Source organism: Cetorhinus maximus, chromosome 1 (genome assembly GCF_964194155.1).
Source record: "Cetorhinus maximus chromosome 1, sCetMax3.hap1.1, whole genome shotgun sequence".
Taxonomy (NCBI): Eukaryota; Metazoa; Chordata; class Chondrichthyes; order Lamniformes; family Cetorhinidae; genus Cetorhinus; species Cetorhinus maximus.
The window spans coordinates 20033276-20147663 of record NC_135879.1 but is presented as its reverse complement, the minus strand read 5'-3'; the positions used below and the strand labels follow the sequence as shown (position 1 = coordinate 20147663).

The window sequence follows — 114388 nt, the reverse complement described above, 5'->3', positions numbered from 1 at the left end:
GTTCATAAGTAGGGAACCTGAAGTCCACACAGTATTCAATCAAAAGCAATAGCTGGTCTCCCAAATCGATAGAAAACAGTGACTGTTTATACTTATACAATTTAAATATATTATTTGAAACACAGACCAAGGCCAGAGTTCTTACCTTGATGGGCGTGTGGGCCCCACCGGCTCGGCAGCGGGTGGGCAGCCGAACTCCGCCGCCGAAACGGGGCCCACCGCCGTTTTGAGTGGGCGGGCCAATTAAGGCCTGCCCAGTGGCCTGCCCGACAGGAAGCTTGCCCTTCCTGTGCAGGGGGGGAGCGGAGGGATTCCCCATCTGTCAAAGTGCGCTCTTTTGCACATGCGCACGAAAGAGCGCACTGCTCCCTGAAACTAAGTGGTGTCTCGGGGAGATCACTGACAGTGTAAAAAACAATAAAAATATAAAAATTATTAACATGTCCCCCTCATGTGACAATGTCACACGAGATGGGACATGTTAATAAAAAGGACATAAACTTTATTAAACTTTTTAAAAACAGACATGAAACCAGTGGATGAGGTTTCATGTATGATCAGGAGCCCGCTGGGGCTCCTGGCCTGCCCACCAACCTTAAGGTTGGACAGGCAGGGTCTTTAATGATCTTAATTAGCCTGCCAATGGCCTTAATTGGCCATTGACAGGTCGGTGGGCGGACAGCTGATTTCGCTGTCCGTCCACCTCAATATTTAAATGGACCAGGATGACGTCGGGGTTCCTCCTGACATCATCCCGCGTCATTTTCCCGTCGGCGAGCGGGCCCCACCCCCAAATCGCCAACGGGAAAATTCTGGCCCAAGTGTATTACTGAGAATTATTTATTTGTCTAATTGTTGTATTTACAAAATACAGTGTTGAAATCTGGCTCTGTTGTTATTCCTAATCTTTCTAGATGTTATTTTTATTGTACTGGTCTTAAGATATTAAGGAGTTATTTTGGTCATAGGGTGAAAATGGGTAATAAATGCATACAGTGCTAATTAATAAGACTAGCCTGTTTCCGAGTTCAGATTTAGCACACACTTTCGGTCATAATTGCTGATTTCCATAGTTTGAGCTAGAGGTGCTAAACAGACACCTGCAGGTTTAGCAGTATATGCGGTTTCCTCCCATGGACTTCCATTAAAGTTGTGATGTTCTTTGGCTGGCACACAGCGGCACATCATAGGATGGCTCAAGGATTGAGGGTGTAGGCACATAGGCTCTGGAATGCAGTTCTGGAAATCTTGGTGGAGGAGATCCTGTATCCGCACAGGAGATGGATACCACTTGTTCCCCTGTTCCTCCCTCCTGCAGGATCTGAGGCCTCATGCCCTCCTCCCACTTCTGATCCAAAAGGGACCCCCGAGCAAGATGCCAGTGGCTAAGCACTCTCTTTCTCATTCCTAAGAATGATCCTGCAATGTTGGGAATTGAGAAGCTGCATTATATTTTAAACAGGTCATTTATGAAAGGTGAATTCTTTTAAGCACCATATACGTGAAGAAGGAGTTTCTCCTTAAATTTCTGATTCTTAAGTTGCTTCAGTTAAGGCAGGGCCTCTTTTTTTTCAAAAGAGAGGCATTGCAACAAGCCGATCTGCAAAGATAAATTTGAGATAATCCATTTTGGTATAATTAATGCCTGGACGTAGGTCAACCACTATCCATATATTTCTATGATAAAGAAAAGTGAGGCGGTTCCTTTGATTTACACACAAAGAAAAATCTATTTAAAATAAGCTAATTTCATTTGGCTTAACAATTCACAAGATCAGCTGCTATATCTCAGCTTGGGAGCAGAGTGCAATTTTTCCTCAATGTTTGGACTGGTTCAGGAGCTTTGTTGTCAAAAAAGTCTAGAAATGCTAGAGAAAAGGAATTTTTTGCTCCAAATACTCCAATGGCCCACTAAACATCACATTCAGAAACATTTTGACTTTAAAAAGAAAGTCTTTATTCGATTCTTTCCTCATCTAGCCCATTCAAGTCAGCTTACTGACAGAGATGAGCTGCATTCATTTTAACAGGAGTCAGAATCACTCATCAGACATGGAGCTACCAGACTTTGGGGCAACACACTACTGGTAAAGTATCCTGTATATCCAGCCCGTAGGATTTTGTGGCCCAGATTTGCCAACATTATTTAGAAAGATGGAAAAGTGTCATCATCAGCAGTATTTGGTCCTTGGCAAGTACAATCATATTCTACTTCAACAAAGAAGGAGCATCAAGTTATGAGGCATTGTGCACATTCTGAATGTGGTTTCTTCATTAGGCTGCACAGAGCAACAATTCCAGGGTCAGGGATCTGGCCAGGTAATGGCAAAATCTTGGTAAATCTCAACAGCACCCAAAAAAAATCATTATCTTTCATGGTCTTTCAACAGTTCAGTGTTCTTGCACATACAAATCTCTTCACCCAAATGGAAAGTTACTCTCTTCCAAGGATCTGAAAACGCAACTGAGTTTATGCGTTACAAATACTTTCTCACTATCATGGTGCCAAGATTTTCCACATTGCTTCCTACCTTTACCAATTACTCAAGGGGTTCTAAAGAAAATATAGATGTATTTATTAGCACAGGCAGTTTTTAAAAAAGAAATATTCCAACTAGAACCATCTGGTAACAGGAAATCAACATCCCTCCATATTTATTAATTCATAATTTCTGATGGGAATGGGATCAATTAACATGCAGGTTTTCCAGTAAGTACTCACTTAAAGTTCTTCAATTTTAAAACCCTTACTACAAATGGGGAGATTCAATTTCTACCAATCCACCCGGTCAACTGATAACTTCTCAACAACATACTTTGGAGGCTTTCATGAAAGAGCATAAGAACATAAGAAATAGGAGCAGGAGTAGGCCATTTGGCCCCTCAAGCCTGTCCCACCATTCAATAAGACTATGGCTGATCTGCCCCTGGCCTAACTCTTCTTTCGTGCCAGCTCCTCATAGCTGTCAAATCCCCAATATTTCAAAAATCTTTCTACCTCCTCTTTAAATACTTTATGATCTAGCCTCCACAACCCTCAAGGGTAGAGAATTCCAGACACTCACTACCCTCTGAGAGAAGAAATTCCTTCACATCTCAGTTTTAAATGAGTATCCCCTTATTCTGTAACAATGTCCCCTAGTTCGAGATTCCTCCATGAAGGGAAACATCTTCTCAACATCTACCCCGTCAAGCCCCCTCAGAATCTTGTAGGTTTCAATAGGATCACCCCTCGTTCTTCTAAACTGTAATGAATAAAGGCCTAACCTGTTTAGCCTTTCTTGATAAGTCAACCCCTACATCCCAGGAATCAGCCTAGTGAATCTCTTTTAAACTGCCTCCAACGCCAGTATATACGGGGACCAAAACTGTAGACATTACTCCAGGTGCGGTCTCACCAACACCCTGTACAGTTGTAACAAGACTTCCCTATTTTTAAACTCCAACCCTCTAGCAATACAGGCCAAAATTCCATTTGCCTTTTTAATTACTTTCTGCACCTGCATGCTGCACGTTTTGTGTTTCATGCACAAGAACACCCAGATCCCTCTGTACTGCACTTTTTTGGAGTCTCTCTCCATTAAAATAATAGTCTGCCTTTTGATTCTTCCGACCAAAGTGCACGACCTCTCACTTTCCTACATTAAACTCCATCTGCCAAGATTTTTCCCACTCACTCAACCTATCTATATCCCCTTGCAGATTCCTCATGTCCTCAACACAACATGCCTTGTATTTTTGTATCGTCAGCAAATGTGGATGCATGACACCCTGCCCCCTCCTCCAAGTCATTAAGATAGACAGTAAATAATTGAGGCCCTAGGACCTATCCTTGTGGCATTCCACTAGTTACATCTTTCCAACCTGAAAAAGACCCATTAAGCCCGACTCTCTGTATTCTGTGTGTTAACCAATCCTCAATCTATGCTAATACATTACCCCCAATACCAAGAGCTCCTATCATGTACAATAACCTTTTATGTGGCACCTTATGGAATCAAATGCCTTCTGGAAAGGATTGAGAAGCAGCCACACTGCAGTGTCAGACTTTTAAAACAAAAGTTCTGACAGTGTTTCAACAGACACTCATTCACTTTGCTTCAAATTTCAGAGGCACATTGAAGATCACAAGAATAGAGGCTCTTCAGCCTATTTGATCTCATCCTTCTAGATTGTTCTCATCATTTTCACAGAACAGTATCCAGTTGATTTCACAAAGGATTCTTGCAACCTTCTGAGAGAAACTTTAATCTCCTTAGCTTGCACTGGGATATCAAGGTCTCAAAAGTGTGGCATGACCACAGCATTACATGTAACGCTTTGTAATATAATTATTTATAATTTTAATCGATACACAAATCTGGCAGTTTTTATTATTTCAACAGGACTATATCATTTTAACAAGACCAAAAATAAATATTCAATAAATTCTGCTCCATTTTTCTAACTTCCAACACATTTCACCCTGTAGTATTAAGGACTAACAAGTGACAAAATTCTAAAACTCCAGTATTAACCCCCTCACTCCCGCCACTCAGCAGGAGTACTATAAAACTAAAGATCATAATTTTTTTGGGGGGAGAAAAAACTACCTCCAAGCTCCAACCTGCTGACTTCCCATACATTTTAAATTTTACAACTCAACTCAGGCCATTGATAAGGCTTTCATAAAAGACAGAGGCCTAATTAACATTCAAAGGTTGCTGCCCTACGACATAATTTAGTGCCACAATGTAAAATTCAACTATACATCATAAGGCCTGCTCTGATGGTTGCCCGACAGCAAATCCAAGATGGGAGGTACAAACCGTTTAAGTATTGGAGATCAATTCCTTATAGAACCCTTCGTGAGCCGAGAGGCCTTGAGCCCCTGCAGCCCCAATCATGGTCTTGGTCTTTTGGCAGGACCTTGAAGTCCCTGGACTTGCCATGTTCTCTGTCCACTTCCAGGCTCCTCTGCATCCTTCCTGTTTCCCCATTAACATTGGGGTCTAAATCTTTTCAACAGATATGTTACCAGCTTAACTGTTTTTAACGGTATAGGCAAAGCATTTGATGCTCCTGGCTAAATATCAGAGGAGTATTCTATACATATTCTGTAAAAGTTCCATCAGACTGGAAAGTAGCAAATATAACCCATCTATTCAGAGAGTGAGGCAGAAAACAGGAAACTATAGGCTTGATGTCTGTCGTGGGGAAGATGTTAGAATCGATCGTTGAGGAGACTTTGAGAAGCTCAAGGTAATCGGGAAGAGTCAGCATGGCATTCTGAAAGGGAAATCATGTTTAACGCATTTATTGGAATTCTTTGGAGTAAAATGCACTGCAGATAAAGGGGAGCCTGTAGACGTACTGTTCTTGGATTTCCAGAAGGCATTTGGTAAGGTGCCACATCAAAGGTCATTGCAGAACATAAAAACTTATAGTGTTGGGGTAACATTAGCATGGATAGCAGATTGGCTGGCAGGAAACAGAGTATGCATAAATGGGTCCTTTTCTGATTGGCAGGGTGTGACGAATGGAGTACTGCAGGGGTCTGTGCTGGGACCTCACCTTTTTACAATTTATACCAATGATTTAGATGAGAGGAGCGAAGGCATGGTAGCTAAATTTGCAGATGACACAAAGATAAGTAGGAAAGTATGTTGTGATGATGTCATAAGGAAATTGCAGGACAGATAGATAGGTTGAGAGAGTGGGCAAAAAACTGGCAGATGGAGTATAATGAGGGAAAATGCGAAGTTGTTCACTTTGGCAGGAAGAATAAAAAAGCAAAGTATGGCTGAAACAGAGAACAGCTGCAGAATTCTGAGGTGCAGAAACATCTAGGTGTTCTAGTGCATGAATCACAACGTTACAATGCAGGTACACCAGGTAATCAAAAAGGCTAATGGGATGCTATCCTTTATTCTGAGAGGAATTGTACATAAAATAAGGATGTTATGCTTCAGTTATTAAGGGCATTGGTGAGACCGCCATCTTGAAAATTGTGCGCAGTTTGGGTCTCCTTTTTCAAGGAAGGATGTAAATGCATTGGAGACAGTTCAGAGGAGGTTTACAAGTTTGATACCTTAAATGAGCGGATTGTCTTACTTGGAATGGTTACACAGACTGGGCTCGTTTCCACTGGAGTTTAGAAGAGTGAGGGGTGACTTGATTTAAGTATATAAGATCCTGAGCGGTATCGACAAGGTGGACGTGGAAAGGATGTTTCCTCTTGTGGGTGAGTCCAGAACAAGGCGCACTATATTGAAATTAGGGGTTGCCCTTTTAGGACAGAGATGAGAATTTTTTTCTTTGAGAGTTATGGGATTTTGGAACTCTGCTTCAGATGGCAGGGTCATTGAATATTTTTAAGGCGGGGATAGATAGATTCTTGTTAGACAAGGGAATCAAAGGTTATTGGGGGGTAGATAAGGATGTGGAATTCAAAACAAACAGATCAATCGTGATCTCCTTGAATAGTGGAGCAGGCTCGAGGGGCTGAATGGCTTATTTCTGCTCCAATTTCATATGTTCGTATGTCTGTACGTCACAGATGTAGCATTGCAAAAACTCATAGCGAAGACCGATGATGCAGTTTCATTCGTGAGGAAGATCTATAATTTGTCTCATTTTTGAGAGGATTTAAAGTGAAATCCGTGGGCCATTCTAATAAAAATACATTCTAAGTGTACATTTTCTCAAAATGTTAGTTTTAGGAAGCTTCGCAGCGGACTTTAAAGGCAGTAAACAATAAAAGTAATTCTGCAGATATGGATAGTGGTCATTTTGAGTGTAGTACTGGAAATCACTTGTTGGATGATGAGCGGGATCAATATTGGCTCTGATGCTGTTTCTTTTATATTTGTTCAGGGGATGTGAGCATCATTGGCAAAACCATAATTTGTTGCCCATCCCTAATTGCCTTAAGCAGACGACGGTGAGCTGCCTTCTTAAACTGTTGCAGTCCTTGTGGTGTAGGTACAATCACAGTGCTCTTAGGAAATGAGTTCCAGAATTCTGACCCAGCAACAGTGAAGGAATGACAATATAGTTTCAAGTCAGGATGGTGTATGGCTTGGAGAGCAACTTGCATGTGGTGGTATTCCCATACACTTGCTGCCCTTGTTCTTCCAGCTGGTGGAAGTCATGGATTTGGAAGATTCTATCAAAGGAGGCTTGGTGAGTTCCTGCAGTGCATATGACAGGAGTGACTCTGCTGACACACAAACAACGGCTATTTTTGAGAAAGACTAGACAAGTGCTGTTATCCATGGAATGGTAACCCATCAAATGTCAGCAATTTTGGCTTGAGATGTAAAGTGAGAGAAATTAGGGAAGAAAATTATAGCAATACTCAATATATCTGGGACTGTTTGTGGCTTAGCTTTAATTCTCAGAAACCAGCGGTTGCAGATGTTTGAATTCAGAGCCTGTCAATGTTGTATTGAGAGTGAGGGTTTTTTTAAAACATTAAACAGACAGATTTGCTTTATTTGCCTTGAGTAAGTCACTGCTCAAAATTATAACTCAATAGATAGTTAATAAGTGAATGACCCTGACGTAACAACATTTTTAAAAATGGTATTTAAATGAATATTGTATGAAGAGAGATCAACATTAAAAAAAGAAAATTACTGCTCATTGGATTTTACTTTTGAGTCTTTATTTAGGTGTAAAGTAATTCCACAATGAAACAAAATCAGTTACTCTGGTGTACATGAAATCAGAGAACAATACAACCACTTTAAGCAAAAATTAGAAAAAGGCTAACAACTGAGAAATGGGGAACTCAGGTTTCAGTGCTATGGTATACACTATTCTACAGTGAGTTCTACGTTCTCTTCTCAACCTGCTTGCAATAGATGACAAATAAAACTCCCCTTCCCTGCAATTTCTCAATAAACCACTCAGTTGAAAACCTGACCATAAGAAACTTGAAATCACATTTCTCAAACTATCCCAATTGAATGCTGCTTTTTTGTTTTTTGAATCTTGTAAATATGGAAACTAGTACAGGTGACATGTGTAAACATTTCATTATTCCCTAACCCACTTCTCAAGCCTTTTCTTCTTTCCCAAGATGATACAACATTATATTTCTCTTTTTGTCAGGCTCATGCATCACCTGACTTGAAGTCCTCCCTCATCTGTATAAGCAGCTCTAAAAAGAAATCATAACTTAAGCAAATATGATTTAGAGAAGGCTTTCAATCCTCTGTTCTGGTTAACATCCATAGCCATTTAAAAAAATTCTATAACCCTACTTAAAATAATGGTTATGAATTTCTTAAAGCTGTATCATTTGTTTTTGCTAGTTTACATAAGCTTCGTTTCAAATAAAATATCCAATCAAAAATTAGTCTACAGAAAGGGCCCTGATAAATGTTTTGTAAGATTTAAAATGTTAATGCTTAAAACTGCTGACTGTTTCACTGCACAGAGCATAATAGCCATCTCTGACAAACTTATGTGCAAACTATTATTCCATATTTTACATCTGGCTTATACATGCCAACAAAAAAAATAATGTTGCAGCTTAGAACAGTTCTGGATGCTGAATTTATCCCAAAGCTAATTAAACTCAATCCTTCTACTTTCTTATTATAATATCAATTATCACCATGATAAGTTCTGTGGTTACTCTGTTCCTAATATAAATTCAAGTTCAAGAAAACTTAACTTGAATTTTTGATCTCTGTCGTAACCAGCGATTACCGTCATGGGATCCAGGTTGCCAGTCATGAAGTTGAAAGCACTCATGACTAGTTGCACCTGGTGACCAGAATATTGTTCCCCTTGGCTTTTCATTTTGCAGATTCAAAGCACAAGGGTGTGAAAAATATTCAATTACATTATGATGTCAGAGATGTTTATGACACCAGTGTTACAAAATAAGGAAAATAAAACCTCAAAGCAAGCCACATGAAGCAACAATCACTACTGCAGTCACACATGTAAATGAGATTCTTAAGTTTTAAGTCTACACTTGGTTCTTGTAGTCAGCACAAGTAAATGCCAGAATGGTTCCTCACACCCCTCAAAAACACAAAACGAATTCTGCTAAGATCTACAAAATCACAGCCACAACATGGACTAACTGCATTGGCTCAGGATTTCTCACACAATGAGAATGCACGGTTTTACCACCCTCCTGTTTAATACTGATGCCTAAGCTCTAAGTAAATTAGTCTCATTCTGTTTGATCAACCCAAACCTTTACACTGAAACCTTTGCACAACTTTGTAAAATCCTGGGCTTTCACAGTTAGTAGTTCACAAGCCATACTCACTAAACTTCTCAATTTTATGCAAACGCATTTAGAATCATTCAGGAAAAAAAGTATTTATACTTATTCTGGCTCTAAAGCACAATCTTGTCATTCCTACTTTGAAGTGAGATAACAGGTTTCAATTAGATGATTTAAGTCTATTCATCCATGCTGTTCTCCTGCATTCAGAAAGGCACTGATCTAGTTATGTGAAAAGTTTAGCTTGAAGTATTTATCTCCCAGTTCTTTAACAAAGCATTATACTGTGCCATATGCTAAGAGCCTCTGAATAGCAGAAGTTGTAGTAGACATAGTAGTCCTAGTGACAGTGGTAGTCCTACAGTAGTAATGAAAGCGGTAGTAATTAATCAGCAAAATAAGCATTGATGCTAGTAAGATAGGCACATGCACAATCATTCTTTGACAAACACAACCTATACTAGTTGAAAAAGCCAAGGTTTCAATAAACTATCTTAATTAGTTTTTCTGTCATGGTATTGCATTCAATGCCTAACAGTGAAACCTACAAGAAGAGAAAGATAAATACCTATCTAAAGCAGTTAAATGAAAAGAAAACTAAAGTTTTTTTTAAAAGAACAATAAGTTCTCAACAAGAGAGTTGTGAACTTATTAAAAGGGTCGTTGCTTTCAAGCTGGAAACAGCTGCGCAGAATTAAAGATGTGTGCGAGAAAAAAGCTCTTCATCTGGAGGGTCATCCCAGTCACTTCCGCCTTCTGAAGCAGTTTCATCTGAGCTTGAACAGTCACTGGAGAAAAGCTTCCTGCGGATGACAGCTGACCTCCCTCTAGCGTCATGCTCTACTCTGCAGTTCACCTCACAGGCTGCTGTAGTCTGCTGAGATAGGAAAATATAACTTTAAAATTTTCACTATTTAAAGCTATGCAATTCATATTTTTCTTTCCTGAATCACTTACTGAAATTAAAATAAATTTCCCTTCCATTAGATTTAGAAATAATAAAAATGTGATCATTTTATTCCAGGTTTGATGGATCATTCCTGTTCTGGTTGCATTCACGACAGCTACTCTTAATGACCCAGGCTTTGCAGTCAATGGTGAAGTGGCAGCACTTGCCACTGATCTTGAAGAAAGCTGCCCACAAAGATCTAGCCATGAATTTCACCTTCCCCAAGGTTAATTTGATTCTGGCGCTAACTAAAGGGGATCCCAGAATCCAGCAACCATAATGTCATCAAGCAAGCTCAGCAGCCAATTACATTGAAGAATTTGTACAGACGCCAAACCAGAGATCATTCAGTGGCAATTACGACTTTTAGTTGGCTGTTAAAAACCCAGTTACGCCTCATTCAACAATACAATGGAGTTTTTTTCCAGCAAGATCAGAGTGCAATAAATGGAAGTTCATGTCAATTCAGTGATTTCTGAAGATTTCCACGTGCGAGGACTTCAACAGCATACTCCATGGAGAAACAGAATCGTTGAAAGCAACTTCTGGCTTTCCGTGTTTAACTCTGCATATGCAGGTGCCAGAAGTTGCTGTTCGCTTCACAGTTGTAATGAATACTGACAATTTTACTGCCATTACTACAGAATCTGGATCAATATTTAACATTTGAATGAAAACATAGTTTGCATTGAATAATGGTTTCTGAGCAAAATATAAAATGTATATCCTCTAGCTCAGCTATATTTATGCAGATACGCAGCATGCTTGAAGTTTCTGGATTGTCGCAATATAAGACTGTTGAAACCCTAAACAAAAGGCAGACGATTTGATTTTTAAATTGCATATTTTAAAACACCTTTTTAGTCAGACTTCTTGTTAATGCTTACTTATAGTATGTTATATTCATCATAGGTTAAAATACTAACAAAGTTACCCAATTTCAAGTTCTATATTTAATTTTATTTGGCAGCTGAGGGGGTGGAATGCAGGGATTAGAAAATAGTTCCTCTTCTGGCAAGCCATAGCTACAAACATTCCCATTTAGTATGGGTCTGAGATAGGATAATGTTCCCCCTACTCTACACAAGTAGTGTACATTAATCTTAGGATCCCCCACTGCCAAAGTTAAACTACCCTTTCCATGTTCATTATTCTTCTGGTCTCTCTTTCACCACCTCCCCTGCAATTCGGCCAATTTAGGATAAGTTTTGCAGCCACTGGTAATAGGCTTAGACTAGCCAAGCTCACTTTAAATAGGATCCTTACAATAAGTAGAGAAGGCAGACCTTCATCCCATCTGCCTGAGCTGGCTTTAAACCTAGCCCTGAGCTTAAAAAACAATGCACTAATCCACTACACTGCCTTCAGTTGGTCTCTTAATTAAATTAGAAGGATAATTTAACATTTATAAAAGGACTGCAACAGTATCTCATTGAATGGAATTCTCTTTTTCTACATTTTCAACAGAATGTGTCAGATGTGTGAGCAACATTTCAAAGTCCAAATCTTAATTTATAGTGTACCATTTTAGTTGTTCTACCTTTCTTTATAGCAATGAAAATAGAGCAAGCATGCTTCATTTATGTATCGTGTGAGGGGAAGTGTTAATATTTATGTGGATATGATGGGTGTTAATGAATTTTGTGCACAGGCTTTAGGCCTAATGTGCTTGGGGTAGTAAAAGTAGGGACAGCATGCACGACTGTCTTAAAATAATGGTTAAACAGAATATATGCTTTTAGCAGATGCAAGTCTAGATTAAGAAACGGATGTCATTGCACAACCATAAATGTGAATTGTACTCAGACTTCATCTATGCAAAATTTCAGTAATGCAATAGGTCTTGTACTTCTCTCTGAAGTTAACTCCGGATACTGAACATTCAGTTCTCAAGAAAAACAGTTTAAAATAAACACTGTAACTGTCATTTCATGTTAAGGGATTTATGTTTCAATGTAAAATTGAAACATTTATCTTTGGAAACAGATCTTTAACACTTAGTTAACTTACCAGGTCTAACTGGAGAAGACAATCGCCATTGTGTGAATGTCCCCTTAAAATTGGACACTCAGTTCCATCCTTTTCCTTGGCATCAGTGTAGCATTCTAAAAAAAATACAACATTATTAAACAGGAGTAACTTCTTAGCTGTTCTTAAAAAACATATTGCCTTAGATTTATAATGAAATCAAGAAATTGAATAATATTTTTAATTTGAACTTGTAGTGATAAACAGAAATCATGCATGAGTAGGGATGCATGATGTAATGTAAAAACGTAGAATTAAATATTTAAAATTGCTTTATATGAATTAAGTGCTTTACCAGTGACTTTTTAATTGGTGGAACAGAATTTTGCTTTTGGCTAGAAAGGCAGGGTTACACTTAAAAGTCATGTAACCATAATTCCTCCCACCTATTATCAGAGATTGAAATCTGGCTGCATTGCTACATACCAAGTGTTGCAACATATCAGCGATTTCAGCAAAATACAAATAGCTTCTACACACCTATCAAAGCTATAAAGTGCCATTCCATATATAGATGAATGACAGCTGAGTCACCTAGCAGGTACGTAAAGAGGCTCAGGTTGCAAAAATAAGTGCAGATCGAGGAAGCCATTCTGCTCATCCAGCTCTTCTTTCCATAGAATCTTACGACGACCTATCACAACACTGAACTTGCTTCTTGAATGATGCCCGAGTTTTTGCCTCCACTAACCGCTATTAAGGCCAATCCACATAGCAATTAATCGGTCTTGACATTAGCCCTGAAAGTGCCTTTTATAAAAGTTTGTACCTTGTCCTAGTGTTGTGGTTTAATTTTAAGAAATGCATTACATTCACATTTTCTACATTATGTACCTCTACATGGTCCCATCCCAATCACCTTTTGGAAGTGTGTTTTCCTAACATTTCTTTATAACCCAGTCTCTAATACGAAGATCCGACTTGTGATCCTTTTCTGCACTGTTTCCAAGGCTTCAATATTTTCCTTTCGCCTTAATAACAAACTGAATACAACACTCAAATTGTGCCTGACCAGACTGCTCTACTGATACTTTACTTATTTTGCTTACGAGTGTAAGTAGATTGAGTATGCTTGAGTGAATTTTGCTCTGACAAGTAAACATAGTTTGCCCACATAGTTCATTTCTGTGCAAGCTTGCAACTTCTGCAGTTGGATGATAGGAAGGAAAACGTAAATTTCTGTTCCATGAAAGCAAAAAGGCATTGTGTGTCAACTTTTATATAGTTAAAGTGCTTGACTAAATGTAATGTCCCCTTAATTTCTCCAGTTGCTGGCTATCATGTTCCACATGCTCATGTTCTAGAGATAGGGGGGCTCTCCACCACCCCCCCAATCACCCCTACATGATCTATTTCAGCTTACCGAAGCAGCAAACCTTTTTCATTCTGTTGTTACATAGAATAGCGCCAACTACAATGATTTTTGGAAACTGTTGCTGGGTTCTATTGCAGGGCTGAACCAGAATTAATCAGACACCTAACACAAAACTTCAAAATGCCTACCCAATGCCCACGAACAGCTTAACAATAGGCAATAAATGCTTGCCTTGCCAGCAGTACCCACATCCCCAAAACCAAACAAAAACTGTCTGACCTATCACACTTTTTATAGTCTATATCTGATATGCCCCTCAGCCTGTATAAGCTTTACTGGAGTCAGAAGCCATGACTGTCGTGGATAGACCCAATTACCAATCAACCATTCTGAAACACGGCACTGAATCATATCTCGTAAAGTGGAAAATTGCATGATGAAAGGGTCATAACAGCTTCCTGTATAGCAGCCATTCACATGCAAAATAAGGTGGTTGCATTGCACATTAACTGCTCATGAATGGAAAGTAAGTATTTGCTGATGAAATGAGGGGGTTCTACCTCCTTGCACCTGTGTAGCCCGACTAATCTTTAGAATTGGATAGCTTTAGCTTTCTATTTCTCTGGTTCTGCCTGTGCAACCTACCTCAAGAGAGCACCTTTCTGCAGTTGTAAGCTGCAGCATGACTAATACGGTAAAAGTTACCAGATGCTGTCTGGAAGGATTAATATTATTCCCCAGGGGGAAGTGAGCTGTCAGTCTTCAGCCAGCAGTTGACATATCTTCCAAGAGGCTGGAGCTTGGGGAGTGAGGAGCAGACCTCTGATGCAGTGATGTGCTGAGAAATCTAAGTGAACTCTTAGTGGATAGTTGTATGTAGGGAACAAACATCTTCTGTGGTGCCTTGCTATAGGAGTCTCTAGCCTCATTTAGAAACATAGAGAAGAATTTCCCCCCCGTTTGGGGGAGGTTCAGGAGCGGGCGCGTGCGAACACATCTCCAAGCGGCGCCCCCAATTGGGGGCGCGCCACCATTTTATGTGGGCAGGCCAATTAAGGCCTGCCCAGCGTGATGTCCGCCAGGAAGCGCTATGCACTCCCTGTGTGGGTGGTGGGGAGGGAATTCCCTAAGCTGAGTGCGCGCTCTTTTGCTAAGTGCTGCCTCAGGGAGATTGGTGTCAAAATCAAAAATGTGAAATATAGAAAAATAAAATTTCCCTGACATGTCCCCTCATGTGACAATATCACATGAGTTGGGACATGTCCATCACTTTTAATTAAACTTTTATTAAATTTTTAAAAACCTACATGAAACCTCATCCCGCCCGTGGATGAGATTTCATGCTTTTTCTGAAACCCGCCAGGGCTCCCGGCCTGTCCGCCAACCTTAAGGTTGGACGGACAGGACCTTTAACTACTTCAGTTAGTTTTTAAATGGCCTCAATTGGCCGTTGACAGGTCGATGGGCGCACAGCTGATTCAGCTGTGTCCCCGCCTACCTGAAAATTGAAATGACGCAGGGTGATGTTGGGAGTTCCGCCCGACATCATCCCTCATCAGCGAGCGGGTCCCGCCCCCCGAACTCAATATCCTGCCCATAGAAAAATAGAACGGGTAAGTCATTCAGCCCTTCGAACCTGCTCCACCATTCAATATGATCATGGCTGATCCTCTATCTCAACGCCATACTCCCGCTCTCTCCAGAGTCTAGAAATCTATTTCCTTCTTGAATATATTCAGTGACTTGGCCTCCACAGCCCTCTGTGGTAGACAATTCTACAGGTTCGCCAGCCCGAGTGAAGAAGTTTCCCCTCATCTCAGTCCTAAATGGCCTACCCCATATCCCAAGGATTATGACTCCTTGTTTGAGATACCCCAGTCAGAGGAAACATCATCCCTGCATTCAGTTTGTCCTGCCTAGTCAGAATTTTATACATTTCGAGATCCCCTCTCATTCTTCTAAATTCCAGTGAATACAGGCCTAGTCGGCCCAATCTCTCCTCATACAACAATCCTGCCATCTGAGTAATCAGTCTGAACCTTCGCTGCACTCCCTCTATGGCAAGTACATCCTTTCTTAGGTAAGGAGACCAAAACTGCACACAACACTCCAGGTGTGATCTCACCAAGGCCCTGTACAGCTGCAGTAAGACATCCTTGCACCTGTACTCAAATCCTCTCGCAATGAAGGCCAACATACTATTTGCCTTCTTAACTGCTTGCTGCACCTGCATGCTTGCTTTCAGTGATTGGTGTACAAGGACACACATGTCCCTTTGTACATCAACATTTCCCAATCTAAATAATTGGGAAATTATTTAAATAAATTTAAATAATACTTGCCATACTTCTTTTCCTAACAAAGTGGATAACTTCACATTTATCCATGTTATGCTACATCTGCCAAGTATTTGCCCACTCACTCAACTTGTCTAAATTGCCTTGAAGCCTCTTAACATCCTCACCACTCACATTCCCACCTAGTTTTGTGTCGTCAGCAAACTTGGAAATATTACATTTGGTTCCCTCATCCAAATCATTTATATTGTCAATAGCTGGGGCACAAGCACTCATCCCCGCAGTACCCCACCAGTCACTGCCTGCCATTCTAAAAAAGACCCAATTATTCCTACTCTGCTAACCAATTCTCAATCCATTCCAATATATTACCCCAATCCCATGTGCTTTAATTTTGCACACTAACCTCTTATGTGGAACTTTATCAAAAGCTTTCAGAAAATCCAAATGCAACACATCTACTGGTTCCCCCTTTTCTATTCTGCTAGTTACATCCTCAAAAATCTCCAGTACGTTTGTCCCTTTCATAACTCCATGTTGACTTTGTCTAATCCCATTGATATTTTCTAATTGTCCTGTTAGCACATCCTTTATAATAGACTCTAGCATTTTCTCTACCACTGATGTTAAGCTAACCGGTCTGTAATTCCATTTATTCGCCTCCCTTCTTTTTTCAAATAGTGGGGTTACATTTGCCACCCTCCAATCTGCCGGGACTGTTCCAGAATCTACAGAATTTTGGAAGATGACAACCAATGCATCCACTATTTCCATGGCCACCTCTTTAGTACCCTAGGCCCTGAGAATTTATTGGCTTTCAGTCCCATTAATTTCTCCAGCACCGTTTTTTCAGTAATACTAATTTCCTTCAATTCCTCCTTCGTGCTAGACCTTTGGTTCCCTAGTATTTCTGGGAAATTATTTGTGTCTTCCTCTCTGAATCTTGCCCTCCTCCTTCAAATACAGTAAGACAGATTGCAATTGCCAATGACCCCAGTCCACAACTGTACTTACTGCACAGATGGACATAAACAAGATACTAAAAGTATTAACAGAACAGATCATACAGCTTAAATTGATATGCCAGCATAAGAAGACAAACCTTCAACTCCAGCAACCAAAAAGATGGAATAATAGTATAGCACAAAGTTGTCTTTCAGCTCATCAGGTCTGTGCAGTTCTTTTGAAGAGCAATAATCTCCTCAATGTGTTATCCCTCTCAAAGATACCTCTCTCAAAGATACAACTCTGCTGTTCATTCCACCACTTAAGAGCACTGTTAGTATCGGTCAGACTTGAGGTAGAATTATGGGAAAATAGAATGAAGCTTAACTACACCCATTTAACTCTGAAAGCAGTAGATTTGAGGCAGTCGGAGGTATCATCCCATTTTACTTATTTCCCAAAACTGAAGTGAAATTCCAGCCCACGGTTTCTGGAGTGCACGCTTCAGAGGGTGCACATCCATGGCAAGAAAATAGTGAAGCAAAGAAAATAGTTGGATGACAACACAGCAGAGGAGGAGAAAACAATACAAGAAAGCCCTATGGGTCTCAGTCCAACATACATACAGTTCCTAACTACTATGATGAGGTCCTGAATAAAGGCTTGGCAAGTAACATTCACACCATACAAGTGCCAGACAATGATCATCTCCAACAAGCGAGAATCTAACCATCACCCCTTGACATTCAATGACATTACCATCCCTGAACCCCCCACTATCAACATCCTGGGGGTAAACATTGAGCAGAAGCTGAACTGGACTAGCCATATAAATACTGTGGCTACAAGAGCCGGGCAGAAACTAGGAATTCTGCGGAAAGTAACTCACCTCCTGACTTCCCAAAGACTGTCTATCACCTACAGTGCACTAGTCAGAAGTGTGATGGAATACTCTCTATTTGTCTGGATGAGTGCAGCTCTAACAACACTCAAGAAGCTTGACACCATCCAGGACAAAGCAGCCCGCTTGATTGGCACCCCATCCACCACCTTCAACATTCACTCCCTCCATCATTGACACACAGTGGCAGCAGTGTGTACCATCTACAAGATGCATTGCAGCAACTCACCAAGGTTCCTTCAACAGCACCTTCCAAACCCGCAACTGCTAGCACCTAGAAGGACAAGGGCAGCAGATGCACAGGAACACCACTACCTGCAAGCTCCCGTCCAAGTCACAGACACATCATCCTGACTCAAAAATATATCGCTGCTCCTTCACTGTCGCTGGGTCAAAATCCTGGAACTCCCTTCCTAACTGCACTTTGGGTGTTTATACAACACATGGACTGCAGCGGTTCAAGAAGGCAACTGATCACCTTCTCAAATGCAAATTAGGGATGGGCAATAAATGCTGGCCTGTCCAGTGATGCTCACATTGCATGAATGAATATTAAAAAGTAGCCACCTTCATGATTTGCTGGATTCCGTGTGGTGTCCACAGTGCTGTCATGTCATGAGTTCCATTATTCTGACCCAGCAACAATAAAGAATAAAGAAGAATCCAATCCCTTATGTCTTACTGGGTAGTCTGTCTGGTTTTATTCTTATACTTTAATACACTTAATACTCAATTCTTATATTTTTTCTTGTAGTGGAGTAGTTCAGACAGTCAACGTCTTTGCTGTGGGTCAGGCCAGGTAAGGACAACAGGTTTCCTTTCCTCATGGACAGCTGGGTAAGGTTTTTATGACAATCCAATGGTTTCATAGGTTCTGTAAAGGCGACTATCTTTTTTCTTCCAGATTTATTTAAACTAACTGAGTTCAAATTCACCAACTGCTACGCTGAGATTTGAATTCTCAACTCTGGATTATTAGTCAAGGCCTCTGGACAACTAACCCAGTAATATAACCATTATGCTACCATAGCGCTAGATTGGTACCAATGTCTTGGCAGTTTTCTTTTATTCATTCATGGGATGTGGGCTTCACTGGCTGGGCCAGCATTTAATGCCCATCCCCAGTTGCCCATGAGATGGTGGAGCTGAGCTGCCTTCTTGAATCGTTGCAGTCCATGTGGTGAAGGTACACACACAATGCTGTTGGAAGGGGGTTTCAGGATTTTGACCCAGCGACAATGAAGGAACGGCGATATATCTCCAAGTCAGGATGGTGAGTGACTTGGAGGAGAACTTTCATGTGGTAGTGTTCCCATCTACTGCTGCCCTTGTCCTTCTAGATGGTAGTGATCATGGGCTTGGAAGGTGCTGTCGAAGGAGCCTTGGTGAATTCCCGCAGTGCATCTTGTAGATGGTACACATTGCTGCTACTGTGCATCGGTGGTGGAGGGCGTGAACATTAGTGGATGTGGTGCCAATCAAGTGGACTGCTTTGCCCTGGACAGTGTCAAGCTTCTTGAGTGTTGTGGGAGCTGTACTCCATCAGGCAAGCGGGGAATATTCCATCACACTCCTGACTTGTGCCTTGTAGATGGTGGACAGGCTTTGGGGAGTCAGGAGGTGAGTTACTCATCGCAGGATTCCTAGCCTCTGACCTGCTTTTGTAGCCACCGTATTTATGTGTCTAGTCCAATTCAGTTTCTGGTAAACGGTAACCCCCAGGATTTCGATAATGGGGGATTCAGTGATGGTAATGCCATTGAATGTCAGGGGGTGATGGTTAGGTTCTCTCTTGTTGGAGATGGTCATTACTTGGCACTTGTGTGGCACGAACCCAACTTGCCACTTGTCAGCCCAAGCCTGGATGTTGTCCAGGTCTTGCTGCATTTGGACATAGACTGCTTCAGTATCATTGTGCAATCATCAGCGAACAATGCCACCTCTGACCTTATGACGGAAGTAAGGTCATTGATGAAGCAGCTGATGATGGTTGGGCAGAGGACACTATACTGAGGAACTCCCACAGTGATGTCCTGGAGCTGAGGACTGACTTCCAAAAACCACAACTATCTTCCTTTGTGCTAGGTATGACTCCAACCAGTGGAGAGTTTTCCCACTGACTCCAGTTTTGCTAGGGTTCCTTGATGCCACACTCGGTCAAATGTGGCCTTGATGTCAAGGGCAGTCACTCTCACCTCGGGAGTTCAGCTCTTTTGTCCATGTTGGAACCAAGGCTGTAATGAGGTCAGGAGCTGAGTGGTCCTGGCAGAACCCAAACTGGGCGTCAGTGAGCAGGTTATTGCTAAGCAAGTGCCACTTGATAGCACTGTTGATTGACCCCTTCCATTATTTCACTGATGATTGAGAGTAGACTGATAGGGTGGTAGTTGGCAGGGTTGGATTTGTCATGCTTTATGTGTACAGGACATACCTGGACAATTTTCCACATAGCCGGGTAGGCGCCACTGTTGTAGCTGTACTGGAACAGTTTGGCTATGGACGTAGCAGGTTCTGAAGCACAAGTCTTCAGTACTGTTGCTGGAATACTGTCAGGTCCCACGGTTTGCACTAACCAGTACCTTCAGCTATTTTTTGATATCACGTGGAGTGAATCGAATTGTCTGAAGTTTGGCATCTGTGATGCTGAGGACCTCAGGAGGAGGCTGAGATGGATCATCCACTCGGCACTTCTGACTGAAGATTGTAGCAAATGCTTCAGCCTTACCTTTTGTACTGATGCACTGGGCTCCCCGGTCATTGAGAATGGGGATATTTCTGCAGCCTCCTCCTCCAGTGAGTTGCCCACCACCATTCATAACTGGATGTGGCAAGGCTGCAGAGCTTGGGTCTGATCCATGTGTTGTGGGATTGCTTAGCTCTGTTTATCACTTGCTGCTTATGCTGTTTGGCACACAAGTATTCCTGTGTTGTAGCTTCACCAGGTTGACACCTCATTTTTTGGTATGCCTGGTGCTGCTCCTGGCATGCCCTCCTGCACTCTTCATTGAACCAGGGTTGATCCACTGGCAGGACGACAGCATTTCTTGTCAGCAGGAATTCAAGCTCAATATTCTGCCTAAAGGAGGCACCTTTATATATTTGAGTTATCTGATTCATATAGACTTGGGTTGGGTAAAGCGAGATGATAAAACTTTAAGCCAGGATTTTACATTGGTCGGGCAGGCTCAGCGGGTGCGGTCGCAGAGCCGACCGCTGCCCACAATTGGCTCCACACCGTAATTTCACGCTGGCGAGCCAATTAAGGCCCGCCCAGCGTGGATTGCAAGTGGTAGCGCTGAGTGCTACCTGTGCAGGCGGGGGGAGGAGGGAGAGTTGGGTCCAGAGCAAAAAAGCGCTTCAATCTCCCTGAAGCACGGAGCTCCCTCAGGGAGATTGAAGCGCTTTTTAAAAACAAAAATACATTAAAAACTTAATGAAACATGTTCCCTCATGTGACTGTGTCACATGAGATGGGACACGTTTTTATTTTTCAAAGAAAGTTTTTATTTAATGTTTATTTGCTTTAGGAAGCCTCAATCCCGCTCGTGGATGAGGTTTCCTAAAAAACAAAGCTGCTTGGCCTTTTCGCCTGCCCACCAACCATTAGGTTGCACAGGCAGCGTAAATTTGAAGTTAGTTAGTTCGTTAATGGCCTTAATTGGCCTTTCAATTATCAGCAGGCACGCACCTGACCCCGGCGCGCGCCCGCCGAACAAAATGTGAGCAAGCGTGATGACTTCAGTACGCACACCCGACGTCATTGCGCGTCATATTACATTCCGGCGTGTCGGGTGCGTGCCCGCACGCCAAATGTAAAATTCTGCCCTTAAAAATTAAAAACCCGAACACAACCCACCCACTTCTAGGTTTAACAGAGATGGGACAAGGGGCAGGCAGCCACAACCCACTTCTAGGAGGCTGGTTGGCAATTTAAGTATTTTAAGAAGGCTCACAGCTTCTAATTTAAGCAGTAGTGCTTCCTCCTGGCCTCCTATGCTCTCCATACAAAAGCTCCTGTGACTAAGGTTTGGAACCCCCTCTCCCATGCTTCCAAGCAGCAACTGCAGGTTTTGTCAGCATTATCATCAATTGTCAGGATGGGAATTATCTCTGCTATCAAGAAAGATGCAATGTCTGGTAACAACTTTAAATTGTAATTTAAAAAATAACAGGTTGCAGGCTCTAATGGGGAATCTGTCAAGGGAAAAGGTGCATGCTGAGAACCCTGACTTCTGGGTTTTCCACGCCAACACCGCACCTATGTAACCCATCCCTGTCAATGTCAAAGTCACATTCACTGCAATACAGGCCATCTCTCAGCGGACAGGGCAGTCAGGTAATAATCTCAGGCCTCTGAATTGCCACTCAAGACAGAATATTATTATAGGTCTAGAAACAGTTCAACTGCCTACCCTTTCTACAAGGGAATCGTGTATTGGTGAAAAATCCATCTTTTTCCCCCTTTGTTCCTAAAAACTTCTTTCCCCTTCTCCAGTTTTTAATCTTACTTTATAACTGTATTTTATCATTGACTTGCCTGCACACTCGATCCCAGAAAATGGTTGTGGGTACAGTGTTTCTCGCCACCAGTCTGGTTCCTCCTTGCAGTCATTCTTCCCTTGCTGGTTCAAGTCTGAAGAGGGAACCTGCCATGATAGGACAAATAAAATCGGTACAATGTTTTGAAATGTCATCATTCTTCATCAATATTGGAGCTCAGTATTTTGAATAGCCTTTACAAATTATTGCTTGTACGCAGTGTACAATGTTTTTGAGAAGTTGTCATTGAAATGATAGAGAAAAATAAAAGGCAAATAAAACTTAAGTTACTGTATTGGTTCATTCTCATTTCTCTGACTAATTTCTACCAAAATATTGCATATCAGTATTATGACTACCTTCACCCTGGGCATGTAATCAGCACAAGCCATATACTGTTTCGTGTACTTATGTTAATAGTTAATTCTACAACTCCTGCACCCTTGTTAAAGTGCCAACAGTAATCTGCCAATTAGGTAAATTACAATAAAGCTTGTTGACAACAGTTAGCAATACAGGGAAGCAATTATCATCTTTCTGACATGCTTCAGGCATTATTTCCATTCACCACTCATATTAATTTCATGCTTAACCACTAACTTCCTTTTATAGTCATCAATTATTGTATCTTATAGATATAATGTAGAAGGTAATGGTTCCTTATAGATAAGGCATTAATGCATCATCAGCAATGACTGAAATATAAATTAGACTAACTCTACATTCTAGTTTAAGCCTTGTGCAACTGCTAACATTGTGGAGCAGGTTCTAATGCAACTCGGCGTATATATACAGTTATTTTTAAATTACAATTTACAGCCTTTTCTGGACATTGCACCTTTCTCGATAGCAGAGATGATTTCCATCCTGACAACTGATAACAATACTGACTGTGTTCAATCAGCCATTTCACAAATCATTATTTTGATATTACAGTGTACAGATAATGGATTTGTGGATAGATAGTCTACAAGTGTGCTTTTACAGACATAACCCCAGTTCAGTTGACAACATTTAGAATTACACTGCAGAGTGCTTCATATTCCAAACAGACAACATTGAAGAAATTTACATGCTGAATGTTTCATTTTACTGAAATCCTCATGGGAATGCTGCTCCATGATACCATATGCCACATATATGCAACATTTCACAAAAGGGAAGCTCTTTTCACTTAAGAGTGAAACATACTCTTAAGGAAAAAATGATCTGTATTTAAAGAGATTGTTCAAATGTGGGCAGCTACAAATCTCAGGTCTTGCATTATCTCTTCCAAAGATTTCTTGTAACACATATTGAAACCTAACTCTTAAGAGGAAGACCACTGCAAACTTGACTCTTAACAGATTTGCCAACTGTCCAAACCAGAGGATGTCAGCACCGCAACTATATGTGGGTTGCAATGCAACAACTTTTATCTGGAAACAGATATGAGGCTGAAGGCAAGAACATTGAGCCAGATTTTGCTGTCGCAGGCATCTAACATTAGTTAGACATACCCCTGTACCCTTCAGCTCAAAAAAAGTGTTGCCCACAAAGTGACCGGGGCAACCAGCAGGATATCTCTGTAAACAACGAGACTTAATTGAAAAGAAGGGTGAATCAAAATAGTTCATCCGACGTGTAATCAGGTACAGAAAAAGAGGGAATGAAAGACTGGGTTAAGAAATAGAGAAAAAGACAAAATAAAAATAAGAAAAAAAACTGAAAAATTCAAAACCTGATGGAACGAGGCTCTACACTTCAGTAACAGGGTTGATTGCCTGAAGGGTACTTGCACCAATTACTAACTTAAAATATCTGCGACAGGTTTAGTTTGTATCTATCATACAAAAACAGCAATTTCATGACATTCAATGCACATCAATGGTGAAACAGGCAGGGAAATCTCATTTTCACATAGCTAATAGTGGAGGGGCACAACTCGGACAGCAGCTTTTAGATTTTTGCATTTAACCATGTATCTGACTCTCAACTGAAGTTGCTGTAACATTTATGTATGAATAAAGGCAAGCGTCATGAGCCTCACCGTTATTTTGACAGGAGATTCTGGCTCATTGTATTGACCGCTCTTTCCTTGAACGCTGATTGCAGGCTGCCAATCTTCTTGGAAAATTGCCTAAATATAAGTGAAGCAAAGTGACTGGCTTGAAATTTGAGCAGTTAGTATAAATTGTAATTCCAGCATTGATGTTGGAATCCAGATTAGATGCTCTTAGCTGTAGCGACAATAAGGTTGATACAATTAATCTCACATTCTGAGTTTGGGTGAGAAGAAAAATTGGCTGAGATTCCAGCTCCTTATTACTGAGTGACTTTGTTGTCACTCGCTTGACCGTTATAACCCTTGCAGTTGAGTGGCTTGCAAGTACAGGCCATCAGGGCTCACACATGAATGATCACTAGACTAAGATATGAGGGTCAACACCTTCCATTGAGGCGCAGAGGGTATAATTATGGAGGAAAAGAATCTCAAATATTTCATTAGGAACATTGTAGCAAGAAAAGATTAAACATTTCTATATGAACATGTATGTTGCTTAATTTCAATTTAGCTTTAGGAAATGTCGTAGACAATTCAAAACCAATGATTTCTTAGGCCCCTGTTTCAAGCTTGGTCATCAACAGCAAAGCACAAGTTTTTCCACTTTTGTTTTAATTCAAAATTAATAAAACCTTTCCAAAAGCAATCACTGTTACCACAGCAATAAAACATTCTTCCATAGACACGTGAAAGGTATCTAATAGAGTTTGAAAAATGTGGCCCTCCAATTGGTATAGAAAGCCTTATTAGTGTAATCAAGATTCATTTGGCTTGTGGGACCCCAAAATCATCACTACCTCAAATGTACAGAACTTCTCCTACACTATGGGGATTTTAAAACTCTAAGCAAATTTAGAAACCTACCTTTACAGGGCAATTAATGTACCAGGAGCAATTCAGTAAAGTGACAAGATCATTCTGTTTCTGTGAAACAACTGAAGCTTTCTGATAGCTTATTGGGCAATTAAAATTTAAAAAACCAGGAAGATTTATTTATGGATCGTTCCCAATTTTATTCTGACCTAACTGATTTTGGCTAGTTTAGCAATGGGATCGATGCAATTGCTTTGAGTCCCCAGTTCTGGGAAGGTGAAATAGAGCAAACAATATAACTGAGGTTCCTGTTCTTAACTGCTTTCCAGTGGCATCTACTAGAAAATGTATAGATGCATGCAAAGTAAGGGAGTATCAGATTGATGCAGACTTAACATCATGCACCGGTGGCACCAGATTCAGTAGAAGTGAGAGATCTTGTGTGAGAGTGAGTGCAAAATAAGAGACTCAACTAAACTTGTTTCTACTTGCTCTTAGAAGGAAATTTATACAGATGTGATCCAGGCCTTTAACATGTTGAGAGGCATAAAGAACATAGTTGAAGTTATTTAATTTACTTATGTCTACGTACAGTAATCAGAAAATGAGGATAAAATTTACAAACACAGATGGTTGCTTATCTAGTAATATTAAATGAGGCGAATAAAGATCTGGCCTGACAAGCCTATAAAGTTCATGCCTGACCTTCAGGTAAGGGAACCTGTTATTTCTTCCCATTCTAACCTACATTTAACTCTAGTCTTATACTACACAGTTCACTTCAAGTATCACAAACTTAGTGGCTTAAAGAAAGACATTTTCTCGATGGCAGCCCTCCATCTTAGTGTAATAAACAATGGGTAATAAATGCAGCCGTGTTGGCATTGCTCATATCTCAAGAATTCTTTCAGAATTGCTTTCCAATAATACAGTGGAGACAAGTCAGTACAGACAGAAGGGATCCATTTAGGTTCTGGCAGAAAATCCCAAGAATGTTAAAACTTTGGTATCAATCAACTAACAACATTTTGTTTCTGTAATTGTATTTAAAAGCAAATTTTTGTCATTATTTGACAAAATTCAATGATACCACAAAATTCCAACAGTTAATAGCATCTTACAGAGTCAAATGTATATAGTGCATACAAAAAATATTTATATTGCAGGTTATTTTATGCATCTTTTCAAACCTTTTTACTCTAAAATATTTTGTTCCTCATATCTTTGAGTGAGTTCCAATTCCTCATACCTTTAAGAACGGCATTGTCCTGAGATCCAAGTAAGCTTTTGATAATGCACCAGGAAATTGAAAGAGCTGACACCTTTTGGTAATTGTTATTAGGTGCTATTTTCCCCCCAATATCTGACTTCAATCTCCAAAAGCTGTAGACCATCAAATCAGAACTTAACTTAAATACAAGGTGTCAAGCAAATTTATTGTACAATGAATCAGTGAAAAATATAAGTGGTATAAGAGTTATATATTTACAGCAGAAAGTTTATTTTCCTCTAACTTGGATAAATCATGATTTAAAACAAAACTATTATTATATGGGTAAGTTTATAAATCTGCAATCTTTCCTGACTATGGGTGTTAGCTTGTCGACTTTATTCTGTGAAGCTTTTAATCAGTTTGCCTTCTGATCATTAAACCCCATGGACAGATTACTGGTAGCTTGTTTGGAACTTTCATAATTGATAGTTGTATTTAACATAATTGGCTGTCATGTAAATTAACAAATCACTGTTTGTATTTGATCAAAGTTAGCTCAGTTCCTCCCTCCAGCTTAAAGTTTAAAAGGCATTTTGAAAGAAATTTGAAACATATGCATTGATTATTAGAGGGATCTAAACTACAGACATTTTCAAAACTACTTTTCTGCAGTAATCTAATTCATTGGAACAACCAGTAACTAAAGCTGGGTAAAATAGATTTTTTTTGTATTTATTATATATTTATGTAGTTTTTCTTAAAGAAAACTTTTATATTTTTTGGTCCTTACTATAAAAACACACACCCTAAGTAGACGGACAAGCGGCTGGCCATTTACTATCACAGAGTTAATTAGTGCCAAAGTAAGATGTACAGATTTATTCACAGGACTGTGAAGGGAACAAACTATTTATCTACTGTATTTATGTTCTTCTGCGTTGGATAAGGCAACCACCATTTTCCAGGAACTGATTTTAAAAAGTTACTTCACTACTTAAGCAGAACTCCTGTTTTTATTCCCTCCTCAGTGGAAATGTGCACCCTCTCCTTACTTCTACAATCTGTTACCCTTTTGCAATAGAGTAACCTTTGACTTGCTGTGATCAATTCAACAAGAGAACAACTGATTTTTTAAATAATGATTGTGCAATCTTGATTCATTGAGTCTTAAAACGTAGCCTAGTTAACCTGATCAATGGAATAATTATTAACAATAACTGGTTGAAATATTCTTTCATTATAACCTCTCTGTAATAAATGAAGTAGCAAAAAGCAGTTTATTGCAAGTGTTGGCAAACTATTTTCTGCAATGTACAGAGGAACAGTGGTACTCACTTCTTGTAGCGACTCTACTCTAAGACCAGTTCCCTCACTGAATCCAGAAAAGCTCCTGTTTGTTGTACGATTCTGGAATGCTTCCAATTTATCACATGGTACCTTCAACTTGAAATCTATTTCACAACTATTCACACTGGTGCATCCCATTGATGCCTGTAAATTACATTCTGGGCACTGCTGTTCTGTCTGTAGAAGACCGCCAGATCCTTCATGAGAATCCAGTGAAGTCTGAGCACTCTTTTCCATTCCAGCTTTTTTTAATCTAGGCAGGAATTTTCCTGATTCCAGCTCCGACTTTCCATAATAATGTCCTTCTCGCTCAGCATCTTCTTCCAATGGCTTTAAGTCTGCCTGTTGATCCTCAAACAAATCTGTCTGGCAGAGTACAGGTATAGTAACATCCTCCTTTTCAGACTCAAATTCTGACTCACTTCCTCCGCCTGGTGAAAGCTCAGAGGCAGATATAGGTCGGAAATGAGTCCGCGGCGAGATACGAATAGCCCTATACTGTGTTTTGTCAATACTATATATTTTAGGATGAAATGTTTCATTTTCTGAGTCTGAACACAGTATAGATTTGGGCTTAAAGCTTGGACTGAATGTTGCAAGCCTCTCAGGTTCAAATGAACATTCCACATGAAGAACTTGTGAAAAGGGATTGTTCAGGTCAAAGGAGGAAAATGAATACTCAACACCAGGTTCTTGACTCTGATAATTACTGCAATTCCCTAATAAATCTTCATGGAAGATGAAAGAGAACTCAGTATTTAACCTATCATCTCCTTTTCTCGTCTGGTCACATGGTGTGAATGAAGCACAAGATCTCCACAATGGTCTATGGCCAGGAGCAAAATTGCTACCTGGAGTCATGAAGACATCGGTACCTGCTATGGTCACAACATCTGAAGCTGCACACTGCAATAAAGTACTTTTTGCAGGGTCAGGGGGAACTACTCCCCAGTCTCCACAACTGTCGAATGTTTTCAGTTCTCCATAGACTCCACCAAGAATGAAAGCACTTTCTTTGTCAGCACCAATATCCCAAGGTTTAGAAGGTGCAGTGTAATCACCTACATCTAGCTCCGTAAGTTCCCCAGTTGCAACAGCTTGGGCCTCCAAGTTTTCCTTCTGGCACTCCCACAAGTGATATTCAGACCTCTGCACTGCCTTTTCAAGAGGCTCTTGCAGGATGTCCTGTTTTGTTGCCATATCCAAACAACAGCAATGGCAACCATTCACCTCACCAGGAAAGAAATCCTCTTCTGATCGTTCTACATCTAGTGTTGTTACAGCATCATTTTCTGCTATGGCTGTCCAAATGTCCTTTATAACTTCTGAGCCATAGCCATCCCCATGACTGGCCATCTGTTCTGCAAAAATTTCCACCGTTTCATATTCCTTATTTTCTTCTTCTTCCAATTGAATTCCACACACCGACTCCAGCTTAGATTTCTGTTTGAAAGTCATGCTTGTTATATTTCGTAAAGCTCCATCTGCTTGTGAATGAGTGTCCTCATGCAATAAATCTAAAAGGTCTTCATCAAGAAGGCTGGACGAAATGCCAGGGACTATACAATCAATCTCATCTGCATTAAATTTAGTGGACTCCTCCATTTGAATACCAAAAGAGGTTTCATTATCTGAACGTGTTTCTTCAGAATGTGACCATGGGCTGCAGGTTCGTGTTGAAAGATTTGAGCAGTGGTCATTTTCATCAAAGGCACTATTTTTGGTCCATATAAGCAAACGAGACTGTGATTTCCCTGGCAAATCTGCCCAGCCTCCAATATCACTATTCTGATTTCCCAGGCTAAGTCCATCAAAGCAGAATGGTGAAGTAGAGTTATCATATTGCACTTCAAACAGAGAAAAACAAGTGGAGTTTAAACCAGACCCTTCATTTGCTTCTGAAAAGTGTTCTTCTTGATTGCCAGTACTGCTACTTGCATCACACACTGTATTATCCACAATAGGAGAAAGTGTAATGGGGGAATCCCCAGCAAAGCTTTCCCCTTCTGCTTCATCAGAGCTAGAGCACTCCCAAAATTGAGCTATATTTGCAAGATCATTTAAGAACAATCCTTCTGCATCAAGAGAAGCTTGTGAATCTGTCCATATTGCACTTTCCCTCGTCAACTGTAGTCCATCTAACACTATACAACAGTCTGCCTCAAAATCAGTTTGCTCTATACTTTTCCGTCGAATCATGCTTAAAATTCGACTCTCTCCTTGCAATGAATTTGAGGCACGAGGATCCAATATGGATTGATGAATATCCACTTCATAGAAGTGAGTAAATTCAGATAGATGCATATCATCTAAAATATCACTGTCCTTGGGATTAGAACAGCTTGAGGTCCCAGTGAGGTCATTAGCCTCATCTAATAATGCAGGCATTTCAACAAAGTGACCATCAACGAAAGCACCTGCTGCGAGGTATGTTTGGAAATTATTGTTACTAATACAAAGACCCTGCATCGTCTCCGAAAGCTCTTCCAAAGTCAAAGATTCACTATCATTAGCAGCTACACTATTCCGGTATGCAGTTTCTAGTTTACTTTTTCTACTTGGAGGGAACCAGTACTCTGCTATTGGTTCAGTGTACCACAATGGTTCTTCTTTGAATTCTTGTTCTCTTCCACTTTCATTGCTGAGATCTTTTGTACCACTGTTGCCATTTGTTTTCCTTCTTGTTTCTTTCATAAACCTTTTTCCTTTTTTGCACAGCTGTTTGGTAGGTCCACTGCTGCTGCTCCCACAGGTGCTTTTTCGATCATCTTTGTCGACAGACTTCAAAGATAGCCTAACTTGTCCATTTCGCCCCTTTTTGTTCCGAGCAGTTTCTCTCATCTTATGTCTGATTTTGACAGCTTTGGTGGGAACTTTTAACTCATACTGGTTCCCACTTGAGCTTGAACCTGCTTCACTGGAGCCAGAGGACCATGAACGAGGGCGCATCTTTCCTTCTGACCTGTGTCTGATCTGCTTCTTTCCTGTAGTGGGTTTCTGTTCTGGCAAGCTGTTATTATGCCTATTTTCTTTCTCTTTTTTACTTCTTCTGAACATACGACTACTGCCTGTAGTGATGGACGCCTCATTTGTTCGGTCTCTAGCACCTTCACCTTCACTGTTGCAATCTTTTGGAGAGGATGTATCAGTGCTTGTCTGTGGAGCAGCAGATGAAGAAGAACCACCAGAAAATGAACAAGCTTTGGTCTTATTCCACACGGTCATGATTTCTTGCAGACAGATTGGCTTCTCAGAAAGAGGTGGAAATGCTTCATAATACCTAAAAATAAAATGCAAATGAGTTTAATGATCCAGATGACAATATATACATTTTTAATTATTGAGAGTCATGTTTAACACAAGAAATAGGAATAGGCCATTCAGCCCATCAAGCTTTCTCCACCACTCAAAGAGGTTATGGCTGATCTTTTCCTGCACTATCCCCATATCCCCTTGATGTTTTTAATATGTAGAATCTATTGATCTCAATATTGAACATACTCGATGACTGAGCCACCACAGCCCTCTGGGACAGGGCATTCCAAAGATTCACCATCCTCTGAGTGAAGAAATTCCTCCTCACCTTATTCCTAAATGGCCTGCCCTTTATGCTGAGACTGTGTCCCATGGTTTCAGACACCCCCGCCAGGGGACACATCCTTCCTGCATCTACCCTGTCCAGCCTTGTAAGAACTTTGTATGCTTGAATGAGATCACCTCTCATTCTTCTAAACTCCAGAGACTAAAGGCCCAGTCTATTTAATCTTTCCTCATAGAAGACTCCATCGATCCCAGGAATTATTTTGGTGAACCTTTGTTGCACTCCCTCTATGGCAAGTATATCTTTCCTTAGGTAAATGACCAAAACTGCACACAATACTCCAGCTGCAGTTTCACCAAGGCTCTATATAATTGCAGTAAGACATCTTTACTCTTACACTCAAATCCTCTTGGAATAAAGGCCAACATACTATTTGCCTTTTTAATTACTTGCTGTACCTGTATGTTAGCTTTCAGTGACTCACAAACAAGGACACCCGAGTCCTTTTGAAGTTCACATTCCCCAGCCTCTCACCATTTAAGAAGTACTCTGTATTTCTGTTTTTCCTAGTTAAGTAGATAACTTCACATTTCTCCACATTGTATTCCATCTGCCAAATTTTTGCCCACTCAGTCTCTCCAAAGCTCCTTGAAACACTTTTGCACCCTCCGCACAACTGATACTTCCACCTAGTTTTGTGTCACCTGCCAACTTGGAAATATTACATTTAATGTCCACATCCAACTCATTGTTATAGATTGTTTTACATTTCTTAATTTTGAATTCAGTGATCACGTTAATAGTTTATTTTCTAAATTAACATTCCATTAGTTTTCACCAAATACAGATATCAATATACAAGCAATGATACCAGATCTACACAATGTAAACACATTGATTTACTTTTAAAAAAAAAGATTTGTAGGAGTTAGAAACACTAAATGCATTGAAAGAAAACTAACAACAAATGGAAAGTCAGAATGTGCCCTGAAATGTCAACTGCATTCTAAAACAGAACAATAAGTTTAATACTTACATTTCTACCTGATCCTTGGTGGAAGGAGATTCTATAATTTCAGGAGATTGAGATCCTTCTGCTTTCTTACCACCTTGCTTTTCTTCTGAAATTTGGGAAGAGGAAAGAGAAAAATAAATTCAAGTTGCTCTTATATAGATGATTGCTATTTTCTTCATTATGTTTCCAGCATTAAAGGGAAATATGCGAGATAGTTCAGTAGAAAGAAATAGGAGCACATGGTGGAAACCTTGAAATTTTGATTAATACATAGAACAACTTTGAGAGCCTTATCGCATCTTCTTGATTGCTTCTAAATTCACTCCAACTTATATTATAAGATATCCACATGGATTCTGAGCTCAAGCATTGTAAATAAATGGATAAAGCCGAACACACGAGTGAAAATAGTGTGCATTGTGTCTAGTCAAGTATTAAATGCCATTATTACACGAGGGCTCTTAAGTTTTTTTTTGTTAAAATAGCTAATGGAAACTTCTTCAAACTTTTGACAATTGTGCCTGGTGCCACACAGGAACACCAAAGCTGTATACAATGATTCCACTGCTTCATGTTCTCTTAGTATACAATGTTTCAGAAGCTACAGTAAAATAAGTACTTAAATAAACATATTTTAACTAACATTTACACTAAGCATTTATGATGAAATGGTTATATATTGTAATTGAATTATGTTCTTTTTTTGAACTATCCAAGTTCTAGAGAAGAGTGATAACAGTAAAGTGAAATATGCCCAAACAGCAGTGCATCAAAACTATATCTGGGGAAAACTAAACAAAAAAAGAAATCCTCAAGGACAGGACAGAGAAAGGGCTCAAAGAACTGTCATATTTAAGCAATCTGACATTTATTTTAGTGATTTCACTAAAGTCAGTTATTTTTTTGGCATTTCTATTTAATTTAAGTTTCAAAATGCAAAAATTGGTGTAAACACAAAATACTCAGCATGTGCCAACGGCCAGCCAAAATCTGGCAATGAATGCCTAACCCAGATGCACACCATAAATGTGGCAAGTGAGCAAAACAGTGAGGGCATATCGGTGAGAAAATTGGTGTAGGCATTAGACAATGAGGGGTGACATCGCCTGTGAGCCGTTTCTGTCAAGCCATTGATGTCATCAACAATATGATATGAACCTGTTGACAAGTGAACAGAGGTTCTGGAAGATGTCGCCAAGAGGGGCTATGATTCCTTATCCACTGGTGGAATCCATAAGGTTAGTGGCGGGGGTAGTTAATGGGGTGCGAAGGAGGCTGGCAAGATTAGCAACCAGTGGTGGCACTGTGTTGGAAGGTTGGAGAGACAGTAGGGTGATTATACCCAGATCAATTTAATAAACATGGGAAAGACAGCAGTGCTCATTCCACAACATGCACGTGTAAAAAATAAATATTAGAATGAATTGATGATTTTAGGACATAGGGATTTTAATTTACAAAGAGACTCCAAGAGCTACACTCATTCTTCTTGTTTAAAAGACTGGGGGCTGGAGGATCCACAGTTAACTTTTGTTATTTAAAATCTATTATGATGGTGCAGATAGAAATAAACAGTAATTAATTTAGATCACAGAACAAGATGATGCTGGTGCAGAATTCATAAGCATCAAGGGAGATGAGAACTTTTTAAAAAAATAGTGGCTACATGGAAAACATTTCCAGGAAAAACACTGTTGATTAAAGCTGAATAAAAAATATTTTAACCAAAAAATGTAAATATATACAGGGAGGTATACTGCTGGAAGCATAAATTGGAATGCAATTGAGGAGAGTTAACTCACAATAGCAAGGTTAGGTGGAATTTGGCTTAGTTTTGGTTCTGGAATAAATTTCAGGGTGTTAATTGATGTGTTAGTATTTATTACCTGTGGTTAGCTTCATCCAGCAGGGGATTGAATGGGCTGTGTAAAGATTGTGGGGCTAACTGGACAAGGCACAGATGGAAAGGCTTAATGGAGCAAATGGCCTGGATTTGTTTCAGACTTCCCTATACTTCTATTGCTCTGTGAGTATTCCCATGTAAAATAAATAATCATTTTAATTTTGTATTTCAGACTATCTGGTTTTAAACATTACAGTATGTGAGTTTAAGTAATAGAAAAACACCAATCACCCAGAAAAAAAAGATTCCACATTGCATGATTTATTTTTTCAAATCCTGCCTTCTGGTGGACATATGCCCAAAATTGAGAATCTCTCAGTGTCAGGATTGTGTACTGAACCCATGCTCCATCACCTTTGATGCTATGTATTCACAACATGATAATGAAGCTCAATGAGCATCATAACACTACTAAAATTACCACTTATCTGCATTATTATGTCACAAAGAGACATTTTGATAATTAGATGCATTTCCCATAATTTAACTGCAGTTTCTTAAAGCAATGTTACAAATTCAGGTTCCAAGGAGTCAGATGTTCTCACAAGTAGATCCCCACATTTCTTATGTGTCTGGCTTGAGTCACCCATGTTTCCTCAAAGGCGCAGGGCTGCATTGCAACCCAAAAGTTTCTGCACATGTCAGACCTTTAAAATTTCTGCGCAAAAATTTTTATAACGGCTTGCACACTTAAATAAATCACCTGTGCACTAACAATTTATAGGGTACACTGCTTACCACTGCCTGATACCTAATCATGCAATCATGTAACCCAGGGGATATAACAAAGGTAACTCCCTTGACATACAAAACTGGATATTGTCTCTTTTGCATGTACCTTCATATATACTCCAATCTTTCAGCAGGCAAATTGTTTACATTTCAATGAGATGAGACTACATTCAAACATTAAGCACTTTTATTTCTCAGACAGCAATTTAACACAGATAGGCCACAGTTAATCAAACTCATTTAGTTCAAACAGTACAAGTTGCCTTTCTGGACCAATATAAAATAATGCATGTTATGCTTCCCTACATTAGTGGGGCACTTTGCTTGACCAGAACACAAAAAAAATACTGTCTTGCCACTTACCTTTCAGGCTCTAGCCAAAGCCTGACCTAGCAGCTGTCAAAAATCCTGACCAGTCGTGTTTGCTTTTATGACAACTTAATCAGTGTTCACAACCAGCAGGGAGGGCCTTGTTACAGCTAACCCCAGTCAAGTATTTACGCCCAGGGATTTCCCAACACAATGGATGAGGCATTTATCAATTACTGAGGCAAGGTGACAAATTGTAATCAAAAATGCTGGAAACACCTAGCAGAATTGGTAGTTTAGGCTAACAAATTGTTTACTTAATTTCAATCTTTTTGACATTGAACTGTATCTGCCTATCTGCCGAGCCTATACAAATTATAGCTTTCACCAATTTTCATCAAAATCAACCAGCAGATTCTAATGTAGAAAAGTGTAAAGAAAACCATAGACTCCCTTTTTTTGAGAATCAGCTGTATTTATTTTACAATATTAACCTGATACTTCAGCGTCACATTGAAACAAAATTCAGGGTAGATAGTGAGCAGTCTAGAACTAGGGGTCATGGTCTCAGAATAAGGTGTCAGTTATTCTGGACTGAGATGAGGATAAATTTCTTCACTCAAAGGGTTGCGAATCCTTGGAATTCTCTAAACCAGAGGGCTGTAAATGTTTTAGTCATCGAGTATGTTCAAGAGAAAGATCAATAGATATTTGGATGTTAAGGGAATCAAAGGATATGAGGGTCGGATGGAGTTGAGGTACTATATAGCATTAGTCAAGATCTTACTGAATGCCCGGGCAGGCTCCAAGATACTGAATGATCTATCCCTGCTCCTATTTTTAAAATTATGTTCTTAAGTCTTTGGGGAAACAATTTCAATGCTTATTTTGTTATCATCTTAACCATCTTTTGTTTCAGTGCTTTCTAAAAATTTCTGCAAATGTATATTGCTTCAAAAACATGACAAGGAGGAAGCATATGCCACTGAACTATCACATTCTTTATCATACCATGGGCAGTATTTTTCAGCCCATCCATCGAATTAAAAACAAACTGGTTGATTTTGATGTAGCTGATTTAATTTGGAGAGAAGCGTCTTCTAACAAACTCATTAGGCTCCACAGACAGCCAACTAAACACTGGAAATAACAATTCCATAGGATCATGAGCATGTCTTGCCTATAAATCTGAAGAGCAATAATGCTGAAGCACATTTATCAAAACACAATTTTAATCAATAAAAACATCTAATTGTTTTATGTAATATATAAAGTTAGTATTTGAATTTTTTCTTGAGTGTCAAGTAAATATTTTGAGTACAGCCAAACAGGTTCAATAAATGTCATTTTTTCCCTTTTCTTGTCAATGCATACACTTTTGAACCTAACTAAGGGAAAAGACCCTTGTTAGTTTTACAGTATACGCTACAGGTTTCTTAGTAGTATTCTGGAACTCTGCCAAAAGGTTTGTCATGTGACATTTTAGATTCAGACCTTTGTTGTCTACCCCTTCTTGTAGTTTTCTAACAGCTGCAATAGTGAGTACTCAAAAGCACACTATTAAATTTGAAATAAACATACCTTTTTGCTTATTCTGCAATTCTTTCAATTTGGAACAAAGCTCCTCAACCAAGGTCTCAATTCCAGAACTCTAAAAGAAAACAAAAAATACAACGATCAAAATCTACTTTAATATTTGAAACAATTCTTAGATTTATGGAGAACAGGTACTGAGGTAACATGTGCTAGTATTCACTGTACATGGTACAACAGATGATTTTGGTCACATAAAATTCCTATTCCATTTAGCTTGAATTGTTTGTGGGCAAAAGGAATATAGATCAAAGCAGTATCCTGGATCAAAATGTTCTGTGAATGAGCACCCCAAAATCACACTACATGGTTATTCATCTCAATGCTGTCAGTAGAATCTCACTATGTGTAAAATGATTGTACAAATAGTGATTGCATTTCAAATACTGGTTGTGACATTTTCCAGAATGGTAATAAGGTACTATATAAACATTCCTGAAATGTAACCCCACAGCAATCAGCACAAGATACATTTCATTAATCCTTTTAGTGGTGGCTTTACCTAATGCTTTAGTGTTCAAATTAAGAATCCAGAATCCGATGGAGCCAACAGAGAGATTGCATTTTTCTATCTGTTCACTTAATAGTCATGACAGCACAGAAGGTGGCCAGTCAGCCCATCAAGTCCATCAAGTCCATGTTGGCTCACTGTAGAACAATCCAGTCAGTTCTATTCACTCGCTCTATCCCTGTAGCTCTGCAAGTTTGTTTCTCTCAAGTCCTTGTGAAATCATTCATTATCTCCATTTCCACCATTAGCACTCACTGCATAAAAAAATTCTTCCTCACATCCCTTTGTATCTCTTGCCCAAAACCATAAATCTGTGACCTAGTCCTTGTAGCATCAACTAATATGAACAGCCTTTGTCGACCTTATCTAAAGCAGTAATAAACTTGTACACTGCCATCAAATCTCCCCTCGATCTCCTTTACTCTGAGAACAACCCCAGCTTCTCCAACCTAACCTTGTAGCTAAATTCTCTCAATGTTGGAATCATTCTGGTAAATTTCCTCTACACACTCTCAAGGATCTTCACATCCTTCCTTAAGCGTGGTGACCAGAACAAGACACAATACTCTAGTGATGGCCTAACCAGAGCTTTGCACGTTCTCTCTCTTTAGCAGCGGATACTCTCTTTTGGAAATTAAGAGAAGAGACACCATCTGTGCTACAAGTCCAGGGTTTTTGGGTCGGGGGGGGGGGGGGGGGGCTGTGGTGAGGGGCGCGCCTAGATCTGAGTGTCAATGGTGCACAAGTGTTTTTGCACCCATCACATCGGGCTGAACAACATCAAGTGCTATCAAGCCACACACTCCTTTGCCAGAGCACTCACTACTCCAGGATGATCCTGGAAGACAATAACCACAGGCTTGTCAGAGTATTCAGTGGCATTTGCTGTACACCAGAGTCCTCTATATCCAGTGACTGTTTGTCCTTCTTGCCAGAAATCAACCTCTCACTTGATGCGTGAAATCCAGGATCATCTGGTGGAAGCCCTACCAGGAGGCTCAGAGCTGTGAAAGAATATTGTCTGGGCACATGTGTTAAAAGCCACAACCATAACCTATGACAGAGAACTTTGTTGTCATTGAAGAGTGAAAAGTGCTCCTAAGGAATCTTACTGATAACAGTGGCAAGGTAGCACTTTACAAGTATAATCAAAATTTCTGTAAGCTAAACAACACACAAACTTAAAGCATTTTATTACAAAATTATTTATTTTGTTCATTTCCCAGGGGAGAAATGCCATCATATTTGCTGAATCCAGCATTTTTACATATGGCAAAGTGAAATTATGAATGTCAGCCATAACCGACTTCTATAATTGATGCATATTATAGATTTATGCCCTCATATTTTGTACACTTATTGAACTTACAAATACGCAAAGCACATAATTATAGTTCCTACAAAACCTTAATTACTTGACTGAACACTTAAGCATTTTGTAATATGATGTCAACACAATAGGCAGAGATCACCCAAAATAGAGACATTAAACCGGTATTTCAAACAGAGTGGCAAAAGAATAATTAATAGAACTAAGTATCCTCCATCTAATTGGAAGACACGTGCAAGAGACAATTAGACACAACATGCCAATTACTTGTCCAGCTGTTCAGATACCTAAAGTTTTCAGCAATCCGAAATTCCAAGAATCCTATATAAAAGGGAAAATGTTACATGGAGTTACGGAATTACCTTTAACACTAAGTTATAAAAATTAGCATTATAAAGGGTTTCATTTTAACTGGCAGACCAAACATTCAATTTCAGTACCCTCTGTAAGCATATATCCATCTACAGAATTTCTTTTGTACCCATTCAACACATGCATGTCAAAAATACCATCAAATACTGCCCTTGTTTCTATTTTTACCAGCTGAGCTAATTGAAAAACATCTACACAACCTTACTGTGAATATCTGTACCATGCTTAGTTTGAAGGCCTTTGACTTCAAGTCGCCCAGAAATCTGTCAACATCATTTCAAATGATTGCATTATGTACCCATTTACAACAGAATAATGAAGCATGGAGAAGCTGACAGACTATAATCAATGAGAGAAAGGTGGAGGGAGGGGGAGAGGAAGGGGGAGAGAGAGAGAGAGATAGATAGAGAGAGAGAAAAAGAAAGAGAGAGAGAAAAAGAACAAGAGAGAAAAAGAAAAAGAGAGAGAGAAAAATAAAATTCTAACACCTTACCATCCTGCTTTAGCAGGTAAAAGTTTGGGTGTTCTATGCTCTGCATTTCCTCTTACATCACAGGATCACTATCAGCTGACAAGCTGCACACTGAGTCACAGCAATCCAGTGCAGCCAGTTGTATCAAAAATAGATCACAGAACAGAATGCCAAGTCTCAAAGGACCAGTTATTCCACTTCTCGATAGCAATGGATGATGGCATACTGTTTACTCAGATGTTAAAACATTTCTAACCCTCAGCATCTACTGCTGTGTTGATTTGTTGCTACATTTGATTAAAACATTTTACAGAGTCATAATCAACTGCTTTAGTAATTTGTTTTTGCTGCTACAGCCACCTCCCTTCACAACATACATACATTATTGGCAGGTCACTGGCCTTGAACTTCAAACAGACTACTTTCTGCACCATATCTCTTCCACGAGAGCATACAGGTCCAGTTCCATGAAGTTTGCTGCTCATGTATTTTACATGCTGCTTCTTTAAGTGGAAGTTTTTATATCCTGCTGCAACAGGTCTCGGCCTCTCCACTAGATATTAACTGACTCCTTTCTTTTTGGGTCTATCCACCGCCACATATTCCAGTTCTACACCTTCCAAGCATATCCAAGGCATTGCAGAGTGCTTTTATACAGCCTCTGAATATTTAAAATTAGCTAACCTCAATTTATGGTGGGATCACAGCCTGGAGAAACAAAGTCCTACTTCAAGTCAGTTACTTGGTAGAATGCCGCAGATATTGAACTCCAATCATAGAACAGAATCATAGAAGGTCTACCACACACAGAGGCCACTTGGCCCCTCGTGGCTGTGCCACCTGAGAAACGAGCCACCCAGCCTAATCCCACTTTCCAGCATTTGGTCCGTAGCCCCCTGCAGTTACAGCACTTCAGGTTCATATCCAGTCACCTTTGAAATGAATTGAGGGTTTCTGCCTCTGCTGCCCTTTTAGGCAGTTTCAAACCCCCACAACCCTCTGGGTGGAATTTTTTTTCCTCATCTCCCCTCCAATCTTTCTAACAATCACTTTCCATCTATGCCCCCAATCACTGACCTCTCTGCTAAAGTGAATAGATCGTTCCCATTCAATCTATCCAGGCCCCTCACATTTTATACATCGCAATCAAATCTCCCTTCAGCCTCCTCTGTTCCAAGGAGAACAACCCAAACCTATCCGATCTTTTCTCATAGCTACAATTTTCCAGTCCTGGCAACATTCTCATAAATCTCCTCTGCACTCTCTCTTATGAAACTACATTCTTTCTATAATGAGGTGACCAGAAATGCGCACACTACATCTTACAATTCATTTTATTTTGTATTCTCAAGTTATAAAGTGTTGTGGGATAAGTTAAATATAGAGGTAAAAGAACATCTCTAAAATAAGGGACACTCGTTTATGGGTTTAACATGTTAATGGATTGAATTGTAGGATTTAATCCCAAAAGAGGCAGCAAAAAAAAATCCCATTTAATAAAAATGAAATTTGACTATTCCCGACAGAGCACGTGTCTTCATTATGATAAAATAGACTACCCCCTGACTTACAGTGAGCAACACCAAGGAGATCTGTTAATTATATATTAAAAGTTTTGTATATGCCACACACTTCATTTCCACATTAACCTACTTCTTGTGCCACAATTTGCATCAATTTGTCCCTTTTGTCTGCTCTAGCTTCAGCAGAAAGCAATACAATCTCCAGAAAAATAAAACATTTACACTGTTTTTCCAGGGTTTACACAACTTTTCCAAAGTTACGTACTTACACCCTAAATAGTAGCCACAGCTTTCCTGTTGGCACATTTTTAAAAATCAGAATGCTAACAGCACAGGAGGCGGCCATTTGGCCCGTCACATCCAAGCCAGCTCCCTGCTTTTTTTTTTAAAAAGTTCGTTCGTGGGATGTGGCCATCACTGACTAGGCCAGCATTTATTGCCCATCCCTAGTTGGCAATTTCAAGAGTCAAGCACATTGCTGTAGGTCTGGAGTCACATGTAGGCCAGGTGAGGACAGCAGATTTCCTTCCCGAAAGGGTTTTTTTTAAACAACAATCAGCATTGGTTTCATAGTCATCATTAGACTTTTAATTCCAGACATTTATTGAATTCAAATTCCATGGTGTTGGTGGTGGGATTCGAACCCAGAGCATTACCCGGGGTCTCTGGATTACTAGTCAAGTGACAATACCACTACGCGACCATCCCCCACTAGCTGCTCAGCTAGTCCCACTCCCCTACTTTTCCCCATGACCCTGCAATTTTGTCTCTCCAGATAATAATCCAAATCCCCTTTGAAAGCCACAATTGATTCTTCCTCCACCACACGCTCAGTCAGTAAAACCACTTCACTGTGCAGAAAAGGTTTTTCTCATGCCACCATTGGTTCTTTTGCCAATCACCTTAAATTAGTGTCCTCTAGTTTTTGACCCTACTGCCAATGGAAATAGTTTCCTTTCCCTACCTACTGTGTCCAGATGGCTCATGATTTTGAACACCTTGATTAAATCTCTTCTCCACCTTCTCTCCCTAAGGAGGACAGCCCAGCTTCACCAAATTATTCTCTTAACCGAAATCTCTCATTCCTGGAACTATTCTCGTAAATCTTTCCCCTAAAGTCTTCACATCCTTCTTAAAGTCTGGTGCCCTGAGTTGGGCCGAACCAGTTCTTTATAAAAGTTTATCATAACTTCCTTGCTCTGGTACTTTATGCCTTTATTTATAAAGTCCAGGATCCGGTGTGCTGTATTAACTGCTTCTGTCAATCTGCCTTGCCACCTTCAACAATTTGTGCACATATACACCCAGGTCCCTCTGCTCCTGCACCATATAGATGGGTATATATATCTCAACATGGCTACTTCTTAAAATTTTAAGAACTGGACAAAGGCTTTAAAAAGGCTGAAGCTATGTCTGCCTGTAACCCTGAACAAAAGGAATTTTCTGGCAAATTCCAAGAAGTGGACACTTCATTATCTCTGAAGAGACGCTAATGACACCTGTGGCTGCAAGTTCAAAGGGAATTATAAAAGGCTATCTACATTTCCTAAGCGAGGCCTGGCAAATGGAGGCTACCAATCTACTTTGAAATTCTTAATGGTTGGGACATTAACAATCTCAAGAATCCATACAAATCCAAACAGGACAGGTGGGAGTCATGTGATATGACCTCCTAGCTGAAGAAACCTGCAACATTGTCTTGCTGTACTGCTAATCAGTCTGCCATCTTCCATCTAACAAGCAGCAGCTCATACAAGGGGCTTGGACCAGGTCTGAATGTCTGATCCCCATCTACCCTGTTTCTACTGGAACTTCTGCACTTCTGTACCAGCGCCTACAAGACTAATTCATCTCTGCATGCCTATCTCATCGTGGAAGTCACCTCTACTAGAAAAGTAAATTATGCAACATCAGTCTTCAGCCTTCCGACCTCTGTGAAGGAATACTCCATTGGACTTTGATTCTGGACTCACTTGAAACAATAATTCTTTGCTCTGTGGTCTTTGTCCTATAAATCTTTTTCTCTATCCTTCTTTTATTTTATGAATGCACTGGGGACTACGTAACAACAACCCCTCCCATGTTTTGAGTGTGTGTAAATAAACTAACCCTCTGAGTTTACCCTATCTCAAGTTTGCTGTGGGTCACACCAAAACTGAGGGATTGGGAAGTATGCCACCGCTTATTAAGAGGGAAATCAAAATCAAAACGCCTTTGTTTACGGACGAGTCGTGATAGGAGAAATCAGGGCTGTTTAAATTAAATCCCCTCCTGCCAATAACACCCTTCACAGCATTAAGTTTCATCTGCCATGCAGCATTTTGCTTTTCTACGTTCAACCTGGTTCTTACTTGTACTATCAACCCGACATCTGTCTTAAGCACCCTTTTTCTGCTTTATCTTACTCTCTATCTGTCATCATCCAAGGGGTGCTGGTTTTGTTTCTCCTATCTTTCCCCCTCGTGGGAATGTACCTCAACTGTATCAAAATTATCTCCTCTTTAAAGGCAGCCCATTGCTCATTCAGTTTTGTCTGCCTTTATCTTTGATTCCAATTTACCTGCGCCAGATCCGAACTCACCCCATTGAACCTGGCTCTCCCCAGATTAATTACTTTTCTCTGAATCATACTTTGTCCTTTTCCACAGCTAACCTAAACCTTAGGATATTATGATCGCTGTCTTTAGATGTTCCCCCCTTGTTTTAGACTGACATGCTCAGAGATAACATTCACTCATCCAAATAAAAGCCTACTTTGATGCTGCATTTTAAAATAAAATAGAATTATTGCATCAACAAATATAAAAAACACGTGGCCATTAACAATCTACTTCACTGGACTATGGGGTAAAGCTTAAGTGAAACGAATACGATAAAACAAGGTATAATACCAAGCCAGAAAAAGAAACTCATCAGATACTGAATCGTGTGAACAACCAGCAGTGATAACTGATGGTGAGTGCAAGAATTAAAATATTTGCTATCTAGTGCATACACACTAGGTTTACCTTACTTACATACATAGTGAGTGAACTGAAGACAAAACAAATGATCCAACATCAGTACATGGATAACTGAAACAGGTAACTGTGTTCAGTATGTATTAAAATAATTTTAGGAGGCAAGATATCACAGATTTTAGTTTGTTTTCTGAATATAAGAGATGATTGATAAAACTTACCTCCTTAAGCCAGACATAATTTCAGGGTGTTGGAAAAGTCTGCTGTGTTACACTTTTAAGCTTCACTGCATGTAGTATTGCCCTTGACCAGAGATAGTACTCGTGCAGCATGACAGATTAGTTTCTCTAGCATGAAGAATGTCAGACGAGGATTAAACAGCTGTTGTAGAGATCAGCTGCCCATCCACATGAAGTAACTTAAGGCAGCATGTTTCACTGGCTGCTGCTTCTATTGAATCCAAAAGCCCCTAGCTCAATGTTTTCATTGCAATTTTTCTGAATAAACATACAAATTAACACTGCTTAGGTAACAACGCAAAAATGTCAGTGATACCATAACAGTGCTGTATTTGGATGTGGACTGCTTCAGTATCTGAGCTGCCGCAAATGGTGCTGAATACTGCGCAATCATCAGCGAACATCCCCATTTCTGAGGGGAGGTCATTGATGAAGCAGCTGAAGATGGTTGAGCCGAGGATACTACCCTGAGGAGCTCCTGCAGTGACGTCCTGGAATTGAGATGATTGACCTCTAAAAACCACAACAACTTCCTTTGTGCTAGGTGCAATGCCAACCAACAGTGTTTTCCCCCCGATTCCCATTGACTCCAGTTTTGCTAGGGCTCCTTGACGATACACTTGATCAAATGCTGCCTTGATATCAAGGGCAGTCACTCTCACCTCACCTCTGGAGTTCAGCTCTTTTGTTCATGTTTGAACCAAGGCTATAATGAGGACAGGGACTGAGTGATCCTGGCAGAACCCAAACTGAGCGTCAGTGAGCAAGTTATTTCTAAGCAAGTGCCGCTTGATAGCACTGCTGACGATCCCTTCTATCACTTTACTGATGATCAAGAGCAGAGTGATGGGGTGGTAATTGGCCAGGTTGGATTTGTCCTGCTTATTGTGGACGGGATATACCTGGACAATTTCACACAATACCGGGTAGATGCCAGTGTTGTGGTTGTACTGGAACAGCTTGGCTTGGGGTGCAGCAAGTTCTGGAGCACAGATCCTCAGTATTATTGCCAGAGTATTGTCAGGGCCCACAGCCTTTGCAGTATCCAGTGCCTTGAGCCATTTCTTGATATCACATGGAGTGAATCGAATTTGCCGAAGACTGGCACCTGTGATGCCGGGGACCTCCGGAGGAGGAGGCTGATGGATCATCCATTCGATGCTTCTGGCTGAAAATTGTTGCAAATTCTTCAGCCTTAACCGCAGTTCTGCTTTAGTGTGACATGAAAGCATATTCAAATTATTGCAAAACATTGGACTGTGGGCAGCATACTCTATTTTTAATCTTAGTGAAAAGTTAGATTACGATCATACAAAACATTGGGAAAGGAAAGGCAAGAAAGGAGGAGGTTCAGAGGTAAGGAAAAAACAGATCAGCAAAGGGAGAAGAAATGAAACAGCCAGCTATCAGAAGAAGAAAAATACATCCAGTTGTGGTTGTGAATGAGAAATACTGTAAAAGGAGAAATCAAGTGGCAGAATAGTAGACTCACAGGGGCACATGGAGCCAGGGTTGGGGTGTGGGGGGAAAACGATTATTCAATGACAGGACTCTCACCTCTAAATAATAATCCAGTACCAAAGGAGTGCAGCACTGACTAAGGTGAAGGTGATGAGCAGGATAAGATGAAGAATGAGGGTGATTCAAGAGTGGACAGTGAGAAAAAAAAGGAATAGGAGATGCGCAAGGAGGAGGAAGGGGTGAAGCATGTTTCAATGACTAGTGCTGGAAAAGTAAACAGGTTACCAGGGCCAAGTCAACTACTTTCTGGAATAGGGGGCAATGGGCCAGGGATGGTTTCCCTTGGATTAGAGTGCACAAGGTTGTTTTTTCCTTCAATGAAAGAAAGGGTTTAAACAGTGGACCAGCAACAGTTTTTCTGTTCAGTGCAGGTAAAGGAGGCTGAGTGGATAAATCTTGCTCAATAGCAAAGGCCCAAAATGTTGCCTTTGGAAGAGGGCACAAAACATTGGTGAGTGCAGACAGGGGAAGTAGGGGTGAAGCTAGTGTTCAGAGCAAAAGGATTTTATAATCTTGGCTTGCTTAAAATAAGACAGCAAGTACCATAAACAGCACAGCAGCAGAATTATATAACTGAATAAACTTGAATACAAAATATTTGATAACTTGCCTTTACCTCAATGAGTAGCATGAGCCAGTTTGCTAGTGTATAGTTCAGGGAATCCTGGTTTGATTTTAGAGCATTTTAAATGAAAATCAGTCTCTACATTCAAGTTGCTTCTAGACTTTTTCTGGATACAAACACGGGAAAAAAATTGCACTGAACACAGATATAAGCAGAGGCAAGTGGACAACAATCTCGATGGTCCTTTGGTACAACTTAGGAACTCTTTTTGAATTGAAAGTCAGAAGTGATCAAGAGTCATGACTTTAAGATTGTCTCTGAAAATAGAATCACCTGCATTATTGATCAAGTTCAACTTTAAACTCACAGCAATCTTGGTCTTTGGTCTGAAGCTCTCTGAAACCAAATTTCAAACCCAGACAAAATCCTGCATTCATTTGCCTCACTGAGGAAAATATTTAATGTTTTCTGCAAAGCAAAGACAAAAGTTCCACAACTACATCTTTCAACTTTTAGGACTGACATTACAATGTCCACAATAACAGAAGACAATGTCCGGAATTTGCTACATCTTTCAACACATTCCTGGTCCACAGTAAAAGCTTTTGGCAAAGCTCTGTACTTTTTGTGAAAGACAAAAATGTTACAGTTTGTAACTTGCAAAAGCTAGAGTTCATCGGGCCTATAAATTATGTTGGCCAAATAGTCCAGAAAAACCCTAAAACACCAGCTCAGGAAACGATGGCAGTGTTGATTTATAATTAGTCAAAAACATGCTGCACTGCTCCTCTAGTTTGAAGGGCAATGCCAAAACTTTACCAAAAGATAGCTTTCAAACTTCATTCATTAGCTGCAAATATCCTTACAGTTCAAAGAGTTTAGATTTATCTCAGAGGACAGGTGTTTGGTCTCCATGTGACATTTTAGCTTAAATAAAAACAGAAAATATTGGAAATACATCAGAATGGAATAAAAGGTCACTGATCTAAAACATTAACTCTGTTTCTCTCTCCACTGATGCTGCCTGACTGGCTGAGTATTTGCAGGATTTTCTGTTTTTATTTCAGATTTCCAGTATTTTGCTTTTGAATTGACCATTTAGCTCACTTGTTTCAAGTTATCTTCTGCAAGAATTTCAACACACTGTGGTCGACAGTTTTCATCAGAATTGTAATGCAAATCCCAAGTATAGAAGATTGTATTTCCTACTTCTCTTCTGCCAGAAACTTAACATTTCAAAAATAACTCCATCCCTTCACAATTACCCAACATCAATCGTCAAAGTTAGACCAGCTAAAGAACACAAGAGTTAGTGGACACTGAGGCATTCAGAACACTTCAATCTGAAATAACATATCAATTCAGGTAAGGATCATCTGGACTGGCAGCAAACTATAATATTAGATACCTCTTCAGCTGCAACCCAACGCAGTCTTACTCCCACCTTCCTGCATTCCTGTGGCAGACCGACAAACAAAAATATGAATTTCTTTAAATTTTAAAGGAACTGGGCAACTTTAAAATTAAAAATAAAGTATTAACTGATATAGCCTCACACAGGGAAATCTCACCTTTAAATTGCTCCTGATTTCGATAAGCAGAGGTTCAGCCAAGCAGAGCTGCTGCTGGTGTAAAGGAACAGATTTATTATCCAGTAGGAGCTGCTTTGATTGGTCCAACTTCTGCTTCTAGATTAGAATACAAGCCTCCCATGCTGTGCAGAGATCACTCCATGAGACAGTATGAATTAATACCTTTAAGAATTTAAACTTAAATTTCTCCTGTTTCCTTTAGAATTCAAGAAATTCAGATTTATGTTGCACCTCCTCTAGTTATGAGCAGTTGCATAGCGAGTTCCCTTTATCAGCCAGCCTGTGCTCCTTGCATCCTCCTTATATCCTTGTTGCATCCTCCCCAATTTGGGAACACCTGATCTAAAATGACACTTCAGTGGAATACTGAGGCAGTGACGCACAGTCAGAATCCCAACTTTCAGGTGAGGCCGTGCTTTATCAGGTGGGTGCAAACGTACAAGCAAGGAGCAGGAGCAGGCCACTGGGCCCTTTGAGCCTGCTCCGCCATTTAATAAGATCATGATTGATCTGACCGTAACCTCCCACCTACCCCCAATAACTCTTCACCCCCTTGTTATCAAGAATCTATCCACCTCTGCCTTGAAAACATTAAAGACTCTGCTTCCACTGCCTTTTGAGGAAGTGAGTTCCAAAGGCTCTCGGCCATCAGAGAAAAAAATTCTTCTCATGTCTGCTTTAAATGGGTGGCCCCTTATTTTTAAACAGTGATCCCTAGTACTAGGTTCTCCCACAAGAGGAAATGTCCTCTCCACATCCACCCTGTCAAGACCCCTCAGAATCTTATATGTTTCAATCAGGTCAACTCTTACTCTTCTAAATTCCAGCAGATACAAGCTGAGCCTGTCCAATCTTTTATCATAAGACAACCCATCCATTCTTGGTGTTAGTTTAGTAAATGTTCTCTGAACTGCTTCTAATGCATCTGTATTCTTCCTTAAATAAAGAGACCAATACTGTACACAACACTTCAGATATAGTCTCACAAGTGCCCCGTACAACTGATGTGCTTCAGTTTAACTTATCAGCGTAGATAAAGGTAGGGTAGTGCCTTTGAAACAGAAATATGAAAGACAGAGGTGTAGAGACATTTGCCAGCAGAAGGAAAAGATCCAGGTGTGTTTCATTAGCTAGCTGAAACCATCCAGTTGGCAAATATCTCTACATCTCTGTCTTTCATATTTCTGTTCCAAAGGCACTACCCTACCTTTATCTATACAAAAGTCTACCTGCTTAATTTGAATCAATCCCTTTTGAATTCACCATGCTTCCTTACATTTGTCTGGCCAAATTACTAATGTGGCATATGTGGTCGTTTTTTAGCTGATCAACAAATTACACTCATACAGCACCTTTAACATAATAAACAGCCTTCACTCTCTCGCCCTCCCCTCCTCTTGATCTTGTTTTCTGTCCCTCACTCCTCTCTCTTGCTCTTGAGTCCTCTGTCTTGTACTTCCTACTTTAACGTTCAGTTTCCCTCAGAATAAATGATAACATTCTATTAGCTTTTCTCATTACTTGCTGTACCTGCACATTAGCCTTTTGTAATTCATGCACGAGGACACCCACATTCCTCTGCATCTCAGAGCTCTGCAATCTCTCACCATTTAGATAATATGCTTCTTTTTATTCTTCCTGACAAAATGGACAATTTCACATTTTCCCACATTGTACTCAATTTGGCAGATCTATGCCCACTCACTTAACATATCTATGCCCCCTTGTAGCCTCCTAATGTTCTCTTCATAACTTACTTTCCCACCTTGGTATCATGAACAAATTTAGCAACCATACCTTCGGTCCCTTCATCCAAATCATTTATACAAATTGTAAGAAGTTGAGGCCCCAGCATTGATCCCTGTGGCATACTACTCATTACATCCTGGCAACCAGACTAAGACCCATTTATGGCTATCCTCTGTTTCCTGTTAGCTGGCCAATCTTCCATCCATGCCAATATGCCATGGAACCACTCAAAGAACAGAGGAGTTCTGTTGGATGTCCTGTCCAACGCTTATTTATTGCTCAATGCTAGCATAACCAGATTTCTGATCACTTTCCTCATTGCTATACACAAACTGATTGCTGTGTTTCCTTACAACAGAAACTATTTTTCAAAAGTGCTTAATTGGCTGTGAAGTGCTTTGAGATGTCCTGAGGATGTGAAAGGTGCTCTAAGTTTGGGGGGGTGGGAGAGGGAGGGAGGGAATAACCCTTTGAATGTGATTCTTCATGTTTCTGTAACAGGGATCATGAAATTGCTATTGGATGTGGTTTTGCATCATAGTCTAGTACATGTTTTGTAAAGAAGAGGCATTTTTATTTGTTTAAAGCTGAGGTGTGGGAAGAATAACACCAATCTGATTTCTCTAAACCTTGCACTTCAAGCACTTCAGCGAACTCTCTACACTACATATTTTCAGCTGATCTAAGCATGCAGATTTAATTATTCGCATGCTCAGATCAGCGATCAGTAATAAAAACGCATAATGGAAGTAGGTCAATCATTTTAATAATAAAACTAGCACATTGCCTATGGCATGGCTAACAGCAAGTTGAAGGATTCATTGTTCCACAATAATTAGGGCTGTATGTTATGTTATGCACAGTGCATTATCAGGCCAGTGATTTAGAGACATTGCCAAATTTTGTTTTTATTGCATGCTATTCAGGAATGAGTGTTTTTTGGACTCACTATACCATTGCTCATGGGAAAAAGATCAATTATTTAAGGATTAACAGGAGACGGAATGAATGAGGAGAGACGGAATGAATGAGGGGGGAAAGCGAAGATCCAGAGATAGGAGGGGAGTGTGAGAGGAGATATAGGGGAGCACAAGTGGAAAGGGGGGTTATGATAGTACTAGGAAAAGTGTGAAACGTAGGAAGTACAAGATAGGATTCGACAGCAAGAGAGAGGAGTGAGGGACAGAAAGCAAGATCAAGAGGAGGGGAGGGTGAGAGTGTGAAGCACTTTGGGGCTGTTTATTATGTTAAAAGTGCTGTATGAGTGTAATTTGTTGATCAGCTAAAAAACGACCACATATGCCACATTAGTAGTTTGGCCAGACAAATGTAAGGAAGCATGGTGAATTCAAAAGGGATTGATTCAAATTAAGCAGGTAGACTTTTGTGTAGATAAAGGTAGGGTAGTGCCTTTGGAACAGAAATATGAAAGACAGAGGTGTAGAGATATTTGCCAGCAGAAGGAAAGGTTCCAGGTGTGTATCATTAGCTAGCTGAAACCATCCAGTCAACATGATGCCTTTAACAAAGTTCATTAAGTGTCAGAATTTATTTTTCAAACATTTGATAAGTTAATCTAACTTTATACAGAACAATGGACATGACCACATTTGAAATATTGCTTTCAATTTTTGACATCACAACATTCAGAAAGAGGGGTTTGGAGAAAACCTACACAGCTTTTTTTCATTGGTGAAAGTAGGAAAATATTTAGAAGCAATAGAAGTGGTAACTCCAAGGTTGGGCATTGCAGGCGCCTGTGGGTAATGCTGGCTGGAAAATTGCTGACATTCAGTGTCAAATTTTCCATTCACTATAATCAATAGATTTAAAATTAAGTACCACAGGCCCACAATCTCCCAGCCAGCATTCCACAGGAGTGCCATTCTATGCTGGAAATGACCAACAAACAAATGAGCCCAAAACAACGGCAAAACATTACTGAGGCTGGAAAGCTGAATAAAAACAGAAAATGTTGGAAATACTCAAGCAGCGACAGAGAGAGAAGGACTCAGTGCTGATACTAGGCCAGTGACCTGGAACATTAACTATGTTGCTCTTTCCACTGATGCTGGCTGACTTGCTGATAATTTCCAGCATTTTCTGTTTTTTTAATTATAGACGAATGAGCCCTACAGACACAAGCTGGCTAATTCGTTTGAACTGTGGGCAGAGTAGTACAGGTCGGGGCACCATTAAAAATCAGATTAAATCAAAGCATGAAAAAACTGCTTTTCTCCATGTAATAGCAGATACATGTCATATTTTAATAAGTTAATATATTGCTAATGAATTGCATTTAAAAAAGAACAATGCATATTGTCTTTTATTGTGGTCATAATTAGATAAGTATAGATGGAGATAATCAAACACTGAAATATAATGGTTTTGAGCTGTTACAGTTATAATTCTCAATGCTATTGGAATTTATTGTAAAATAGTGGTGCCTGTGTCTGTTATGTGTCTGTGTGTGTGTGTGTGTGACTTAATTGGATTAAAGGCAGCTGGTCTGAAGCCTTTGATGTAAACATGGTTAACATGGGGGAAGTTTAGAAACAGTGTGTTTATTTTTCCCAAAGGTTACTGGTAAAACTTAGTACTATGAGAGATTTTTATTATCAGAAAGGTAAAGTCCAAAGACATAGTGAAACAATGGGAATTTGCATTCAAAGGGGAAAATATGTATAAAGGAGCGAATATATGTATAAAGGATGTGTATAAGGGTAGGCACTTTTAAGATCTAACAAGTGTTAAAAGCCTTCAGCATCTATGCCTCAAGCTGCTGCTTTCAAAGTACTGAAGTTAAGAAAACTTGCTTTGAATTTGGCTGGTTCAGGGTGTGTCACCTTGCCTGGGTCTTTTAAAATCTGTTTTACTGTTGCCTTAACAAAAGTGTAACTGGGAGTCAGAATAAGTAGGGGATTTAGAAGTTATCATAGCAGTAATCTGTAGATCTATGTTTAAAATCATTTCTCTTATTAATAAATGTTTAATCTAGTTTTGTAAACACCTATAAGACTGGGTGGTCTTTTACTACTGAATTCAAGGCACACCACAAAATTTATACAAATTACAAAACAAGTTGTGGCAGTTGTTTCAAGTTTCCCTTCGGGATTTGAACAACTCAGCATTTACCATCGGCTGTGCCTTAACACCCCTGCTAAGCAACCAGTCAAAAGATTAACAAAAGCAAAAACAGAAAATGCTGGAAAAACTCAGATCTAACAGCATCTGTGGAGAGAAAAACAAAGTTGACATTTCGAGTCCGCATGACTCTTCTTCAGCTCTGAAGAAGTCATACGGACTCCAAACGTTAATTGTTTTTCTCTCCATTGATCCTGTTCGATCTGCAGAGTTTTCCCAGCATTTTCTGTTTTTGTTTCAGAGTTCCAGCATCCGCAGTATTTTGCTTTTATCTTAGTCAAAAGGTTAAGAATGGTCCAATCACAATATTGGGACATTGACCAAATGATCTTTCCAATCCACAAAAATTCTACTTTCATGCTTCTCTGTTTTCCAACCAAGCTTACTCGAGGTTTTCCGCAGATGATGTAAAGAATATACCAGTGCTCGATAATAAAAGAATTCAGAAAATTTGCAACATAATCATGCTTCAGAAACCTGCTTTTTAAATGTTTTGTAAAGCTTCAATACAATTTGTTTGTATTATCTGATTATGATTTTTTAAAATTTATTCACGGGATGTGGGCTTCACTGGCTGGGCCAGCATTTATTGCCCACCCTAGTTGATAACTAAAAAGCAGAAAATAACCAAGAACCACAAGTTAATACAACTATGGCAATAGTAACACCAATCTTATTCCTAAAAAAATCATTGCTACATTGATTTGCACAAATGCTTATAGAAATTTGCAAGCAGTGGGGAAAAAACCCAATCAGCAGTATTTTTCATATAATTTTCAAAAGTTTAATTTAGATTTGCAACGCTCCTTACTTCATCAGAAGCAGAACGCAGACATTGAACAGCAGCCTGTTTCTTCATTTCCTCAAGACTCAGATCTGAACACTTCCTTTTTCCTCTTCCCCATTTCTTGGTGGTTCCTTTCTCCCAGCCCAAGAAGATGTCATTTTCCTGTTTCATAAAATTAGAGTGGAACAATTAGCATATGGAAAAATTACCACTTCATAATTCAAAGTGAAGCTCAATGAATATTGGATTTGGTAAAATGCAATAAATCGATCCATTAATAAAGAGCACTAAGCATGGACAGAATAATGGGATACTGGGGTTGCATAACATCACTCATGTTATGAGGGATATTGAAGCAGACAGTAGAAGTTTGCTCAGAATACAAGATGCATGTCTGAAAAAGACATCAATATGGTTGTACAAGATTTTAAGAAAGCACAATGATGGGTATCTGAAATTTTTGTATTTTTTATTTGAAGTGTGAAAAACACACAATACAATTTAGAAATTGTGTTATTAGTAATATTTTTGAGCTGAAGTAAAGCACTATTTGTTACTGGTTTACCATTGTAGCTAGTACTGGTGATGATTTCTCCTTTGGTTGTTTTGCTAATTATCTGTATGCTTTCGTTATCGACCATTCTCTCAGTGGAAACAGTGTCTACCTATATAGTCTATCACAACCCTTCACAATATAAAAATAACCTATTAAATCTCCCTGAACATTTTCTGCTCAAGAATAACCCAGCTTTTCCAGTCTCCACAAAACTCAAGTCGTCACTTGGTAGTACAGAACATGAGTATTGCGGAAAAAAGAGAAATGCTGTCGAAGCTTTTTGGCTTGCACTCATCAGGACAAGAATACCAAATTTCAAAGGGAACAATTTATCCTGCATGAGAAAAAGGGTGCTGATTGGTTAGCAAGTGGACTCTGATTGGTTGAGGCATTGCCCTGGGGAATGGGGAACAGTTGTTCCCCAAGCTTTTGCTTAATTGAAAAAGGCACAATGCCTGGACAAATTACTTTTGCCTGCAGAGGACCTGCCCTACATATGAATGTATGTAGCTTCTAGCAAGCATAAGTGAGCCACATTGCGACCCCAACTGATATTCTTAAATTGGTAGTTAGTATAATTCTTGGCATACTTGGGATTGTCTAATAAGTGATGTCCAATCACAGAATCACGTCTAATTTTGGACAATATGTTCTGAGCTTTGCAAGCACGGTCAGTATTCTACCATTACCACCAAGCCAGGGGATCAACCCTGGTTCGATGAAGAGTGCAGGAGAGCATGCCAGGGGCAGCATCAGATGACCTAAAAATAAGGTGTCAACCTGGTGAAGCCACAACACAGGACGACTTGCATGCCAAACAGCATAAGCAGCATGAAATAGACAGAGTTCAGCGATGCCACAACCAATGGACCACATCCAGTCATGAATGGTGGTGGACAATTAAACAACTCACTGGTAGAGGAGACACCACAAATATCCCCATCCTCAATGATGAGGCAGACCAGCACATCAGCGCAAAAGATAAGGCTGAAGCATTTGCAAGAATCTTCAGCCAGAAGTGCAGAATAGATGATCCATCTTGGCCCCCTCTGGAGGTCCCCAGCGTCACAGGTCTTCGGCCAATTCAATTCACTCTTGATATCACATAGAAATGGCTGAAGGCACTGGATACTGCAAAGGCTATGAGCCCTGACAACATTCCGGCAATAGTACTGAAAACGTGCGCTCCAGAACTCACCGCGCTCCTAGCCAAGCTGTTCTAGTACAGCTACAATACTGATATCTACCCGGCAATGTGGAAAATTGACCAGGTATGTCCTGTACACATGGACTACATGGCAGCATTTGACCAAGTTGGCATCAAGGAGCCTTAGCAAAACTGAAATCAATGGAAATCAGGGGAAAACTCTCCACTGGTTGGAGTCATACCTAGCACAAAGGAAGATGGCTGTGGTTGTTGGAGGTCAATCATCTCAGTTCCAGGGCATCATTGCAGGAGTTCCTCGGGGTAGTGTCTTAGGCCCAGCCATCTTCAGCCGCTTCATCAATGACCTTCCTTCCATCATAAGGTCAGAAGTGGGGATGTTCGCTAATGATTGCGCAATGCTCAGCACCACTCATGGCTCCTCAGATACTGAAGCAGTCCATGTCCAAATGCAGAAAGACCTGGATAATATCCAGGCTTGGGCTGATAAGTAGCAAGTTGGATTCATGCCACCCAAGTGCCAGGCAATGACCATCTCCAACAAGGGAGAATCTAACTGTCGCCCCTTGACATTCAATGGCATTACTGTCGTTGAATCCCCCACTATCAACACCCTGGGGGGTTACCATTGAACAGAAACTGAACTGGACTAGCCATATTAATACTGTGGCTATAAGAGTAGATCAGAGTCCAGGGATCCTGCGGTGAGTAACTCATCTCTTTACTCCCCAAAGCCTTTCCACCATCTTCAAGGCACAAGTCAGAAGTGTGATGGAAAACTCTCCGCTTGCCTGGATGAGTGCAGTTCCAACAACACTCAAGAAGCTTGACACCAACCAGGACAAAACAGCCTACATAATTGGCACCCCTTCAACACAAACATTCACTCTCTCCCCCACTGCGGTAGTGTGTACCACCTACATGATGCAGTGCAGAAACTCACCAAGGCTCCTCACCATGACCACTACCATCTAGAAGGACAAGGGCAGTGGATATATGGGAATTCCACCACCTGGAAGTTCCCCTCCAAGCCACTCACCATCCTGACTTGGAAATATATTGTCGTTCCTTCACTGTCACTGGGTCAAAGTCCTGGTACTCCCTCTCTAACAGCACTGTAGGTGCATCTACACTATAGGGGCTGCATTGGTTTAAGAAGGCAGCTCACCACCTCCTTCTTAAGGGCAATGAGGGATGGACAGTAAATGCTGATCTAGCCTGCGACGCCCACGTCCCATGAATGAAGAGGGAAAAAAAACTGTGCCATTGGCAACAAGTTCAGGAGGTAAATGCATCCAAGGCACCACCATTGCAGCAGTCAAGTGCATCCTCCATCAGCGCAGACACATTGACCTTGATGGAGTTTCACACAAGTTTAGAACGGGTGGCACAAGGTGACCATCACTTCACGAGTGAGCAGGAGGAAGTGATGGAGGCAAATGCATATGTAAGCACTCGAAGGAAGGGGGAGCTCCAGCCATGCTCAGCTAGACAGAGATGCAGAGCCTCGAGGACATATACAAGGTGGGTCTTTCTGCAGCATAAACAGAAGATGTCAAAATGATTTGCCCAAACGTCAGAGTTTTCCAAGGTCGAGCAGGGCCTTCAGCATGTCTCTGGCATACGAGCACATGAACTCCTCCATCGAAAGAGCAGCCACCCTCATGAAAAACGATATGTGGCATCATGCTGAGTGGATGTAGGAACATCGTACTGCTATACACAGAATGCATGCCATGAGTGTTCAGTTGCGCTGATGGCACAGAAACCCTTGAGTGAGCATGCTGGATGGAGTCCATCCAAATGCTCAAAGCAGTGGAACTGCATTCTCAGTCTGATGGCATGTCCATGTGCTAAGAAGGTAGCAGTGTAGTGACTCTGTGCCTCCACTGAGAGGTTGAACACATGTTAGCAGACATTCCTTCAATGGATAATCTTGTTCTCTAGCAACTATCCACGTAATCTCTCGGGTGGCATGAACTCTTGTGGCTGCCTCACAAAGGCATCATGGCAATTGTCAGGAAACTTTGCACATACCTGCAGAAAACATTTTTGGTGGTTGCACACCAGCTGTACATTAGGAAAGTGGAATCCCTTTATATTGATAAATGTCTCTGGCTGCTCCACCAGGGCCATGATGGCCATACGGGTGCAGCTAGTCACGCCCTACATCTGAGGAAATCCTGCCATGGTTGCCAAGCCCATGGCTCTCTGGGCCTGGGTAGCCTCATCAGCCTGGAAGGCAATTTGATCCAATGCTCGCTCTCTGATGCTTGTAAGATGCCACTCAGGTCCACTGCTGCCCCTTTAACGAACCAGAGGCAAAGTAGTTCGAGACCACTGTCACTTTCATGGCAGCTGGCAGATGCGTCCGCTCAACCGGCAATGCCCAAGATCCTCCTCCACACGGGCACATAGTAACGCCCTGCCTCAAACGATGCAGCCTCTGACTATACTGATTCACTGACATGGCCAGGAAACTGAATCTTTGGCAGTACACCCTTTGGTGGCTGCAGCACCATCATGCCCCTCAGGCATCACCTCTGCCTCCCTCTGAACCAAGGGACTACATGCATTGACGCAGCTGTCCTCATCACTACTTGGTACCACGTCCAGGGATGGCCTCACTTGCCACCAGTTGCATGGCAACGGCTGCCTGAAACCTGCTGTGCCCTAATCTCTGCAGATGTACATCCCCGCAAAAGCCCCAATGCCTCCACCTGAAACACACTGCGAGTTTGACTAATGCAATGGCTACTGTGTGCCCTGTCATTTATTCAGTGTCAAGAATGGTTCTTGCTTCTCTAGATGGGTCCTGCTGTGCAGCTCCCTGATCTCCTCAGAGGTGCTGCCAGCCCAGCATGCTTCCTGTGCATTGTCGCAAAAGACTGAATCAGCCTTTAAGTGGCTCATTAACTGCCTTAATTGATGAAGCGCCACTGTTGGGCGGGTTGTCGTGACTTTCAAGAAGATGCCTCCACCAAAATTGCGGAGGGTGGGAAGTTGTGAGCAATCTGAATGCTGCTTGGTGCTCCAGCTCTTCCAGAAAGCCTGCCAAATCCATCTCCATCTCAGGATGAAAATTCAACCCATTATTTGAGTTGAGGCCTAACTCATGATACATAAAGATTGAGCTTAGCTTTCTTGCTTTTGTATTCTGTGCTCCCTGCTCTCTCAACTCTATTCCCACCAAACCACTGACTACCCATCTTCTGCGTCACTGACTACCCAATTTCCCTTCCTGGCCCCTATGTTTGTCAATATTTTTAATGGCTCTCTTTCTTCAGGTGTTGTCCCTCTCTCCTTTCAATCTGCCACCATCAGCTCTCTCCTTAAAAAAAACCCAACCCTTGGCCCCATTGTAATTGCAAACTATTGCCCCATTTCCAACCTCCCGTTCCTGTTCAAAGTCCTTGAATGTATTGTCACTTCCCAAATCCATGTCCATCTTTCAATGTTTGAATCCCCCCCCAGTCTGATTTCTTCTCTTGCCACAGTACCAAAATGGCTCATACCTAAGTCAAAAATGATACCTTCTCCGACTGTGACAAAGATAAACTATCCTTCTTTATGCTTCTCACTCTATCATCAGCCTTTGACATGGGTGACCACACCAGCCTCCTTCAACACCTCTCCACTGTCATCTAGATGGGTGGGACAGCTCTTAGCTGTTTCCATTCTTAACCATCTTATCAGAGCCAGAGTATCAGTTGCAATGGCTCCTCTTCCCCCATGTTTACCTTTGGTGTCCCCCAAGGAACTATCCTTAGCTCCTTCCTATTTTTTATCTACATGCTGCTCCTCGGCAACATCATCCGAAGCAATGCATTAGTTTTTATATTTACGCTGATGACACCCGGCACTATCTCACTGCCACCTCTGCCACCTCTCTCGACTTCTCCCTTGCTACTAAATATCTAACGTACAGCACTAGACAAGCAGAAATTTCCTCCAATTAAATGTTAAGAAGACTGAAGTCATTGTTTTCAGTACCCACTCCAAACTTGGCTCCCTAGTTACCAATTCCTTTCTTCTCCGTGGCTACACCAGACTGTTTGCTATCTTTGTGTCATACTTGACCCCGAGATCTTCTGACTACAAATTTGTGCCATCACTAAGACCACCTATTTCTGCCTCCACAACATTGCCCAGCTTCACCCATCTCAGCTCAGCTGCTACTGAAACCCTCGCTTATGCCTTTGTTACTTATAGACTTGATTATTCCAACACAATCCTGGCTGATCTCCCACATTCTGCCCTCCGTAAACCCGAAGCCATCCAAAACTCTGCTGCCTGTGTTCTAGCTCTCATCAAGTCTAATTCCCCTATTAATCCTGCGCTCACCTGCCTACATTGGCTCCCAGTCTAACAATGTCTTGATTTTAAATTCTCCCCCTTGTTTTCAAAGCCCTTCATGGCTTCACCCCCCTGGCCTCTATAATTTCCTCCAGCCGCACAACCTTTCAAGATATCTGCGCTCATTTAATTCTGGCCTCGGGCACCCCAATTTTAATCACCACACAACTGGTGGTCATGTCTTCAATTGCCTCAGCCCTAAGTTCCGGAATCTGAACCTATGCCTCTCCACCTCGTTTTCCTCCTTTAAAATGTTCTTTAAAACCTGCCACTTTGACCAAGCGTTGGCCATCTGATCTAGTGTTCCTCATGTGGCTCAGTGACATATTTTGTTTTATAATGCTCCTGTGAAGCACCTTGGGATGTTTTAATACATTGGAAGTGCTATCTTACTATAAGTGCTGTCTTACTATAAGTATCTGCCACTGTCAAAGACTTATAAACAATGTAAAAGGTCATGGGATGAATTGGGCTGTGACAGTGCGGACACGAAACTAGCTAAGAGACAAAGCAGAGAGAGTTGTGATGAATGGTTGTTTAACAGGCTGAAGGAAGTACTCAGATGTCCCTTAAGGGTTGATATTTAGACAAATGCTCTTTTTGATGTATATTAATAACTTGGATTTGGGTATCAGGAGTATAATTTTGCAAAACTTGGAAATGTAGTAAACAGTGCTGAAATGAGTAATAGATATCAGGAGGGCACAGACAAACTGGTGAAATGATGAAACAAGTGAAATTTAATTCACAGAAGTATGGTATGAAGAATGTGAAGCAATATAAACTAAAAGGCACAATTTTAAATGAGGTGCAGAAACAGATAGCTGGAGCTTCACATTATAAGTCTTGCATGTCCCTTCATCAAACATCTTTGAAAGTCCTCATAGCACAGCATTAACCCTCTGTTACTTCTTTGAAGAATGCAATCAAGTTTACCAGACATGATTTACCTTGTCAATTAATTCTGTTCTGCATCATGGACTCTACAAGCTTCCCCACCACCAACGTAAGGTAAATGGCCTGTTGTAGCCAGGCTGTCTACTGCCCCTCAAATATGCGAGAAAATAATTTTGCATGTATTAAGAAGCTTAGAATAAAAGAATACAGTCCAAACATGTAGTGGATACTAACATAAACAGGACAAGATATACTGACTAAATTGGCTTTTCTCATTTTGCTCTCAATACTCTAACAAAGCTATCACTTTGTATTTTAATTACATGCTTCGCTTTTTGCAAATGGAGTTACAGCCATTTGAATAAATATAAAATTTTCCAAATTAAAAAAAAACAGTTCACTAATTTACACACAGAACCTGAAAGAAATCTCGGAAAGGGATGATGGCAAAAGAGGACGTGGAAGTGGGAATCCCATTAAAAGCACTCCCACTTCTAATTCATTGGCCTTGCTTCATCCAGTACCCAACATGCTACCTCATTCTATGATGGCTGAGTTTATTCTTGCACAGATGCATGGGGAGCGATCTATGATAGGGCCTTCAAGGGCTGAAAAATTAAAAGGGTGTAAACCTAACCATCTGGGCAACCTGGAGCGGTGATCTAAGCAGCGTATGTCTGAGAACTGAAGCCACACATAATGCTTCCCTTCCTTTCCTACATTGTGCATCAAGTTGAAAAAATAATTCACCAAATATTTTAACATGGGCATTTAATGAAATGCTATGTTGTTAAATTTCCTTTTTTTAAATAATGCCACTTTAAATTAATTGATTAACACTACCTCCATATCATCATCATTCCTGCAACCTGAAGGCTAACTCAACTTTCACTTGTTTCATGATGGATGGCAATAAGTACCAGGTCCCATTGCAGGTGTGCAGTGGGTGGTGAGTGGTAGGAGTGAACCCACAGGATTTCATTTATGTTTCACAGTAGGTGTATTAGGGCATACCTGGCATCAATGCAAGTGGCTGGTCGGGGGATGGGTGGCCCATCTTCATTCTTTTCTTTCCTCCCCTTCGTCTGCTCATTGAAAGATGAGTGATGAGCCCCAATGTTCTCCTTCATCTGCAATTATCTCTGCTGAGAGATACTGTGCAACACGCAGGACACCACTATCATACTGGACACTCAGGCGGCCAATAGTGAAGGACACCTCTAGTCATATCAAAGCACCTAAAGCCACGTTCACCATTCTAACGGTTTGCTCAAAGACACGCCTGGTGGTCATGTGGCTCTCACTGTAGCGCTCATTGGTGGGGTTACTCATAGGTGTTATGAGCTAAGTCTGATATGGGAGATCCTTTGCCTCCAACAAGCCAGCCCTCAAGTCTGCTCAGAATGAGATGTTGGACTGCCTAGTATGAAAGAATCTAGACAGCTCCCAATAAATCTGGTGTAGGCCTGCATGTCCCACTGCACGAAAAAGAATATTCCTTGCTGTTAATAAAAATTCTTGTTGCTGTGGTAGTGGTTGGATCGTCAATCAATGGGACCCTCTACTTGGAAGAATCCAGCCAGGGTGGAGAATCAGTGTGTCTGCTCATTCTGACAATTGTCATCCTGCCACCACCTGACAGGACAACAGCCTACTATTGTTCTGCAATTGAGGGGTCAAGGAAGCAGAGGGTCTGTCTCTAAATTCTATGGTATGGGTAGTGCCGTCCACTACCTCCACTCCTCTCCTGCACAAGTGCTGATCCCACCACAACTTGTGATCTTTGCCACAAATGGCAATGGCATTCCATGTATGTACTGTCAAACATATCCAAGCCACCTCCCATTCTGACCTTGTCAATTTCAGATCTTCAAAAGGTTGAAAAAAATCTGTACTCATGAACCCTCTACTGAACATTTACCAGCGGCAACTGAGACAGCATCTGCAATATGAGCTTTAATTCAGATGGGACAAGGATAAGTTTAAATACCCACCTGAACTGCAGCTCAAATTTACCTCAGTTTCCCAGTCAGTTTCTTGAGCCCCAGAAAACCCATCCTAATCAAGTAATATTTAAAATCAAGTTAAAAAACTACTTAAAAAGAGCTCATTAACATCTTCCAAGGTTGATAATTGTGCTAATAGCACACAATCACATCCAATTATGAAATTCCCAACTTCAGCGAGTGGGTTTCTTGCCAGCATCCAACATGGCTCCTTTAAACCCAGAAATGCGTGCACAGAAGCCAAGTTGTACCTTCACAATGAGAAACAAAAACAAAAGCTCTCCCCTGCTCTCAACCCTCCCCCCCATTGACACAGAATAAACTTCCAAGAAAATTAGCTTATATAATACTAAAGGAGCAAAATAATTCCCAGATTTTACTGCCGACAACGAGGTCGAAACAAAAAAACAGTTTTTGTTAATCTCTTGATGGGAAAACTGAAGTGCAATTATGAAGTTCATAGCAATGAGGAATTTTAGTGAACAAAATGACCAAGTGGTCTAGAATTGGAACTAGCAACATAAAGCTACTTTCTGGGCAGTCATTAAGGATACCACATGAAGCACTCACATGATAATACAACTTGATAATAAGTGATCTGGAGAAAATACATCGAACTGATGAAAAGGCTTCATTTAGTGATCGCAACTATAACATGACGATGCGTGATCCGGCATTAACACAAACCAATGTGCAGATTGGCAACTTTTAAAGGGCAACGTCAAAAGGAATAAGAGTGGACAATTTACTCCCTTAAAACCACTTAATTATGAACAATGGGAATATCTTTTGAGGAAAAACCATTGACCAGATAGGATGATTACACACTAAGAAATAGTAATCAATGATTAAACAAGCATGATCCTAAATAGATTGAGAATAGCATACAAAGTGAAGCAAGAAAAAATGAACTCGACAAGTATGTACAAAGAAAGGTGAGCAAGATCACTAAGAATAATACAGCAGGAACTAAAAATTGCTTAGAATGGTCCAAGGGGTAAATAAGAAACTTAAAAATTGACACAGCTGGAAGGTTAAACACAACATTAAGGAAATACTTAAAGCAGAACAGCAAGAGGTTTATCAAAGAAGAATTGAGATGCTTTACAAGTGCAAATGGGTTGAAGCTATTGACCAAGCTTTTGGTCACCTCTCCAAAATCTCACCTACTTTTGGCTTGGCATTCATTTTCCCTTACACCTCCAAAAGCCTCAAGGTTTTTATTCTTACATAAAAGGCAATATATTAAAGCAAGCTATTGTTGCTGTTGTCATTAAATTAATACTTTAGGGAAGTATTCACTAGGAAGGCAAATAACAGTATCCCATCCATCATAGGATATTCCATTACTAAAATTTGATTACTTTTATAGGTATAAATGATAATCAGCCTTGCCCACCTCCCTGTCTTATTCTTGCCTTCATCCCAGACATCCCAATGAAATCCATAAGCAAGATGTTTGGAATTGAATGGAATGTCTTGGTTCATTGATCTCTCCAAATTATTTTGAATGACTGCAATGGTTGGTCATAAACACATTATCCAGGAAACCATCATGGAATACCACTTGACAAAATAGTATCATATTGAACTCCCATTTGTTTACCAGGAACCAAAAGTCAGAGATACATTATTGTCTTTGGCCTGTTAAGCTATATGTTGTATTCCTAGACTTTAGGATTAAAGGAACAGACGTAAGCCTTTCAGCCTGAGGGTGTTCTGCTATTCAACAGGATCATGCCTGATCTGTACCTTAACTCCATCTAATCGTCTTGGTTCTGTAACCTTCAATACCCTTGCTGAAGAAAAATCGATCAATCTCAGTTTTGAAATTTTCAGTTGACCTAGGCTCATAGCTTGTTCCAAGATTTCCACAGCTCTTTGTGCAAAGAAGTACTTCCTGACATCCGACAGCCAAGAGAAAGTAACATTAACTCTGCATACTGAGGTCAACAATAAAGAAACCCATCAATCAACTAACACAAGTAAATGATGTCATATTTGTTGAAGAGTTTTTTCAGAAAAATATTTAGGTTAGAAAACAACAATTTTATATTTAATTTTTTAAAAATTAACAATATCATAGCTTAGAAAACAATGTTAAATCATAGAAGCCTTTTATTTCACAATCGACGGAACTCTAAACAAGCTGCTTGCAAGAGTAAAATAAAAATGACTAATTTTGTAATTATAAACAAAGTTACTCTGTGTACCTGTTCCTGCATGTCGTAGTCATAACTGTCATGAAGCAGAAGACTGAGGACGTATCGAGTGTAGATCATGGCATCGATCCCACATTTCTCCAACTCTTGTCCTAACCAGGTCTGCACTGGACCCAAAGCTTGAAAGAGAGACATTTCAGGAGCAGATGTGGGGCCTTGGCAAGAGCTTGGGGATCCCTCAGATGGTGGGCCTTCCACAACAACTGCACAGGTTGGATGCATGAAGCTAAGTCGTCGGCATTCTTAAATCTTGCAGCATTTTCCTTACAGGTATTGAATAATTATCTGGAGCTGCTCACTCCAGGTGTAATGGAAGACCAACTGCTTGGACTACCATTTATACTGGTTGCAAGTAGTCAATAGATGGAAGTCTCACTCCATTGGCATGACCAATGGTGAAATATGATCTCAACTAGCAAAACACTCTCCTGTGTTTGCAAAATTTCAGATGCCTTTCATGATGTTACAATAAGGCTACTTGCAGTAGAGCCTGAAAAATACAATAAGGGTTTGCAAGGGTTACTCTTAAAATCTCAAACTTTGGACCACTATCAATATAGAAATAATTATAATACAATCTAACATGCGCTATCTGCAATTCCGCAAAACTGAACTAAATTCTAGTTGATCTACTTTAGCTTAAGCAATTCTGATAGATAAAATGAAACCATAGATACATAGATCTCGTCAATGTTAGAGATTGGAATCTTTAAGTAAAGATTTCCATTCTTTACATGCTGAATTCAGAATTTTTTTTCTTAAAGAATTGAAATAGGCTTGACTTGGTGATTTTTATTTAACCTATTTACTGCAACATGGTTCAAATATTCATGGATGACCAGATAGATGATTTAAAATATGGCAAGGGGTAACAAAACACAATCTGTCACCACTGGGATCCAAATTCAAATTACAAGATGATAACTCTCTCTCTCTCTGAGGTGCAACAACTCGAGCAAAATTAGCCGAGAGAGTCTCAGTACCTATATAAAAATTGCAGCACAAATGAGGTAGCTGTTTATATACAGAACTGATTTTTATGGTGGTAAGGCTCAATTTTTAAAATGTTATACATATACAATTCATGGGTGCAACACGCACTGCTGATTCATAATGTAAAATGTCACTTGTTTCCTTTATAAACTATTATGAATATCCTAGTTCATTTTTCTAACAGAAATACAACATATAGCTTTGTTGTAGAGCTTCAGATATTTTTCTATTTATACCAAGTGCATGAGATACAGGACAGTTTGTTTAATCACTTTAGCAAATGAATTGTAATTCCTACATTCTAAAAATAGAAATTATACAATTATAATATTTAATTCTAAAAATGAAGAAAATCATTTTACCCCACATTTTCGGAAAAGAAAATTGGGGTGTTGAAATGACAGTGACTTTTTACTTCATCGATCAAAGTGTCATACCTTTCTCCTGCAGAGAAAAGTCAAACCTTCTCTAAAGATAGCCACAACAATCTGCATTTAACCACTTTCTGTGACTGGACACTACAGCATTTGACATGTTTAGGATGAACCAAATGTACCACTTAAATAACCAGAGTACCCGTTTCCTTTTGAAACCATGAGTTGATGAGGGAGACCCCAACTCCTACGGCCCATGTCAACAAAATGATAGCCCCGTCTCCCAATATCCAGCAGGTAATCTAAACCACCCTCCTTATCTGACCCCATCCCCCAACCATCAAGAAAAAAAACACTCACCTTGTCAACCCTTAATAGTGATAAGATGTACTCTCTCTGCATCTGCAAGTACCACCCAATGCAATCTATAATACAGCATATGAACTTTGCAAACCAAAAAAATAGTGATATTCATTAGATTCAGAAGTACAGAAAGTTGAAGCTGCATTTCAACAATTGTCAGGCAGTGTGATGTGTGACAATGGTGCATGCTGAGAGTTGTGTTTGGCTCTTTGGTTAAGCTCCATGCACAGCAATACATATGACAAGAAGAAAACCTTAAGCCTCAAGTGGCTGAAAGAGGGAGAAGACTCCAGAAGAAAACATTATTGGAGATTTCAAACATAGAAAACACAACTGCCCGAGTAAACTCAATTATTTTATTCTAAAATATGTTTTTTTTTCATGTTGGAATGCTTTTTGTATAATTTGCCCCCTTGAGTTCCTGACACGCTAAGTTGGCATCTGAAATTTTTCAAAAAAATTCAACTTTCTGATTCATCAAAGCTTTGTAATCAATTAAGTTATATTTTTCTATCAAGGAAGCAAGTAGCTGAAAATAAAATTTCAGCATAATAGTAAGAGAAATTGATCTCAGATCTATAATAAATAAACGTGTGACCAATCAGGGTAAATTTCCAAGCCTAACACTTTCTACCCAAGGTTATTAGAAGAAATAGGAGAGAAGTTGGGACACATTCGTCATAGGGGTGCAGGAACAGTAGGAGATTATTCGGCACCTTGTTTCTGTTCTGCCATTCAATTACATCATGGCTAATCTGTATCCTAACTTCATTGACCCGCCTTGGTTCTACATTCCTTAATATCCTTGGCTAGCAAAAATCTCTCAATCTTAGATTTAAAATTATTAATTGAGCTAATATCTACTACTTTTTGCGGGAGCGTGTTCCACCCTATGTATTGTGTTACACCACATAATGCTCCTGTCGTTAGTCAGTTATTAGCCATAGTCCACAAAAAACTATATTACAAATGGTATATCCTGTGACTTGCTGAGCAATGGCATGGTAGCTCTGCAACTATTTCATTAAAACAGTTTATTATTTCTGTGGTGTGCAGAGAGAAGGTGGCAGTTGATTCTCCCCTAATTAAATCCCTCAATCAATTTGACTTCCAGGGTATAAGGATGGCAATGATATAAGAGTTTTTAAAAACGTACAGGTAGCATTGGTACTTGAGAACTGCTTTAGCCTTTATAGTTTTAGGTGGGGGTAAGTTTAAGAAGAATTAAGTCAGGCTTCCCATCGCGGAGATGAATTACATTAGTCTCCCTAGAAATGCAAATGTTTGAAACAGCCACCTTAGACTATTCCTTTTGTGCTTACGCCCTGAATCAGTATTGTGATGAAAACAGAAATAGATACATTGTTCTTTTAAGAGATTGGCACCATTTGAGAGCCATTTTTGTCTCTACCCCATGAAACCTTATACCAAAAGCATACTTCAGGTTTTTTCCTTTTGTCAGCACTGTTGGTTCCGTTGTCAGAATTTTAGAAAATATCTTCTTTGTTCTGGCATTATTTTCATGTTATTAATTATAGATTTTGTTAAAAAATTTGAAACAATGTATATTTTTGTTGCATTTACACTTCTGAAAAAGAAACTAGCATTTACTTATTTTCTCAAAATATCCATGCCTAAATTATTGACAGACTTCTGCTAACTGTATTGTTGCTCTGGTTGACTGCTTTTCTGGTCAATTTGACCTTGGTTTTTGATTGATGCCAGAGCCCAATTTAAAAGCTTTGTATATACAATGTTGGGTTTGTAATAACATTTGCTTTGTTTTCTGAAATTGCATCGTTTCTAGAGTGTGTAGTCTGTTCCAGATCAAACCAGGTTTGTTCTGAATGGTTTATCCCCTGGAAGGAAATGGTGAAGGGTTGTTGGTGTTATCTCTAGAGAATATAACTCAAGTTTCATAGTTTAGTCATTTTAGTCATTTAATGTACCATCTTGCTAATTTGTTACCTGGCTTTGACCAAATTCAATATTTATTTCCTAAAGTGGGGTATCTAAATTGTTCCTGTTCCAAATAAGGTATGATCAGTGCTGTGTAATTACTGCAGAAACTAGCTTTTAAAAATCTATGCCTCTTATACTGAAGACTAGCATCCTATCAGTCTTTGATGCTATATAAAACGTTCAACATTCAGCCCAACCAATTCATGTTGGCATTTATCATTTACACAAGCAAATAGTTCAAATTGCATTACCCACATTGTTCCTATATCCCTTCAACCATTTCTCCTTCATCGACCTATTCAGTCAAATCTCCAATGTATCTGCCTCAACCGCTAACTCTGGATGTGAATTTCACTGCCTCACATCCGTGTATGCAAAGAAGTTTCTCATATCCTTTATTGTAATTTTATGGCTTTTTACACCTTAATTAATGTTTATGTATTTATGTACTGGGTCCTAAATGCCTTTGTCTCACCTATCATGAACCCCCCCCACTTTGCCATTCTTGCATCTAGAATGTACGACTTCACACAATGCTTTTAAATTGCATTAGCCATTGCTCTATATGCTTACTTAACCTACTTATGTCTTTGTGATTTTCTGTATTCCTTCATCGCTCACAATCTCCTAGCAAACTTGTACAACCTTCCATCTATTGCAAATCTAGGAATTTTATACATAAAATGAAAAAGGTAGGACCCTGCAACTACACCATATGATAGTATTTTCCTATTCTAATCAATATCTAAAGACGTTTTTTCTGATTATCCCATTGGATTAATTAGTGTCTATTTAATATTTATGGCTTCTAGCTAGCACTCTTGAACCCAGAACCTTGTGACTCAGCAAGACCCATTCCAGAGCTTGAGCACAAAAATCAACGTTGACACTCCAGTGCACGACTGAGGGAGGACTGCACTGTCAAAGCTGCTGTTTTCTTTGGATAAACCGAGACCCCTATCTGCCTGATTGGATGGGTGGGTGAAAAAGATCCCATGGCGTTATTTCAAAGAGGAGCAGGGGAGTTATTCCTCGTGTCGTGGTACATATTTCTCGCTTCATCAACATTACAAAAACAGGTTTTTCTGGTCATTCTTACACTGTTGTTTGTGGAAGTTTGTTGTGTGCAAATTGACTGCCACATTTCCTACATTACAACAATGCCTACACTTCAAAAATATTTCACTTTTCAGGTGATGTCAGATAATGCCACTGGACGAGTAATCCAGAGGACCAGGCTAATACTTTGGGGATCTGCATTCAAATCCCACCATGGCAGCTGGTGGAATTCGAATCAAATTCATAAATCTGGAATATAAAGCTAGTCTCTCAGTAAAGTAGCTATGACACTATCATCGATTGGTATAAAAATCCATCTAGTCCACCACTGTCCTTTAGGGAAGGAAATCTGCCATCCTTACCCAGTCTGGCTTACACATTACACCAGACCCACAGTAGTGTGGTTGACTTAACTGCTCTCAGGAATGCCTAGCAGGCCACTCAATTCAAGGGCAACTAGGGATGGGCAACAAATACTGGACATATCAACGATGCTCACAACCCATGAAAGAATTTTTAAAAACCTACTTGATTAATTCAGTAATGGGATAGATAGATCAGTGTCTATGAATTAAGATTCTTCCCACTCCCTCCAAATAATCCTGAAAACCAAATACCACAATGGGGAAGATTGTCCTAGACGTGCACACTTAACTGGGTCCCTAATCCTTGGCTCTACATACGTATGCTCTGCACTTCCCCTGCAGGAAGAGTGTGCATTCCATATCAGATGAACAGAAACACTATGCCCGCTTATTTCTCAGTATTTTGGTTTGGAAACTCAAACACAATAATGGAATTCTACAGATGCCTGACACCTATGCATCACAACCAGCTGTTCTTGAAAAATATATTTTGTAGATCGAGGCAAGTATCACCGTTTTATCTTACCATGGCACAAAATACACATAAGCAAATTAACATATGCAACAAGACCAATCCAGCATAACTGAAGTGTTAACTCTAGACATCATTTATAACAGTACAGTATAAGAGATTTTTCTTTCTGCAGTTGTGCGTTAAAGTTCTATCATTCAAAGGCAACGTTCAAATGATGCATTCAATGTGCTAATTTGAGTGTCAGGCCAAAGAAGTCTGGAGAAACTTTCATTTGTCAAAACAATTTTGATTAGCCACTGAACCATGATGAAGAAAATGCTATTTAAGTAACAAAGCTACTAAAATATCAAACAGATTACCAAATTAACTCCAAACTACAAATTTTACTTAAATTGGCCTTGATTTTTTTTTTGCTCCCTTCTATTCTCGGTGTTGTGTTTAACAAACTTTTGGTTCACCTTTTTTAAAAAACCTGATTTAAACAACCCTATATCTTATCCCAGGTTCCCACCACCTCCTCATAAAATTTAATTTTAAACCTTCTGGTTACCTATACGCCAACCTTGCATTTTGAAGGTAGAAGTATGCTGATAAAATCTGATCATTTTTAGGTAAAAACTACATTCATAAGTTTTCCAATAGAAAGCCCAAACTCAATTAACTCATCACATCACATCATATATAGATTATTTTTTCACAGCAGTGTCTTCCCATTAACACCTGACAACAACCTAGAAAAGTAACTCATCTACAATGTTCAATGGGTCATTAACCATTTTAGCTGCTAAGATACACATCAGTCCTTAACACTGCCAAGTGGAGGTTCTCAATGGTTTAATTAATAAAGGCATATGTCGCTGAGCTACACAGCATAAACTAAGAATTGATGCAAGGACTTGCTGATCTGAGTTAGCTGACTGAAGCTCAATTGGCTCCAATACAAATGATCTTAAGGCCCCTGAGCAAAGGAAAGAAAATCAGTTGTGATTTCTGATCCCAGTGACTATCTGACCCCTGCTGGAAAGTGCATGTGAACAAAGGACAAGGACGGGATCAGCCTTGCCTGTGATGCCCAAGATTTAAATGCCTCACTATTACACACGATTAAAGCTTACCCAGAAAGTGACCAGTAATACAACAATACATGAACGCACAACACAAGAGATAGGAGCAGGGATAAGTCATAGACGTTAAGCCTGCTCCACCATTCAACATGATCACGGTTGATCTTGGGCTTCAATACCACTTTCCCACCCACTCCCCATATCCCTTGATTCCCTGATGGACAGATTTTTTGGTCTATCCCAGCCTTAAATATATTCAACTTCAGAGCATCCGAAGATGGTGGAGAGTTCCAAAGATTCACATGCCTTAGAGTAAAGAAATTTCGCCTCATCCCAGTCCCAAATTATCATCCCCTAATCCTGATACTGTACTCATGCATTTTAGATACATAAGCCAGTGGTAAAAAACACCCAGTGTCTACCCTGTAGCCACTTCAGAATCTTGTATTTTTCCACGAGTTAATTTCTCATTCTTTGAAACGCTCGAGAATATAGGCCCAGTTTACTCAGCCTCTCAGAGGATAACCCTCTCATCCCAGGAACAATCTACTGAACCTTCACTGTACTGTATCTGATGCAAATGTATCCTCCCTTAAATATGGAGACCAAAATGGGACACAGTACAATTGTGGAAAAACTTCTTTACCCCTGTACTCCAATTCCCTTAGAATAAAGGCCAACATGCCATTTGCCTTCCTAATTACTTGGTGTACCTGCATGCTAACTTTGAGCTCCTTGAACGAGCACATCCAAGTCTCCAGAACTAGCCGCGCCTCTCACCAAGCTGTTCCAGTACAGCTACAACATTGGCATCTACCTGGCAATGTGGAAAATTACCCAAGTGTGTCCTGTCCACAAAAAGCAAGTCAAATCCAACCCGGCCTGTTACTGCCCCATCAGCTTACACTCAATCATCGAAGTGATGGAAGGGGTTATCAACAGTGCTATCAGGTGGCACTTAGCAATAACCTGCTCACTGACATGCAATTTGGGTTCCACCAGGGTCACTCAGCTCCTGACCTCATTATAGCCTTGGTGCAAATGCATACAAAAGAGCTGGATTCCTGAGGTGAGTGTGATTGCCATTGGCAGCAAGGCAGCATATGACTGTGGCATCAAGGAGCCCTAGCAAAACTGAAGTCAATGGGAATCAGGGGGAAAACTCTCTGCTGGTTGGAGTCATACCTAGCACAAAGGAAAATGATTGTGGTTGTGGGAGGTCAATCATCTCAGCCGCATGACATCGCTGCAAGAGTTCCTCAGGGTGGTATCCTAGGCCCAACCATCTTCAGCTGCTTCATCGCCTTCATACCATATTAAGGTCAGAAGTGGAGGTATTTGCAGATGATTGCACAATGTTCAGACCATTCGCAACTCCTCAGATACTGAAGCAGTCCATGTCCATATGCAGCGAGACCTGGACAATGTCCAGGCTTGGGCTGATAAGTGGCAAGTAACATTCGTGCCAAGTGAGTGCTAGGCAATGAGCATCTCCAACAAGAAAGAATCTAACCATCTCCTCTTGATATCCAATGCCATTACCATCACTGAATCTCCCCACTATCAAACACCCTGGGGGGTTACCATTGACCAGAAACTGCACTGAACTAGCCACATAAATACTGTGGCTACAAGAGCAGGGCAGAGGCTGGCATATTTGGCGTGTAACTCACCTCCTGACTCTCCAAAGCCTGTCCACCATCTACAAGACATAAGTCAGGAGTGTGATGGAACACACTCCATTTGCCTGGATGAGTACAACTCCAACATCACTCAAAAAGTTCAACATCATCCAGGACCAGGCAGCCCGCTTGATTGCCATCCCATCCACCACCTTCAACACAGAAGCGACAGCAGTGTGTACCATTTACAAGATGCAACGCACCAACTCCTCATCTCAGTCTTAAATGGCCTGCCCCTCATTCTGAGACTGTGTCCTCTGGTTCTAGCTTCACCAGCAAGGAGAAACATCCTATCTACATCTACTGTCATGCCCTGTAAGAATTTTGTAAGTTTCAATGAGATCACCGCTCATTCTTACTCTAGAGAATACAGGCCCAGTTTCCTCAATCTCTCCTCATAAGACAAGCCGAGACTCCCAGAGGTTAGACTGGTGAACATCTGTTGCACTCCCTTGGTGGTAAGTGCATCCTTCTTTTCTACGGAGACCAAAACTATACCAAAACTCCAGGTGCAGTCTCACCAAGGCGCTATACAATTGCAGTAAAACATCTTTACTCCTGTACTCAGGTCCCCTTGCGATGAAGGCAAACATACCATTTGCCTTCCCAATTACTTGCTGCACCTACGCGCTAGTTTTTAGTGGCTCATGAACATGGATACCCAAGTCCCTTTGGACATCAACACTTCCCAACCTCTCACCATTTTAGAAATATCCTGCCTTTCTATTTTTTCTACTAAAGTGGATAACTTCACCCTTATTCAGATTATATTCCATCTGCCATGTTCCTGCCCCTTCACTTAGCCTGTTCAAGTCCCCTTGAAACCTCCCTGCATCCTCCTCACAACTTACATTCCACCTAGTTTTGTGTAAATTCAGCAAATATCGAAATATTACATTTGGTGCCCACATCCGAATCACTGATATAGATTGTGAACAGCTGTGTTCCCAGCACTGATCCTTACGGTTCCTTACCAGTAACAGGCCACCATCCTGGGAATGACCCATTTATTCCTACTCTGTTCTCTGTCTGTTAACCAATTCTCAATCCATATTACCCTCAATCCCACTTGATCTAATTTTGTGCACTAACCTCCTGTGTGAGACCTTATCCAAAGCCTTATGAAAATCCAAATAGACCACATTTATGCTAATGTAACATTCGCAAAAAACTTCAACAGGTTTGTCAAGCATGATTCTCCTTTCATTAATCTATGTTGACTCTTCCAAATCATATCATTATTCTCCAAATGTCCAGTTATCACATCCTTTGGAATAGATGCTAACATTTACCCTACTACTGACTTTAAACTAACAGGTGTGGTGTAGTTCTCTGTTTCCTCTCTCCCTTCCTCCTTAAATAGTGGGATTACATTTGCTTCTTTCCAATCTGCAGGAACCTTTCCAGAAACTATATAATTTTGAAAGATAACCACCAATGCATCCACTAGCTCTATAGTCACCTCCCTCAGCACTCTTGAGATGTAGCTCATCAGGTCTAGAGGATTTACCAACCTTCAATTCAATTAATTTGAGTACTACCTCTTTATTAATAATATACAGCGACACTCACATCATGTGAAACAATAAAAAAAATGTTCCGATTGGAAATCATCCTGCTTTTCACACTTTAATTTTTTTTTAGCAACTCCAGCGTATACTTGAATCTATGAGTAACCAACTCTGAAGTACTACCATCAGTGATGATTGTAAAACAAATTAAATTCAAAACACATTTGACAGGATTAAACCAATTACATCCCTTTGTTTGATTGCGAAATTACAATCTTCAATTACACTACTAATACAATAAATCTTAATCTAAAACCTCAGCCTACATCATTGTAACCGTTTCATTTCCCTGACAAACACTGGTTAAGCTTTCTGCTGCAGGGGTGTTGCATTATAAACTGAAATTAGACTGGTTATGTTGTCCCTGTCCCAAGTGAAAGGACTGACATCCGATTCACTGAACTAACTAACTAGTTTCCAGCTAACGAATAATGATTTTCAACTTAACTGGAGAACACAAATAGCCTGACAATTCATGATGCTTCTTTGGCATCACTCTAGGGTTTCCACCTTATCAGAATCTGGTAGTTTACTTGTCTATTTTTTCTTATAATAAAATGAAGATTATTGATCTGTCTTGATGTGTGTAGCAATGAGTCACAGGTCACTGAAAGGTCAGTTATTGTGAAGTGGCTCTTTTCACTGGTCACATAGCTACCTATTGTCGAGTCATTTTATGACAATGATCTATCCTGCTAAAGGTCTTTGGCTCTAGTTGCAATTACAGAGTGCCTGCTTGTCCAGAAGAGGCAAGTAAGACTTGTTGTTCAAAGTGACAAGATTCTCTGCACATCAAATGATGGACATTACGGACGTAATCATAGATAATGGTTCTGGGCTCTGCAAATCCGGGTTAGTTGGTGACAGCCTTCCAACATCTGTCATACCATCCATTGTAGGTACCTTCAAAGTCAAGGGAAACACACGTGAAGCCTCCCACACAGAAATTTATTTTGGAAAAAAGGCTCTAGCTAAGAGAGGCAGTGGGTGCCTTAAGTACCCTATTGAACGTGGCATAGTTACCTCCTGGGAACTTTTGGAGAAGCTTTGGAAGCATGTTTACACATCTGAACTTCATATCAAATCAAAAGAGAGGCCAGTTTTGATGACTGCTGCTCCACTGACTTCTTTCTTTAACAGAGAAAAGATGGCAGAAATCATGTTTGAATGTTTTAATGTGCCAGCTATCTACGTGGCTATTCCTGCAACTTTGGCACTCTATGCATCAGGACGGACTAGAGGAATAGTCCTAGACAGTGGCTTTGGATTAACTGACGCTGTACCCATTTACGAAGGCTACTACCTGCCTGATGCTGTCAAAAGACTTAAACTGGCTGGAAATGATATCACTGAAAATATGAGGAGACTCCTATTGGAAAGCGGACAAAACATCCCAAATACAATCTATAAGGAAACCTTTGAGAACATCAAGGAAACACTGTGTTATATTGCTCTTGATCCTCAGCTGGAGACCAAAAGTCAAACAGATGACATTCAACAGGAGTATACACTTCCTGATGGAAATCTGATCACACTCCAAAAGGAGCTCTTCAAAGCACCAGAACTACTCTTTACAACTTCCACTGTAGGATTGGAAGAACCTGGAATTCATAAATTGATTTACGACAGTATTTTAAGATGTGATATAAGCTTGAGGAAAGATCTATTTAGCAACATATTACTATCCGGTGGTTCTACTCTTTTCCTGGGTCTGGAAGAAAGATTGCTGAAGGAGATTAAATTCCAAGTTCCCAGTGGATTACCAATTAAAGTCATTGCACCACCAAACAGGAATAATTCTGTTTGGATGGGTGCCTCAATTTTAACTAGCTTGACAGCATTTAAGGATATGTGGGTTACTAGTAATGATTACAGAGATTATGGACCAGCTATCATTAACAAAAGGTGTTTTTAAGAATTACTTATGTGACCGTTTGATTAAATTTTGACTGCATAAGATCAAATACTTTAATAAATTGTCCAAAACCCATGCTAATTTTGTTTGATGGTCAAACGCGAGGAATTCAGTTTACATTTGAGCATAATCTGACTGTACTTGTAGTTTACAGAGCGTCTAAAAGGGTCCAACTCCTCCAGCCCTAAGGAATTTGCAAATCAGATAGGATGCCACACTGGAACGGTGTTAAACTGAGCCAATGCAAAAGTGCCCTTTCCAGACAGTCTACTTCTACATCCCTCTGGGATTAATTGGTCCTTGACTCAGAATTTACACTGCCAGTTTACCATCAGAGTGAAGTTGAAATAATTTTGTACTAATATTAAACTTGCAGTGTAAATGTATATTTGATTAAGATCTCAGCTGCCAGCATTAACATTAATAGTCCTGCTGGAAGACAAATTTAAACTGAAGATTATTCATTTAGTTAATTTACTGGTATAACATGAATTAGATAAAACTAAAGGTGGTAATTTTCTGTCTTTGCCTGTTTAAGAAACAGGTACTCAAATGATTTCAAAATTAATTGTTTGTAGAGTGTGAAAACTTTTCAGGCCCAAATTTTCATTAAATGTAAGAAATTGTAAAAACTTCAGAATCAGAAAGAGTTGGGTGAAAAAACCTTGCTCTTTACCTTTTTTCTGTCAGCTATTTCAGCCCCTAGATCATTTTTGGTGATACCAAATCCAAGCTGAATGTGGGTTCTTCAAATGTTCACAACTTCCTCATATCACTGCAATCTCATGGCATCACTGAATGATAAAATGGTGCTCTGAAATACACTGAAATCAATGTCTGTCTGGTTTTTGGATAACCAGAATAGAACGGTATAATATCTTTATTATTTGACATTCCTTGAAACATGATGCTGCATACCAAATCCATACCAATTTCTCTCACAACTCTAAGTTTGAACCTCTCCAATCAGCATTCCACTCCTGCCACAGCATTGAAATGGGTCAAATTAAAGTCATTAATGGCATAATGTGACTATGGTGCATTCTGTCTTCTCAATCTTCCCAAACTGTCTGAAATATTTGGCACGGTTGATCACATCATCCTACTTCAGCTCTTCTCCTCTGTTGTCTAGCAGAGTAGGGCTGCTCTCCATTCATATCTATTCAGTCATAGCCAGGAAACCTCCAGCAATGGCTTGTCGTCTCACTCCTGCACTGTTACCTCCAGTTCCACCATGGATCTATCCTTAGCCTCCTCATATTTCTCATCTACACATTGCCCCTCAGTGACACCAACCAAAGACACACCATCAATTTCCACCCGCATGCTGACAACACCAAACTGTCTAAATACCACCTCTCAACTCCTCCACTGTCTGTGTTGTCAGGTTGCTTGTCCAACATTAAGCAGAATGAGCAGAAATTTTCTCCAATGAAGGATAAGCATGGCAAGTTTCAGGAACCTTGGATAACGAAGGATATTGCGAGATTAGTCAAAGAGAAAAGGTAAGCATTCGTAAGGGCTAGAAGGCTGGGAACAGATGAAGCCTGTGGAGAATATAAAGAAAGTAGGAAGAAACTTAAGCAAGGAGTCAGGAGGGCTAAAAGGGATCATGAAAAATCATTGGCAACCAGGATTAAGGAAAATCCCAAGGCCTTTTTTACATATGTAAAAAGCAAGAGGGTAGCCAGGGAAAGGGTAGGCCCACTCAGGGACAGAGGTGGGAATGTGTGTGTGGAACCAGAGGAAATGGGAGAGATACTAAATTAATACTTCTCACCAGTATTCACCAAAGAGAAGGACTTAGCGGTCGATTTGTCTAGGGAAGAGTGTGTAGATAGCCTGGATCATGTTGAGATCAAAAAAGAGGTGTTAGGCGTCTTGAAGAACATTAAGGTGGATAAGTCCCCTGGGCCAGATGGGATCTACCCCAGAGTACTGAGGGAGGCAAGGGAGGAGATTGCTGGGGCCTTGACTGAAATCTTTGCATCCTCACTGGCTATGGGTGAGGTCCCAGAGGACTGGAGAATGGTCAATGTTGTTCCATTGTTTAAGAAGGGTAGCAGGGATAATCCAGGAAATTACAGGCCGGTGAGCCTTACGTCAGTGGTAGGGAAATTATTGGAGAAGATTCTTCGTGACAGGATTTACTACCATTTGGAAGCAAATGGGCGTATTAGTGAGAGGCAGCATGGTTTTGTGAAGAGGAGGTCGTGTCTCACTAACTTGATCGAGTTTTTCGAGGAAGTGACAAAGATGATCGACGATGGAAGGGCAGTGGATGTTATATACATGGATTTCAGTAAGGCCTTTGACAAGGTCCCTCATGGCAGACTGGTACAGAAGGTAAAGTCGCACGGGATCAGAGGGAGCTGGCAAGATGGATACAGAATTGGCTTGGTCATAGAAGACAGAGGGTAGCAGTGGAAGGGTGCTTTTCTGAATGGAGAGCTGTGACTAGTGGAGTTCTGCAGGGATCAGTGCTGGGACCTTTGCTGTTTGTAGTATACATAAATGATTTGGAGGAAAATGTAACTGGGCTAATTAGTAAGTTTGCAGACGACACTAAGGTTGGAGGAGTTGCAGATAGTGAAGAGGATTGTCAAAGGATACAACGGGATATAGATCGGTTGGAGACTTGGGCGGAGAAATGGCAGATGGAGTTTAATCCGGACAAATGCGAGGTAATGCATTTTGGTAGGTCTAATACAGGCAGGAATTATACAGTAAATGGCAGAACTCTGAAATGCATTGACGGGCAGAGGGATCTGGGTGCACAGGTCCACAGGTCACTGAAAGTGGCAACGCCGGTGGATAAGGTAGTCAGGAAGGCATATAGCATGCTTGCCTTCATTGGCAGGGGTATTGAGTATAAAAGCTGGGAAGTCATGCTGCAGCTCTATAGAACCTTGGTTAGGTCACACTTGGAATATTGCGTGCAAATCTGGTCGCCATATTACCAGAAGGATATGGAGGCGTTGGAGAGGGTCCAGAGGAGGTTTACCAGGATGCTGCCTGGTCTGGAGGTTATTAGCTATGAGGAGAGGTTGGAGAAACTCGGATTGTTCTCACTAGAGTGATGGAGATCGAGGGGCGACTTGATAGAAGTTTTCAAAATTATGAGTGGCATGGACAGAGTAGATAGTCAGAAGCTTTTTCCCAGGGTGGAAGAGTCAATTACTAAGGGACATAGATTTAAGGTGAGAGGAGAAAACTATAGAGGAGATGTGCGGGGCAAGTTTTTTATGCAAAGGGTAGTGAGTGTCTGGAATTCGCTGCCAGAGGAGGTGGTGGAAGCAGGTACGATAATGGTGTTTAAGAGGCAGCTTGACAAATACATGAATAGGATGGGAGTAGAGGGATACGGACCCTGGAAGTGCAAAATGTTTTAGTTGACAGGCAATATGATCAGCGCAGGCTTGGAGGGCCGAAGGGCCTGTTCCTGTGCTGTACTTTTCTTTGTTCTAATTCAACAAAGGGAAGATCGAGGGCATGTGCCCATTCCCTAGACACCCGTCCATGGCCACTCTCAGACTGCTTGCAACCTCAGCTTATTTGACACTGAGTTGACTTCCCGGCCCTATATTCTTCCCATCATTAATGCTTCCATCTCTATAACATCGTCCCTCTCCAGCCTTGCTTCAGCCCATCTGCCGTTAAAACCCTGACTTCTGTTAACTCCAGGCTCAACTATTTCAATATTCTCCTGGCCAGTTTCCCATCTTCCACCCTCCATATACCTCAGCTGACCCCCAAACTCTGTTGCCCATATTTCCACCACACCATGTCCCATTCACCATTACCCCTGCACTTACTGACCTACATTGGCTCCTGGCCCACCAACACCCCAAACTTAAAATTCTGATTGTGTTCAAATCTATCCATATCATCAGCCTTCTCTGGCTCTGTAACCTCCTCCCGCCCCACCACTCACCCAAGAACTCTGCCTTCCTCCAATTCTGGACACGTGCGCATCTCTGACATCCTTTGACCCCACTTTAGTGGCCATTATTTCAGCTTAGAATTCCCTCTTAAACCTCTCTGCCTCTCATCCCTCCTTTAAGTCTTTAAAATCCACCTCTTTGAACTCAATTTTATATACCTGCCCTAATCTTTTCTTCTTTCACTCAGTGTCAAATTCTTTGATTGTCAGATTATACTCCGGTCAAGCACTTTGGGACTGTGAAAGGATTTGCATAAATGCAGTTATTGTTGTTCTAATTATTACCTCCACAATCCCCCGTTTTGATGCTTTGTACATCATTATACAGGCAATTCAATATCCCTTAGTTTTATTACTCCTGCCTCAGAATGAAGAGATGTCTTTGTTGGGTAAATAGACTCCATAATTGGACAGTTCTGTCAAATAAAACATTTTTCATGCTTGCCTAGTCCAAACAGTACTGCCTGGTAAAGGAGTGCATCACTCCACTAATCTGCTATAGTGGATGCTCAAGAATGAACTGTAAAAATCACTGTCCCCTGCAGATTTCCTTCAAGTTAATTGGCAAAAATGCACCACAAGCAATCTGACAATTTTTTTGGTTATCACAGGAGAATATACAACTAATTGCTCACTTGAAAGAACCAAATTGCTGTCTAACCACACATCATGTTAAAGCCCTGTGGACTGAGGGTTGCAGGTGGGAGGCTATGCATCCAAATTTTGTGCAGCAAGACATTGCAACAATTTGAAATGTTATTGGTCCAGTTGAATACCAGAGCAATGAACTTCAAACTTTTCCTTGTCTTTGGCCTCTTAGTATTTGAAGAATTGGGTACCAGATGATGACAAGTAACACTTTTATGGGTCCAAATTGGAACAACTAGTGCTAGGCCATGCAAGCTAAAAGGAACCCACCTGTGCCTTTGCAGTTGGTGCTGTGTTTGTCTGAGGTATTCAGCGCCAGTCAAGAAATATCAGCAATAGACTGACAAAGGTAGCTCATCATGACACAGATCAGAACTGATGCTGTCAGTTGGACTGGACTTAATGAGTGACATGCTTTGGCTTGTGGAACCAGCTGCCCAGCTGCATCAGGTGCGAGCTCAAATGCCCAAACAAATGTCATAGCTTTGGTGTCGTATTTAAATTCTCGATGCATAGAATATAAGAGCAGCGAGGTTATGCTGGAACTGTATAAAACGCTGGTTAGACCATGATTAGAGTATTGCGTGCAGTTCTGGAATCCACATTACAGGAAGGATGTGATTGCACTAGAGAGAGTGCAGAGGAGATTTACCAGGATGTTGCCAGGGCTGGAGAATTTTAGTTATGAGGAGAGATTGGATAAACTGGGGTTATTTTCCTTGGAGCAGAGAAGATTGAGCAGGGAAATGATTGAGGTGTATATAATTATGAGGGGCATAGATAGGGTAGACAGGAAGGAACTTTTCCCCTTGATGGAGGGATCAATAACATGGGGGCATAGATTTAAGGTAAGGGGCAGGAGGTTTAGAGGGGATGAGAGGAAGAATATTTTCCACCCAGAGGGTGGCGGGAATCTGGGACTCTCTGCCTGAAAGGGTGATAGAGGCAGAAACCCTCATAACATTTAAGAAGTATTTGGATGTGCACTTGTGATGTCATGGCATACAAGGCTATGGGCTTAGTGCCAGAAAATCGGATTAGAATAGTTAGGTACTGGTTTGACTGGCGCAGACTGGATGGGCCGAAGGGCCTTTTTCTGTGCTGTAGACCTCTATGACTCAAACTGATGGAGGTGGTGGCTGCAATGGAAGATTTTCAAATGGAATCAAAATGGCAGAAGCCTTAAATATGAAGTATCTTTTTTCTAAAACCCAGCATAGTCAAGAAATTTTAAGGTTAGTTCCAACAAATTCCCAAGAGTCTTTGAGAAGTAGTTGCATTTGAGCAAACAAACACTCTCCAGCCGTAGCTTTTACAATGCAAAGCATTGTATTGATCACAATGGAAGACTTAGAAGGCTCTGCATTCAACGACTCACGAGGCAGACGAAGCACACCCTTGCGTCTCTTTCTAAAGCACGCATTTCCTGGAACAGGTCGCTAGCCTGAACCAAAGGCTATAGTTTGAGAGGCACCACTCTGCATCAAGCATGGCTGACCAAGACAGTCTCCTGCTCTTACCTCCAGCCATTGGTGCATTGGAAGGATTTGCATGTTGATAATCAACCTGCTTGGCTGCATTATGAATGCGCCTTCCATGGCCATCAAGTCCTGAAATGGGACTCGAACCTAGAGCTTCTGGCTCAAAGGTTGGAACTACCCACTGCGCAACAAGACATCCTCTTAATGAAACCTCTCTGGAATAAATGATCTTTATTACTACTACTGCTGCTACCAGCATTTATATAGTGACTTAAATGCAGCAAAATGTTCCAAGATGCTTCACAACAGCGTTAATCAAAATTTGACACTGAGCCACAGAAGAAGCTATAACAGCAGATAACTAAAAGCTTGGTCAAAGAGGTAGGCTTCAAGGAGCATCTTAAAAGGAGAAAGAAGCGGAGAGGCAAAGGAAGTTAGAGGTTAGAGGGAGTTAGAGCTTGCAGCCAAGACAACCAAAAACACTGTCTTTAAAGGTGGGGCAATTAAAATACTGGATACACAAGATAACAGAATCGGAGGAGGGCAGAGATCTTGAAGACTTGTAGAACTGGAGGAGGTTACAGAGATTGGGAGGAAGGAGGCCATGCAGAGATCAGTAAACAAGGATGAACATTTTAAAATTCTGGACTGCAAGCGAATGTAGGGTACACAGGTTGATGGGTGAACTGAACTTTGTATGTTAAGATAGAGTAGCAGAGTTTTGAAAGAGTTTAATTTTATGCAGGGTGGAAGATGGAAGGCCAGCCAGGAGAGCAGCGGAATCGTCAAGTCTAGAGGCAACAAAGGCAAAGATCAGGATTTCAGCAGCAGAATAGCTGAGGAAGGGTCAGCGTTGGGCAATGTTACAAAGATGGAAGTAAACAGTTTTGATGATGGAGTTGAAAGCTTATCTCAGTCAAACACAACATGAAGGTTGCAAATGGTCTGGTTTTAGACAGTTGCAGGGGACAGGGATAGAAATGGTGGCCAGGGAATGGAGTTTGTGGTGGAGACCAAATACAATGGCCTTGGTCTTCCCAATATTTAGTTCAAGGAAATTGTTGCTCATCCAATACAAGATAATTATTGAATAGTTCCTTTTTCTATGCAAATAAACTTTTAGACTTTAGATCCAATGCACATAACTCTAAGTCTTACGGTAGTCAGTGCCATCACGTATGTTTTAACCTTCAAAACAGCTGTCTGATGATGCCCATGACAATTACTGTGAGAACCTATACCCAATTGCACTAAGAATGGTAAACTACAATCGTGTGCACAGGAACAATTAAACCATTTAAAATATGAATTGAACTGCCAACATTTAAATTATAAACATCATTTAAAGTATTATTTTTGGAAAAATTACTTGGCATATTCTTTTACGGTTACATGAATATTTGTACTGAGTGTTGCAGAATGTTTTAAAAAGGACAGTAATAAAAATCCAATCTGACCACAAGGCACAGCTACCTTGATGTGTATAGCACAAATCATGGAAGCAATTGTCCAACAAGCTTTTTCCTTTCACGAGTTATTTACAAACCACTATCAATCACTCACCATGTCCAATCCTGAGGAATGAGACCGCAAAGCTATGCTCCCAAAAGGTAAAAACGATGTCAAACTCCAGAATATCTATTTACTTTTATTATCACGTTCTTAATCCAATAGTGGTTGCCTTCATTGGCAACATATTCTCTCATTTGAAACATATTGAAAATTTACTGTTGCCATTGTATACAATTTAGACATCTATTCTTTTAATGTTGGAATTAAAAATTTCCTTGCACAGTATGACAAAGGCCATTTCAGGAATGCAAGTTTAATTATGTATTCATAAACACACTGCTACCAATCCACACACAAATGTTTTAGATCACAAGATAAGTGAGTAGAAGACCTATTTTTGTTCTTCCATCCAGAAAAACTTAGTCACCCCATTACAACATCCAACTGTCTCAGCAAAAACTCTTACAAAAATTTCCTACCATTCTTAAATTTACCTTTCATGGCTTTCAAATGTGTCCCTTGTCCCAATGTCACAGTTTAATTGCACTAGACCAACCCCCAATCACAAAACTGACCAGTTTGCTTCGAGTTTCTGAATCCAAGTCATTAGCATAAATTAGGAATTAAAGTATGGGCAAAAATGTTGATAATGTCTGTTGAGCCTTTCTGGGACTTTATAACTAGTTTTTAGTGGGAATAATGCTAAACAAGCAGCAAATTTTGCAAAATGAAAGTTTTCCATTTTTGGCACCTGATGTCAACAAGTATGGATGACTTATTCAGGTCCAGAAGAACTTGATGGGGTGTAAATCTCTCTTCATCTACCTTAACAAGGTCCCTAAACCAAAGTTCTGAAGAAAACTTCTTGCTGCACCAGGATGAATCTGTTGCCATTTTCCACACCAGGCATCTTCATATCTCAAATCAAGATTGAGAACCTGTACAGTTTTGTGCTCTGGCCTCCATGCTGACTAGAATCAAGTTGGAGGCTGCACAAACTCATTTCACGTAGATTAAAGCTGGTGCAATCAATAATTGATCTTCAATTCCATGAGTTTTAATTCTAGCTGAGGGACTTTATCAAATGCTTTCCGCCAGTCTATATAAAAAACAACTATAGATAATATTCCCCTGTTCACTACTTTAGTCACCTCTTCAAAAGATTCAAATCAGATTTGTCAGGCACAACCTACCTTATGATCAGCTGAAAGTTTATGGTATTCGGTCACTCCATCTTAATTAGAGACTGTATTAATTTCCCAACAACAGATGTTAGGCCAACTGGTCTATCAAGTTCCATGGTTTCCCACTCTCACATATCCTAAAAAATTTCCAATCTAAGGGAACAGTGCCTGAATCAAAAGAACTTTGGAGGATTATAGTTGGGGTGCCTGCAATTTTCTCACCTACTTCTTTTAAAAGCCTGGGTGGAAACCACTTAGCCCTGGGGACCGCTCTTTGGTACTATTATTTCCTTTGTTAGTTATTTTGCTTACGTTAATCTTTGAGTCCCTGATTCAGTATAAGTTTCCTTGGAATATCCGTTATCCTGAACTCTTCCTCTACTCCAAGTATTGGCACAAAGCAATTATTCAGCATGTCCGCCATTTCCTTATTTCCACCAACAATACTCTCGTTATCAGTTTTGAACGGGCCCTGCATTGCTCTTAACCACCCACCCTATTTCTCCTTAGGTAATTGTAAAAATTGACTTTTGTATCACTTGGAAGCCTCTTTTCATACTTTATTTACTTATAATCTATTTTGTTATCCTTTGCTGTTCTTTCCAATTTGCCAGGATCTCTGCTCCTTTTTTGCATACTTTTCAGTTAGATTTGTGTTGTTTCTTAACTCTACTATCATCCACACCTGTTTTTTGCCCCCCAAGTAGTGCTCTTGCCCCTTAGAAGTAGCAACTGGTTCTGTATCACCTTAAGTTCCTTTTTGAATACCTACCACTGATCTATCATTTCATCCATTAACAGATTCACCGACACAATCAAACTACATCATTATTCTGCTTTAACAGTCTCCTCTCAGACACTGAATTATTTTGTATCAGCACCAGCTCAAAGACAATAAACATAGACATCAGCATCTCCTGGTTCTTTATTTGGTTTGCCCAACATCACTGAATTCCAGCTACTAGCTGGAGTCCACCTCCAACATTCTTCTACATAGTGAGTTTTCTCTTCAGTGTTCATGGAACTGGGCAAGCAAGACTGATCTTAAAAACCTAATGGTTTAGAGCCATTATGCAACTCCAGCCCATTGACAATTGGACTTTAGTCTCTGCTGCAAAAGTGGCATTTTTACATTCCAGCACTATACAAATCTAGGCCCAGGTGGAAATATCGGAAAGAGAAACTATTAACTACAATTGCTGAGCCTGCCTCCGATAAGCTCGGTTTCATATTTTATATCAACAGCTTTTTTTTCAATCACATCTTCTCAATTCATTCATAAAGCCGACTGTTAAAGACCGAGTATTATTCTCATACCAGTGATCTTGGACTAAGCAAATTTTCTTCAGAATGCATTAGTGATGTTATACATATGCGGATCTGCAGCATTTGAAGCTTTTATCTAGTGGCAGAAATACACAGCTGTCAGCATAGCTGTGTCACAGAACGGTAATATCCAAATAAGCAGCATGTGGCAGACACAGTACATTTAATGCAGTATAGATTGGGAAAGGCAATTCTAACACCTCTCTCGCATTCCTAAACACATCATCTAATAGGAATTCCCCCCTCATCTACGTCCTCTAAGTTCTCTCTCTCTCTCTTCCCATCACAACTTTTCTCATCTACAGTGTTATTAATGGATCTCCTGAGTGACTGTAGAGGAGAGAGAGGCTGCACTACTATAATGACAGGAGCATTATATTAGGTAAGACATAATGATGTAATATCAGTCTCATCAGATCCTATTCAGAGAAAATTCAGATCATATAATTTGTGAAATGGAAGAATATTCATGATTTTTAAGGAATGCTGCCATTAAATTCAGAGAAAGAAACCTTGTGGGGTGAAGCTGCAAATGCTGATGCCAAATACTTCATTAACTAGAATTCTTCAACTACAATATGAATGCTTCATATTGTATTCCATAATGTTAATTGAGACGATTTGAAAAGGGTGAATAATCTTTGCCTCGAGACTGAAGGCGAATCCTTTCTCAAGCAGCACATCTGTATGATAATTTCTGAATAAAATGAACTTGACAAATGTAACGTTACAAATAGAGCTGAATCCTGCATCTTCCTGAGGACGGCCACAAAAATATAACACATGGGACAGGTTGGGGATGAGATTAAAGAGAAGTTGAAATTTTAAAGAACTAAGCAGATGAGATTGCTTGGCATCTGGGAGGGACAGGGATTGGGTTCCCTCACTCTGTTCTACGTTGTTGCTGACACTCAAAACGTGAGTGGAACCTGTTAACAGACAGTTTTAACACACACAACACAACTTTATCTGGACAGGACAAATAACTCGCACCACTTTAACAATGAAACACACACAGATAACACTTTTTTTTAAAAAAAAGAGCTTGGATGGCCCATGGGAGATTGTCGGATGTTCAGCTTACACACCTGAACACTGAAAATTATTAGGAAGAGTAGATGCAAGCTGAATAAAATGAGCAAAACTCAAAGAATCAAACAAGCCTGTGAATAAAATATATTGGTTAGTTTTTAAAAGTTTGGCAATACTGTGACTAAATTTAAAGAATATATGTTACAAATTATTTACGTTTTCATGTTTGTTATGTTAAATTGTTTTACGTATATATGGAAGCAAAATAGCTGTTCAAGAAAAGTCGAGGAAAAAAACTATTCAAGCATTTTGATTTGTTGCTTTTGTGGTAGTTGTCAATTGTTGATTGTTAGCTTTATAACTACTTTTGAAGAACTGCGAGTGTTTGTAAAGAGCGATCGTGGTTTAATTAAAGCAGTTTTAGATCATGAGGTAAATAGTGCTAACTGGTTGGTTCACAGTCTTGATTTTGTTTTATTGACCTGCAGACATTCCCTCATACCCTATGATGTTTTCTGCATTATAGGCACACAAGTGATGAAACATTTTATCATTGACAAGAACTTGTATTTAAATAGCCCCTGTCTCAGGATGAACTAAAATACTTCACTGCCAACAAAGCACTTTTAGTATGGTCAATGTTGTAATGTAGCCAAATGCAGCAGCTAGTTTGTATGTAGCAAAGTTCCACAGACAAGTTATATGACCAGATAATCTCTGTTTTTGTGGTGTTGGTTGAGAGAAATTATTTTGGCCAGGACATCAGGAGAAGTTCCTACTCTCTTTTGAAAGGCATTACTGGATACTTTACGCCTATCTCAAAAGGCAGACAGGGCTTGGATTTAGGTTTTACCCAAAGGTGGCATCTCCGACAATGAAGCATTCCCTCAGTACTGCATTGAAGTATCAAGTTAGATTACGTGCCCAAGCTTCTGGAGTCTGTCCTTCTGTTTCACAAGTGAGACAATATGAGAAAAAAAAAGCTAACTGGTTCATCTAGCCTGCCTCATACTATTGATACAGTACAGATACTCCCATCCGAAACCATCGCCCATGAATGACAAAACCACAAGATTAAAAACCTAGACCAATTCAGGGGCAAAATCTGAAAAATTCCCCTGAATCCTTTAAGCAATCAAAACCAGTATCACAGACTATACTGAGCCTGACATATTACGGGGTGCAGACTCTTGTACACCATGATCTCTGCTCCAGCCAGAAGTAGGTCCCACTCAACTTTGAACACCCCCATCAGGCTATTAACTTTCTTTCTCTGTTCTATTAAAACAGGCCAAGTTTCCTTACTTTCTCCTCATAACTAAAATCTCTCATTCCCAGCACCACCATAATAAATCTCTTCTGTACCCTCTTAATGGCCCTGGCATGGGCTGGGGTGGGTTATGGAGGTAGGGAGCAGCACAGCCATGAAGTGATTTAAACACCAATCATAAGGAATTTAAAACTGAGGCTTTGAGAGACAGGCAGACAAAGTAGGTCAGCAAGGACAGGAATCATTGGGTGAGTGGGACTTGGTGTGGGACTGAATATGGCCAGCAGAGTTTTGGTTAAGCTATAGATTTGACATGGTCATGGACGACTGCGGCCAAACTAGTTGCATACCAGGTATGATTAAATTTATGCCGCTTGGACTTAAGGGAAATTAAGATGGAGGCCATGCAAGGAGATTATGACCAGGATGGGAGACAGTAAACACTTTGCTGGGGAAAAAGATATCTAGAGGTAAGAGGGGAAGTGGTTGGGCCAATTGACAAGAACTGCATAAGTATTGTAGCAAGTGGATTAAACAGTTGAGAGTTTGAAGTGCAGGGAAAGAGGTTTCTTTCCAGGCAGGAATGCAGAAGGAAATGAGATGGAAGGAGGTCAAGGATACAAAAAAATGATCCGAGGTAGCCTTGCCAATGATTGAGACTGTGGGTATAGAGAATTTGAGTATTGCTGAAACGAAGATTCTTTTGTCGACTTTTTTTCAAGCAATATTCAAGTGCTGTACTATCAAACGACCATTTGTATAGAAAATTCATGGGAGATAGCATGGTCATGGATGGACATGAATATGGGTAGGTGTGTCTGGGGAGAACAAGTAGGCAATGAATTCAGGGGGAAGCAGGCAAGGAAAGCCGGGATGAGACTCAAATGACCGATGAGTTATTCAGTAGAACCTAATGGAGGAAATATGGGAGTATTTCAGGGCCTTGGGAAGTAGTACACAAAGGGTGTTTAAAGGAATCAGGATGAGGGGAAGGTGGTGAGGTGCTCAAAGGAGGAAACAATGCCAAAAGGAGTAAAGGGAAAACCAAGGTTTTGTTTAGTAATAAAGGGCCACATGCCATAACAGCAGTTTGTGGAGGCTTCAGTAAGGGGAAAGGTGTTGCTACTTATAACCCAAATTTCAGTCAAAGTCACAATGTTATTACAATCACCCATAAGAAGTTTGTGGGTGCTAAGACCCTTGTTTCAGAGTGAATTAATATTCTGAAGGGAGATGTAGAGATATATCTTAATTTTAACAAGCTACCTAAGCAACCTGATTAAACCATCTCTTCAAGATCTGTTTGCGCAATAACCACTGCATTTTCTTTATCAACATGCTTCATTACTTATGTAAAGAACCAGATTAATTTTTTCAGTGCAATTTGCAATTTATAAATATGTGCCTGTTGTCCTTAATTAACTCACATCTTGCTTGCTGAAGATTGTGGTCAGAGCCTCTGCTATTTCCTCAACTACATATGCCATCAAAGGAACCACCACCAAGCCTTGCCACTTAAAACACTGTTGGGCACTCCTAAAACTGGTCATTATTTCAGAATCAATCTGGATTGCAAAGATAACATCAGGCTTTTTTTCCCCTCTGCAAACTGTCTTCTTCAACCCCTCTCCCCTGTCCCACCCACCCTCACCAACAATAAATCCAAGCAGGTCATGGACTTCGTCACTAAGATCGAGACCAGATGATCAGTTGCTTCTGCCATGTCCCTCCTTTCCACTCACCCAAGCAGCTAAACGTCCTCTAATGCTCGCCCCTATCCTAGCCCTGAACTTGCACTTTTCCCCCCGAGTTTCTCTCCTATCTCCCCTCATGCCCTCTCAGAGTTCATCTTGTCCATGAGATCCACTTCCTGCACCCTTGATCATATTCCCACTAAACTGCTGACCACCCAACGTCCCTTCTTGGTCCACATGTTAGCAGATATTGTTAACAGTTCTCTCTCTTCAGGTGTTATCCCTCTCTCCTTGAAACCTACCTTCATCCCCTCTCCTCAAAAAAACAAACCAAACTCCACCATCAGATCTCCAACCTCCCTTTCCTCTCCAAAGTCGCTGAATTGTTGTTGCCTCCCAAATCTTTCCTGAAACTCTATATCTGAATCCCTCCAATCAGCCTTAGAGATATCTACCTCTGCCACAGTACCAAAAAGCTCATATCAAAGTCACAGATAATATCTTATGTGAATATGACAAAGATGTACTTTTCCTCCTCATTCTTCTCAGCCTATCTGCAGCCTTGAACACAGTTGACCTCACCATTCTTCTTCAATGCTTGGGTGGAACTATCCTCACCTGGTTCTATTATCTAATTGTAGTTAGGAAATCGCTCGCAATGGCTTATCTTCCTGCTCCCACATCTTACCTCTGGTGTCCCCCAATAATGTAATGTACACTTGACCCCCTATTTCCTGTCTGCATGCTGCCTCTCAGCAACATCATCCAAAAGTACAGTGTTAGTTTTCATATGTATACTGACAACATTCAGCTTTGCCTCACCACCACCTCTCTTGACTCCTCCTCCACTGTTGCTAAACTTTCAGACTGCTTATCCGACATCGAGTACTAGGTGAGCAGAAATTTCTTCCAATTGAATATTGGGAAGATGGAAGCCATTGTTTTCGGTCCCTGCTCGAAACTCCATTTCCTAGCTAGTGACTCCATTCTTCTCCCCGACAACAGTCTGAGACTACGCCAGTCTGCTTGCCACCTCAGTGTCACATTTAACCTCAGGATTAGATTTTGACGTCATATTGGCATCACTAAAACCACCTATTTCAACCTCCGTAACATGGTCCCTGTCTCAGCTCATCTGCAACTGAAATCCTCATCCATGCTTTTGTTACCTCTAGATTTAACTATTCCAACAAATTCCTGACAGGCCTCCCACATTCTACCCTCCGTAAACTTGGGGTCACCCACAACTCTGCTGTCTGTGTCTTAACACATACCAAGTTTGATCACTGATTGACTCCTGGCCGAGCAACATCTTAATTTTAAAATTCTCCCCCTTGTTTTCAAATCCCATCATGCCCTAACTGCTCTCCAACTCTAATCTCCTCCAGCCCCACAACTCTCATATCTGCACTCCTTTAATTCTGCCTCTTGAGTATCTGCGATTTTAATTGCTCCATCAATGATGGCATGCTTTCAGTTGCCAATGCCCCAAGCTCTAGAATTCCCTCCCTGGTCATCTGATCTAATATCTCCTATGTGGCTCAGTGTCATATCTTATTTAATAATGCTCCTGTGAAGTGCCCACGGATGTTTCATTACATTAAATGCACTACATAAATAAAAGCTGCTGATGTTAAACCAAAGTTCAATGTTTATTCCACTTTGAATTTCACTAACTTTTTTTAGTACTATTTCCTTCTTGCATACTGTTTAATTCCCAGGATCATGCTTTTCTGTATGAAAACAAAATGTACTCCCCTATTTGCCATCCCTTTTATATTTCTAACCAGTCCTACTTCTTCCTCTTAATTTTTACTTTGTGTGGTTATATTTTTTCCCCCCATGTCTCTTTTCAGTTCCTTGCTGGTCTTTCTTCCTCCTACCCACTTAGCTTTCCATTCTTTTTGCTTCTCTTTTCTGTTTCCTTTCCTTTTTGACTATTATTTCAAACCTAATTACATTTTAGTAGCTGTTTTGCCAATGTTCCTCCACATTTGCTTTACCTGTTTGCTCCACTTAATTCCCTAGAACTAGATAAAGAATAACCTCCTTTACTGAACTAAAAATGTTTGGTCTAGAGAACAATACTCATTATCACGTAGAAATTCCTCCCCTTCTTTTCAGTTGCAGTCTCGGACTTGAATTTGTTCTTTCAAAAACCTCAAAATTGTGAAATTTCTCGGCTCCTTGAGTTTTTCATTCCTTCTACTGTTCAGGGTTGAAACCCAAACCTGGAATCACATATTCACTAGTTCTGATTTAGCTCATCTCTCTTTAATTCCTTTTAACTTTGGTGATGTCTTGCACTGTTGGCCTTCAACATTCATTTTGATTTCTCTTAGTGAGAAGACAAAATATAACTTGATGTATAACAAAATGTTGACAAACTGAGATAGTCTAAAGCTCAAATAAAAATAAACTACAGTATCCTATATACTGCTATAGGATTATATGCTGTAGTGATTTTCCCCTTAATTAGCTCAAGACTAAATTTGAAAACTGAACTTTTCAGAAGAGAGATCAATTGTGCCTCATTAAACATCACCATAACAATCAGCTCTATTTGCACTAACTTCAAACTATAATCATTTAATCTTTTCTTGCAACCAATTGGCCATTAAGGAAGCGGGTCATGATTGTGCAAATTAGCATTTGTTCAAAATAAAAAATGCTTTAATAGGTCAAATAATAACAGGTTTACAAATAATACAAATTTCAGTGCAACACACCAAAATACTCCAGGACAGGAATACGCACAATAATTTTTTTAAAATTCAAGTTCCCAAATTGTGATCACATAGGAAATAAACTGGTAATCGTTCATAATGATTGACAATCTCGTCTCCTCTTTACCCCCACTTCCCAAAAATAAAAGCATTGATTTCCTTTCTCCCCATAGTACTCTCTTGCTCTTCTGGTGAAAATTACAAGCATTCACTCTCAGAATACTTGAATATAAAGCAAACTAGCACAAGCCAAGAGGGAATTTTTTTGCATTCTGCATCACAAGTCCAAGAATACACTTCTCAAGGTTCTAAGTGTGGTCAAAGAATATCATACCCGTCTCCAATTAAACTTTTTTGAAAGAAAATAAATGTTTTTTATATATGAAAATCACCCCAAATAAACCAACTGGCAAATTAAACTGTGGGGAACATAATCACTTAAGGTACAACAATATAAGTTCATTAACTGAAATATCTAAACGATAACCAGTAATGTCAAACTAACAAATTATTCAGAAAATTCACAAGTGAACGATTCCAGAGCATGCTCTGCAGCATTATTGGCAACTCCCACAGACTTCCCGGCAACTGCAGTGCTGATGACAAAATGACGTTGTGTATAGAAATGTACTTTGAGTAACTACATTGGATATAGGCACAAATGCATGCCATTCGGCCCAACCAGTCCATACCGGCAACTAAGCACAAGCCAAGCATAGCATTTTCTTACAGTAGCAAATTCTAAATGACAAACCAAGAAACATGCTGTACAATTTAAGATTGTCCGCTAACATAATTCCACACTACAGATTTTAATTCATGCAGCAATTAAACCTCTGTTCCGATACTGCAATACAGAAACTACATTATGCAACACTAAGCAGTTAAGTCACTCCTTCGTGTTCTTTCCTGCATTACTGTTTTCCTCCCAACTCAATTATTCTTGGAAGCGAGAATTTAGAGCAACGAAAATCATGATATAAATGGTTCTCCCAGGATGGTTTTTAATAGTTTGCATCATGGATTATTTCAAAATTTAAGAAAATAAACCAAGCAAATTAGAAGAATTCTTCCAAACAACTTCATAAACCTACATTCAAAATGTGTTTTACCTTAACTAAGTACAACTATTGTCAGGACTCCGACATCTAAGTTTTAGGTTCCCTCAATTATTTTACAATAAAAAGATATACCAAGGAACAAGTGTTATCACGTCGAAACAGAAATGCATTGTCAACATCTTGGTTTCGCGATTCGCAGCTGCAGTTTAGCAACAAGCTTGGTAACTCTACAGCGAGTGGTTTTACACAGTTTCTATAACTCCACCAGCCACGCCCCATATCCCAACAAGTTTATAAATAAGGCTGGTAAAGCTCTAACTTGTTGCCATATAGCATTCATATATCGAATAGAACAAAGAGTTTATAAAACGAGTTAATCGTGCAGTTGATGCTTTTTTGACTGAACATTAACAATTTAATTAGACTTAGATCTTCGGTTACCACTAGAGCCTCAAAACCATGACGACATGACTTTAAACTTACAAAAGGTCAAAGAAGCTAAATGGACTTTTGTGCCGAAAAATCTAATCACTTTATAAACTCATGAGAACACTAAGTAACAACACAATCTGATCGGATAGTTAAACCTAAACGTTCCATAGAATCCTGATAAAATCCTCACAAAATCTAGGGTGTCCCAGGAATAGTGTTAAAATAAACAGGGATCATGACCTGTTAAAGGATTTGAGGCATTTTTTTTAACTCCGAATTACAAGGTTGTGTATGCAAAATCCAAAAATGCTAGGTAAGGATAAGGTATTTGGTTCTTGCTTTTTAAAGCTGGGATGTCAAAATAATGACAGTGCCCAAGTGTGAAGGTGAAAATTGGAAGAGCATTTAATTCTTTTGCAAAAAAAAAATCACAATGAACTCACGTCACCAGTTCCTCATACAGAAATTGTTATTATCTGGTACACCGTTCTTATCAGAACGTTTGCAAACCTGATCAGTGGACTCTGCATCAGGTAGACCCAAAACTAGCCTCAATCCGACCCAACACTCCAGATTATGAACCTAACCTTGCCCTTATACTAAGCATTGACGGGAAAATAAAATTCGGTTTTAGCTGTTATCCTTGGCTTCTTATTGGGTTGGCTACCTGAATAAATAAGCCTGAGGCGCAAAAACAAAATGAGATGTGGAATAGGAAGGGTTATGCCAACCTGTATTAACACCCTTGTGTATAGCAAAGAAACGTGACAAGCTGGAAAACGCACTGGATGCTTAAAATGGAAAAAAAGGTTACACAAACCAGTTTTTTAAATACCGTTTCAAAATTCAAAAAAGAGCTTTACAAATGGCAACACGCGAATGTATCAAAGAAAATCATTCGACCCTCATTTTTGAACTTGACCTTTTGCTTAACTGAGTCTACGAGCTGTATGGAGGATTTAAAAGGCCGGCCATGACGCATTATTCATACAGTTCACACGCGGCGCGGCGTTTGCAAAGAGGAAAGAGGGGGGCGGGGGGGAAGAAGCTGGCATGTTTCAATCGGAAATTTTACTTGGTAATGAATTAAACCGATCGAAATAAACCCTGACTCTCCTTCCCCACCCCACCTTCTCGCTGTGTGACTCCTCCACCGAACCTGAACCAGGAAAAGCCCCCGCCCCTTCCCGCAGCCCATTGGCGCGAAGCGGCCGCGGACGCACTGACGTGGGGGCCGGCCCACTTCCCCATTGGCTGACGGTCCCGTCCGTCCTCACACGTCACAATGGCCGAGGAGGGCAATCAAGTCAGGTTGTCACTATAGCCATTAATTCAAGCGAGGCCCCAGCGGCTAAGGACAAACACAGCGGGAGAAGGAGGGAGGGAGGATCAAACACATACGCACTTGTTCTTATTCCAATAAACCATATCGCTCACTGACAATTCGCATGTGTGGACACATAAATATAAAGAGAAGGCGCTGGCGTTCCCAAACAGGCGTCCCCCGTTGACAGGGAGCGATCGAAATCCAACGCTTGACCGACCTGTCACTCGAATTAAAACGGTGTTTTTTTTTTGAATTTTTAAACCGCTCTGACGCAGCTCGAGGCCGCCGGCTGACATTTAAAAACACAAACACGCCCCCCATCACAACCGGGGTTAACTTCGCCACAATAGAACGTACGATTCCCCCCCCCCTCCCCCCTCTCCCCCCTTTCCTCCCCCCTCTCCCCCCTTTCCTCCCCCCTCTCCCCCCTTTCCTCCCCCCTCTCCCCCCTTTCCTCACCCCCGTCCCTAACGGTGCGTCAACCGGTGAGAGGAGCAGTTGTGAGGCGGCCTGGCCTCCGCTGACTGTTACCTTGATTTCTTCCCCTCTTACAAGGAGGCAGGATGAGGTTGTGCGGCCCCGATCTCTCTCTCTCTCTCTTTCTCTCTGAGTGTGTGTATGTGTGTCCGGCTGTTGGCAAGCAGGGATTGCCCTTTTTTTTTTACCCCTACCCCGCGGTCTTGCTCGCTTGCTTGCTCTCGGCTTGTCCTCGTGATTCGATTAACGTTTCCCCCCCTCCCCCTTCTTTTCCCTGTCCCCGCTGCCGCCGCCGCCGAAAGCCGCAGCCTGACAGAGCGCGAGAGAGGCCTCCTCCCCCTCCCGCGTCGCCAAGGGAAGCACGTAGTCAGGCGACAAGGCCGCCGCCGCCGCAGCACCGCCCAGTCCAGCCTAGCCCCCTCCCCCACCCCCCCCCCCCCCCCCCGCAACGGTCCTCCTCCTCCCCTCCCCTTTCTCTCTCTCTCTCTCTCTCTCCCTCCCCGCCCCCTTCCCTCGCAAGTCGATCACTCCGCCGCTCGTGCACGTCACCGCGCAGGCTGAAGGCGCCGGCCCCAGGGAGGAAAACCGGACAATGCAGATCCGCACGCGCCCAGCCGCACCACGCCTCCCTCCCCGCAGGCCCGGCCAGGTCTTCTTCCGCGGGCTAGGCTGGGCTGTACTGTGAGGGAGGAGGTCGACGCGCGGGCAGTTGGTTTTGTCGGTTGGTTGCTCACTGAACGCTTTCTTTTTATTGTGTGTGTATATATATATATATTTATAGTATGGATGTGTTCAGGACATCACTTGTCCTGGGGGTGTTGACTTATTTTTTCCGGCATCCAGCAGTCAAATAAAATAACGCGAGCGGGAGGTTTTGAAAGATATTTTGTTGTGGATTTCTTGACAAATTATGGGGAAATGCGCCAAACGACTGAATGTCATAAATTCGGTATTAACGCGTCAGGTTCTCACGAACATGCAGCGAGAAATGTTAAACATCTTGGTTTTGAATCACCTCCGAATAAAATTAGTCGCAAAGATCTGGGGGTCCGCTGAAATGTGCGTGTTTATTGAGAGTGGTGCACGTCAAAATAAAGCAAAAGGCGGGCCGATTAGCAGCCTTGATGAAGCGCCTGGCTGAGTTAACCCCACGCAGGTCTGTTATACTCCTCCTGACTATTTGTTAGCGGTATCCCAGATACAGACGACGTGTGTTGCAGGTGAGTAATGCACGTTGGCCTTACCTTTGGTGGTGGAGTTTTGTCCCAGTCTTTTATTTCTTGTGTTAAGTGGGTACTATAAAACAGGCAGGTTTAATGGTGGAGAGTTGCTATGGCTGCAATTGTGAGCTCACTGGTACTCAGTACTAGTGAACATGTGGGTCTGATTTTTTTTTCCTCTCTTTTAAAAACTGCTCTTGGCTTCTTTGGAAATGGGCTTTTGTCGAACTGTTACCTACCAAGAGGAGGGGGGGGGGTGGGGGCAGTAAGTTCAGCATTTAGAACCTTGGAAGTCATTAGGGCACAGGGGAGGCCATTGAGTCCATGCGGGCTGGACTCTCTGTGGATCGGTCCCATTTCCCCCACTATTATCTCTGTTAACCCTGTTAAGTTTATTTCCCCTCGAGTGCCCATCCAGTTTCCTTTTGAAATCATTCATGGTCCTCGCTTCCACCACCGTCGTCGGCAGAGAGTTCCAGATCGTTCTGGTGAAGAGTCATACGGACTCCAAACGTTAACTGTATTCCTCTCCGCAGATGCTGTCAGACCTGAGTTTTTCCAGGTAGTTTTGTTTTGGATTTCCAGCATCTGCAGTTTTTTGCTTTTATGCTATTATCACAAGCTATATTTTTTTAAAAAAGCTCTTCCTCACATCTCCCAACCCCCCCCCCCCAAAGCTCTTGCCCAAAACCTTAACTCTGTGTCCCCCAGTCCTTGTACCAACAGCTTTCCTTTGTCTACTTTATCCAAACCTGTCATAACCTTGTGTACCTCTATCAAGGAAAACAACTCCAACATTTCCAACTTACCCTTGTCATTAAAATCCTTCATTCCTGGAACCATTTTGGTAAATCTCCTTTGCACCCTTTCAAAAGCCAAGGAGGGATTTAGTTGCCTGCCACATGGGTTAAATACATAATTAGACTTTTATATACACAGCTGCAACAGGTTGTATTTTTGTTAATGGCAGAAAAGTTTTGATTTATGCACAAGGTTGAATTGCCAAATGCAGATAATGAAAATAATTTACCATTACTGCACCTACAATAAAGTTTGCTTTGGAGATATGTTCTTAGTATTTCATTAAGCCATCAAAAGCGCAGAGAGATTGCCGAGACCACCCTGCAATTTGTGCATCGTTACAATTTGTATTTAAAATTATTATCTTGCATTGTTGCATTTTAATTATTTACCTAAAATAATTCAGATCTACCCATGATGCTGTCCATGAGTAATTTTCACTCGGACATTAAAGAGTCAGGAGTTTTTTTCTTTTTGCAAATTGTTGTCGACACTTGGAACAAGTTACAGGGTCATGTGGCAAGTGTGAGTATTCTGTAACAGTTCAAGAAAGAGCTGGAAGGGTTCCTTACTGTGCCTGATATCACTGTGTACAAAAAGAAAATGGGACATTGGGTATTAACCTCAAAGTCAATTTGATGCTGTGGAACGTGGGTCATAAAAAGATTTCCCAGATTTTCTTTAACTTACGAACTAGCCTAACATCTCTCAATAGATTTTTGCCTCTTCCAGGAGATTACATCACTACAAGTCAGAACGTCCCACGAGACATGATGATGCTGAGTTTTATCATGACTGTTTAAACAGACTTGATGGACCAGCCAGTTTTTTTCTGCTCTACTTTGTGTACACCCACTGTATTAATAATCCTAAATTGTATTCTTTTAAGCTTAGTGCTGAAAAAGTAAATTGTACAATTATAATATGCAATCTCAAATTTTATGCCTTGTGGAACAGGAGTTGGCCATTCAGCTCCTTGAGCTTACCCTGCCTTTCTGTTAGATCATGGCTGACCTGTACCTGCCTTAGCTCCAGTGTCCCTATAATTTTTGTTTGCTGTGCACAACAGCTTGTTGCACTATGTGGTCCCTTTAAGATTGACATGCAGCCATGCACATGCACATCTTAAAGGGAACATTGTACGTGGCTTGTTCCCTACACAGTACATTTGAGCATTGAGAAACCATGCACCTGCACAGCTTGCAAGGAACTTTGCTTATTTCTACAATCCCTTAATACCCTTACTTAACAATACTATATCGATCTTGGTTTTGAAAATTTCAATTGATCCAATTTCAAGATTGTGCCCACTTGTTCCCCGACCAGCGGAAATGGTCGCTCTGCATCAAGTAGCTTGATGGGTGATTTAGTCAACCTTCAAAACTTGAAGTACAAACTAGCCTTATGCAACCTGCCTTCATAATTTAAACCTTTAAGCCTCTGTATCCTTTTGGTGAGCCTGCACCGTACTCTTCCAATATGAATACATTGGGCCATAACTTCCTACTGTCATCAGAAAGTGATGGCCCGCCGCAAATCAACAAAAAAATATGTACTTACCTGCACTGCAAATTTATGCCGACCATTCCGATCCCAAGAGGTGCTTGGGGCCTGCATCGAAGGACTTCTCACTGGCCCCAGCAAAGGGCAACTCGGGTGAAGCCACGCCCCCAATGACACAACCAGAGCGGGGAACGCCCTGTGAGGGCAGCATTTGACAGAAGAGTTTTAAAGAGACAAGGTGAAAACCCAAGGACTCTCCATAATTTTAAAGGTATTTCCCAGCTTTTTTTTTGCTATTTCTTTTAAACTGTTAATGCAGTTATTGACTCATTCGAAGTGTAATTATTTAATTTCTTTTAATGATTGGATATAATTTTTAGTCAAGATTTATAAGTTAACTTAATTTTTCTTATTTTAAATCTGTAATGTTAAATGACTAAGTGTAGCATGCTTAAAAATATTAATCTTTGCATTTAGAAAAGGGCAACTCGTGACAATGTGGTGAAGAAGAGTCAAAACTTCACAGATGAGGAATTGAATATTTTAAATAAGGTGGAAGAAAGGTGCGTGTACATCCTAGGGCAAGGAAAATCTAAGCCTCCAAGGAAACTTCAGAGCATGGCTTGAAACAGGTTGCAGCAGTTCTGAATGCTAACAGCATTGTGCCTAGGACAGTGGATCAGTGCCGTAAGAAACTGAATGACTTAATGCATTCAGCCAAGGTCTGTATATATCTGAATACATAAAGTAATTTCTGAAACTTAAAATCCCAGTTTGTGACTGCAAAAAATTAAGAAGGCTCAGAAATTTTTGTTCTGTATACTAAGTTTGAGGTGTCAAAAATGTAGTTGCCATGGAAATACTTTGAACCAGTTATATCCAATCTTGATAAGACAATACAGAGGTGTGAAGAATATAATTGCCTTGGAGATGCAATGAACTAGTTCCATCCTATATTGATAAGACAGTACAGTTTCTTTGCTAACTTTTGAGAGGTGTCAAAAAATAGGTGCCTTGGAGATGCAATGAACTAGTTCCATCCAATCTTGATAAGACCATGCAGTTTCCTTGCTAACTTTGAGAAGTGTCGCAAAGTGCAGTTACCTTGGAGATGGCTCTGACTTTATCATAAGTGTTATAATGGAACAAAAAGTCCCCCTGGGTATAAGCTTTCATCTGCCTCCAGAAGTCGTAAAATGTGTCACAGGACAGTCACTTTTTTTAAGCAAAAAATTCAATTTATTTCTTTAAATAAAGCTGGCCGATAATGCTGGGGAGCGCTCATGGACTGGAGGGTGGCTGCCGTACATTAAGGATCTAACTGAACAGGAGGAGCATGTATGGAGGCCGATGGGTTTCTCCAAACCCATGATAAACAGTGGCATAACAGATGTGGGGATAAGCGGAGGTAAAAAAAAGCTGAGTACTCACGCCATCAAGATGGCAGTTAATTTGTTACCAAAAATAATTGTGCTTATTTTGCTCTCACAAATGCTGCAGTCATAATCAGACGCCAAAGCAAGTGAGTTTGGTGCAGCAGCAGATTTAACTGAAAGAGGTCAGGATGTAACGAAGATGAGTACATTGCAGCAATGCAGCATTGTAGCTGCAGCCAAGTGGGGGGGAGAGGCCTTGCAGGAGGGTGAAATTTCAGACTTTGCAGGTGATGCTGTACAAAGTCCTATGTTGACGCTAAATTTAATGGCGGTTGGGGAGGGGGATGTGGCTGCTGTGATGGAGGGAGGGCACTCAGAACCTTCAGGAGGTAAGGAGACTGCAGTATTGGCAGCAGAGTCTCCCCCAACTCCACAACCACACAGGCAACTTGTGGCCCATGCAGGTGATGAGTAAGATGCTGAGTTCTTGCTTGACCGCCTATATCAGGATCTGGTACAGAGGGGTGAAAGTTGTGAGGCCAATTCACAACTGCAATACCAGGCCTTAACAGATGTTTGCCAGCATCTGCAAAGATTGACTGAGGTCAGTACTCGGCATGTGCAAATTTCTCAGGCAGAATGAGCTTATGCAATAGCACAGAATCTGACAGAAACTCAAACTAAAATTGTAACACCTGCAGCTGCACCCTCTGTCCCGGAGCCACTAAGTTCACAGACATTTGCTACTAATAACGTTGCAGCACCTGCACCTTCTGCCCAGCAGCCGCCCCATTTAGATAATCCAGCTGCTGGGCATGCACCTGAGACACAGGAGGTTACGTCAGGGGGATGAAGCAGAAGGCATGAGAGTCCCTCTCCTCTACTTCCAACACTGCCTCCTCTACCTCATCCACCCCCCTTTTCTTCATGATGGATATTTTCTTTGTTTTTTTCATTGCTTTTCATTTATTGCGCTTTTGACCACTGACGACTGTAAACTGTTTTTTACATTTGATTTATTTTTTGGTTTGAGTTCTTTATTAGTATATTCATTTAAAAATGTTCCAGTTGTTTGAGTTATGTTATTCCATTATAGTTATCTTCGATTTAAGAGTTGTGTTTTTGATGTTGTAATTACACATTTATAGCAGTCTGTAAAGTTTTATGAAAAACATTCACAAAAATCATGTAAAAAAAATACAAAATCTTAAATTTTTGACAATACAGTGACCTTTAACTTCAGCAGCTGCAATATGACATTTTGAATAATAACTACCTCAATATTTTTACATTTTACAAATAAAATGAAACTTTTGTTTTAACTTTACCATAACAGTTCCCTTGTCTTATTTTGGAGCGAAGGGAGGCAGAGACACATTGTGAACTTCCAAAGTTCAATGCCCAAAAGCAGAAGCGACCAGGCAATCTTGAGCTGCCCTGGCAGCAGCTGGAGCCTGGGCTTCTTCATGTGCTCCAGAAAGCATGTCTGCATTGTCCAGCTCCTCCATTTCAGACCCCAAGTCATCTTCGGGGTGAAGGTTCAGTTCTTGTTGGAGGGCAAAGTTGTGCAAAGCACAACATACTACAACAATCTTTGAGACTATCACAGTTGCGTACTGTAACATGCCCCTTAACCTGTCCAGACATCAAAAATGTGACTTTAGAAGTCCAATTGTCCTCCCCACCACCTGACACGTTGCATGGTTGTATTGCTCCTGTGCTTCATTGGTGGTTGTCTGAAATAGTGTCCTAAACCACGTTCTCAGTGGATATCCCTTATCACCCAGTAGCCATCCTGTAATTACTGGTGGTGATATCATGGCTTGGTGCAACTTTGAGTTTGCCAGGATGAATGAGTTATGGGCGCTTCCCCGGTTGTTTGCATTCACACTGAGGATCCTCATTTGGGCATCACACACTATCATCACATTCAGTGAATGGGACCCCTTGGTGAATGAAACAGTCTCATCTATTGGTGCCTTCAATGGAATATGCGTTCCATCGACAGCCCCAATCACTTTTGGGGAACCAGCAATCTTGTAGAATGTGATTGATCTCCTTCATCCTCATAGGGGACATGTCAAATCTAATAAACTCCAAAGCCCGATGAAAAATTGCCTCAATTGTCTGGTGAATGCAGGCCCTCGCAGCATTCTGCAAAATGTTGCACATGTCACTAATCCCATGTTGAAAAGACTCAGATGCAAAAAAAAATTCAGTACTGTCGTGAGTTTCATCCCCAATGTGTTGAGGCAGTGTATGGCATTTCAATTTGGGCTTCAGGTCTTCCTTCAACATTTCAGAGGTTTCTCATCGTTTCCTTGCTGAAACGTAGTCTCCTGACACACTGCTCCTCTGACATCATGTCATATGACGTCCTTTGCTTTGGGGAGGGGGCTAATTGATTTGCTTTCTCAGCAAGCACACATGTTGCCTGACTCTCCTCATGGTCCCTTTGCCTACGTTGAGCCTTCAACAAAAGTAGATTGGTTTTAATAAGCAGCGCAGCAATTGTGATGTACCAGTTGTTGAACATGACTCCAGATCAAGTTTGAAATCTGCATTAGATTCTTAAATACCTGTTGGAGAGAAAGTTCACATCAGCTTACAGAAGGCTTGCATATGTATTTTTAAGCGTTACATTTTTCTAAAGCATATGAAATAGCCAAATTACATAATTGTAACTGAAAGCAGAACTCCTTTTCACATACATCAACTACTTAAGAGGTTTCTAAGGATTAACATTGCATTAAAGGAATTCTTAAAACAGAAATGCAACACACTGCCTTAAAATGCATTGTAAACATATTTTATAAAATTACCTTAGCTGAAACATAGACACTTCTATGAGTCAAGCTTACATTGTTAAATAAAAAAGGACATTTTAAATAGAACAAACAGCAAAATTGCATGGAAAGGTTGTGAAAAGAATAGCATTTCTATCTTTCTTACACTTCCTACACATTAGTCCTACTTTCAACATCTTTTAAAAATATATAAAGAAATTCACCCACCTAAAGAATCTTTCCAAAATGTCTGCTGCCTCTCTTCACTGCAGTTAGGCCAAGAATGAAACAAAAACAAAAAATGCTGGAAAAACTCAGCAGGTCTGACAGCATCTGTGGAGAGAAAGACAGAGTTAACGTTTCAAGTCCATGTGACTTCTTCAAACCTGAAGAGTCATACGGACTCGAAACGTTAACTCTGTTTTTCTCTCCACAGATGCTGTCGGACCTGCTGAGTTTTTCCAGCATCCACAGTATTTTGCCTAGACCAAGAATGAAAGTGTGTAAAGAAATCCATGTAAATACTTGCCTTATCACCAGGGCATCTATGCAAAGTTAGCACTGTGACATCAATTTAAATAGAAGTCCTTCCAACATGCTGTTGCGGTCAAAAATCCCGAGTTGGAAGTTCGAATGCAGCATGCTTTTAGCGCGCACATGCGTGGATTGAGACTTCTGCGGGGTCCCGACACACAACTTGCAGGTTACACTACCGGAATGCCAGTAAGTAATGAGAAAGTTAAGGGTCATTGTTTCTTATTTCACTCTTAACAAGGACCAGGACAACTAGACCTTTCGCCTCCCAAATTCCTTTCCAGCTGCTTTGAGATATTCCTTACCCTGGCACTAGGGAGGCAGCACATCCTTCCGGACCCTTCATTCATGAATGCAGAGCACGCTATCCCCTAATATTTGAATTTTCTATACTATGTACCTATTCTGCTTTTCTGACCTTTGGACAAACTTCTGCTTGTGGTGCCTAGGTCAGCATTGTTACTGCCACCCCATAGCCTTTCTCCTCATCGTCACAGGTATGAAGTATATTGTTGCTATTGGATAGGACGAGTGTCTGCAAGACATCCTCGATTTTCCCTCAGTTCAGCCTGCCCTGCTGATGAACAGTCATGTTTTTCCCCTTTCCTGCACTGTCGTTTCTTTTGAGGTGTGACTGTACTCTGGGGAGAAATCCACAGAAATTCCTTCCCCTCCCATACATTTGTTAGGGATTCTCTATCTTGCATGACTTAGCAGTCTTTATGACAGATGAATAATAATCTTCATTTTTATATTCTGTGATGTTTGTTCGAATTGGCTTAGAGCTAATTATATTTGGAATAACATAAATAAGCCCCTTGAATGTAGTGAATATAATGATTTGTATCTTGCCATGTTATCAGGACAGCCTGAGTTTTGGAGTATGTAAATTAAATGTCATGATTGGTGATGATGTATTTCTCTGTTAGTTGTTCATGCTCTTGTGACACTTAATATATAACTACCTTACTACCAAAGCCCTGCATTTAACTCTACCAAAACCCCGTGCTTAACTCCAGATAGCAGACACACTGGCACTGTGATATAGTTACTGAATATCAGTCTCGTTGCCTCAGGTCCCATGCATGTGCACAGTTGTCCCAGTGCACGCAATGTCATTTGAATGTCATTATTACTGATTGTTGCAGACAATAGGGCTATTTATATGGCATCATTAAACATGAATATTTCCTCTGGCAAAGTATTAGTGAAGATCAGTGAAGAATCAGCTTGTTATTGTTTGCTAAATCCTTGGGGCATGCGATGGATTTCTGTTATAAATTCTGCATACTTTAGCTTGGAAACTGGTTGATGCATGGATTAAAATGCTTCTATTTTCATCTTTGGGGCGTGGATTCATATCCAGTCTTAAAATATGAGATCTCACATGTTTACTATAAGGGGCAAATATGAAATTAAAAAAAAAATCTCAGCCAAAATTATTACTGGGCAGTGGATATAGTACAAAACAAGGTAAATGGCAATTGATTGCACAATACCAAGGAAATGTAAAGAAGTTTAAATTTTTAAAAGTAACAGTTAAAGGGTGATAATCCTGAATTATAATTATTTTTTGTAAGTGCCATTGCATTTACTTTACTTGCAACGGTATTGTGGAAAAAGCCCAAACGTGCAATCTTGAAGCAGCTAGCATGATGGGATGGGGTCTTTGAAGTAGAATGTATTGAACTATATCCTAAATGTCATTAAAGGGAGTACCTAATTGTGTTTCTCAAGTTAACTGTGGTCCTGTTTCATGTATCGAAACTGTCCTTTAGAAGCAACCTGAGAGTCGACACTTTTATGTAGCATTCATTTTCATGTGACACCATCAATGTGCAAGCCAGAATCTATAATATTTAAAGATCAATTGGAAAATACTATGGGGCCAAAAATGTCATTAAAGATGCCCCAAACAATGCTGTGTGCATTGTGCACTGGTCCCCAAGATGACAAGATGCTGAGAGCCAGTGGCTGCAGAATGTCCAATATGCACAGAGCTCATCAACATAACACACAAGTGCTTGGACCTATGCACTTGGGGAGCAAAAAAGTATTCCAATTTTCACCCAAATCAGAGGAAAAGCCATATTGCGAGTGGAGCTACTGAAAAAAATCCATATCAAATATATTTATATAGTGTTATTAATATATTTAAAAAGCTTCAAGGCTCTTCATAGAGACACAGGAAATAAAAGAAAAATGTATTAAAAAAGGACCAAAATTTTTATCAAAGATGGGTTTTGAGGATTTTGTTTTAAGGAGGGGGAGGGAGGTGGTAGCATAGTGGCAATGTCACTGGACCAGTAATCCAGAGGCTCAGGCTAATGCTGTGGGTCACAGGTTCAAATCCCACCACAGCAGCTAATGAATTTCTTTAAAACCCATCTGGTTCACTAATGCCCTTTAGAGAAGGAAACCTGCTATTCTTCCCTGGCCTGGCTTACATGTGACTCCAGACCCACAGTAATGTGGTTGATTCTGAAATGGCCTAGTTGTATGAAAACCACTACAAAAAGGAATGAAACAGGATGGATCACCCAGCACCGATCTGGGCACCAGAAACCACAACAGAAAACCCAGCCCTGTCAACCCTGCAAAGTTCTCCTTAGTCACAGCTGGGGGCTTTTGGCAAAAGTGGGAGAGCTGTCCCCCATTCTAGTCAAGCAACAGCCTACCATTGTGCTAAATGGGATAGATTTTGAACAGATCTAGCAACTCAAAACTGGGCATCCAAGAGGTGCTGTCATCAGCAGCAGCAGAATTGTATACAACCACAATCTGTAGCCTCATGGCCTGGCATATCCCGAATTCTAACATTACCATCAAACCAGGGTATCAATGGTTCAATGAAGAGTACAGGAGGGCATGCCAGGAGCAGCACCAGGCAAAACTGAAAATGAGGTGTTAACCTGGTGAAGCTACAACACAGGATTACTTGCATGCCAAACAGCATAAGCAACATGCAATGGGCAGAGCTAGGTAATCCCACAACCAACGGATCAAATCTAAGCTCTGCAGTCCTGCCACATCCAGTCGTGAATGGTGGTGGACAATTAAACAATTCACTGGAGGAGGAGGTTCCACAAATATCCCCATCTACAATGATGGGGGAGCCCAGCACATCAGTGCAAAAGACAAGACTGAAGCATTTGCAATAATCTTCAGCTGGAAGTGCCAAGTTGATGATTCATCTTGGCCTCCTCCTGAGATCCCTAGCATCAGAGATGCCAATTCGATTTACACCGCATGATATTAAGAAACGGCTAATGGCACTGGATACTGCAAAGGCTATAGTCTTCTGACAACATTCCTTCAATGGTCCTAAAAACTTGTGCTTCAGAATTAGCTGCATACTTAGCCAAGCTGTTCCAGTATAGCCACAACACTGGCATCTACCTGGCAATATGGAAAACTGCCCAAGTATGTCCTGTCCACAGAAAGCAGGACAAATCCAACCCAGCCAATTATTGCCCCATCAGTCTACTCTCGAACATCAGCAAAATGATGGAAGGTGTTATCAACAGTGCCAATCAAGCAGCACTTACTCAGGCACAACCTGCTCACTGGCGCTCAGTTTGGGTTCTGCCAGGGCCACTCAGCTCATGACCTCATTACAGCTTTAGCCCAAACATGGACAAAAGAGCTAAACTCAAGAGGTGAGGTGAGAGTGACTGCCCTTGACATCAAGGTCGCAGTTGACCGAATGTGGCATCAAGGAATCCTAGCAAAACTGGAGTCAATGGGAATCAGGGAGAAAACTCTTTGTTGGTTGGAATCATACCTAGCACAAAGGTAGATAGTTGTGATTGTTAGAGGTCAATCATCTCAGTCACAGGACATCACTGCAGGAGCTTTTCAGGGTAGTGTCCTAGGCCCAACCATCTTCAGCTGCTTTATCAATGACCTTCATTCCATCATAAGGTCAGAAGTGGGGATGTTCGTTGATGATTGTACAATGTTCAGCGTCATTTGCAACTCCTCAAATACTGAAGCAGCCCTTGCCCATCTGCAGTAAGACCTGGACAGCATTCAGGTTTGAGCTGATAAGTGGCAAGAAACATTCATGCTACACGAGTACCAGGCAAAGACCTTTCCAACAAAAGAGAATCCAAAAGAGATGGCATTACCATCGCTGAATCCCCTATCAACATCCTGGGGTTACCACGGACCAGAAACTCAACTAGACCAGCCATATAAATACTGTGGCTACAAGAGCAGGTCAGAGGCTGGGAATTCTGTGGAGAGTAACTCACCACTTCACACCCCAAACCTTGTCCATCATCTTCAAGACACAAGTCAGAAATATGATGCAATACCCTCCACTTGCCTGGATGGGTGCAGCTTCATTGACACTCAAGAACCTCAACACCATCCGAAACAAAGCAGCCCGTCTGATTGGCACTATATCCACACCTCCAACATCCACTCAATCCACCACCGATGCACATTGGCAGCAGTGTGTACCTTCTACAAGATGCATTGCAGCAACTCGCTAAGGCTCCTTCGACAGTACCTTCTAAACTCATGACCTCTACCAACTAGGAGGACAAGGGCAGCAGATGCATGGGACCACCACCACCTGCAAGTCCCCCTCCAAGCCACACACCACCCTGACTTGGAACTATATCACCGTTCCTTCACTGTCGCTAGGTCAAAATCCTGGAACTCCCTCTCTAACAGCACTGTGAGTGTACCTGCACCACATGGATTGCAGCGGCTCAAGAAAGCAGCTCACCGCCACCTTCTCAAAGGTAATTAGGATTGGGCATTAAAAATGCTGGCCTAGCCAATGACGCCCACATCCCATGAAAGAATTTAAAAAACAATATATTTAGGAGAGGATTTCCATACAGTAGGACCCATGAGGCTGAAGGCTGTGCTATCAATGATGGGAAAAAGAGATTGGAGATGTGAGAAAAACAGTTTAGGAGGGATTTAAGGCTGGAGGAAGGAGTGATGACAGGATGGCTAAGGCCATGGGGGGGATTTAAAAATTAGAATTTTAAACCTAAGGTGCTTGGAGCCAACAAGTCATTGTAGATCAACAAGGACTGGGGTGAGAGGCAAGTCGGATTAGTAAACATACAGGGTATGTGGAGCAGGGTTTTGGATAACTGGTGTTTATCGAAGCTGCCAATAAGGAAAATGCTGGTGGATTTGAGTCTGGAGATGATGAAAGCATATATGAGGGTTTTGGTTTTTGAAAGATGAGGTAAAGTTGGAGGCTTTTGATATTTTAGAAATGGAAACAAATAGTTTTTGTGATGGAGACAATATTGGGGTTGAGTAGGATTCTGAAGTAGCAAACTGTTTGGTTCAGCCTGATAGAATGACCACAGAGAGGAATGGAATCAGTGCCAAGTGAGTGGAATTTGTGGCAGGGGCCAACAACAGTGTCTTCTTAATATTGCATTGGATGAAATTAAGTCATCTAACTGGTTTTTGAGAGTAAGTCTCACAGCAAAACGTAGTGAGGGGCTTGAGAGAGGTGGGTCTGAGTGAGATGGTCGAAAGATAGTTGAGTGCCTTCATTGTACAATGGAGGTTGTTATATCCAAGTCCATTTCAAATGTATATTGCAAGTTAAGTCCTTACTCTTAAAGGTACTTGCTGTTTTTAATGTATATTTTGCTGTTCACAGTTTCCCTCCACTGGCTATTGTTGGACATACAAATTTATTTGAGTTTATCTGACAGTTATGTATGGGAAGTGACGTGGAATAATTTTCCCCTTTTTCTTGCCTCTTGCCTGACAACAACAAGATGTATTTTTAGAGAAAGAGAGAGTGCTTTAACCCCTTGAGTGCTGTGACTTTAAAGAACAGACATGGACAGGCTTTTTTGTAAGTTTAAATCTAAAGAAAGGATAGATTTTTATTTCTCACAACACCTGAAATGTAAGTGCAATAAACACCCACCCCCCACACATACACACACAAATGCAAACACACACACAAGAAAAATTGATTTCAAGAGGTGTAATCTGCACTTAGATCACTAGAAAAGTAAAACAGAGTAAAAGGGAGCAGGTCACTTGGTTAAACTGTCCTTAAGATGGTGGTTGAAAATGTTGCAAGCCTGAAGGATCCTCCTTTGGTTCCTTGAAGACAAATAGAGGTTGGAAGTTTCTGGCTTTACAGTCAAAATTGCGGTCGAGCCTCTGTGGTGAAGAAAAATATAATCTTGCAGGTAAAATGAATTAGGCTTTCTTCACTGCCTGATATGACAGTCTTTTCAAGGCAGGGTTTTTTTCCTTTCCTGGGAGAGATCTGTCCTTTTGAGGTGCTGGTCCCAGACTGCCTTGGTGGGCTGCTCTTGTGGATTAACGAGGTTTTGGCTTCCTCTCCAGCCAGTTACAGTCATGTGATGACGGTACTAATGTATTCTATTGTCCACACAATGGGTTGAAGCCAATATAATTGATTCACAGTGGGGAAGTGTTGATGCCCCATCAACATTCCAGCTTTAATCATTCTCACTGAAAGACTTTATTTGAAATTCTGTCTTCATGGAGCAGCCAATCTAGCAGCCATTATCATTTAAAATCTCTCCTTTTGAAATGGTGAGGGGGTAATCAAGCACCACCTGGCAGGCCATTTATATTTTAGGTGACTTCCCAAAATGTCCAGCCATGTCTGTGCAGAAACCGTGAAAGAAATCCCCTGACTTTCTGAAGTCCATTTTGTGAAGATACAGTGTCTATATTCCATGTTGCTTTTTAATTTAGTGTCCATCTGCCAAAATGCTTTATGGGCGTATGATGTGACTGTAATGGGGATAGCTTCTTAAAACTGCGCTGCAACTGTCATCTATTGTTCCTTTGTTTAATGAACCCCACACCCACCACCACCCTTGATGGGGGGGTGGAAAAACTATGAATGGCTGTTATATATCTTGGTTTCTGCACCGAGAAATGGAGGTGCCTACTAACACAGCCAGAGGTACTGAGGTTGAGGTCACTCAAGCTCTATGTTTCACCAATTGCTCTTTGTTGAAACTCTTAATCTAAGCCCCTTACAATAGATATGTCTAACATGATGCTTGCTGCGATTAAAATTTTCCACCTGATTTTATAGATGTATGTATGCATTGTTCATTGAATATTGTATTGTGTAAATTTCCTTTGGAATATTTTTTTGCATTTTATCAATACATTTTAGATAATTTCAAGAAAAACTTTGCCTCCATGTTCATTTTCAATTTTGAAAAAATATCTCTAAGCTCTTCACTTCTAATTCATTCATGGGATGTGAGCATTGCTAGTAAAGCCAGCATTTATTATCCATTCCAAATTACCCTTGAGAAGGTAATGTTGGACCGCCACCCTCCAGTCCATCTAGTGTAGGTACACCCACAGTGCTGCTAGGAAGAGAGTTCCAGGATTGTACCTGTGATATCGTTCCAAGACAGGATGGTGTGTGACTTGAAAGGGAAGTTGCAGGTGGTAGTGTCCCATGTGTCTGCTGCCCTTGTTCTTCTAGGTGTGGAGGTCTTGTGTTTGGAAGGTGCTGTGAAGGACCATTGGCAAGTTGCTGCAGTGCATCTTGTAGATGGTACAAACTGCTGCCACTGTGCACCCACGGTGGATGTTTAAGGTGGTTGATGGGTGCCAATGAAGCAGTCTGCTTTTTCCTGGATGGTGTTGAACTTCTTGAGTGCTATTGGAGCTGCGCTCATCCAGGCAAGTGGAGAGTATTCTGTCACATTCCTGACTTGTGCCTTGTAGATGGTGAAAAGGTTAGGGAGACAGGAAATGAGTTACTTGCTGCAGAATTCCCAGCTTCTGACCTGCTCTTATTTGGCTGGTTCAGTTAAATTTCTGATCAATATTAACCCCCAGGATGTTAATAATGGGGGGCATTGTAATGTCATTGGATGCCAAAGGGTGGTGCATAGATTCTCTCTTGTTGGGAAAAGCCATTGCTTGGAACTTGTGTGGTGCAAATGTTACTTGCCACTTATAAGCCCAAGCCTAAAGGTTGCCCAGGTCTTGCTGCATGTAGACACGGACCACTTCAGTATGTGAGGAATTGTGAATGGAACTAAACACTACAATCATCAGTGAACATCCCCATTTCTGACCTTGTGTTCTGGGGAAGCAGCTGAAGGCTGAGGAACTTATACAGCAACGTCCTGGGGCTGAGTAGATTGGCCTGCAACAACCACAACCATCTTCCTTGGTGCTATGCTTCCAATCAGAGGAGAGTTTTCCCCGATTCCCATTGACTTCAATTTTGCTTGGGCCCCTTGATGGCACACTTGGTCAAGTATTGCCTTGATATCAACGGCAATCACACTTGCCTCATCTCTGGAATTCAGCTCTTTCATCCATGTTTGGACCAAGGCTGAAATAAGGAGGCCCTGCTCAAACTCAGACTGAGCATAGAGGAGCAGGCTTTTGCTGAGTAAGTGCAGCTTGATAGCACTCTTGATGACACCTTCCATCACTTTACTGATGATTGAAAGTAGGCTGATGAGGCGGTAATTGGCCAGATTGGATTTATCTTGCTTTTTGTGGTGGGACATACTTGGGCAATTTTCCTCATTGTCGAGTAGATGCCAATGTCGTAGCTGTACTGGAACAGTTTGGCTAGGGTGTAGCTAGTTCTGGAGCACAAGGCTTTAGTACTACATCTTGGATGTTTTCAGGGTCCATAATCTTGGCAGTATTCAGTGTGCAGCCATCTCTTGATATCATTTGGAATGAATGGAATTGGCTAAAGACTGGCATCTACGATGGTGGAGACCTCAGGAGGAGGCTGAGATGGATCACCCACTCAGCACTTCTCAATAAAGGTGTTTGCAAATGCTTCAGCCTCATCTTTTGCACTGACGTGCTGGGCTCTGCCATCAATGAGAGTGGGGATGTTTGTTGAGCTGCCTCCTCCATTAGTTGTTTCCTTGTCCCCCATTCACAACTGGACGTGGCAGCACTGCAGAGCTTGGATCTGATCCATTTGTTGTGAGATTTGAAAAAAAAAGGTTTTAACAAAGTAATATACATAAAGGGCAGATTTTTTTACTGAAGATGCACCAACCTTCTGGCATAACCCCAACTTGCATGATCAGGAAATTCTCTTTGAGGTCAGTTTTTTCCACAGAAATGACAAAGGTTGTAAAATGTGGGTGGATGCATTGTAAACACATGTAAATAATGGAAATACCTCACCCTATTCACAGGGTAGCAATTTGCATAGGTTGAGGGCATTGTAAAACAAAATGCAAATGTGTGGCCCACTCCATAAATGACCAAGTACACTACATGGCTGGTGCCCAAGACCTGCTGCAGCCATTTGGTGACTCTTTCAGGCAGGCTTCTAATAAAGGCAGAAATGCCGCCAGAAGCCCAGGACAATGTTTATATTGCTTTGAATCTGGAAAATCTGTCAGATTGGAGGTATTTCATTAGGGCAGGCAATACTGACAGAAGTTCTGGCAGACCTCCATAATATTGCAAATTCCCAGCAAAAATCTTTGTAATTAGTTTCAAATTTTATTGCATAATGGAAAATTGCGTGTTTTTGAGTGTGTCCAGCATCTGTGGTTA

The 114388-nt window shown here is 40.7% G+C and overlaps 2 protein-coding genes and 1 long non-coding RNA gene across 8 annotated transcripts; 2 read left to right on the top strand and 1 right to left on the bottom strand.

The window, feature by feature from the left end:
• Window positions 1–7626: 7626 nt before the first annotated feature.
• LOC144678686 (uncharacterized protein KIAA0232-like) lies at window positions 7627–96966 on the bottom strand. 5 transcript variants are annotated; one of them, XM_078538487.1, is made up of 11 exons: window positions 96674–96871; window positions 95547–95606; window positions 64675–65173; window positions 53506–53643; window positions 36705–36774; window positions 32201–32285; window positions 27612–30903; window positions 24236–24325; window positions 22205–22313; window positions 12192–12286; window positions 7627–10109 (listed from the first exon to the last, which is right to left on the bottom strand). In XM_078538487.1, the coding sequence occupies exons 3-11, from the start codon at window positions 64903–64905 to the stop codon at window positions 9927–9929; spliced, it is 4293 nt and encodes a 1430-aa protein (XP_078394613.1). In that variant the 5' UTR covers window positions 64906–65173; window positions 95547–95606; window positions 96674–96871; the 3' UTR covers window positions 7627–9926. The 5 variants fall into 5 exon arrangements, with proteins under 5 accessions (XP_078394613.1, XP_078394603.1, XP_078394640.1 ...); XM_078538477.1 differs by lacking the exon at window positions 95547–95606 and having other exon boundaries at window positions 96674–96966; XM_078538514.1 differs by lacking the exon at window positions 95547–95606 and having other exon boundaries at window positions 7627–10106; window positions 96674–96966.
• Window positions 75388–76506, top strand: LOC144681927 (actin-1-like). 2 transcript variants are annotated; one of them, XM_078544212.1, is made up of 2 exons: window positions 75388–75974; window positions 76161–76506. In XM_078544212.1, the coding sequence occupies exons 1-2, from the start codon at window positions 75388–75390 to the stop codon at window positions 76504–76506; spliced, it is 933 nt and encodes a 310-aa protein (XP_078400338.1). The 2 variants fall into 2 exon arrangements, with proteins under 2 accessions (XP_078400338.1, XP_078400251.1); XM_078544125.1 differs by having other exon boundaries at window positions 75388–76506.
• Window positions 96967–99926: 2960 nt separating the features above from the next.
• On the top strand, window positions 99927–102846 carry LOC144678682 (uncharacterized). Its single transcript, XR_013576160.1, has 2 exons — window positions 99927–100414; window positions 100621–102846. It is a non-coding gene; the product is annotated as an uncharacterized LOC144678682 (long non-coding RNA).
• Window positions 102847–114388: the final 11542 nt, after the last annotated feature.

What these genes read in the sequence shown, in the direction of transcription:
- LOC144678686 (XM_078538477.1), bottom strand. Translation starts at nt 64,905, where the DNA reads ATGCATCCAACCTGTGCAGTTGTTGTGGAAGGCCCACCATCTGAGGGA. An exon ending in TGCGTTCTGCTTCTGATGAA is followed by an intron (nt 36,775 to 53,505) that starts GTAAGGAGCGTT and finishes GTTTTCTTTTAG; the next exon opens with AGTTCTGGAATTGAGACCTT. An exon ending in AATCTCCTGTCAAAATAACG is followed by an intron (nt 22,314 to 24,235) that starts GTGAGGCTCATG and finishes CTATCATGGCAG; the next exon opens with GTTCCCTCTTCAGACTTGAA.
- LOC144681927 (XM_078544125.1), top strand. Translation starts at nt 75,388, where the DNA reads ATGATGGACATTACGGACGTAATCATAGATAATGGTTCTGGGCTCTGC.